The sequence below is a fragment of the Galleria mellonella genome, unplaced genomic scaffold (assembly GCF_026898425.1).
Source record: "Galleria mellonella isolate WM207_F2 unplaced genomic scaffold, CSIRO_AGI_GalMel_v1 utg352, whole genome shotgun sequence".
NCBI lineage: Eukaryota > Metazoa > Arthropoda > Insecta > Lepidoptera > Pyralidae > Galleria > Galleria mellonella.
Window position 1 is genome coordinate 6,884,645 of NW_026442084.1, and position 144,179 is coordinate 7,028,823.

Below are 144,179 nucleotides of genomic sequence, written 5' to 3' on the forward strand. Positions count from 1 at the left end.
AAAAAAATTTGGAAATGTTTATCAAATTAAATTTATCCGAGAGACAGTGAACTGGCCCCCTACTAATTGATGAATTAATGGGATTCTAATATGCTGGGCGAAGTTGAAGACATATCAAACGTCATGTTCACCATAATGGCAACTGTTAACAAATGTTTCTGGTTGGGAGGAGAAAAGAGTTTTAATAATGGCGACTAGCAGCCCCATTGCTAATAAGGAGCTCCATATTGGAGTTCGATCTGATCTCCATGCAGTTCCTCTGGAACCCATCGTGATTAATTCCTTGTGAATTCATCACAAGGTTATATTCCCTTTCAAACCGGACGTGGCATGCAAGCAAGCTACTTGGTAACAAGGTAAACAGAGGTACCTACTCATACGTACTTTATGTCTCCAACTGATAAAGTTCCTTTCAAATGTATGTATGACTTTATACTTAAGTACAATCAACTAACAATCGTGTCTGATTACGTTAATGGCCATGGTCATTATGGTATACATGGTGATAATGATATGGTAACAGGATCCTGCGCAATCGTTTTACACTATAGGAGAACTGATGAGAAATCATAGGTTTTTTATGCAACTTAAAATGGCAGACAAGCTGACCGTACACTTGATGAAAAATGGAAAAACTTATAGACATGAACAGTAATATGGACATAACAGAGTATATCAAGGGGAAAGAGATTGTTAGTAATGGAGACTGAGAATCCCATTGCTAGCAATATACCCAACCATGTCGACCTCCTCGCGGTTCTTCCTGGAAACTATCATGGTTAATTCCTGATGAATTCATCATGATGGGGAGTGATAACCCCGCATGCGCTAACGGTATACGCTGGCGGGGCACCAGTGAGAGTGGATAGGTGAATAATGAGAAGAGCAGGTCAGTCAGCCCATCGTAATGAATACACCTGGAACTCAGCACGATGGTTTCTAGGGGGAACCGCGTGGAGGTCGACCTGACAGAGGGTATATTGCTAGCAATGGGACTGGTAGCTTGCATTACTAACGATCCCTTCCCCCCTAACAAATTAATATTAAATTGCTCTATTTGCGACAACTCTGACTATTGTTCCATCCCTTTGATACTAATTAAAGTTAAACAATTCAATATTTTGGTGATTATAAATAATTCCGCTGTCAACTTTATTGGGTAACTGTATATATTGCTCTAATTCATAGTCAAAAGTTCACGGATGTGCCCGTGGCCAGTTGACGCCGACGCGACGTCGACGGACTCGCGCGTGACTCGGCGATGCGCGTGCGCATTGCACTACGATATTTCTTTGTTTCTTAACTTTTGTCGTATTTATAGGAAAAATATTTAACTTAAAATATATCCGAAATTGTAGTTACTGTTTACCGAAATAATCAATCAAACAAACAAACAAACAATCTTAATATCTTATATATAATATAAATACGCGTATCGTGGCGCCCTTTAATTAAGGCAGCATTTTATAATGTAACCATATTATCATGTATTTTAAGTCGATATAAATGTATGCTTTGTTGTTTGTCCTTAAATAAATAAATAAATAATTTAGTAAACACACTTTGTTCTTTAAGTCCCTATTAGATTTTTTTACTATTAAAGTTAGTTCTTTTTTTTTTTAATTAATCACTTAATAATTTTGTTTTTCAGCCGTGAAACCTTCAAGGGTATGAAATTGACTGCAACACGGGAGAATTGCAAGCGTACTGCAGATATTTTAAAAATAAATATGACGTTTTCTAAACAACTATATATGACACATTATATTCTGTGAAATTCGTAATGTCGCTCACCTCTATAAGCACCGTTTTCCATCAGGTACGCCGTAAACTTGCGACAACCAAGTTTACATAAAAAATATTTATACTGCTTCCAATTACTTTTTAACAATGTTGACACAGAGCTCGAACTTGTTCTGTTATAAATTTCAAATCCGTTGCATGGAACTCTAACAATGCCCTAACTTGTAAGTTCAAGTTGTTATTTGTTTAGTTGCCGCGTGGAGTTAACAATGTTTTAATGGAAATTGTAAATCTTGTAACTATCATGCTTATTGGATTTTATGCTTGTGCATAAATAAAAAAAAAACACTAGTGTCGAAATTTTATATTTATTAAATATTTTTAAATGTTTGTTAAACAAAAATTGAAATGTAATAATAATAAATAATTTGTCTTGATATGACCAGAATGCGAGTAAATGCTAAAATAACTGAGATAAATGCAAGAGAAAAATTATATTATGCTGATATAAGATCAGACCAAATAATATAAGATCAGGAAGGTGATGACTTATCGCTTATTGGGAACCTATTTGAAAAATACTATTCTGCAATAAAAATAAATATTTCCAAAAATTTATGGCTTATGGTCTCTCGGATGGATATAAAAATTCTAACAATACCCTGGTATATATATATATATTAGTATACAATATTCTTTCTTTATTCTTTATTGTACACAAACGGTTATTAAAATGTAAAAACAAACATAATAGTGCACAAAGGCGAGCTTATCTCCAATAGAGATTTCTTCCAGCAAACCCAATATGAGAAAACTTATTAGTAGTCTGTTCAGAATTTAGAAGTTATGGTGAAATAAAAAAACTCACATCCATACACGAACCTTAAAGTTATTATACTCCTTTATTGGGCAATCGTGTAAAAATATTAAAGGCATTGCAGGCAATCAGTGGATGCGAGTGGCTCGGGACCGTTCATTATTACAGTCTATGAGAGAGATCTATATTTAGAAGCGGACAGATAATGGCTGAGATGATGATGATGATGATGTGAAAAATTAATGATTATTATCTTCCTGCTACTCTCCATGTTACTGAAGAAAATTCTAAGAACTCCCTCCTACGCTTTAAACAATCTGAAAGCCATCAGCGGTCAGCAACCAGCGGTCCGTGGCCTAAAATTTAGGTTTATAAGACATTAACTTGCAAAAAACAGGAATTGTAATAATTTATCCTATTACAAAAAAATGCTCTTCAAGCTATTTATGGATAAATGTTATTACTCAGTAAATGAATTTTTAATTGATAAAATAATTATAAATGATTAGATATGTGTTCACTTTGTGTTATGTATATTTTTAATGATTTTATATTACAATGCATTGACATGAATAGATACAAAAAGTGACAAAATATTATTGCAATTGTTTATGTTATTATGATGAAATTATTTTAATGTTTTGTTTAATAAGTTTAATATTTGCACGCCTACACTGTGGCAGAATAAGATTGGATTAATTTTGTTGTAATGTAACACCTATAAAAATGTACCTTATTCCAGCAAATAAATGATTTCAATTTCAATTTCAAAAACCTTTTGTTTTTTAATTTATTCATCACAACTTCTTAAACAATAAATATTTTTTAATAAGTGTTCTTAAATTTCATCATGTAAGCTCATAATTTTTTTTTCCTCATTTTGAATCAAAATGTTTTCGCATTTTTATTACCAGCAATATAGGGATAATCAAAATAATAGATAAGTGCAGCCCGCCAAGCCGTGTGGTCCCGGCATAGAATGAACCACCGCTTCTTTTCCTGCAGGTGTCTTAAGAGGCGACTAAGGGGAATTAAAGATAGAAAGATAGGCAGCAGTGTTTTTGTTAAAACATCGCCAAATCCTAACTGCGATTGCCAATCCACCTGTCAAGCGTGACAACTTCTGTCAAAACTCTCCTTATGGGGGAGGCCTGTGTTTTACAGTGGACAGTTAACAAGTGATATGAATGCTTTTATTTGTCGTGTGGTACCGACATAGAATAGGTCACCCCTTCCTTTTCTGTGGGTGTCATAAGAATCGACTAAGGGAAGGCGAGGAATGGGCAACAGAGTCCCTCTTGAAACATCTCTAAAGCCTGACTGTGGTTGCCAACCCGCGTTCCAGCATGACAACTACTGGCAAAACCCCCAAGGGGGAGGCTTATGTTCAGCAGTGGACAGTTAACGTTTGATACGAATGAATTATTGAAATTGCAACCTTTACTTTACTTTGCAAGTCAGTGACCCTTGCCCACTAAAAGGTTGCTGACCCCTGCCATACATTACTAAATAGTTACTACAAAATATACAAACTGATGTACAATATAGTTACACATCAATCAATTTCTGTCCCTTCTCAAAACAGATTAATATTTTCACATTATTATCGCGCATACATTATCGTATCGGATGACAATGTAAACAAACAGCGTTGATCAAACGGCCAGGCAATGATAGTTCAATGTCCTCTCGAACAGCTGTTTTTTGCCTTTTTTTTTCTTTAACATTACAACGAATCCACAAATTTGAATTCTCAGAACTATTTATTAGTTACTGCCTACATACTATTGGTTACTTCTTTTAACAGTGGCAAACTGTCATACATCTAATTCACGCTGTTGTATTTTATTGAATAGCTTCTGTTATTCAGAATGTAATTTATTTTATATACTTATTTTATACGTTATATATATATATATATATATATATACTTATTTATATATTATATATATACTTATATACTAGCTGACCATGCAAACGTTGTTTTGCCATATACATTATTTCTAGAAAATTGGTTTTTTAGTTCAATCAAAAATAGCTAACACTAAGTGTGTTAGGATTTAATTATGAATAAAGCGTTGTAGGGTAATTAAAGTATACTTAAGTTATAAATTATTCAAAATAACAAATACATATTAAATAACAATTCTTGATAGCTATCTATACATCGATAATGTATATATATATATATATATATATATATATATACATCGTATATATATATATATATATATATATATATATATATATATATATATATATATATATATATATATATATATATATATATATATATATATATATATATGCACAAACTACGCACCAATGATCCACTCACAATCAAAGAACTTCCAAATTGGTATTATAAAATTAAAATATATAATATTTACCAGCTATAAATAAGTATATATATATAACGTATAAAATAAGTATATAAAATAAATTACATTCTGAATAACAGAAGCTATTTAATAAAATACAACAGCGTGAATTAGATGTATGACAGTTTGCCACTGTTAAAAGAAGTAACCAATAGTAGGCAGTAACTAATAAATATATATATATATATATATATAAAAACACAGACTAAAAATAAAATTGTGTTCCACCAAAAAAATCAAAAGACTGAAATTCTGGCCAAACCAGTTATTTTGATTTAAATATTGAATTACTTTTTTTTTTACAACACAGGGAACAAACGAGCATGCGGCTCACCTGATGACCACCGCCGCCCATGATCACCCACAACACCAACAGTATTGCAGGTGTGCTGCCGGCCTTTTTAATTACTAAACGCATTTTGATAAAATTTTTATATGATTAATCCGAAAGTATATTATTTTAGATAAAATAAAAACTTTCTAAATCGGTTTATAATTGACGTAGGTATAAGGTAACAAATACCAGAAAATACAACTACAACAATATTCTTCTTAATAATATATCTTCTATCTTCTTATAAATTAGTTGAAATAAAAGTATTTAGCAAGCATTTATTTGACCTAATTGTCAAAAGAATGTAAGGCCACAGTATTATGTCAAAATTATTGGAATATAATTTCATCGTGTCTCCGATCAAACTGTTTATAATTACCCCTCTCCATCCAAAGGTCCATCCTGGAAGAGATCGCTTTTAGCGATAAGGTCGCCCATTGTTTTCTCATTGTGATTATTTCTTGTAATTGTTTATATTTATAATAAGTTTACTATTGTAATCTTTTGGAGGAAACAATAAAGAGTATCTATATATCTATCTAGAATTAAAATTACATAACAGGTAATATCCCATCGGGGAAGGGGGGTGGGGGGGTTAGTAATGCGAACATCATAACTTTCAAGAAAAGAACATAAACATACCTTTTTAAAAGGCCAGCAGAATACCTGCAATGCCTCTGCAGTTACAATAGTCACTTACCATCTGGTGAGCCGCATGCTTGTTTGCCCCCTGTGTTATTAAAAAAATACTCTATCGGGTCGACCTCCCCATGGTTCCTACTGGAGAGCATCATGCTAAATTCCAGGTGTATTCATCACGATGGGCTAACTAACCTGCCCTTTCATTCTCACCTATCATTCTTCACTGGCGCCGCGCTAGTGTATACCGTTAGCACAGGCAGGGTTACCAATCCATTATCATCAATTAAAAAAAATATGCCATCATCAATAAATCAAAGCATAATAGAAATACAGAAACATTCCTGTTCATATTAGTAAAGTCAAGCCCATAATTCGAACGAGAGTCAAATCAGAGGTTCCGAAAAAAAAATATGACCCCAGCACTCTTTGCATTCCGATTTAATTATCCCCAGGTCCCAATGTTTATTCTATCCTCATTTGTTTTAGGGGATCGAATAAGGGACAGAGTTAGGGCTGTCAATAAGGCAATTTATTATCATGGTTTATTTGGAGAGCGTTTCGTACAATTTCTCAATTCGTACCTACCTGGTTTGTATCTTTTATTGTATGAATGCGTTCAGTATCTTTCATTTAAAATATTAGGTATTTTTATAGTTAAGTATTTTTAGATTTCCGTTTTACTTATTACATTTCATCATCGTCATCATCTCAGCCATTATGTGTCCACTGCTGAACATAGGCCTCCTCCATAGACTGTCATCACCTGCATCTATTGACTTCTTGCAATGCATTTGAGATCATCACTCCATCTATTGGGGAGGTCGCCCTACACTCCGTTTGCCCGTACGGGGTCACCACTAATGAACTTTTCTTTCCCCTCCGGTTATCGGTTTTTCGAGCTTCTCCCAGCCCATTGCCACTTCAGCTTGCTTATCCTTCGGGCTATGTCGGTTGCTTTGGTCCTTTTGCGGATATCCTCGTTTCAGATTCTATCTATATAAGTATATATAAGAATTATTTACCTTTGATTAAAATTAATTCTATTATTGTTTATTTATTTGTTTTTTTTTGTGCAATAAAAACTACTTGAATGTAATTGTATCTTTATTGGGAGCAATAAATTTTCATTCAATCTACATAAAAAAAAAGTTGGCAACCCTATTAAGCAGGGCTGACACTTCGTGCGCCAATTACATCTGATTAATTTCCCTGCGAGTCCCGGAGCAGGAATTTAACGGTCGTACCAGACAGTGAATAGTACGCGTAATTCTGTATGTCTCTTGAGAGGATACGCCTGTACCAAGTATCTATGGGACTTGCTGATCCCAAAAATCCTTAATCCGGTTACAAATCTTCTATAGAATAATAAAATCGTAAGGGTCGAAACGCTACTGGGTATTCACGCGTAAAAACCTGGCGACACAATCGAAAATTGCCATTTTAGAAGCGTTTTCTGTGTTGTTACCTCTTTAGGGGAATATGGCTAAATGGATAGACAAGACATTTTCTGCCAAGGATATTCTTCTCTAGTGATCTATCCGGTTTTAGAGTAAGGAAACACGGATATACAACTCTAGCCTCTCGAACCAATGCAGTTTCTGACGAGTATCCACTTCAACTATAGCGATGTCCTGTTTCCCTTATAAATCTTTCATTCCTTTTCTAATAATTTTGTCACTCCCAAAGTCTCTCATTTTTCTCTCAAGTCCTTTTTTTCCATTCCTAATGAGGAACGACTAAAAACCAAAAGTCAAAATCTTGAGTAATATGGATAAAAACATATTCCGCCAGACCTAAAATTTATATACTTGGAATAAGGGTATGAAGATGATAGATTGAAATGAAATTTTGCAATTATATAGGTATTAGTCTAACCCAATTAACCCCAGGGGGAAAAGGATTGTTAGCATTGGAGTTTGACAGCCCCATTGCTAGCAATGTACCTTATTAGGTCGACCTCCACGTGGTTCCCCCTGGAAATCATCGTGAACAATTCTTGTTGAATTCGTCACGATGGGCTAACTGAACTGCTTCATCCTCACTTATCATTCTTCACTGGTGCCCCGCCGGTGTATACCGATAGCGCGGGTGGGGTTACCATTCCATTATCATCAATTAAAAAAAAAAAACCAATTAACCCGGGGGGAAAGGGATTGTTAGTAATGAAGACTGAGAATCCCATTGCTAGCAATATACCCAACCAGGTCGACCTCCTCGCAGTTCTCCCTGGAAACTATCATGGTTAATTCCTGATGAATTCATCATGATGGGCTAACTGGCTTGTTTTTATTCTCATCTATCACCCTTTACTGGTGTTCCGTCAGCGCATCCCGTTAGCACAGGCGGGGTTACCATACCATTTTCACCCATCAAAAAAAAAACCCAATTAGCCCAACTAGGCTTATGCCCAAAAAGTGTTTGCACATTTTATCAAAATGAGGAAAAAACCCCACAACACTCATTGTGTGGCTGTAGCCTATTCATACATAAACGTTACATGTCCTTTGGAAAATACACTCCATATTCTGAGGAAATAAAAAACATGGCTACAAAGAAATACAAAGATAGGATTTTAGCTAGGAGCAGCGAAGTTAAAAAGGGCGAACATAAAAGTTCATAGAAAGGTCTTAGTGCCACAAAGCTTTTTACAGGGTTTTTTGTCAGGGTATTTTAAAAAGCCTGACAATAATAATAATAATTATAGGTCTCCTTCATATATTTCACCACAAAGTACAATCCTGTTTAACTTACATCGAGCTACCACCACCACACCTAAGGGAGATTTTGTACAAAAATCGTTTGCTTGGACATCTCTATCCCATTCGTTTTTCTACCGTGAAGCAGTTGTGTTTACATGGCTGTGTTTCGGTTTGAAGGGTGGGATATGGCAGTGAATTTACAGGGTACAAAGGAATAACACCTAAGTCCTCAGGAATAGCAACGCATGGGAGGTATCATGGGCAAAACAGTGTACTCTGTTATGTCCATGATACTGCTCATGTCTATAGGCGACGGTTACCACTTTCCATCAGGTGGGCCGTCAGCTTGTTTGCCATTCTAAGTTACATAAAGTCCCTAGAATACTTTCGATATTGTCATACAATCGCCATTTCAAAATAGCTCAGTGATCACGTTTCCGTTAATTTGACTTTTTTTTATTATGACATAAAAAAAATGGACATAAAATAAATACGTCATTTCCTATTAAATAGAAGGACTGCACAATAAAGAAAAACTATTAACCCCATTTACGGAACCACAACAATGTTGTTTTATATATAGTATGTAGGTTGGTCGGTCTGTAACAATGAAACGGTGACATCATCGCGCACTGATGGTTATCGTGATCTGAATAGACAGACAGACGTACGTACATCATTATGTACATGGATTCTACTTAGACGACTGGTAGATACAGATACAGTAGATTGATATACACGTGACGTATGCGGTCTACTAACAAATTTATTGCTGGCATTGTGGAATATACTCGTAGACCACATTTTTATTATCGTTTTATATTTACTATTTATTTATTATTATACAATTTATTTACTCTTTATTGCACCATATAAAGAATTATATATGTATATATATATATATATATATATATATATATATATATATATATATATATATATATTATATATATATATATATATATATATATATATATATATATATATATATATATATATATATATATATATATATATATATATATATATATATACACACAACGAGAATTCATTAAGAAATATATATATATATCTACACGGCATGGAATAGTCTAGCCCTTTCTTTCCCATGGGTCTCGTAAAAGCCGACCAAGGGAAAGCGAAGGATGGGCAGCAGCGTCCCTCTTAAAACATGTCTAAAGTCTGATTACGGTTGCCAATCCACCTGCCAAGCGTGGCAACTACCAGCAAAACCCCCAAGTAGAGACTTATGTTCAGCAGTGGACAGCTAAAAGCTGATATCACATGCTACTTTAGAAAAAATAATTGTCATTATTTTTTTTTTAAACAGAGTGAAGTTTGGAACTTGAAATTGTAGAGTAGATAATAGATTGAAATGAATCCAAAATCGAGCATTGATACTACTTGCATTTATTTTAATTTAATTAATTCTGTAGGAAAAAGTTATAAAGCCCATACTAGATTCCTTGGCCTAATTTCTATAAATCTAAATATATGTAAAATGCGAGTAATTTTTTATCTATAATTTTTTTGTATCAAACCTTGTCAAATACATTGTAATTTTTTTTTCTTACAACTTAGAATGGCAAACAAGCTGACTGTCCACCTAATGGAAAGTGGTAACCGTCGCCTATAGACATGAGCAGTACCATGGACATAACAGAGTATACTGTTTCGCCCATAATACCCCCACGCGTTGCCATTCCTGAGGACTCAGGTGTTATTCCTCTGTATCCTGTAAATTCACGCCATAAACTGACCACCGCTGAACATAGCCTCCCACATAAAGGGGGGGGGGGGGGTTTAAACAAATACTTAAGTATTGAGCATAAAAACAATAATTTTCTATGTTTATTACAAAATCACACTTAGTTTTAGCACACATTTGTATGAAACTTACTTTAATGCTTAGGATATTTTATAAAACTATGATTGCGAGAGAAACCGCGCAAAATAGCTAGTAATGAATACAATAACTATACTTGTAGACCTAAAGTTGTGTACTTATATATTTTGGTGTATGTAACCTCCACAGCTCACGGCGGTCTCATCAAGAATGTATGAAATATAAAGAATATTGATTTCCTCGGCTGGCCTCGTTCCAATTACTGCAAAATGTAGTTTGAAGGCGTCTATAAACGTTAAAATCCTTGTGAGTGGACTTACATTTGCAGTAACTAGATTTATTATTATTATTATTACATATATATCATTATTATCTTCCTACCCTTATCCCAATTATTGCTTGGGGTCGGCGTAATATGTTTTTATCCATATTACAAAAAGATTTGGCTTTTTGTTTTACGACCGGCCACCTGCCTGACGTCACCCTCTTTGGGAAATATATATATATATATATATATATATATATATATATATATATATATATATATATTGTTAACTGTCCACTGCTAAACATTGGGCTCTTCCTATTTGGTAGTAGTTGTCATAGTTGGTTAAGCTCACCTGTTGTACATCTTTATTTAATATAAACTATAACAATGTAATTTTTGTGTACAATTTACATCTACACTAATATTATAAAGAGGAAAGATTTATATTTTTGTGTTTATGTATGTTAGTAATGAATAAACTCAAAAACTACTTTACCGATTTCAAACATTCTTTCACTATTAGAAAGCTACATTCACCCTGAGTAACATAGGCTATATTTATTGCTAGTAAATATTAGGGATCCTTACTAAAACTTTAGTAACGTAACTCAAAGTGTAAAAAAATGCTATAAAATATCTTTCATCGCGTGCGCTGCGGAAACTATTAGTGATAGAATAAAAGTATGTTCTACAATATTGAAGATAATATCAATGACTACATAAAACTTCGCGATATTATATGCCCAACTATTATCGTTATGTCCTAGGGAAGGAAGATAAAGTTTTGTTTTGAGAAATCAGTTCAGGGTACAATAGGACTGATATACCTGAAGAAGGTAAAAGCCCTTAAAATATATAAAAAAAAAAAACGTTATGTCACAATAACCACTTTTTAAAGTGTTGTAAAAAATTCCACCCGTGCGAAGCCGGAACGGGCCGGGCTAGTAAAATATAAATTAATAAATAAACGCTCGAAAAGAACATAGATAAATTCAAATTCAAATTCAAATTCAAAAATCATTTATTCATGTAGGACATTTTAGCCGCTTATGAACGTCAAATTTTTACATTATAATTTTATATTTACCCTACCGTCCAGTTCGGTATATAGGTCCAATTGAGAAGAACTGGCAAGAAACTCAATTGAATTACTTTTTTTTTTTTAAAGCCAGTTTATTTACAATGTATATTTATATAGGTGTCTATGTCTAACGTTAAATGAAAATTCAGTGCATGAACAACTATTGCCATGCACACTCGTCATTCAAGTAATCGTTTAGTGAGTAATAGGCTTTGCTCAGTAAATATGATTTAACAGATGTTTTGAATTTATTTAAGGGTAATTCCAACATATCCTTTGGTATCTTATTGTAAATTTTTATACCTATTCCCATAAAAGACCTATTAACTTTTTCTAAACGATACTTGGGGACAGCAAGTTTGTCTTTAAATCTAGTATTAATATTATGAATATTGCTGTTTTTTGGAAATAAGTCAAGATTTTTATGAACATATAGAATATTTGAATATATAAATTGAGAAGCAACGGTGAGAATATTTGCCTCTTTGAATTTCTCTCTTAATGAGTCACGACTCTTCATACAGTAGATCGCTCGAACGGCACGTTTTTGTAATATGAATATATTCTTAATATCTGCCGCTTTTCCCCATAGTAATATTCCATAAGAGAGTAAACTATGAAAATAACTAAAATAGACTAATCTAGCAGTATCAGTATCAGTGTACTGTCTAACTTTACGCACGGCAAAAGCTGCTGAACTTAGTTTCGCTGCAAGGCTTTGAATTTGTGCACCCCATTGTGTTTTACTATCTAGTGTGATTCCTAGAAAGACAGTAGAATCTATAAATTCGAGAGATTCGTCATTTAATTTAATATTGCAATTAGTATTAAAACTTTTAGATAGAGAGAAATTAACACATTTTGTTTTTTTAGCGTTTAACATAAGATTGTTAGTTGTAAACCAGTGCAGGAGACGCCGCAAAGCACTATTTACATCGTCATAATTATTTGTCATTCTATTAACTTTAAAAATCAATGAAGTATCGTCTGCAAACAATACTATGCCGCATCTATCCTGCATGGCATATGGGAGATCATTAATGTAAACTAGGAATAAAAATGGACCGAGAATAGATCCTTGAGGTACACCCATTTGCACAAGTGACCCGTCAGACGTAGCGTTGCTAATCTTCACTTTCTGTATTCTATCAGATAGATAAGATTTTATTAAATTTAAAGCATTGTTTTTGACGCCATAAAAAGCAAGTTTTTTAGCAATGTATTATGATCAACGCAATCAAAAGCCTTAGAAAGGTCACAAAAAACACCTATCACATCCATTTTAGTTTCCCATGCAGCAAATACGTGTCTAAGCAACTCTGCACCTGCGTCTGTAGTTGAACGACCTTTGGAAAAACCGAATTGACTATTGTGGATTAAATTATTCAAATTGAAATAACTGACAAGTTGCATAAGGATTATTAATATTCGATATTCGATCATTATGGACGATATCGAAATGGGTTATGACCTTTTTTCCGCCATTAATATTCAGAGGAATCAATAAAAAGAAGGATATACCTATAGATTATACAAGTATATATTATTGTATATACTATAATATACTATGGGGGGAAAGGGATTGTTAGTAATATGGAACTGCCCATTGCTAATAATATACCCTTTCAGATCGACCTCTACGCGGTTCCCCCTGGAAACCATCGTGAACAATTCTTGTTGAATTTGTCACGATGGGCTAACAGGGCCTCTAGACAGAGGGAGACTTTGTACAAAAGTCGATTGCTTGGGTACCTCTGTCCCATTCGTGTTTCAACCGTGAAGCAGTTGTATTTGCGTGGCTGTGTTTCGGTTTGAAGGGTGGGATATGGCGTGAATTTACTGGGTACAGAGGAATAACACCTGAGTCCTCAGGAATGGCAACGCATGGGGGGTATCATGGGCGAAACAGTATACTCTGTTATGTCCATGGTGCTGCTCATGTCTATAGGCGACAGTTATCACTTTCCATCAGGTGGGCCGTCAGCTTGTTTGCCATTCTAAGTTGTATAAAAAAAAACTTCCATAACATCATAGCCTATTTTTTACAGGTGATAATGGAGTAGTAACCCTGCTTGCGCTATCGGTATACGCTGGCGGAATACCAGTGATGGTTGATAGGTGAGAATGAAAGCAGCTCAGATAGCCCATCGTGACGGATTCCACTAGAATTAACCACGATGGTTTCCAGGGGGAACCGCGTGGTGGTAGACCTGCTAGGGTCATTGCTTGCAAGAAAAGGGACTGTTAAGCCCCATTATAACAATTCCTTTCCCCCTCATAGCCTATTTTTTTTAATGGATGATAATGAAATGGTAACCCCGCCTGTGCTATCAGTATATGCTGGCGGCGCACCAGTGTGGGATGATAGGTGAGAATTAAAAGGCAGGTCAGTTAGCTCATCATGTTGAACAGGAACTCAGCACTAAGTTTCTATGGGGTACCACGTGGAGGTCGACCTGATAGCCTATATTGCTAGCAATGGGACTGATAGTCCACATTACTAACAATCCCTTCCCTCCCTCATAGCCATATTTACAATTATTAAGATACTCCACGCGGTTCCCCCTGGAAACTATCATGATTAATTCCAGATGAATTCATCATGATGGGCTAACTGACCTGTCTTCATCCTCATCGATCACCATTCACTGGTGCCCCGCCAGCGTATCCCGTTAGCACAGGCGGGGTTACCATTCCGTTTTCATCCAATAAAAAAAATAAAATAGTAACCGGAATGAGGGGGGGGAGGATATGATTCTCTATACATATACGATTGTACAGGATTCATTCAAGAAAAATGTACGAGGAAAATTTTCAGATTGCCTAAACGTGGGTGGGCGCAGAGCGGTGAGGGCGCAGAGCGTGAAATTAGGCATTAACATTCGTTAAATTAATTCCACAAGGTTACTGAGGGTTATTTATTCGCTGTCCTTTAATCCCTATTATTCAATTAACAATTTTGTAAACTTACTATTTAATAATTATAAATAATTGTTTGTATCTATAATAAGTTTACTATTGTAATCTATTGGAGGAAACAAAAATGGGTACCTATCTGTCTATCTATAAAGTACTTATATGAAAAAAAGTTCAGCGAAATTAGAATAAATATTAATATTATATAATTATTACTTTATTAAAAACTAGGTTTTCTCTAAAGATTACAATATGGGATCCTTCAAAAAGGATATATTAAGGTTTCTTCAGAGTCGGCAACGCGCATGTGACTAGTGTTGCAGGCGTCCATAGGCTACAGTGACCGTTTACCATCAGACGGGCTGTATGTATTGTTTGCCCCGACTTCACACGGGTAGATAGAAAATAATATATATTATACATAGCCTATATTACTTAGGAATAATATAATATTTTTATGGTGAAAGAATTTTTTAAATCGGTTCAGTAATTTTTAAGCTTATTCGTTACAAATATACAAAAATAGCAATTTTTCTCTTTATAATATAAATTTAGAAAGATACACTGTTTCTTAAGATATATAAGTATTATTTTATTTATATAAAGATCAATTGAGTAAGCTGTTTTTTTTTATCATAAACTGTTTGGGTATGTACTCGTATTGTATTGTTGAGACCACGTTTTAGTCAAGTATTTGCATTTATTTGTTACCTTATTTTTCCTTCACATTCTTTTTTATTAATTTTATTTTGTTTGTTCATTCCTGTTTTTATTGTTTCATGTACAGTGCTTCTAATCTATTTTATTACTATTTTTTTTTATATATAAGGGTATTTGAAAATCCCAATGCTAGTGGTTTACATCGGGTTTTCCCCTTGTATTTCGCGTATAAAGAATTGTATTTTAACGCATATAAAGTTTGAGCGCATTTTATTACAAGCACTGTGTGTGATAGTTAAATATATATAAATATATATGTATTTAGGTCTATTTTACTTACATAATAATATATCACGGGAAATATATATAAATCTTAAATGCCTTTAGGCTATTATGAAAACCTATTAGTAGCTTAGTTTGTATACCTGAAATATTTCTATTTACACTAGTGTAGCCTCTATTTTTCCTGTAAATAAATAAATATACTTACAGATATTTGTAAAACCCTATCGTTTGTATTGTAATAGTACATCTAAGTCAATTAAGACTTTACAAAGATATCTCCAGTTAATAGCCTGCTTAATTTTGAATTTGTTTCATTGTATATAAACAAAAGAATTAACACCAAATTTTTCAGCGCTCTAATATCGTAAACAACACATATACCGGCTTACCCCATCATACAGACTGACCGTAACTGAGCAAAAAAAGGTTATCAAATAAATTCCTTCTACTCATAACGACATTACTCCCGGAAGAATCCAGGGGAGAAAAAACTCTCCGCCTATAAAAAAGGCAAAGATAATAAAATGCACAGAACCGTCACATCGTCGCTATATCTCGCAGCTTATTAGCAAAACGGACTGGAAATATTGTCATGTAGGGCGTCATTGATTTTTATAATCTAAAGGGTTGCTTTAATAAGGTTGTTTCTAGCCGAACAATTGGAGTGGTCAAGCGGTCCGTTGATTCTGAAATGCACCTTAATAAGGTGCCAATAAGTGGTATACTCGTGTATTTTTTGCGATAGGATAAAATGATGATGTTTATGGATATATTGTGGATGCAAAATAGGCCGTCTAAATGCTAATAGCCTATACAACTGTCATTGAGAGATACCTCTGTTTATCCCTAAGGTAGAACTATAAAGATATCCCGCAAGTCCGCGACTTAGACTTGTTCTACATATTATGTACTACATATACAAGAAGGAATAAATTAGGATTTTATTTCACAAAAGAAATCGACCATGACGCTTGTAAGAGCACAGAAAAATATTTTTTTTTTATGTAAGAATATATTATTGTTATTGAATTTAAAAAAATTATAGATTTTCTGTTAATTTATAAATAATGAAACGATAAAATGCTAGCAATATTTTAATAGCTGAAGTTTATAAATTTATATGGATGTTTATTACTGCAACATGATTAAATATCTAAATGGATTTTTATGAAATTTAGTATATAATATATAGACCATGGTCTAAATTGAGACATTAGATCCTTTTATCGTGGACAAAACCGTAGACTACAGCTAGTAATAATGAATATTACTATACTCGCATAAAAGTAGCATTCTCTATAATTTAATGAAAAAATATTCATATTAATAAATGTTAATTTATATATATTTGGCTTTAAAATATAAAATATATTTCATTATTGAATATATATTCTTATGCTATTTATTTTAATACACAAATAAAAGTTTATATATTAAAAATTATTATATTATGCATAAAGTTAAATAATTGAGTCAACCCAAAGAAAGAATGTTTCACGTAAACAAAGATTTTGTTCATTTAAATTATGTAAATTATATACAAGTTATTTACATTGATTATTATTATTTTTAGCAATATATTTAAAGTTTGATAAGTATAGAATTATATAGCTTAAACGTCTATTATATAAATTAAATGCTCGTATAATACCTACCCATATGAAATATCTTCATTAAATTTAAGTAATGTATGACATATGTTTTGTTTGTTATCACTTTTTGTCTATGTTCATTGAACTACATTGCGTATTAATAAACATCTTCCATTTACGAGTACCTAAATATTTGACATTTGAAGAAATTATATTTAACTGTTATTGTAATAGATATAATTGAAATTGAATTAATATTTAAAACTAACACAAAAATATCTCATTAGTCTAAACAATGTTTTCTTCCATTATTTTTTTAAATTAAATACTTTTCCTAGAAACTAATATTGCAAGAGTTTCCAAAGCACTTTTAGTGTACAACTCTAATGCAATTTAAACACGTCAACTTTGGCAAAACTCTGGAAAGTCATGTTAATTTGAGTGTTTGTTTATGGTGGGTTTTTAATTAAAAAAACTATGTCATGTTGATAAATGTCTCTGTTTGAACAATAAAGGATTACAATTGTAATCGTTATTTAGACTTGTATTTTTTTGCAGTATTAATAAATTTTATAAAATTGCTTGTTGCATACCAAAATGCATCATTTCTTTACGAACAAATCTACGTTCTAAATTTAAATATTTTCGTCATTCACCGGTAAACAAATCGTTACCAACTGCAATCTCTTTTGGTAGAGCAAAATGTATTTGTAAATTGATAGAGATTGATAGATATTTTGATCTTTTACCCGTTCCTTTTATTATTGCTACCTTTTATTGTAACGATATAAAATATTTTGTTGTTCTGACATATTTATTCAGTGTCTCTGAGAGACAAAACCATTAACATTGCAATATACTGAGTGACGAGTCTGTGGTGATTTATTCTTTGCCATTTTAAGCACAACCATAAAATAGCACGCTCCGGCATGTCATAATGTTTACTACTGTCTCATAAGGAACAGTGTGGACGTAATATGAATGAAAATATATGTATAATCATAACCAAGTTTTAGGGATCCGTGGTCGGGTCTAGATTTAAAAAACCATTTTTAATTAATTCAAGAGAAAATTCTCAAATTGTTTTTTTTTATGAATGACAATGGAATGGTAACCCCGCCTGCGCTATCGGTATACGCTGGCGAGGCATCAGTGAGGGATGATAGGTGACGATGAAAGCAGATCAGTTAGATGAATTCCACTAGAATTAACCACGATGGTTTCACAGGGGAACCGCGTGTAGGTCGACCATAACAGGGTGTATGGTTAACAGCGAGGCTGTTAGAGACTATTACCAACTCGGTGTCGGCTCACTAAGTGCTTTTTTACGGTACTAATATAGTAGCTGTGCCGTGTGGTCCCGGCATAGAATAAACCACCCCTTCCATTCCCATGGGTGTCGTCAAAAGCGAGTAGGGGAAGGTAAGGGATAGGTAATAGCGCCCCTCTTTAAAACGTCTCCAAAGCCTAACTACGTTTACTAGGGGGGAAAGGGATTGTTAGCAATGGAGTTTGACAGCCCCATTGCTAGCAATATGCCCTATTAGGTCGACCTCCACGTGGACCTCCTCCTGGAAACCATCGTGAACAATTCTTGTTGCATTCGTCACGATGAGCTAACTGACCTACTTCATCCTCACCTATATTTTACTGGTGCCCCGCCAGCGTATCCCAATAGCACAAGCGGGGTTACCATTAAAAAAAAAACTACGTTTACCAATCCGCCTGCTAAGCATGGCAACTATTGGACCCCCCCCCCCCCCCAGGGGGAGGCTTATGTTCAATAATAGACAGTTAAAGGCTGATATGATGAATATAATGCGATAGTACTAATAATACTCATGTCTACTCCTGATTTTAAAAAAGGGGTTTCTTGTATAAATGTACAATGTAGCAAGGAACCCTAAAAATTTACGATTTCAAAATGTCGTTACATATAAAATTGGAGTGAAGTGACTTATTAAAACCTCCATAAGAGCAACGTTGTACATTTTATCCAATACTAACCATTTCCCGCGGCTTCTCGCGCACCGAACTGGTCGTCTCCTATTCTTTAGTAACTCAGCGAAATTGTTCATTCATTCATGATGCCCACAGCCATTCTGATAACATCTTTTTTTTTAGTCAACTTAGAATGGCAAACAAGCTGACGGCTCACCTGATGGAAAGTGGTAACCGTCGCCTATAGACATGAGCAGTACCATGGACATAACAGAGTACACCTACCGCCCATGATACCCCCCATGCGTTGCTATTCCTGAGGATTCAGGTGTTATTCCTCTGTACCCTGTAAATTTACGCCACTCCTACCATCTTCTTTTCTACCATCGTACAGCCATCACCAGAGAGTTCACACCCATATCTTAAAGCCTAGATGGTCGTGTACAGCGCGGTTTCAGAGATATTTCCTCTCACGAATGTTCAGGTTACAGAATGAGCTTCCTGTCGAAGTTTCTCCAAAAAACTACCAATAATATATATAATACTACTATATTATACTACTACAATAATATATATAAACTACCAATAATAGAATAACACCTGAATCCTCAGGTATGGTAACGCATGGGGGGTATCATGGGCGAAACAGTATACTCTGTTATGTCCATGGTACTGCTCAAGTTTATAGGCGATGGTTACCACTTTCCATCAGGTGGGCCGTCAGCTTGTTTGCCATTCTAAGTTGCATAAAAAAGATTGTATATTTTTAAAAGAGGTTATTATTAAAACGACGACTTAACTGAGTTTTTAGGCCTTTTTTTATTTTTTAAATCAAAACAAACTTAAGAGTCTACTTTGATTGAACGATAACTCGACTTCATTTTAGGCATAGGCATAGAAATAGGCATCTGTTTGCATGCATCAATATGCATTCTTGGCGTCGATATATCTAGCGACGTCCAGTTTTGCAATCATCTAGAAGAAAAAGCTAAGATAGCTTCCAAAAAGTTGGGGGTGCTCAATAGGGTGAGACAGTATTTCATGCCGGAACACCGCCTGAAATTGTATAAAGCTCAAGTGAGGCCACACATGGAATACTCTCACCTGTGGGCAGGAGTGCCACAGTACCAACTCCTTCCATTAGACCGCATTAAAAGTTGGGCAACTCGAATTGTTGACGACCGGCGCCTTACTGTCCGGCTCGACCCACTGAAACTGCATAGAGATGTTGCATCTCTGTGCATCTTCTACTGAATTCATCATGGGGAGTGCTCTGAAGAATTGTTCGGATTGATACCTGCTACTGATTTTCACCATCGTACAACCCGCCATAAACTAAAATTTCATCCCAATCATCTGGATGAGTTGCGGTCCTCCACCATGCGTTTTTCAAGGCACTTTGTCCCACGCACAACCACTCTTTGGAATCAATTTCCAGCAACAGTATTTCCGAACCGATACGACAACATAATCTTCAAGAAAAGAGCATATTCCTTTTTAAAAGGCCGGCAGCACACCTACAATGCCGTTGGTGTTGTCGGTGACCATGGACGGCGGTTGTCACTTACCATCAGAAGAGCCGCATGCTCGTTTGTTGTAAAAAAATCTGTGCATTTTTTTTTAAATTATTTTCACTACGGTTAATCATTTAATATTTAAAAATCCTATGTCAACCGATTTTATTAATGGATATTGGAGATAGTACAGTTTCAATCAATCAAAGTCATCAAAACCCTCTTAGGAGGGTTAGATGGGGGCCCCATAGTGGACCCTTTTGCTTCAGCTTCAACTTCGAGAGCAACTACCCCCGAGTCTTTGGGTTCAAGCCTCTCCTGCCTTCATTCTTGTGTGTTTTGAATAGATGGTAACCTCGCCTGCGCAAATTTTCTTCCCCATTCGTTGTCAGTTCTTCGAGCTATATGACCAGCCCATTGCCACTTCAGGTTGTTTATCCTTCGGGCTATGTCAGTTACTTTGGTTCTTTTGCGGATTTATAATGTGTTTACCAAATTTCATAATAATTCGTGAAAACGTTAAGGTTGTCTGTTTATCTGTTACCTTATAAAACTCATATTCACATTTATAATATTAGTAAGGATTCACGCAGATAATGTCGCGAGGTACATACGGCATTTAATTAAATAAATATTTCTCGCACACTCAGAGACGTGCCCATGTTGGAATGACTAGATCCGTAACTTACTCCTGGCTCTAGTTGCTGCGTAAATCTCAACAAACCATCAATTCTCGTTTCCGAGGTCGTGATTACGTACTTAAATATTTAGGCCTTTAATAATAGGCCTGTCTGAAAAGCTGTACTAATCGACTTAGTTTTGCCGACTCAAAGACAATCTTTTTCGATAAATATTTTAAACTTACGCAGTACAATTTACTATAGTATGTTGAACTCAAAAATGGGGGGGAAAGGGCTTGTTAGTAATGGAGACTGAGAATCCTATTGCTAGCAATATACCCAACCAGGTCGACCTCCTCGCGGTTCTCCTTGGACACTATCATGGTTAATTCCTGATGAATTCATCATGATGGGCTAACTGGCCTGTTTTCATTTTCATCTATCACCCTTCACTGGTGCTCCGCCAGCGTATCTCGTTAGCGCAGGCGGGGTTACCATACCATATTCACCCATCAAAAAAAAAAAGAAACTATAGTATGTTCGTGTAATGATACTTACATATATTACCTTATAGATAGTCCACTAACGTCCCACTGCTGGTTTTTTTTTTCAATGGATGATAATGGAATAGTAACCCCGCCTGCGCTATTGGTGTACACTGGTGGGACACCAGTGAGGTGTGATAAGTGAGAATGAAAAGGCAAGTCAGTTAGCCCATTGTGATGGTTACACCTGGAATTCAGCACGATGAATTCCAGGGGGGATCACGTGGAGGTCGACCTGATTGAGGTGTATTGCTAGTAATAAGCTAGTTAGACCAAATTACTAACAATCTCTGTCCCCCTCCCACTGCTGGGTTAGATCTCTCCCCATAAGAAGAGAGAATCTTTATTATCATATCAGGCGTAAGGAAACTCTTAAAACATCACTAAAAGCTTAACTGCGGTTGCCAACACGCCTGCCAAGCCTGGCAACTACTGGTAAGCAGTGGACAAATAATGGCTGACACGATATGACATATATAACTAAAATAACAAACTGTTTTATCACTCAATCGAATACTACTAAATTCACAATTTAAAATACAAGATTTTAAAAAGAAAAAAAAATAGTTCGTGTACTATAATCCTTGCAAGTCTTTACCATCTTTAATTTTGAATTAAGGAAGAAGGAAAAAATTCTGATTTATGTGGGTTCAGCTAATATAGATTGAATAAAACCAATATTGTAAAAATGTATTCAGGTAAAAGTAGCGCATGAATTCTTCTCTTTCCTTCGAGTTTATACGACACTCTAACACTGTATGTTGCACATCATCGATGGTATCACAACTGGACAACGGGCTGACCAGGACTTTCCCATCTTATGTGCAAATTATTTTGATGGATATTGGCCAGATCGAATTCAAACAGTTAATTTAAGTTGTTTTAAGTATTATTATATCTATAAATTTTGGTTCCACAAAACCAAGGAATATACCAGGTTCAGCCTGAATAATATTTAAATATACTAAATATATGTACATTAGCATTTCTGTACCATAATTGTAAAGAATGGTTTTTTTTTTTATGGGTGAAAATGGTATGGTAACCCCTCCTGCGCTAACGGGATACGCTGGCGGAGCACCAGTGAAGGGTGATAGATGAGAATGAAAACAGGCCAGTTAGCCCATCATGATAAATTCATTAGGAATTAACCATGATAGTTTCCAGGGGGAACCGCGAGGAGGTCGACCTGGATGGGTATATTGCTAGTAATGGACTTCTCAGTCTCCATTACTAACAATCCCTTTCCCCCCTGTAAAGAATGGTAATAAAATTATTATTATTTAGAAAAAAATAGACCAAATAGGCGACGTGCTGAAGAAGGGCCGAATTAAAAGTACCCGTAACCGGCGAGCGTGTATGACAAAATTGATGAAAGTGGAAGAAGCGAAAGAGGTTTGTTTTGAATCTAAGCATTTGGCGTTCCATTGTTTCTGCCTACCCTAATGGGAGACAGGCGTGACAGATATATATGTTTGTAAAAAAATTGACTTATACTAAATGAATTTAGGTTAAACCCTCAATTATAATAATAATATATATTAGCTGTTGACTGCTGGATATGTCCTCTGCTGCCAACAATTGCCACAAAGTTTTGTGGATATACGATATTTACGGCTATATATCCGAGATGTTCATGAACATGGAGGTTTGTCATACAGTCTCTATTTAGGTAAAATAATAACTAAATCTAAAGAAATTTTGGAGAATTTAAGCAAAATAGAAAGAGACTGCCTATCCCTTATTTTACTAATATTCCGACTCCCATAAGGACAGTTTTGCCAACAATTGCCACGCGTGACAGAGGGATTGGCGACAGCATTTAGGCTTTGGAGAATTTAGATTTAGATTTCAGCCTTAAGAGAAATTTAGGAAAGTCTTAAGAGAAAGAGACTGCATATCCCTCAACTATTAAGTTCCCTTAGTTGCCTTTTACGATACCCACGCGATAAGTAGCTCATTCTTTCCATCAGTATCTTTCAGTCAGAAAATATTGTAATTTACTCCTATTACTCTTAATAAAGAACCCACATAATTTGTTTTCAAATATCTCTCTCTTATGTACAGGCATCGCCTACGCACAATTCTATTATAATTGTAAGATAAATATAAGTTGTGCCAACGACTTCTCCTGCTTTATCAGCGTTGCAAACAATTCGCTATAGTCAATAATTGCTCAATATTTACTGCCAATCTTCATGTTTGACTTGTTTTGTATCACCTAAAAGACATTAGTAACAGTATTCTCGATATTCCTCCTCCAAGATATCAGCCCGTTAAATAAGGTTCAAGCAAATCTAAATGGAAATGCTTCGGTAAGCGCACACATGAGTAAGAATAAGACAGTGCATGTCGCTATCTCGTTCTACACACGCTAGCGATAACGATTCTATAGATAGATTCATCTATGTACTGAACTAAAATGTTAATCAAAAAGACATCATCATCATTTCCGCCATTATCCGTCCACTGCTGGACACAGGCCTCCCCCATAGACATAGAAGGCATCCAGACTCCCTGCTATGCATTTGAGTTCGACCTCCCCACTAGATGGAGTAACGACCTCAAATGCATAGCAGGGAGTCTGGATGCAGGTAGCTCAGGACCGTTCCTTATGGCAGTCTATGAGAGAGGCCTACGTCCAGCGGTGGGTAGATAAGGGCTGATATGATGATAATGGTGGTGGTGGTGATGGCGGTGATGATGATGATGATGATGCCATACTTCATTATGAACGCTCTTTATCACAAATAGACAAAACGAAAAGAAATATGTTTATATTATATAAATACCTAAATTAGAACATAGATACATTAAAAAAAAATGCCCAGTCCAAAACAGACAACTATATGATGCTAGTTACTAGAAAAAAAAAATAAAAAATGAATCATTAAATGTAGTTTACAATTAGCGAAAATACATGTAAATATAATAATAGTACAATTTTCTTTTTGAAGTATACATACATTCACAAAAACAAGAGTTTTATACAAAAAGTTAAAGCTGTTATAACTGTTATACAGATAAATTATTGTCTTATCTTGCTTCTTCTTACTTCTTCTGTATTAGGTCGTAAAGTCGGCACTAACACACCTGAAAGTTTGCTCACCTATATATAAATGCACAGGTAAGAGCAACGATTCAGGCCCATCAGTGTACCGTACTTCTCTTCTGTTCTTCTTTCTTCTACTTCTTCAAATAATTACAGGATGATTAACAAATTTCATGTAGAAATTAAAAAATGATTTACATACTAGCCTTTATCTGAGAATGGCAATGCATAAGAGGTACCATGGACATTATGGTGTGCATATTACCATTAACGTCTATTGCAGATGGGTATTAATTTCCATTGGGTAGATGGGCCGTCACTGATGGTGAATAAGCACCATTCCGAGTTCTATAAAAAAATCACAAAAACTTAATAATTTTCAAACAGGCAGAATACAAAGAACAGCGAACAGGTATATAAGTAAAACAAGGTAAAAATTTATGTATTTATTATAAGTAGTAACAGTAACAAAACATGAGAAGTATCCAGTTACCCATCGTAAAACACGCTACAAAGAATAAAGCAATAAAATTCACAATGTCCGATAATAAAACAAACACACTATCTGAAATCAAAATCTACATCATTATGTCGCGTCAACATGTATGGCGGCGCATAAAGTGGCGCGAAAAAACCAAGCGATTTGACAGCTGTCAATTAGAATGGCGGGAAAACTGGCGCAGTGATAAACGACGATCGAAAACATGAGACTGTTACATGGCGGCTACAGGATAATTACATTCCATAGGGGCATTAGGGCTATTTATTAGTGAATATATATATATATATATATATATATACATATATATATATATATATATATATATATATATATATATATATATATATATATATATATATATATATATATATATATTTTTAAGTTTAATACTACAGTGAACGCTCTATAATAAGTAACTCATTTGAACCAATAAAAAAAATATTGGGAAAAGTTGCTTATAGGGAAAAAAGGAGTATAAAAATACTTACCGTCTAAAGAATATTTTTACTTATTTCTTTTACTAACTAAGCTGTGTAGAATAAATAAAATATAAAGAATGTTGCTTATAGAGAGGTTGCTTATATGGAACGTTCACTGTATTTTTATTAATTAAATAAAATACTCGTTAAGGTTTAATAATCTTAGATCTTTATATAATTAACTAGATTCTAAGTTAGATACCTTAAGATATCTAATAAATGTCAGAAACGCGTATAATTTTTATTGTCGTATGCGAATTTAAAGTCCCTAGATCAAGCGGAGCTATTTGTATTAATGTTAAATACATTGAGGCACTACACTGACACAAAGAAATTTCTAGAATAAGTTTTTTTTAATACAACTTAGAATGGTAAACAAGCTGACGGCCCACCTGATGGAAAGTGGTAACCGTCGCCTATAAACATGAGCAGTGCCATGACCATAACAGAGTATACTGTTTCGCCCATGATACCCCCCATGCATTGCCATTCCTGAGGACTCAGGTGTTATTCCTCTGTACCCTGTAATTTCACGCCATATCCCACCCTTCAAACCGAAACACAGCCATGTAAATACAACTGCTTCACGGTTGAAACACAAATGGGACAGAGGTACCCAAGCAATCGACTTTTGTACAAAGTCTCTCTCTAGTAATACAATAATTTTATGAAAATGGAAGTCGTTAAAAAACAGTTAAAAAAAAACAGTAATAATACGCTATATTCCCTCTTAACCCTTCCCTTTCCCATGGGTGTTGTAAAAGGCGACTAAGGGACTAATTTAATGGCCGAGGAATGGGTAGCAGCGTCCCTCTTAAAACATCACCAAAAGGCAAACTATGGTTGCCAATCCGCCTGCTAAGTGGTAACTACTGGAACAATCCTCTTATGGGAGAAACTATTTTTAGCATTGGAAAATTAACGGCTGATACAACAACATATTTTACTTATAGTAATTGTGAAACATCAGTCTAAATAATATATTTATTATATAGTATATTAGTACATATTATAAATATTTTTTTTTTTCAAATAATTTCGCATATTCCCATCTAACCCTTTTTAATAGTGTCCGACCGAAACAGGTTTTACAGCCGAAACCGATACCGAACTTTCGGCCTTGGTCTCAATTTCGGCCGAAACCGAAACTTACTGAAACATTTTTAAAATTTCTCTTTTATACTGCATTCTAGTGTATTTTTTACACAATTATTCACACAAACACACAGATAGTTAAAGGGTTATAATAAACACTAATTAAAGTATGTAACAAATATATATATTTATATGTAAAAACATGTTGAAATTATGACTTACTTTTGGAAGTAAACTTAAAAAAAAAAATAACTTTCAATTAGACACACACACAACACAAATACACACACAAAGTTTCGGCAAATTTTTGGCCGAAACCGAAACTAAGGCCGAAAGTAGAATTTCTGGCCGAAACCGAAACCGAAGCCGAAAGTTCGGTCGGACACTACTTTTAATATAATCAAATCAATCATTCTTACGTCAGCAGTCATGGAATTCCTTCGATGAGTTTTCTAATAAAAAAAAAAAACTAAAACAAAAGGTTTAGATTGGCCAAAAGGGCAATTTTATCGCGATCATGATGCTGAAACTTTTTTCTACAAAAACTCTTTGTAGAGTAATACAGGCGGCGTGTTTTTTTGCATTGAATATTTTCCAGTGTCCAACACAAACAATATAATCCAGATTAGCTTTAGAGATATTGTTTTTTATATGCAGAACGTACCTATTATATTTCATGAAAAGTGTCCAAAAGAAGTCAATTCGTATGTTTGGATATTTGTTTTTTTTTATGCAACTTAGAATGGCAAACAAGCTGACGGCCCACCTGATGTAAAGTGGTAACCGTCGCCTATAGACATGAGCAGTACCATGGACATAACAGAGTATACTGTTTCGCCCATGATACCCCCCATGCGTTGCCATTCCTGAGGACTCAGGTGTTATTCCTCTGTACCCTGTAAATTCACGCCATATCCCACCCTTCAAACCGAAACACAGCCATGCAAACACAACTGTTTCAAGATAGAAACAAGATAGAAACACGAATGGTACAGAGGTACCCAAGCAATCGACTTTTGTACAAAGTCTCCCTCTGGTTGATTACAATTATTTTGTTTAATTCCGCTACCATTAATTAAGTAAACAAAATAATTCTTATCACAGAGAGAACCAGAGATATGGACTTCCGCAAGATAACATCTAGTTCAGTAAAATACAATTCATATGTGTTTCTTTCTCTAAAGATCTGAATTCATGTGTATTTTTTTTTAATTTGCCAATGGATCACTTTTGAAGAATTACTTTTGAAATAAATATTTTTTACTCCATATTGTGCAACTTTTTACATTTGTGGAGATCAGACAGACAAAACAGTTGTTGCAGTCTATTTATTTGTAAGGCAAAATGTACTTGTTACATTTAATTGTGTATACACTATATGTTTGTCAAATATGAACCGATTTGATTTGGATGGTTATTTTTTATATTCACCTAACGTTGTGAAGGGGAAGTGAATAATTTTTTTTGCATCTATGCACCTTAACGATTCAAGAAATCGTCAATTTCGTGTATAATATAGTATATATCATATATGTGTAAGTATATTTGTTATTCATATATATATGTAATTTTCGTTTATATATATCAATAATTACTAGAACCGCATTCGAATATTCTGACACTTCCGTATGGTTGACTGGGAGAGAATGCTTTTAGCATTAAGTCCGCCATATACACATATTTGTACTAATGAATAAATAAATAAATAAATTATGTACACCGACAGTCTATATACGAGCTATTTTGATCTAAACAATCAAGCGTCACGCGAACAAAGTCGCGAGTAAAACTTATAATAACTCAAAATACTTCCAACACAAAACATTTTAAATACCTATACAGCGTTTGATACCTTACAGACCTATAGATTTAACATTAATAATCTCACTTCCCTACCCATATATTGCATTATTCGATTTTGAACTCTATAAGCTACGTGATAACAACTAAATGCTAACAGGGAGTGGTCTCATGTAATTAAGCTATAGGTGTATTAAACGGAATCCATTACAGAAACAGTATCCATCTATCTGATGTGTGTACACTGTGTAAAAGCTATATTATAGTACAGGGGCTGGTTTATATTTTTGTAATTATGTGCGATGGAATTATTTTGTATAGACAGAGAGACAGTTTCAAAGGCGTTACAGGATCACTGAAAATGGATCAGAAACGTTCCATTTTTTGGAAAACTTGAAATGAAATGCATAATTGCAAACTAGTATATGAAAAACATCTAGGAATAGAGGTAACTAAGATATAACACAAGGTACCTAGGCTAACGATAAGCGAGAATAGTTCGTTTCTTAAATTAGAATGACTGAGAATTGAATCTCGGACCATTTTTAAATATTTATAAAATGTTTAGTAATCATTCTCCCCTTTTTTGTCCGGCTCGAAGGACCAAATGTTTAGTAATCATAAAAAGCCGCAAATATAAAAAAGACTTCAATATTTTGAAGACCATGGCATCGAAAGCCAAGGAGATAAAATACACTCCAATGACGACCCATACCCATACTTGTATATAACAAAAGAGGAAAGAATTGTTAGCAATGAAATCTACTTGCCATATTGCTAGCAATATACTCAATTAGATCGAACTCCGTGCGTTCTCCCTGGAAACCATCGTGGTTGATTTAAGGTTGAACTCATCACAATGGGCCAACTGACCTGCTTCATCCTCATCTATCATTCCTCACTGGTGACCCGCCAGTATACACAGATAGTGCAGGTGGGTTACCATTTCATTATCATCTATTCAAAAAGCATATGTAGCGGAAGTGGGGATGGGATTATTAGTAATGGAGATCTAAATTATCTATTGCTAGCAATATTTTGTCATTAATAGCAATAATTCATCATATTGACATCAATTTTCAGTCACCAACTCTGAAATTATTTAAAACTGACGTTTTATTTAAGTCACAGATATCACCTTGCTACCTGGGATACCCCATAGTTGATAATAGCTAGAAATATTTTGATATATAGACTTGGACATAATTTTAAAATTTACTGGTCGACATTACCTTTTGTCTTGTCATTCATTGTTCTAATAAAAGTACACAATTCTCAGTGAATATATTTTTTCTCTCTTTCTAAAAATCACTTTATATATTCGACAATTTACAACACCCATCAAATTGACGTTCACGCCATTATAAACCGTATTGCAATAAAAAATACGATTCACTGCAGAAAAATCACAAAATTCAATTTATTAATACATTTAAAACGTACACGGCGATGTAAAATTGGCTATATGTTAGCCGACAACCGCACGCATCATTTATCTTGGCAAGTGTTAACTCGAAAAAGCAAAAACTATTCCACTACGTCCCGGGAATAAATAAATGGTGTGGTAATTCTATACAGTGGGCACTGTTTTGATTCGATTTCCTCCTTTAATAAAGTAACGCTAGAGATATTTTTTGTGTTTGTTTACTGTTTGCATACCATATTTATTTATTTACTATTATTTACGCTGCGTAAGACCGGGATATATTTACCGGATCGGGATAAAAAAATAGACTTTGGGTCACAGCAACACGCATGGCGAAAACAAATTTTTGTCTTATATGTTTCATTTTTTTATATTATAATTATATAATTCCTCTTCCATGCGGTTTCCCCAAGAAACCATCATGGTTAATTCTAGTGGAATTCATCACGATGGGCTAACTGACCTGCTTTCAAAATCTTATTATCCCTTACTGGTGCCCCGCCAGCGTATACCGATAGCGCAGGCGAGATAACCGTTTCATTATCACCCATTAACAATGATGAAGTACTTGCACAGTATAAGTACATACGCAGTGTCACCATTCCGCTTTGAAGTTACAAGAGGCCACAAATGGAACTACGTACACGGATAAAAAAAAATCTAATAAACTCCAAATTTTAAGCTGACCAGTGAATTAAGTACTTAGCAGGCTAATGTCCGGCTCGTGATCAAAAAACTACGGCAATTAGTGTGTAGATCTTAAAATATATCACGGAATAATAATTACATACTAACGATATATCTAATCCACTCTAAATGGCTGCATGTTCCGCCTGCTTATTTCCCAAACACTGCGTGATCACTTCGTTTCGTGATCGTTTAGTAATTGTCAAAAATAATGGTAATATGTATCACGATTGCTTTCAAATCACTAGAGAGGTTATAATACGCCCTTTTCTCTAATCTACTTAACAATATTAATATTTAGTTGCTAAATACTTTAGCTAGTCCCAGCGAAAAATGGGGCACTCCTTCCTTTCCCGTAGGTGTGGTAAAAGGCGACTAAGAGAATTTGGTAGAGAGATAGGAAGCAGCGTTATTCTTAAAACAACAAAGCCTAACTGTGGTAGCCAACCCGCCTAAGCGTGGCAACTACTGGCAAAACCCTCCCAAGAAGGAGGCCTATGCGAATGGACAGTTGACAGCCGATGATGACGAAATACTTTGCGCAAGCCACATTAATATTCGTTCGCTAATCGAATTCAGTCAGTTTTTTGGGAATTACAATCTCAAATTACGTACGAAAAAAAAACAATGTTCAAGAACAAAAGAAGATACGAGTACAAACGCGCACCCAGCCCCTACACTAGCCACGCCCATCGCGTGACCACCTACCGGCCACGTACGATGTCTAATTGAATTAGCCAATATCAATTTCAGTTCCATCCACTTAGTACTATCAGATCATCGTAAAAAGTGCAGCCATTTTCGGAGCCCGTACGCGCGCGTTGTTTTATCTCTAATGGCGTATTAATTGGTTGAGTAATGGAATCGCAACTGAGGAATTCTTTGAGCTAAATTGGGCACGGCAAGGAGAAGATAAGATATTGGTACACTAGCTATAACACGTGGCTTTGTCCACGTGAATTGCGTTTAAAATATCTACGGAGTCATATTTATGTTTATGCGTGCAATGCAGTAAGGAAATTGTTTGTTTATTAAGAGGTTTAATAATCGTTAATTTAACATTGCACATCTTAGATTAATGTGTCGCCCCCTCATTTTTTTAAATGTTTTTTTTTCTTATACAACGTATAATGGCAAACAAGCTGACGGCCCACCTGATGGAAAGTGGTAACCGTCGCCTATAGACATTTGCAGTACCATAAATATAACAGAGTATATTTTCGCCCATGATACCCCCTCATGGGTTGCCATTCCTAAGGTCTCATGTGTTATTACTCTGTACCCTGTAAATTCACTGCCATATCCCACCCTTCAAACCGAAACACAGCTATGCAAACACAACTGCTTCACGGTTGACACACGAATGGGACAGAGATGTCCAAGCAAACGACTTTTGTACAAAGTCTCCCTCTGGTATTTATATAATTATTTATTTCATATCAATTTGTTTTCCTTGTGCCTATAAATATTTATATTTGTTCTAGTTTTACAATTCACAATTTTCTTTTTTGAATTTTATAATTAGTTTCCCTAATGTTTTACGCTGTTAACTTTCTTAATTACACAGTACTATCATACCTACTTGTACAACAATTAATCCATTACCTTAAGGTTGTCTTGAAAAGATTGCTCTCAGCAATGAGACCGCCTTACTGTACTTATACAACCCTATCGTTATATTTATAAATTGTCTTGCTTATTCCCAATTAATGCAAATAAAGTATACTTGTTTCGGTTTGAAGCGTGGGATATGGCAGTGAATTTACAGGGTACATAGGAATAACACCTGAATACTCAGGAATGGCAATGCATAGGGGTATCAAGGGCAAAACAGTATATGCTGTTATGTTCATGGTAAAAAACTTCCCTTATGGGAAAGGCCTATGTTCAGCAGTGGACAGTTAACGGCCGATAGGATGACGATTCAATATTACATCACGACAGAAATTATAATTTTCTTTTTGTAAAAAAAAAAAAAAAAAAACATTTAAATGGTATAAACACCAACAGTGACTTTTCACCACAGAGTAGTTCGTTGTTACAGATAAAACGTGTAGTTTATTAGCGAACGCCACTCCGCTATCTACTAATAAATACGACCCACTTTTCCTTAATACATAATTGGTATGGCCTAGAAAGTTTTATTGAATTTGCACCCCGCTTCCAGGCTATTTTCTTCCTCGTGAGTCAACGGCGAAATTATTTAGAGTAATGATAACTTCAAATTAACATATAAACTGTAATGTAAGTTTAGAAACGTTTACTTTACAGAGTTGTTTGTTGCCAGTAGTCGCCATGCTTGGCAGGTGGGTTGGCAACCGCAATTAGGCCTTTGATGACATTTTAAGAGACGCTCCTGCCCATCACTCGACCATTAAATGTACATATTCGACGATGGTCCTTAAATAACAAGAATAAAAAAAAAAGATATCTACTAGGACATTAACTGACTAGGGAAAAAGTAATTAATATTCATTTTTATATACATTTATACTAAAATATGTTTGGAAACTATGTTTGAGTATACACGAAATGAAACAATATTTGTATGAACTGTTAAAGCATTAAGACATAACAAACAAACTCACTTTCCCATTAATCATAATTTAACAGTGACACCACATTAATGTTATCAACTATAATTTATATTATTTATGGTAATCCAATAGAAATCCCTTTGATACAAACTCCGTAAACAATTTTCCTAATTTACAATCACCCAACGCAAACACTCGGCAACAAATTTCATTCGTTCAATCTTGTGAGCTTACACTCGCATAATCATTCATTCAGGCTTCAATGAACGCAAATGAACGGTTCGTGTCATTGTACATGCGTTTCATGTCAAATTACATAAGGAACCCTTAGATTATATAGATAGAGCACCGAGCCTCAAAAACGGATCAACTTTTTGTCAGCTAATTGTCAAATTAGCTTTTTTTTTTATTAACGTTCTATATATTTACGCACACAATGTATCTTGACGTATGTATATTCAATTATTTTATAAATAAAATTTGTTTTTGCTCATTAAAAAGTTGCAGAATTTATAAGACAAAATAAATATAGAACTTGTAAAGGAATCACTCATAACTATTTCTCACGCAAAATTGTATGGAAAAAGTTGACCAGTTTTTCTCGAAGCATTTGTATGGAGGCACTCTATCTATGTGTATAATCTAAGAACCCTTCGATATAATCATATAGGTTCATTTGCAACCACAAAAGTCTCGCTGCGCTGTCAATTTTTAGCACGTAACTTTTTCAAGCGACTATTAAAAAGAAAGTTCCCAAGTTGTCTACATTTACAAAATGTCTTTGCCATTTCTGCTCCTTCGCTTTTACTTGTGATATATTTCAAGATTTCTTTTTTGATTAAGGTAAAAACTATCTGTCTTGTACCATTCCGAATACTACAGTTATGATCACGTATTGTATACTGTAATAAATTATGTGAAAAGCGAGCCCATATGTGCAAAAACGCAGCCAGATTTCTAGCATACTGATACCTGTATATAAAACTGCATTGTAAACTATAAGTAAATAAATAAATTTAACTCTTATTCAAACGATGCCAGGGCAGACACGGGGCGGTTTGTTATAACACGTTAAATTTACCAAAGAATGAATTGCCACGCTGAGTTAGCACTTTTATAAAATTAATCTTTCCCCGTAACGTAACCGTATTACAGTCACTGACTTCTTTGTAAAAGTTACATTCCCTTAGGCGCGTTTGAAACATTTGAATGAAACGGCAAGAGTCGACGAAATTCCTGTTACATATTTCAGTAATGTAACGAACGTTACGTTAACATAAATATTGAATTTCAAACTTTTTTTTTGTGATAAATTCTTAAACTGTACGAAATATTTGATTTTATGAATTAAATATTGTTAATAAGATTTCCGTATACATAATTGTACGTTTTATAATTCTACTTAGGATGGGGATGAGACGAACAAATAAGTCCTTTAGAATTTTTTTTACGCAACTTAGAATGGCAAGGAAGTTGACGGCCCACCTGATGGAAAGTGGTAACGGTCGCCTATAGGACATGAACAGTACCATTAACATAACAAAGTATATTGTTTCGCCTATGATACTCCCCCCCCCCCCCCATGCGTTGCAAATTCAAAATGATAAACAGTTAGATTCATGTTGCAAGTCTACAGGCCATGAAGATCTTAATTCATAGTACATTGCAAATTTCCTGCCATATTGTCATTGATATTGCAGCGAAAATTATATGTACTAGATGTAATTAAATGTACTAAGAATTAAACAAGATATATGGTAAATCCTACATCCCACCCTTTAAACTTAGAAACACAATCCTGCAAGCACAGCTCCTTAGCAATAGAAAAATGGGTCATCACCAGAGGGAGACTTTGTACAAAAGTCGATTGCGTGGGTACCTCTGTTCCATTTGTGTTTCAACCGTGAAGCAGTTGTGTTTGCATGGCTGTGTTTCGGTTTGAAGGGTGGGATATGGCAGTGAATTTACTGGGTACAGAGGAATAACACCTGAGTCCTCAGGAATGGCAACGCATGGTGGGTATCATGGGTGAAACAGTATGTTCTGTTATGTCCATGGTACTGCTCATGTTTATAGGCGACGGTTACCACTTTCCATCAGGTGGGCCGTCAGCATGTTTACCATTCTAAGTTGTATAAAATAAAAAAAATATATTAGCCTTGAACTGCCACTGCTGAACTTAAGCCTCCGCCTTGGGGAGTTTTGTCAATCAAATAAAAAAAAGACCCATTATAGTCTTAACACATAAAACTGGTATTAGTATTCCATAAATGATATAACCTGTTTTATCACCATACGATTTAGGCTGGTGGGTGTGGAGTTATATTTCGGGTTTATCTTCTATTTTCTTCTGAACTGGCGCTTGTGCTTTGTACCCCGTAACTGCTTTTATCATAAATAATTTCTGACTATGCCAAGAAGACTCTTGACACCTCATATTCTTGCTACATTATCACAAAAAAAAAAACTTGTAAACAGTAAAGTAAATTAAAAAGCACATATACGTCTATGTAATAGTACCTAGCTACCCTACTACCTACTGCCTACCCACATGAAGTTTATGTAGCCCACTCACGCGGGTGGTCTATTACGTAGAACTGATAAAAATTAGGTTAACGATCAATTAGGCGAGGTCAGCTTGATAAGAATGAGTCATGCCTGCTCGGTTGCTGTTTATATAGCTATTCGCAAATGAAATTTCGCATAATTTACAAGATGGATGTCTAACACGCTATTTACTCTTCAGCTATGTCATATAACATACAAACTTGGATCAGTAATGACTCATCAAATACTATCATTGGTGTTGATGGAGACATTCGATATGCCAACACTTCATAGAACAAAGAATCCAATATGGCAGAGAACCTACCATCGTCTCTCGAATTATTTCCTTTAACAACATTTCGCACTACCGGATTAGTTGGTGGTAAAATGAGAAAGGATATGCTACGCTGGTTGGGACATGTGAACAGAATGTTAGATAAAATAATAAGGAACATACATATACACAATGCGACGCCGCATGGTCCCGGCATTCCACCGTACGTTTTTCAAGGCATTTTCTTCCATACACAACCACGTTCATCTACACACAAATCATTTAAGTTGTGGTCAATTGCTTAATGCTTCTAATAGCGTATAAAGCCATTATCCGGAAAGTTGTATCAAAAATTTTAGGATAAGCCAGTGAACTGTTTACACCAGAGAGCACTACCCTCATACAAAGAGGAGAATCTGGAAGAGGAGTAAAGAGTTTCTAAAAAATAACGCAAATGCATAACGGGCTATAAAAACGGATGAAGTAAGAGATGTAGTCAAAGAACACGTGCAGTCCACACGGCCAACAGCGATACTGTGTTAACGATAACGAATAACAGGTGGCAACATGTTTTGAATACAAATCAGCGACCTTTTATAGCTCTGTAGGCATTATTATCTCATTGTTAGAAACCAATAAAAAGATACAAGTACATTTATTATGCAACGTGTAATGGTAAACAAGCTGAGAGCCAACCTGATGGAAATGGTAACACTCGGTTGAAGACGTGAACAGTACCATGGATGCCATAGAATATACCGTTATATCTTCTCACCCAGTACTTTCTCTGCCCTGTCTCACTCTTCAATCCGAAACACAAGCATGCAAGCATAACTGTTTAGAGACAGAAACTCAGCTGTAACAGACAGTGCAGACGACTTTTGTGCAGTCTCCTTTTGGTGCCATCAGTGATGGAGATGCGAGACTTCAATGATGTAAACCTCATTGCTGTAGGAATTTCAGAAAGGTTTCTCTTAGTTGTAATAACTTGGGTTACTATGTTAAAATATAACGTGTTCTTAAGAATTCTTTAACAAGGAAACTTATATTAATTTTTTTTTATCCCAAACGATTTAGGCTATCCATTGAAAGGTCAGATTGTTATATAGGAAGAACCTTTAATTGTGATACTATATTTTAAGGGTTAAACCCTTTTTTACAGGATGTAATATAAATCATTAAAAAGTATATTTCTTTTCATTAATAAAAATGAAATAGCGACCCTTCCTGCACTATCGGTATACGCTAGCGGGGCATCAGTGAGAGATGATAGGTGAGGATGAAGGTAGGTCAGGTGGTCCATGATGACGAATTTAATAAGAATTAACCACGTTAGTTTCTGGAGGAACTACGTGGGGATCAACCTGAAAGGATATATTGTTAGCAAATATAGGGCTATTAGATCCTTTTACTACTTACAATTAGCCCATGGTGACGAATTCAACGATATATAACTTTATTTATTTATTATTATATGACAAAAACACAAAATTATAAACACAAGAAACAATTGGCCCCACACTAGGTGTTATAATAAAAAGTATATAGTGGCCGGGTATTAATGTAAAAAAAGGAATACAAAATTGAAATAGTGATCATTGCTGATCAAGCAATCCCAAAAAACTGCTTTTTTTATAGATGAAAATGGTATGATAACCCCGCCTGCGCTTACGGGATAAGCTGGCGGAGCACCAGTGAACGGTGATAGATGAGAATGAAAACAGGCCAGTTAGCCCATCATGATGAATTCATCAGGAATTAACCATGATAGTTTCCAGGGGGAACCGCGAGGAGATGGACCTGGCCCAAAAAACTTACGTTAATAAAATCAACAATATAGATACACAAGCAATTATAACGATAATATATTGACCACGATAGTTTCCAAGAGAAACCTCGTGGATATTGTATTGTACAGGCACTAAATCCGCAACAATTACATGTGAGAAAACGCTTGCTACACTACCAAGGTCACAAGTTTATATTGATTCTTTGCAGCACACTCATCTCTCTGTACCATAAATTCATAATACTTCATTACTCACGCTCTCCGAATGCTCTATTTTAAAAACAGCGTAAATCTGGCCGAGAAATGGATCTTATTGACAAGCGGATAGGTCGAGAGGCGATATAGAGGCGCGTGCGCCGCCCGCCTGACTGACATGTGCCAGATATTGTTGCATTATTGAAATCCAAAGTGTTTCGTGTTCAGTCTAAAACATAGACGAATTACTGGAAATTACTCGTCGTCGTCTCAACCTTGAACGATCGCAGCATTACATAAATAGTCGGTATTGGTAATATAAATTAAAGCGGAGTCAAATTACATTTGGCAGATATTTTTTTTTATACAACTTAGAATGGCAAACAAGCTGACGGCCCACCTGATGGAAAGTGGTAACCGTCGCCTATAGACATGAGCAGTAGCATGGACATAACAGAGTGTACTGTTTCGCCCATGATACCCCCCATGCGTTGCCATTCCTGAGGACTCAGATGTTATTCCTCTGTACCCAGTAAATTCACGCCATATCCCACCCTTCAAACCGAAACACAGCCATGTATATACAACTGCTTCACGGTTGAAACACGAATGGGATAGAGGTACCTAAGCAATCGACTTTTGTACAAAGTCTTGTACTTCAGCTTCGATATAATCCACCAATAAGTTCTGTTACGTCTTGTACTTTGTCAAGTCACTCTTTAAGAGGCCAGCATGCAACGGGTCCAGAAACATTGACATTTCTTTATAATATAATATAAAGATATTTATTACTTTTTTTTAATGAAGACAGATTTTTTACTACATAGGATAAATGAGCATACGACTCACCTGATCGTAACTGACTACCGCCACCTACGAGCACCCGCAACATCAGAGGAATTGCAGGTATGTTTAATTTAATAAGAATTAAAAAAAAAGGCAAGGCAACTAAGTACAAGTACTTTGAATAATACAATATATACCTATACAATCGAAATAGATTTATAATAAGCAATGGACGATGGATAGATCAAAACAATGTTATCTCCCATTACCGTAGGATTTTCAGAAAATGCGCTCTCGCTAAATATTTATACTACATAGCATCAGCCTGCCAAATTTGGTCCGATACGTTACAAATTATGTAAATGCTGATATCTAAAATTCAATATTCCAACGCAGGTGAATGCGCATTTCTATTGTTTTATTTTTTCAAATACAGATTATATTTGAAACGATACTTGAAATAATACTTTTGCCTTTATACGTTGTAATTGACATGTAGAATACAATAGAATGTAATTTATTTTATTTATTTTATTCTTTGTTGCACCAGAAATATAAAAATATACAATGACAATTGAACAATTCAAGTGAAATACAGTAACATAAATTTAGATTAAAATATATGTTATAGGTAAGTCACATAACTCGAAGAACCGACTACCAATGGGGAAGAAAGGTTCTTGAGTGGTGACCATGTACGGATAAACGCAGTGTAGAACCCCCACTAGATGGAGCGACGACCTAAAATACGTTGCAGGGAGTCAGTGGATACAATTGGCTCAGGACCGTTCTTTATGGCAGTCTATGGGGGAGGCCTATGTCAAGCAGTGGACGGATAATGGCGGAAATGATGATGACGATTAATGAAGTCAATAAATATAAATATACAATCAATTATAAAACATTACATTGGGAGGGAACAAAGCTATCTACTTACGTCGTGGTAAGGAACTTTTCAACCTACATACGAGTATAATTGCAAACGGCAGATTCATTTCAAACTGAATTATATTACCTCGCTTGAATGGTTAAGCCTACATAAAGTTTAGCATATAAACTGCTTATTGCTTGCATTAACATAAATGTAATATATCTCTATACTATTTATGGGGTATACTAAGATATAATACACATTAAATATAAAAGGGCAAAGGTAGCATTGGGCGTGCATTTTACAGGGTTCCGTGGTAATTTTTTACTTCCTACTTCTTCATATTTATTGCGTTCGGAATTGATGGAATTTATTCCCCCATGGTTTAGGCTTTGTTACATTTTTAAACAACGTCCAAAAAAAGGAGTCTCAATTCGGTTGTTTTTTTTTTTTGAAAGTTTGTTACTTCATAACTACGTTAGTTATAAACCGTTTTAAACATCTCTTCCTATAGGAATTCAGATATATCTGAAGGGATATAATTAGAGATTGATCCTATAGTGTGATTAGAGAGAAGTGTGGACTGAAAGACGATGTAGTGACAAAAATCGAAAAAGGAATATTCAATTGGTTTGGCCATTTGAAGAGGATGGTTGAAAGAAGAATTACGAATGAGATTTATCGAGCAAGAATGAATGGAGATGTCGGTAGGGGCCGCTCTAGACGGACGTATGTCGACCAAATAGGCGACGTGCTGAAGGAGGGCCAAATTAAAAGTACCCGCAACCGGCGAGCGTGTATGAAAAGATCGATGAATGTGGAGGAAGCGAAAGAGGTTTGTTTGAATCGAAAAGCATTTGGCGTTCCATGGTTTCTGTCTACCCTAATGAGAAACAGGCATGACAGATATGTATGTATGTATTGATCCCTTAGAAATTTTATTAAACTAACTTAACAATAGCTTAGTTTTAAAATTATATAATTGAAAATCTGTCTTTTTGTGGGACATAATATTGTTTATTATAATTTCAAAATTTCTTTTATAATACATATATTAAAAGGGATGTTCACCTGCATTGTAATTTTGAATTTTTAAGCAACTAATTAGTAAAAGATGGATACTGTCATCTTGATTTCATTAAAGTTAAAATTTTTCTGGATTTCCTGACCAGTAACTGAACATTATGTCAATTTTATATGCCTTTTATATTATATATCCGCGCACTATGTACTTTTTATTATAACAGATTGTGAATTGTTACCAGAGGGAGACTTTGTACAAAAGTTGATTGCTTGGGTACCTCTGTCCCATTCGTGTTTCTACCGTGAAGCAGTTGTGTTTGCATGGCTGTGTTTCGATTTGAAGGGCGTGAATTTACAGGGTACAGAGGAATAACACCTGAGTTCTCAGGAGTGGCAACGCATGGGGGGTATCATGGGTGAAACAGTATACTCTGTTATGTCCATGGTACTGCTCATGTCTATAGGCGACGGTTACCACTTTCCATCCGTGGGCCGTCAGCTTGTTTGCCATTCTAAGTTGTATAAAAAAAATCTTTGTTGGGTTTTCACGATACAGGTTCGCCTAGTGTGAGGCCCATTGTATCTTGTGACTGTAAATTTGTTTTTGTCAAAAATTTTTTTTCTTTTCAACCGACTTCGAAAGAGAAGATTTTCAATATTCATATAAAAAAAAATGTTTTTAATAAATTAGTTCTTTTATTCTTATAAAAACAAAACAAAATTATTTTTATCATTTATATTAACATTAGTAGAAGGATTTTACGCTTTTTGCCAATTTTATGTGTATATTTTGTTTTATCGGAAAAGTTAACTCCCACGTTGCATTACAAACAAAATACAGTCAAATTCGATTACAAAATATCAATAGTATTTACTAACTCGACTTCTTAGAAAGCGAACGGCGAACATTGAAATCTGCGGTTGGATTAAGTAACTAAATTGCTAACAATTCATATTTGAAACAATTGATTAAAATTGTTTATTTTGTGGTAAACAATGCACCATTACCGTACATTACAAAGACCGCGTGGTCTCGGCATAGAATAAGCCACCCCTTCCTTTCCCGGGGGTGTCGTAAAAGGGAAAGCGAAGAATGGACGGCAGCGTCTCTCTTAAAACATCTCCAAAGCCTAACTGCGGTTGCCAGTCGGCCTGCCAAGCGTGGGTACTACTAGCAAAATCCCCTGAGGGAGGCTTAAGTTCAGCAGTGGACAATTAAAAGCTGATATGATGACGATGATGAATGGACCTATTAAAGAATTTCAGTTAAAATACTGGTCTATCGCCCATAAAGTTAGGCAGAAACAATGGAACGCCAATTTTCCTGCTAAAGAAGCCATAAAAGAAAGTAAAAGAAAAAAATGAAAAGAACAGAATTTGTCGTATGCACAAATTAAAAAAGAAATAAAAAAACATAATAACAACAGGTCTTCGTCCCGTGCTTTGCGTGATATACATAAATAAATAGTGATTGCTTTAAAACAAATCCGTCTCTTAAAAGATCCGGGTAATAGAATATTTATTTTACTTTGAGCATACGGTTTACAAACACCAATAAGGTTACATTCACTCCAGTTCTCTTAATATTAGTCCGAGATACAGCCACTAACTTACGTAGATATAAGACTTTTTAATGAAACTTGATTTAAATGAAAGATGAGCTAAAATGTAATAAAATATACCCAAGTATAATGGGTGAAAATAAAATAGTGACTCCGCCTGCGTTATCAGAATACACTGGCAAAGCAAAAATGAGAGATAATAGGCAAGAATGAAGTAGGTCAGATGGTCCATCGTGACAAATTCAACAATAAAAAACCATGATGGTTTCATATGGTAACATATGGTATATTGTTAGAAGTAGAGATTTTAAACTCCATTACTAACAATCCCTTTCCCTCCAATGTGCCCCAGTTGTTTGTCCTCAGTTAGTTGCAACCTAGAATTGTTAGAAGCCAACCCTTATTTACAGGCAACCTTATTTTGTCATATAGACAAGAATAAACTTCCAATTAGTTTAATTGAATAGAAATCAGTAAGTTTAATCAAATACAACCGATTTTCTGTAACTACATCACAATCATCTAGGACTACATATTAGATGCTAGCAACCCTTACTCACGACCATTTTTTATATTTTGTAAATCTTTTTCGTATCGAAAACTATGATGACTTTAACATATTTACCACAATTATTTCCTATTTTCATCTGGCAACTCTGCGTCAGAATTATATTTTCGCTTATCTTTCATTTAAACTAAGTTTCATTAAAAAGTCTCATACCTACAGAAATTAACAACGGGATCTTATACTATACAGACAATTCTAATGTCATGGACGGCATTTTATATTTAGTGGGATAAAAGCGGGTGTCTATTTCTGTAGCGCGCGAAATAACTCGGTTCTAGTTAGGGTTTGTAAAGGGCAACACAGTATTGGGGAACTTTTAAACATACTATTTAATAGCGTAGCGTATGTTACTTGAACGACTCTTAAACTAGGCGGAGCAAATTTCTTTAGTTGGAAGAAGAGATCGTTAGTAATGGGGATAAGTGGCCCCTTATAAAATATAGCCTATATTGATAGCAGACTGAATCCAGTTGACCTTTATCCAGTTGACCTTTATCCAGTCCCCTCTGGAGATCATCATGATGATTACAATGGGCAATGTGACCTGTATTCATTCTTATCAGTCGTCACCCATTACTGTCTCGCCATCATACACCAATAGCACAAGCAGGGTTACTATTCCATTATCATTGTATTTGTCTCAGATTATTATATACGTATATGTATGAATTTGTATGTATGTATACATTATATGTATTTAAAAACGAACAGAGTTTCGTGCCTCCAGTCATAATGTTTATAATTACTCTTCTCCATCCAAAGGTTGCCTGGAAGAGATCGCTCTTAAGGATAAGGCCGCCCATTCTTTTCTTAGTGTAATATCTTCTTGTAATTATTTATATTTATAATAAATTTACTATTGTAATTTTATGGAGGAAACAGTTTATGTAGGAAGTATGCAAGCAGGTTGTATCTGAATTTGGTAGGGTAACATTTTCTATACACTAGCCTGCTGTGAATTGATAATTTTATCACTCCTTCTATGTAATTACTTGTTCTTAGGGCGACGCTTACTGCCTTCCATCAGGTGGGCGGTCATGTTGTTTGCCATATATAAATGTGTCATAAGAAAGCTATATAGTTATTTTACTGATTTAGGCATTGTCTTGCGGACATTTTGATACAGAATGCATCAAAATGTTTGGGTGTACAAAGATTGACACTTGACTCCGAATCTAATAATTTGCCTGAAGATGCCTCTTTAGAAGTAAAACACGTGTCGCAAAACGTGCGTGAACAAAATGGCAGTCAGAGATTGACGGCTAATATGTAAAGTAACAAAATAAAATCAAATAACCACTTGCACAATAGACTCAATACTAGGAGCACATAGATCCTTGAAGGTCGTTACTACAACTAAAAAGGTTTTATTCCAATTAAATACAGGCATTGCATCGAGTTTCATATACTAGGCTCACATAAGTAATTGAGAGTTACAAATCTCAATACCACAGCCTAAAATAAGTCGAGTCATAATTCGATGCTTTCGAAAAAAGGCAGTTTGATGTCTTACAAAATTGGCACACTGTTTATATTAAGGGATAGCTACATATTCATCTCCGGGGCCGACGTTGCCTTTCCACTTGCGAAAATTGAATTTTGCCCTTGTAATTTTTCATATTGGGCGCTCAGTAATGTCTTGTCAAACAATGCGTCTTAGGAAATGATATTTTTTCCACTTGCCAAGTATACGTTTTGGAGATTAGAAAACGTTGATGCCTATTATATTCAAATGTAACATAATATTATTCATAAATTCGTAAATTTCGGTTTCCGTTTATCTTTATCTTTATTATAATTATTTTGTATAAACCGTTAACAGTCCACTGTTGAACATAGGTCTTTTTCATAAGGGACAGTTTTTAATTAGTTACCACGTTTGTCAGGCAGATTAGCAATTACAGTTAGTTTTACCATAGGGAGACTTTGTACAAAAGTCGATTGCTTGGGTACCTCTGTCCCATTCGTGTTTCTACCGTGAAACAGTTGTGTTTGCATGACTGTGTTTCGGTTTGAAAGGTGGGATATGGCGTGAATTTACACGGTACAGAGGAATAACATCTGAGTCCTCAGGAATAGCAACGCATGGGGGGTATCATGGGCGAAACAGTACACTCTGTTATGTCCATGGTACTGCTCATGTCTATAGGCGACAGTTACCACTTTTCATCAGGTGGGCCGTCAGCTTGTTTGTCATTTTGAATTGTATAAAAAAAAAAGATTTTGGTGATGTTTTAAGAGGGACGCTGCTGCCCATCCCTCGACCATTAGTCCTTTAGTCACCTCCTACGACACCCACGGAAAAGAAAAGATAATTCGTTCGTATGGATCAATAATTTTCATTATGTTCCCACTGCTCTCCGTGTACTCCCACTTATGGATTATTTATTTATTGATTTAAACTTTATTGGTCAACAAAATGTGGTATAAAATTAGTTGCTACATGTTTGGACTTATCAATGTTTTACACAATAACATCATTTATTTGATATCGGTAAAATATCGTTAGAAAATCAATATTGAACGATATGAAATATCTCAAATACAGTAAGCGACGCCTGCGATGTTTCATTCGTCTTCATGTTGAGATGCTGCCAAAAAATATTAATCTACTTCCAAAAATACTTTTAATGAGAGATCGATCCGTGAAGGCTGAGTCGCTTGGTCCAAGACATACGCTTTGGAGTTTATGAACAAGTCGAGGTCTTTTTTTTCATGGATGATTATGGAACGGCAATATCGCTTCCGCTGTCGGTATACGCTGGACGGTACATATTTTGCCCTGCAATGCATTTCAGGTCGTCACTCCATCTAGTGGGAAGGTCATCCTGTACTGCGTCAGAAAAGTTAGCTTTTAAAACTAAATTTCTATATTTTAACACCTCTAAGTCCCGGCATAGAATAGGCCATCTCTTCCTTTCGTGTGGGTGTCGTAAGTGGTGACTAAGCGAGGGCGAGGGATGAGCAGCAGCGTCCCTTTAAAAACAACTCTAAAGCTTAACTGCGATTGCCAACCCGCCAGCCAAGCGTGGCAGCTACTGGCAAAACCCCCCAAAGAAAGGCTTATGTTCAGCAGTGGGCAGTTAGAGGCTGATATGGTGATGATGAGGAATACTTCTAAATCATAATTAGTTATATATTAATTATATATTTAGGGTATTTAAGAAAGTCACATCCCTATAAATATCGTAATACCGTCCAATCGCGTAATATTCTATCGATTCCCCTGACATAAGATGAACAGACAAATGGTCGGCCCCAGTCCAACGTCTACCGCGTAACACTCTGCAACGGGTTGCTGTTGTGTGCCTATTTACTGTGTGGAGAACTCGTGAACCCCCTGGACATTCCCTATTATCTTTCCCAAGTGTCGCGAGTGTTTGTTTACCTAACATATATAGTGTGGTTTTCACGAGTGGACCAGAATAGATCAGCGCCATTGTGACATTCACGTGGCGTGACTTCCTGAATCCTTGTGCATCCTGAGCGTGTACCGCTTACGCTAAATCTGCAGTCAAGGTGAGTCCGTACCATTTTGAGATACAAACTTCTTTTATGGGATCTTTTTCGCTTCCACTTGTGCTAACATATATTAAATCGGCCACTTTCCTTAACATAGGGTTAATCTATAATGTTAATCAAGCAAAATTCCCATATCACGATGTCTGTTCACGCTAATCTAAGCACGATTGATTTAAGCGGAATTTTCCAATTATGTATTGTTTACTCCAACTTAGTGATAGAATAGTTTTATCTTGATAAGAAGATAATTTAAAACTTTTTTTTACAAAAATAAAGTTTTGATAAACTTTCTATGGGACCAATCCTGAAATAAAAAAGAATTTTCCAAATTGCTTTATAACTGACAAAGTTTTGAGGTAATAAACTTAAAAAACAATATCACCGAATTTTGTCCGAATTTTTGGAATTTGGAACCGAAAATATGGTCCTTTTTTTTTAAGTCGGTTGCAAAAACGGACCCATTAGATGGCGGTGAGGAGCAAAACAACGATTTGTCAGCCAGTACGTTTTATAATTCAGTAAGAAGCCTTTATAATATGGGATTAGCTCGTAATCTCCGGGCCCTATCCTGTCCATCACGGCTCACGGGGGACTAGTGTGGGTCTGTTAGTATTTTTTTGCGGTCTCACAGATCTTTTTTGCGGTAAACCTTATTTCGCCGTACAAATTGCCAACACTCTGTAAACGTATTGCTTTATATATGTATGTATATATATTCCCCGGATAAATTGTAGAACTAACAACTTATTTAGTATACCTTTTTTTTATTTCTTGTAATTGTTTATATTTTTAATAAGTTTACTATTGTAATCTTTTGGAGGAAACAATAAAAAGTATCTATCTATCTTTTTTACACACGAATTACTTGAGTACCTAATCTTATAAAAGCCTGCAATTATTATAACCAGCAGTTCCTCTCTTTAGACGTATTCAGAGAAGATTTAATCTTATATAAAAAAAACACGTTAGGATCTTCGGACAAACTCCGTCTTCAGTCTTATATTGATAGAACGTCTCCATACAAAAGATTTACCAAAAACAGGTCAATTCTTTTATCCATGTGTGCGTGAAAAGGGTTGCCATAATGTTATTTATTACCATTATACATTTACTACTCAGTATATGGACAAAATTATATAATATTAATTAATTCACCAAAACCAGTTTTTTTTTTTTTAATTTAAAATTAAACTAATGAACTGAAATAAAATTTTTATTGGACCAATCTGTAAATATATCTTTTTAGAAAAAAATAATTCTCCTAAATGGTTTACAACTGACAGAATTGAGAGGTAACAGACATAAAAAAAAATCGAAATAATCTCCTTATTTTTCAAGTAGGTTAAAAATAACTTAATGTCTTCACGTAGTGAATTTTCAAAGCTTACCCTCATATCTTCAAATAACAATCATTCCATAACCGATGAATAAAGCCACAGTTCCTGGAAAGAAAAAAGAAAATACGTTATTTCCATTATTAATATTATAGTAGCAGAGGTGAGATGGTAACCCCGCGCTATCGGTATACGCTGGCGGGACACCAGTGTAGATGACGATGAAAGCAGGTCAGTTAGCTCATCGTGACGAATTCCACTAGAATTAACCATGACGGTTTCCAGGGGAAACCGCGTGGAGGTCAACCTAATAAGGTGTATTGCTAGCAATAGATCAGTCCATAGACCCTATTACTAACAATCCCTTTCCCCCTGCAACGTATGAGGTATATCATATTATAGTTATTCTGTAATGTTCCTAGTAGGGGGTAGGTGGATAATGTATAGTAATACCTATATAATGTTGAAGGATGGGATAAACTCATCTACAGCGGTGGCAGACAACGGGCAAGACTCATTATGGATGCCTTAACTGGACATATGCCAATAAGGCATATACTACACAAGACGGGTCTATCTTCGGACACACTGTGCAGACTGTGCGGGGAGAAATCGGAATCCATGGAACACTTGATGTGCAACTGCGATTCGTTGGCAAGTATGCGTATGAGTCTACTGGGAACGGCTTATCCAGAGCCAGGGGACTACAGATATCTTAAACCGCGGGATATCGTTAAGGTAACACAAAAGATCTATGAAATGATGGTATAAGGCAGGGGGAAGCACAAAAGATCCGTATGGGTCGACGTGCAACAGCTTAACTGACCCCATATGCGAATATAAGATAAGATAATATCTACAATTGACGTAGTAAAGAACATACAAAACATCGGTTTCCCAATATATAATATCGAAATATAGCATCAGATCAAAGTTAATACAAATGTCCGACTTGGACTTAAGGATCGTCACATACCTCTCTAAAATTTTGTCATTTTGGCTAACGTAAAGTTTTGCCAGACTATTTTGACAGAGAGAAAAGAGAAGAGGGATTTTGTGCCAGACAAACATACTCGTGCTAGACGTCACATACTTTTTGCTGTATCTAAGGCAAATCAAATTTGCTCTATCACGCACCTGCGCCATGTGTGCCCTGGTATAGAATTAGCCACCCCATCCTTTCCCGTAGGTGTCCTAAGAGACGACTAAAGGAGGGCGAGGGATGGGCAGCAGCGTTCCTTTTAAAACATCCTCAAAGACCTAACTGCGGTTGACAACCGGCCTGCCAAGCGTGGCAGCTACTGGTAAAACTCCCTTTATGGGAAGACTTATGTCCAGCAGTGGACAGTAGCAATGCGATGGTTACATTCATCAGATCAAATCAGTCGTCAGCTTACTACACTATAGTCGTTTAGAGAACTATTATTTTTACACCCAATAAAATCGATCCAGATAAAAAAAAATAAGGGCAACTGGCAACATTCTCTTAAAATAATTCAGCTGGCATGTGTAAAAACTCAATTACGCTGCGCCGGCGCCGCGCCTTTGATATCGTCTGATTAGACGCAGGCGTTGTCAGTGAAAATAGCACAGTTTGTAGTTACAGACAGATGTTTACTTTACCAGGAATTTTGGATGGAAACACTGTTTTATTAGATATAAAATATTGGCAATGAACGTGATGGAAAGATAGAGTAGAGTAGATGGGAATAGGTCCTTGAACTCGAACGTTCGCCATTCAATCTTTTTTTTATATAAATTCATTTATTTATAAGAAACATGGTAAGTATATAAATGTTAACAATAAATATAAGTCCACATATTTCGCCTACAAGACATGCAAAACTGTAGAAACACGAATGGGACAGAGGTGTCCAAGCAAACGGCTTTTGTACAAAATCTTCCTGTGATAAATCTGTAAAACTGAAAATCGGCATCAATATGACGACTAATTGCTATCTGGAACCCCATCTGATAGTCAACAGGTAATGCGGTCCAAATATGAAAATTGCTATCAGAAGATTTATTTATTATTTACACACTAGCCGTATGAACCTGGCATGAAATGTGCCACCCCTTTCTTTCCCGTGGGTAAGAGGTAACTAATGGAACTTATTGATAGAAGGATGAACAGCAGCGTATCTCTTAAAACGTCATCAAAGCCTAACTATAGTTGCTAACTTGCCTGCCAAGCGTGGCAACTATTAGCGACCCTCCATATATATGCCCAGCAGTGGACAGTTAATGGCTGATGTAATAATTAAAAAATAATAATTTAGAGACATCCTGTGACAATTTCAACAAAACTTGTTTACATTGTGTATTGTATTTAAACCAAATTTATTTATAAACAGACATATTTCCTGTTATTTATACATAAAAAGTATTTTTTTATAACTGTAAACGTACAGCCAGTTTCTCGAAATGGAAGATGAATACAAAATATAATAGATTTTTCGAATAGCTAAGAAACAAAGGGATAAATATTCAAAAGCTCGCTATCGTGGCATAATGAACCTCCCTTTACAGCAGTGTTTCTCAAAGTGGAAAATAATATGAATTGGGCAGTCGGGGGATCCAAGCGTTTGTACGCTTGAGGCAATAAGGAATAATTGTAGTCCGAATGTATAATTCATCCATGTATAATTCCAGACGGTGAAATGTATAATTTATTTAATAATTTACTGAATTTTAATAATAGGGGACAAAATTTGAAACGATTGTAAATTATTAAGTAGTATTAAACTAGGGACTGTTAGTACCATAATATATAGATGTATATTGTAACTAAAATATATAATATCTATATATCTTAGTTACAATATGTTTATACTGGTCCAATAACGAATATTTTAAAAGTCTCTTATTCGAAAAATAACACTGGACTGACTGAACAGACTTTTAATATATTTGAAAATAGATATCTAACCGATATGGGCAATATCGATATAGGTGTTGACCTTTTTACCGATATATAGATATTGGAACGATACTGATATTACTCATGCCTAATACAAACCTCTCTTTGCCTTTACAAATATTTTTTTCTAGTTAATGTTCTACGTAATATTCGTTTCAATCAATTGTCAACCAATTTTAAACGGAATTTTGTAAATTTATATTTTACGTTTCAACTTCAGAGATAATTTTTATACCGATAAGTGAAAATGGAGTCGATAGATGGCGGTACGATACACATGACAACGGTTATCGGATCAGCTAGTTTATAATATAAAATGAATATCTATGAAATTGCTTTTATAAGCATGCGCATTAATATTATAATATATTTATATATACTCGTTAAAACTGCCACATTGTTATACGTCTTTAGTAATTCTATTAATATAATAAAAGCAATAGTTTGTAACGATTGATGGATGTTTATTGCTGGACAGATTTCAATAAAATTTGATATACGGATAACTTACATCTTAACTTAGCACATAAGATATTTTATATACTCATTCACGCGGTTGAAGCCATGTGATACAGCTAGTAATAAATATAAATCCAAAGGAAAGTTTTCTATTTGACAATACCAGTATTAATATATTTTTATCTAAAAATTTATAAAAGTTTGAGAACCACTGTCCCAAAAGCTTCCAACACGACTACCCCACGACGATCCCTAGGGACCCCGCACGAGCCTGCTTCCGTACGATAGGCAACCAATTTATTCGTACGCCTCAAAAGGTTTGAAGTTAAAAGAAATAGGAATAAAGTCATATATATGCTATAAATGCATCTATAATTAATAATAGTACTCCACACACCATAGCTATTCCCCGTTCCTTTCTTAAGATGACCTCCCCCCTCTTTTTGTCTCATATGTGACCATTTGAAAAAAGAATTTTCTATTTTAGGTAACAAACAAAGATACGACCCGTCTGATAATAATCAATTACCGTAGCTTATAGCCACCTGCGACGCCAGAATTTTTTTAATCGATGATAAGGAAATTGGAAAAAAAAAACTACGAGTATAAAGGGTATCATGAGCAATACAGTATACTCTGTTATGTCCATGGTACTGCTCATGTCTAGAGGCGACGGTTACCACTTTCCATCAGTTGGGCCGTCAGTTTGCCGTTCTAAGTTGTTTAAAACGAAACACGGTAATCTCGTCAACTCGGAACTAATTTTCACAACTATTTTAGAAAGAAAGAAAGATTTTATTCATATATTTAGAAACCTAGATAAAGGACTAACTCCTGTAACTCCTGTATTAGTCCTATTTCAATACTGTAACGTTAAATCTACCATTTTTATTAGCAGGGAAACTACTTGTTATACGACAGGAAATGCAACTAAATATGGCAAACAAGCTGACGGTCCAACCGAAATAATAGTAATTTTGACCAGCTTAGCATTGCAACTGTCTTCCCTCGAGGCACCGGACCCCAAAACTTCTTGCAGTTACCGCCAATCATTTCTTGAGTACGAAACAATAGTTTATTTTGGGAGACATAACTGTCAGTAACCATTCGGCGCCCGAATTCTGTCCAAACCGTGAACAATGGTCTTCAAATGTTTGTCTCAATAATGATGTTTCCTTTATCACCTTTTATAGACGACTGGCTTCAGCTTGCGACTTCGAATGCGTGGATTTTGGCCTACTAATGCCAATGTCCGAAATAAAATTTTGGGCTTCATCAATCCAGGATTTAATTTACTAGTGTACTAATTTTTGTTCGTATTCTTTCAGTCTTTACTGAATAATCCAGACATAGAATGGGCCACCCCTTCCTTCCCCGTGGGTATCGTAAGAGGCGACTAAACAAAAAGTCTAAAAAAAGTCCCTCTTAAAATATCACCAAAGCCTAACTGCGGTTGCCGACCTCAAGATGTGGTAATCAATCAAACAAATACCATATACTTAAACTATTTAGATGGAACAAAAATTAAAAACAGTAAGTCTTTTCACTTGCTCAAATAAATAACCGGCGATAGACTGTCAAATACGTAATAACGCTTCTACATAAACCCCAATAAATTCTCAATTATAAACTATCGATATGGCTTCTCTCTCACAGTTTAAAACATGAAAGACTCCTTAAAACAATTTCAATACAGTATATTTTCACTATGTCGCAACTATTTTGGGAGCATTTCATCCAATTAAGTGGCCTAAATCAATTTAGAGGGTGCGTACCCGTTCACCCGTTCATAAAGGGTCACTTAAAAGAAACCCTTCGACCTTTTGTTGCTATATGTATATAAAAAAAAACTATTTCGCATAGTTTTCGTGGGAAATTATACGAGTCGAAGGCGTAAGAAAAAGTTTCGTCCAGATAGGACTTTTAAACATTTCCTGCTTTGTTACTTTGTAATGTTACACTATGTAGTTACATTACTTATAATGATAATATCTAAGTTGGGAAGAACTAAAGTAACTTAATTTTAAGACTTACTTTCTTATAAATATAAATCCTCCTAATATCGTCATCATCATCATCTCAGCCATATTATAACTGTGAATAATTAAATTAATCTTGGGAATAAGATAGATGCTGTAGAGATAAGAGCTCTGAGAAATATGTGTGGTATTTCATTAAAAAAATAGAGTCAGAAACAGTGTGATTAGACAGAAGTGTGGACTGAAAGACGATGTAGTGACAAACATCGAAAAAGGAATGTTACGTTGGTTTGGTCATTTGGACAGGATGGATAAAAGAAGAATTACGAAAGAGATATATCGAGCAAGAATGAATGGATATGTCAGTAGGGGCCGCCCTAGATGGACATTATGTTACCCAAATAGATGACGTGCTGAGGTAGTGCCAAATTAAAAGTACCGATAACCGACAAGCGTGTATGAAAAGATTGATGAATGTGGAAGAAGCGAGAGGTTTGTTTGAATCGAAGCATTTGGCGTTCCATTGTTTCTGTCTACCCCAATATGATACAGACCTGACAATAATGTATTTCAAACTTTCACAGAGACAGAAGTAATACATTTAGAAGTATCTGTGGCAGAGAAAAAATTGCTTTTCATTTCTGCCACCAGATATCGTTATGTCAAATTTGTATCAAGCCGTGACATGATGTATGAAATATGGCATTATTAAATTGTATCACATTCGCTGTACACGAGATTTTATTTCGCATCCGAGCAATATCTTCGAGAGATTACCCAGAGCGTTCATAACGATCTTTACCACTGATATGAATTTAAATAGATGTCGCAAGTACATATTGCTTCGGAGAAAAGTAATCTCACAAAATAAATGCATTTACCTAACTCCGCAAAAAAAAAAACTACTTTATGAACACATACTAGAATAATATCCAAGTATATAATAATAATACATATATACTCGAAAGATATTAAAGAAAAATTAATGTGAGGGTTTTTAATAAGAACAATAGAAGGCAAAACAATTATAATTGTCAGAAATTTTGTCTGTCTGTTTGTTCGGACGTCACGTAAAAACTACTGCACGAACTTGGATGTAATTTTCACAGTTGTATTCCGAATAACTCAAACACTGGTATATGTTTTATCTTGATACATCATTTAAAAATGGTTTATTTTATGATTTTCCGGCTTCTGAAGTCCACGCCTACAAAGTAGCAAGCGAAAAGCTAATTATAAATATTTGAATTTATAACTTGAAATAGCATATTTAAATACAGATTCTGCTTCTTAAAGAGCAGTATCTTTTTTCTATATAGATATTCTTTAATTGTCACAAAATATAATTATTACGACACGAAATTTATGCCAAAAAATTCAAAATTTGACAAAAATCCTTTTCATATGTTGCGGAAGTTGATGCATAAATAATATATATATATATATATATATATATATATATATATATATATATATATATATATATATATATATATATATATATATATATATATATATATATATATATATATATTATTGCCAACTCTCTTGCCAAGCGAATTATATTACTGGCCAAACCCCCCAATAGGAGGAGGTTCATATTCAGCAGTGGGCAGTTAACGGCTGATTTAATAATAATAATAAATTTAAGCTTAGATAAGCGTTTAAGTTAGTAATAAAAATACGACATGAAAATTTTCATACAGTTTTTAATGTTTGCGTCATCTATTTATATCGATGTCTGGATCTACAGATATGTTACATATGGAGGTATAAATAATTTAAATACTATATTAATATGTATGTTTATTTTATGAGTGTTTATATATATATGTAATTTGCCATCTTATACTAAAATATAAATAATTTTATTTTTTAAACCTCCTAGTATCTCTGCTCATCCTAAGGGTTGACTGGTAGAGAATACCTATAGCATTAAGTCCGTCGTTTGTACCACATTTTATTGATAATTAAAGTTTCAATAAATAAATATATACATAAAATCATCATAGTATGATGATCCCGGCATAGAATGGACCACCCTTCCCTTTTCAAGGGTGTCATAAGAGGCGACTAAGGGAACTTAATTGTCAAAGGATGGACAGCAGCGTCGCTCCTTAAACATTAGCAAAAGCCAAACTGCGATTGCCAACCCGTCTGCCAAGCGTGGCAACTACTTGCAAAACCCCCCTTATGGGGAGGCTATGTTCAGCAGCGGATAGTCAACGACTGATATGTATCCTATAAACTCGGATCTTTCTAATGTACCGTTGAGAGTAGGGGGGGGAGGGATTGTTAGTTAAGCGGAGTATCAGTTACTAGCTAGCTATATACCCTGTCAGGTCGACCTCTATATGGTCCCCCCTGGAAACCATCGTGTTGAATTCCAGGTATATTCATCACGATGGGCTGACTTACCTTTTCATTCTCACCTATCATCCCTCACTGGTGCCCCGCCAGTGCACACCGATAGCGCAGGCGGAGTTACCATTCCATTATCACCCATTAAAAAAAAATCATCATGGAAAATCTGTTGTAAATTTTTTACAACATATCTAATGTAATTTCTACTTAATGCACGCATTATTCGAAATTAAGCCCGAATAGTAGCACGCGTGAGTTCTTTGTGAGTGAAACAATACCGTTTTATTCGGCTACATTTGGGATAATAGACGCCGGTGGCCTCCACAGTACAGTGATAATCATGTCGGAGTGTGAGTCACGGATTCTATATTCGACAAAGATCAACTATTATTAAACCATAGATGGGAATAAATTGCCGAGTGTAGACAACAAAGATTTGGAATAGAATGCTGTTAACATCTATAGAGTACACTGGATTTAAGATAAACCCAAAGACGTAGACAACCCAAATTGACCGCGCCAATGTCAAAGTAACTTTTTTTTTTTTTTTTTTTTTATGCAACTTAGAATGGCAAACAAGCTGACGGACCACCGGATGGAAAGTGGTAACCGTCGCCTATAGATATAAGCAGTACCTTGGACACAACAGAGTATACTGTTTCGCCCATGATACCACCCATACGTTGCCATTCCTAAGGACTCAGGTGTTATTCCTCTATACCCTGTAAATTCACGCCATATCCCACTCTTCAAACCAAAACACAGCCATGCAAACACAACTGCTTCACGGTAGAAACACGAATGGGGCAGAGGTGGCCTAGCAAGCGACTTTTGTACAAAATCTCCTTCATAACTCTGTCAGTTCTAAACCGATTTTGGATTTTTTATCTGAAAACATATTTACAGATTGATCTCATAGATATCGGTTCAGCAGTTTAATTTCATCATAACTGATGTTGATTTTTTTGTGAAACGCAATTTTTAATTAGGTGATGAAAATGAAATGGTAACTTCCCCGACGCTATCAGTATTCTCTGGCAGATTATCAATGATTATAGATAAGGGGGAAAGCAGATCAGCTAGATAGGGCCACTATGAGGAATTCACGGTTAATAAACCATGATGGTTACGGGGTCTCTTATGGTTAACCATCGTCATAATATCCTGGCAAATTTGCTACTTTGTACAAAAATCGTCTGCTTGGGTACCTTTGTCCCATTCGTATGTCTGCCGCGAAGCAGCTGTATTAGCATGACTGTGTTTCGGTTTGAAGGATAATTACAGGCATAACATCTTAGTCCTCAGGAATAAGAGGAAAAGGGATTGTTAGATATGGAGACTGAGAATCCTATTGCTAGCAATATACCCAACCAGGTCGACCTCCTCGTGGTTCCCCCTGGAAACTATCATGGTTAATTCCTGATGAATTTATCATGATGGGCTAACTGGCCTGTTTTCATTCTCATCTATCACCCTTCACTGGTGCTCCGCCAGCGTATCCCGTTAGCGCAGGCGGGGTTACCATACCATTTTCACCCATCAAAAAAAAAGTCCTCAGGAATGAACACACATGAAGTCATAGGCGACACAGTATACTCTGCAATGTCCATGGTACTGTTCACGTCTATAGGCGACGGTTATAAATGGTAGCCGTCCATCAGCATGTTTGCCATTTCAAGTTACATAAAAAAAAATAGAGAAAATTTATCAACACCAGAATAATGGAATAAAAGCAAGCTCGTGTTGACGCATGAAGTCTGTTCTATGTATATTCCATTTGCAGGGAATATACATATATATAAATATATATCGCAATAAGAAAGATTATGATAAAACGTGACCGTTGCAATGACAAAGAAAGTGTTTCCTCTTTCGTAACCTTCGATGTGAGTATTTTATATTATTCTCTGATATATTACTTCCTCTATATATTCATTATAATAAATGTTTACATTTCCTGTGAACCAAATAAATAAAGGCACAAAATACATTTAAAATAATTTGTCTTATCTAACTTCAAAGATCGAAAAAGGATGATGTAGTTTTTTTTTTTTTTTATATACATAAAAATGGAAGTAACTCCGCTTGTCTTATTATTAAAAAATAAAAAGTGATACGTAGACTGAAGTATTCTTGTTGCAATCATTAAAAGTGAAATTTAAAATGAATTAAATTGTTTTTTTAATAATTTTAAGTGTTTGGATACACATTCTGATGATAAATAAATGTCGTTTCAAAATAAATGCTATTCCAAATTTGAATAACTATATTAATAATGGCCATTCATGTAATAAAAGAATATGAAAAAATAAAAAATAAAACTAATTGAAAATAACTAAGTTTAAATGTAGGTTTTTAATATTATATCAGCAGTTAACTGTCCACTGCTGGACATAGGCCTCCCCTATAATGGGGGTTGTTGCCAATAGTCGCCACGCCTGGCAACTGCAGTTAGGCGTACGTACTTACGTATACGTATTTACGTAAATTTTTTTACGGATACGCGTATTTCTGTCATCGCAAGAATTAACGTAGAAACATTATAAAATAACTCACTGAATGGTGTCGCCTCCGTTCGCAGTTCATCCACAAACGTGAACTTAATATTAATTAAGAAATAAGGAAGCCACTGCTCCATTCCTGTCGAACGCCGACAATATAACTAAACAGTTGTAATGACGAGTGAATGCAACGAAACCCACACGTTAATTCGAATTCTAGGCTAGTGTCTAATTAACAGGCGTAGGCGAGCACGGCTCACTAGTGACTCACTAATTTAACAAACGAACCAAACGAATTATCACATTTTAACAAACTGTATCAACATCGGCAGCAACGTTACGAACAAGCGAACGCCTCAGTGTCACGTGGCACACTGACTGTTTCCAACGAATGTCATATCTTTTAAACCCAATAAGGGTTGCGCGCGCACCCACAATAAAAGCGTAATGCCAACTCGCCCCATAAACTGTCCTCATTAGGAAAGGGCGCGTCGGATCTGCACACATAGCTTAATGCAGGTGTATAGTACGCCTCATTTGGCCGATCATCTGTTTATTTTAGTTTAAGGTCGTTTCTTGTGTTTATGTTGTTTTTGTGAGTTATTGGGGCCGCGCGCGTTTACGGGGCGGGCTTATTAGCCCCCATAACGGATTATGGGGTTGACGGCAATAAGGTTATATAGCGGCGCACCTCTCTAGGCAAATGTCGAAGGAAATAGGTGGGTGTAGGGTTTTGTTTATCGCAGGGCGCGGCCGGGCGCGGTGGATATACGTAACAATGATAGGACGCTGATTTGTCAAAGGTAGAAAAAAATTAGACTCACAAATTGGTGTGGGACGCTTAAGGGGCTATTTTGGGCCGATGCTGTCTCCTCTTACCCGTTTTAATATTAAAAAGGTGACAACAACGCCGCCCCATTCGCGATAAATAGAATACGGGGAACGGGTTGATGCGATAAAATTTTTATGTGCATTTTTATGTACGCGATGTGTGTACGTACTGAGTGGAGTTAGCAGAAACGCACATAAGCGACAAAAATAAGTAATTTCAAATGTTTCTCCCAACGACACCATTTCTCTTCGTGTATGTTGGCGACATTTTACGCAAAATTAAATATTTACCAACAAACACTGAGGCGATCAGTTTGGTTCTTCTGCAAATATCATTCTACAAAAAAAAACTCTGAGCATAGCCTTCTCCATAAATTTTTTATGCAACTTAGAATGTCAAACAAGCTGACGGCCCACCTGATGGAAAGTGGTAACCGTCACCTATAGACAGGAGCAGTACCATGGACATAACAGAGTATACTGTTTCGCCCATGATATCTCCCATGCGTTGCCATTCCTGAAGACTAAGATGTTATTTCTCTGTAACCTATAAATTCACTGCCATATTCTACCCTTCAAACCGAGACACAACTGCTTCACGGTTGAAACACGAATGAGACAGAGGTACATAAGCAAACGAAGTTTTTACAAAGTTTCCCTCTGGTAAAAGATTGCTGAGTAACTTGAAACTTTTGTATAACAAGTTACCGACATAGCCCAAAAGGTACGCAAGCTGAAGTGGTAATGGACTGGTCACATAGCTCAAAGAACGAACTACGAGTACATATGTTATCATATACTATATCAGCCGTTATCCACTGCTGGACTTAGACCTCCCTCTATTGGGGTGTTTTGCCAGTAGTTACCACGCTTGGCAATGGCAGTTAGGCCATGGTGATGTTTAAAAAGGGATGCTTCTACCCAATCCTTGACTATTCAGTTCCCTTAGTCCCCTCTTACGACACCCACAGGAAAGGGGTGGCCCATTCTATGCCGGGACTATATGGGAAAACGTATGTCACGGTAAGTTGAAATTACCATAATTCCATCCCTAAACCTCTTACGGTTAAACTAAATTAGTAAAACAAAGGGCCGTTGCATTCCTATTGTCACCGAATTTTGTCCTATCGTATTTTGTTTGGGCCGAAATCCCATATTATTCGAAAATAATGAGGTGCTCAGAATCTGGGTCACATTGATAATAAAGAGTCAGCAGTTACTGATAAAAACCCCCTACACCTGTCAGGGTTGACGGGAAATAAATAATAGATAATGCCAGATCCTGTACGACCGCTGACAAAAAGTGCATAATTATCCTTGTTTGTTTGTTCCTTCTTAGCGCCTCAACTGCTCAAACAATCTGCATGAAGTTTTAATATACACATTATATACTCGGGATAGAGAATTATATAGGACTTTTTAACCGACTTCAATAAAAAGAAGTTTCTCAATTCCCTTGTTTTTCATGTTTGTTACCTTGTAACTCCGTCAGTTGTTTACCAGAGGAAGACTTTGTACAAAAGTCGTTTGCTTAGGCACCTCTGTCTCATTCGTGTTTCTACCGTGAAGCAGTTGTGTTTGCATGGCTGTGTTTCGGTTTGAAGGGTGGGATGTGGCAGTGAATTTACAGGGTACAGAGGAATAACACCTGAGTCCTCAGAAATGGCAACGCATGGCGGATATCATGGGCGAAACAGTATACTCTGTTATGTTTATGGTACTGCTCATGTCTATAGGCGACGGTTACCATTTTCCATCGGGTGGGCCGTCAGCTTGTTTGCCATTCTAAGTTATATAAAAAAAGTTGTTGACCGATTTGGATAATTCTTCCTTTATCTGAAAGGATGTATTTACAGATTGGTCTTAGAAAAATTTTATCAAAAACGGTTCAGGTTCAGTTTAATTTTCAAATCAAAATATCTTATTTTGCTACAATTGAAGTTGTCTTTTTTTTTTTAAAACCCTATTATTATTTAGAACACAAGAACAAAGTCGCTGACAACTGTTAACTTAAATATATGAAAAGCATTTGAGAAATCAGAAGCGCAGTGAGAACACAAAGGGAACAAACGGAAAGTTTCAAATTTTCGAAGTGATGTTTAAGAATCCTAAACATAAGGTGAACTCTGAAAAGGTTTTCAATTAATGAACGAAATAAGTTTACAATAAGTTTATAAATTGTTACTCAATATTGTTTTGTTTTTTTATACAACTTAGAATGGCAAACAAGCTGACGGCCCACCTGATGGAAAGTGGTAACCGTCGCCTATAGACATGAGCAGTACCATGCACATAACAGAGTATACTGTTTCGTCCATGATACCCTACATGCGTTGCCATTCCTGAGGACTCAGATGTTATTCCTCTGTACCCTGTAAATTCACTGCCATATCCCACCCTTCAAATCGATGCTTATTGCTAGCAATACGGGTGTATTGCTAGCAATAAGGCAGTTAGACCCCATTACTAACAATCCTCCCCCCCCCTAGTGTCCTAATAGGGGCAGGCCTAAGTTCAGCAATGGACAGTTAACGACTAATATAATAATATTGGGGGAAAAGGGATTGTTTGTAATGGAGACTGAGAATCCTATTGCTAGTAATATACCCAACCAGATCGACTTCCTCGCGGTTCTCCCTGGAAACTATCATGGTTAATTCCTGATGAATTCATCATGATGGACTAACTGGCCTGTTTTCATTCTTATCTATCACCCTTCACTGGTGCTCCGCCAGCGTAACCCGTTAGCGCAGGCGGGGTTACTATACCATTTTCACCCATCCAAAATAATAATAATAATATTTTATAAATAATATATTTTATTAATACAAAAGCATAAAATGCTTAAACAATAAAATGTTCTTATAAAAAGAATCATACAGTCTCAAATTATTGTCCTTAAAAACAGTATCAATTGATCCCTGTTTTTTTAATGGCCACTTTAAACACCAATTATGGAGGAACAATAAAAAAAGAACTATTATTTCGAACACACAACCAGAAAGCATAACAGTCATTCTATTCTCGACCCGAGAATCGAACTCGCGCTGTTAAATGTTAAAACAATCGGCGCTTATTAAAATAACTTTTGTTTTTTCCGTTTCGAACGATAAGAGGTAGCGGGGAATTGAAATTTTGTGTGTGGCAGTTAATTCAATTAATATTTAAAGATAATATTGAGATTGGACTTTATACAATAATACTGTAGTAATTATTAGTATTGGTAATTATGTAAAACCTAAACATAAATAATTACAGATACAACAAATACCACTAAATACATTAGACAGTGCCATCTAGTTCAAAAAGAACGAAATTCGAACCAAGTATTTGTTTCAATTTTAATTTCTAATTCTGTATGGATATGCCTAGTATAGGTCTAAATTCGTACTAATGACTTCATTTTTAATAAAGCTGTGAATACGAATGAAAATTAATTTATATTTAATTAAAGCAAATCACGAGAAAATTGTTTGACTTCTCTTTTAGGATTCTACTACGCTTTAAATATAGTACTATTATTTATTTGTCACTTTATGATACTGTTAATACATTTTTAATATCAGCGAAAAGTTTTATAATATTTTGCAAGTAAACCTCATGAATAATATAGTGAGATCTTGTTTCGTTTACAACTTATATATTTGTAATATTAAGCCCCTTACTCAAAGTATTTGGCATAATTTATACCAAATATAAACATAGCTAGTAAATGTTTCCATAATATTATTTATTCTACGCTATTGTTTTACTAAAGTTCAGTGTTCACAAATAACGAAAAAGCTATTGTTACATTTATTAATATAACCCCTCTAGGGATACGCTCGTATAAGGTCAGTTAAAGTTTCTATATGGTTAGTTTCTATTAAGTAAAATGTCAATCTGTCATTTGAATGACATTTTAACGTTCGAGTTTTAAGAACGAAGAGTAGAAATTATTTATTAGTCACTCAATGATAACCACGACTTCTGGGGGGAAAGGGATTGTTAGTAATGGCGACTGAGAATCCCATTGCTAGCAATATACCCAACCAGATCGACCTCCTCGCGGTTCTCCCAGGAAACTATCATGGTCAATTCCTGACGAATTCGTCATGATGGGCTAACTAGTCTGTTTTCATTCTCATCGATTACCCTTCACTGGTGCTCCGCCAGCGTATACCTTTAGCGCAGTCGGGGTTACTATTCCATTTTCACCCATCAAAAAAAAAACCACGACTTCTTTTACGTAAATTTTTTGTAGTGATCAGATGCCTTTATGCTCTTTAATCGATTGATAAATAATATATATATATATATATATATATATATATATATATATATATATATATATATATATATATATATATATATATGTATATATATATATATATATATATATATATAATCGATATCTCAACCAGTTGTAAACAAATTTTCATGATTCTTATAGTAATCGAAAGGATTTATTTCTGAATAGATCTTATATAAACATTTGTTCTCTCATTTGTCTTTTTTTCTCTACTGTCACATTTGCTCTGATAAATTTTAAAATCCTTTACGTGCACTAAAATCTATCGATCACTGATCTAATATATAAATATTTCAGTGATGTTACTCACTAAAATATTACTTATTTATGACTCATAATCTTTTAATCATTTATCAGCCATTATGTATATAGTAGTCAAACACAGTAATAAGATATGCCCGAGAAGAACAACATGACTATAACCAATTATTATTCATATTATTCATTATTATTTTTTATCTATAAGAATCTTATCAATATAGATTAAACTGTATTTTTCATAACTTGAATCAGTATTTATTAGAAACCTTTTTAAAGCAGATACGGCATTGTATCTATACCCAAAGGTAAATCTTTGTAAAATATATTAATACACCTTAACAAATTTTATTTTTATTCTAGCAACAAACGTCAATTGTAACAAAAATTATTCTATATATTGTCCTAAATGTAGATCATCTGTAGGCACAATTTCATTCAAATCTGTCAAGCCGTTTAAGCATTAAACTTCGAAATATCTTTAAAATTAACAGGATTACAATATTTGTATAATATAAAATATTAGTTTATTAAGAAAGTTTAAGAATTTTTTTTATCCAACTTTGAATGGCAAACAAGCTGACGGCCTACCTGATGGAAAGTGGTAACCGTCGCCTATAGACATGAGCAGTACCATGGACATAACAGAGTGAGACTGTTTCGCCCATGATACCCCCCATGCGTTGCCATTCCTGAGGACTCAGGTGTTATTCCTCTGTACCCAGTAAAATCAAGCCATATTCCACCCTTCAAACCGAAACACAACCATGCAAACACAACTGCTTCACGGTTGAAACACGAATGGGACAGAGGTACCCAAACAATCGACTTTTGTACAAAGTCTCCCTCTGGTTCATTTTTCAACTTCCATCTTATTATTAAAAGTTCCACAATAAAAATTAATAAACACAATTAATTAAAAACGCTCCCGCTTATCACTTGTAGTCCAAATTCGTGCACGGTTTATTAGTTCGATATTATTGGTCTATGCATGACTCAACGAGTAATTCCGGGAGCTAATGTATGTACAATTCGAAGTTTCCATTGTTGTTCTAAAACATAACTGGACTATGACGTCATGTGCCAAATCTACATGTATGCTGAGGGATTTTAATGAAGATTTATAACTGTAACTAGTTTTCGCCTGCGACTCCGTCCGTGTAAATGGTATATATTGATTTATCAGCAAAGAGGTAACAGACAAACCTGCAAACTCAAACTTTTTTATAACATTATTAAGGCGAGAAGACGCATTAATAAGATGCAGAATTTATAACACAAAATAAATACATAAAAGAAGTTATAAAGGAATCACTCATAACTATTTATCACGTAAAATTGTATGATAATGTTGACCCGCATTTCTCGAAGCATTTGTATGGAGACACTCTATCTATATAAATCTAAGAGAAAAACTTATGATTATTTTTAGCTAGTTTTTAGCAGCGACTTCATCCATGTAATCAGCATCACTACATAGTATAAAACAAAGTCTCTGTCGCTGTCTGTCCGTTCATATGTATGCTTATATCTTTGAAACTACGCAACGGATTTTGATGCGGTCTTTTTTAATAGATAGACTGATTTAAGGTGAAGGTTTATATGTATAATACATGCATAATATTGTAGAGAAACAATGATAATTTTAGAGATTTCAAATGTGATGTGATATAATGTTAACCCGCAAAGCCGGAGCGGGTCGCTAGTAAAAAATATAATCAATAAAAAAAGGAAAAGTAAGGGATAAAAGCTATCATATGTACTTCTCCATAACAAATTCTACACACCAGATTTCATGATAATTAGTTGCGCCGTAAAAACGTAAAAAAGCACAATAGAATCTCCATTATCCGAATCAAATAAAACTAAGAAAATTCCGTATAATCGAAAATCCGGATAATCGATTTAAAAATTGAATCGAACAATATATAATTGAATTTTAATACTTCTTTATTACGTGAAGGGTTTTATATAAGTCATTTAGACAATACGATATAAAAAAAAGTCACAAGCTAGAAAGATAATGGATTACATAATACCTATTTATCCAATTAAGACCTAATACCAACAAAAAAAGGCTATACGAACTATTGTACGCATTTCACAAAGAGATTCCTGTAGAGAATATTTTGAAAAGCTCGCAATTTTAACGGTTCCAAGTCTCTATATCTGGAGGCCACTAGGAGGAAGGATGTTAGTACTAGCTTTGTACCTCGTCTGCGCATTGTCAAACACGGTACACGTTATCAGACAGTAGTGTTATTTAATAAATTACCTGTCCAGTTGAAAATTATACAAAATATAAATTGTTTTAAAGTTAAATTACAATTCCTTTTATTGGAAAAATGCTATTACTCCGTTAATGACTTTGGTACTTTTGATTAACGTAAATACCAGAATTAAAAATAAATTTGACATATATATTACGGATGAAGTTGACATTGTTTATAAAATGTGTTTGTAAAATATATTTATCATTGTTATCCAATAGTTGTAATATTCAATTTAATTTAATGTTTTTTTTTTTTTTTGTATGGTTATCCCTTATTTCAGACACAATGTAATTTTTTTTTTATTTATTTATAAGATTACCAACATAAGATACAGCTAAACATTTCAATATAATACAATACACTGATAGATTAGATCTAACTGTTCTTACATTTATAGGCAACCACAGCATGCCTTATGTTTGATAAACACTAATAAGTGATAAATATTAATAATAAATGACTAATACTATTTCTAAATCGGTAATTAGAGCCGTGAAAAATAAGTCCGGATAATCGAATATTCGGATAATCGAGATTCCACTGTAACTGACAAATAAACTTTCAAATTTATAATACCACTAAGAAAATAAGGGTTTAAATTTGAGACATATTAAATTCCACTTTTTATATAGTAATATGAATCTTGGTTTTTTGTATATCAATAATTACGGCATGTTAATTCCCAGAAACGAGGCTCCAGAATCGATTGTTAGTGCAAAATTCAAAAACCGGTTTCTCTAAAACCGGTTTCCGTGTTGTAGGTCGGGATGTTCGTTTTGTTACAGTATAAATAACTGGATTTATAGAGATAAAAGGAGTCTATATTCTTCTCTATTCCAAATAGTATTTTTTTTTAATGAATAATAATGGAATAGTAAGCCGGTAATGCTGATAGGCTGCAGGCGGGGCTGCGTTAACAGTTTACACTGGAAGGGTACCAGTGAAGGATGATTGGTGAGGATGAAAAGGCAGGTCAGTTAGCCCATCGTGACTAATTCAACGATAAATTTGTCGCGAATGAGGTCGACGTGATAAAGTATATTGATAGCAATGGGGACTAACCTCCCCATTACTAACAATCTCTTCCCCCTATTCCAAATAGTAGGTGTATGCTGAATTTTATGATGATAGATTAAGATTTTTTTCTAATTGGATGAAAATGGAATGGTAACCACGCCTGAACTAACGGCATACGCTGGCGGGGCACCAGTGAAGGGTGATAGATGAGAATGAAACCAGGTCAGTTAGCCCATCATGATGAATTCACCAGGAATTAATCACCATTCCATAATATTCATTAAAAAAAATTAGCAAGCGCATATATTTTTAAACATTCATTTAATTATAAGTTAATTTAGCTGTCTTACATCTTGATAACGCTCGAGGATATACAAACATACTAATTAGAGAATGCAATCGTATAGACGATTGTAAAAAAAAATATTAAAATACTTGTATTATTGTTATTTTTTATTTTATTATCTGTGGTATAACACACCGAACAATCGTTAATTAATTTTGTATGAATTAGGATAAATGTATTATGTATTCATCAAAAAAATTATCTTTTTTTTATACAACTTAGAATGGCAAACAAGCTGACGGCCCACCTGATGGAAAGTGGTAACCGTCGCCTATAGACATGAGCAGTACCATGGACATAACTGTGCACACACATACACACAGAGGCGACTAAAGGAGGGCAAGGGACTAGCCTCTTAAAACATCTCCATAACCTAGTTGCGGTTGCCAATCCACCTGCCAGACGTGGCAAAGGGAAAGCTTATGTTTAGCAGTGGACAATGAAAGGCTTTCTCATCTATCTCTCTACCTACCCTATCTGTAACATGGCGTGAAGATAGTTAAATTTTATTACGATTATAAACCTACAATTTCATGGATAAAAAACATCCAATAAATCGATATTAATAAATATTATTACAAAAACTTAACGATTTCGGTTTGCAAATAAAGTAAGTTAAGTTTAAGAAAATAAAAAATACAGACAAATACACAGGCGCGTACTAGTTTAATAACTCGTAAACGAAGATTAGTAATCGAACATTCCATTTACAAATAGATACCGTATCTTTATACGTATCGCGATAAATCGATTGTCGTCCATATCGATTCTGGAATCGTTCTCATTAGGTTTAATCGATTGAATAGGATGGTATCACATGGGCGCGCCTCGCGTGTACAGCCCTACCCAGCATAGGTACATTTAATCTTTAATTACGACTAGGGTTGGCAAATAATGTAATTGACCCCATTTTAAGCCAAACTATTATATAAAAATTAAATGTATTCTATCGTAAACAAAAGCTGAAAGATTTTAATAAATAAAACGTCTATAAAATAAAGACTTTAAAGAAGACTTTTAGATACATAACTGCGCAAACCGCATTCAATTTGGTGCAGTAACTTTGCGTGATGCCAGAACAATATATGAAGTGGTAAACATAAAAAAATTGTAACAAATTTGTTTTTGTTGTTTTGATTTCATATTGCTATTATTAAAACGTGTCATATTAATTGTCATAGCATAGAATGTGCCATCTGTTACGTGGCGAATGATAAGATTTGTTTTTTTAAAAACTAGCTTTATTACTTTACACAGAAATAGTACAATTAGATGTTTACAATATGAATTCGGAAATGGAACTGTTCTCGAACTGATTTGAGGCAGTATTTATATAAGGTGAGTTTATCGGAGAGGGTTCTCGACTAATGATAACATGATGCTCATGGTACACAATTGCGAATACAGATAAATATTACTCATCAGCTAATGGTATTGTAACAAAGGCTAATGGTGTATGATTTCATGACAGTGGTATTTTATCAGAGAGGAGCTTTTGGCAAAGGCTTCTTAGTTAGCGATTACATTGTACTTACAAATACAAATAGACATTCCAAAATATAGATAAACATTACAGATATTACTTATCGTAACAAAGACTTGTTAGTCATTACTTATCAACTATCAATATATTACTTATCAACTAGCATTTTAGCAAAAGACTTATTAGTCACAACATAACAGTCATAGCACAACATATTAGTCATAACATAACAGTCATTACATAACACCTCCCCTCTTAGAATAAAGATTGAGTTTTGTTACTCGATCTTTGATGAAGGTGTGGAGTGGCGACGTCATCGCTTTCATCTTCGGATATACACGACGTCGTTCTCGGTTCCAATGATGCCATGGGAATTTCGATGTGTTGACGGCGTCGAGAGCGATCGAAGCAGTTATTAAAAATCTGGATGCAGCCATCTCTACGTTGTGTTGTGGTGAATTGAAAACGTCTCTTGTGACACTTATAACACAAACACGTTAGCATGGCTAACCCAATAGCTATGCTGGAAATTGAGAGTTTTGTGGAATATTTTTCAACAAAAGTAGCTTGATTATCTTTTAATAGTTTAGAGTGTTGACTTATTTGTTCCTTTATGGTGTTGAGAGAGTCCAACGCTATGTTATTCAATTTTATTGGAAGAAGTTCTGGTTCTCTAATATTTAAGTTTTCAGGAATGCAGATTTGTTCCAGATCTACGGTGACAATAGGGTGGCTAATATTTGTCGATAGATTTTCTTCAGCTAGTAGTGTAACGAAGGCAGTGTACATTTTACAGCCATTTTCCAATGATATGATGCCGGCTCCGGAGATTTCACCGTGGTTTGTTTCATCTTTACATTCTAGGGTATACGGCGTTGTATGTTGTAAGATGTAGATCCATTTATTGTTTCTGATGGGTTGCAGTGTGTTAATATTCGCCGAAAACGTAGTAACTTGACAAATTTCTGGCACGTCTTGTCTTGTTGTCGTAAGTATGGCAGTTTCACAGGTAGGCCTGGTGTTCACGTTATATACTGGGAGATCGTTGCAGACTTTTGTTTCCGTAACAAAGTTCTTACATTTTCCCAAGTCGTTCATTGTGACGTATTGCTGTCTGTTACTGTTCATGGCAAGAAATGTTTGCTCTGGGAGGATCGTGGAATATAAGGTTGATGAGGGATGCAGAATAGGAATAGAGTATATGTGATATAAGGTAAACCTATCGTTTCTAACTAAAGGGAATTCTAAAATATATATAATTTTATTCATATAGATATAAGATGTAATCGAAGCAGATTCGAGGATTTGATGTATGTTTGATAGCTTTATAGGAGCTACTAGATTTTTATTCACTCTAGCGGGACTTGAGGATAATAATTCTTTATATAAACGGTTAATTGATATAATCGAAGGGTGAATGGCTCCTGATTTAATGAACAAAATGCTTATTATTATGTCGTCAATGTCTTTTTCTAATGATGTTACTGACTCTAGTATTTGTATCGCTAGCGTGGATATTTCTTCAGAAATGGTAAGGTTGAAAATTAATTTGTTCGTGGTATTAAAATAAGAATTAACTTTAGCAATGTTTTCGTTGATTAAATGTTCGTCGTAAGAGATTTTCAGTAAGGTTTCGTTAAAATTTTTAATTGTCGAAGAGATTATCTGTAGTTGTTGTCTTAGGATTGCGTCAGTCGAAATCTGTTGTCTTTCTAACTGTTCGATACATTCATTGTAGTGTTTCGCATCTTTGGCGTCAGGTGTTCCGATAAGCCATTTTAATATTGAGCTTACACCGTCTATAAGTTCACGTTTACTACGTTTGTTATTTAAGCTACCTGCGGTATAGTAGTTTAATTCGCTTAATCTGGAGTCTATTTTGTTTAAACTGGCTTTGATGAAAGAACTTGTCGTAATTACGCTCGGTAGTGTCGTGTGTCTAGCGACGAGATTTTGATAATTTTGTGTGAGTCTTTTTATAGAATCATGAGTTAAAAATAGTGGTTCTAAGTCTCTATACACTAATAATTTCCACGAATTTTCGGAGATTAGAATTTCTCCGTTTTCTTCAAAATAGAGACCTGATTTTGAAGGTATGGGTAGTATTCGGGTATCCCCTTCAACAAAAGTTGAGGAGTACCTGTAAAGATATATATATATTTTTAAGGTTATTATTTGTATAGTTTTCCTTTAATAAATTTATATATTTTATATAAGATAACGTAAAAGATTAATTTAATGATAGAACATATTACGAAACTAATATATGGATTATTCATTAAACGTTCTAATTTTTTCTTTAGACTATCCTCGTCATATACTACGGGAGAGGTTGTAGGGTGTGCCATGGTTTGCACCCTGAAATAAAATGAATAACTTATATATATATGTATACTCTGACTTACTTTAGTACCTTAACCTAAAATTAAAAGTTATAGTTTTTCGGTAGTTGGTTCACACAATGGCCTTAGGCGATTAGCATGCACCATTTGATTTTTGCCTGACTTTTGTATGACGTAATTCTCATTGAATCCGAGTCGGGTTACGACGTAAGGACCATCCCATTTATTTTCCAAATTGTTTGGATTCGGTACTTTCAACATAACCTTGTCGCCTATACTGAACTTGGCTATATTCCTTATATTACCATCATAACGTTCTTTAGCTTTTTCTTTCATATTTTGTACGTTGCGACGGGCAATATCTCGTGACACCTTAAGTCGTTCGTTAAGATCGCGCAAATAATCATGCGTTGTGTAATCGTTGTTTTCTTTAAACGAATATAATGATCGAGGTTTGTAACCGAATAGTAGTTCGTGAGGTGTGAGACCGGTTGATTGATTAATTGATGTATTATGGCACATAACAGCAAAGGGTATTATTTGATCCCAATTTGATTGATTTCGCTTATGGTACATTCTTATATGGTCACGCAGAGTAGCGTGGAAACGTTCGAGAGCACCGTTCGTCTGCGGATGGTAAGCAGTACTGACAGTATGATTGGATCCGAGTAATTTCATAAGTTGTTTAACGACGCTGTTAACAAACTCGGTGCCTTGGTCTGAATGGAATCTTTTGGGTATGCCGTAGTGTTGACAGAAGGTCAATAATGCTTTAGCTATCGTTGTTGCTTGTTTGTCTATTATAGGATAGGCTTGAACGAATCTAGTCAGATCGTCTTGTAGCGTGAGTATGTATTTATTTGAATCATTGGTTACTTCTGAGTATGACACTAAATCGATTGTTACGCGTTCAAATGGTTCGTTGAAAGAGGAAGTGATAACCATAGGGGCTTTGTAGGTTTTTCTTTGGATTTTACTTCGTTGGCAAACTTGACAATTTTCTATATAATTCTTAATAGTATCGGACATTCCTTTCCAGAAATATTCGGTTCTAATTTTACGCGTAGTTTCTACTATGCCTCTGTGACCTGCTAAGGGGTCATCATGGAAAGTTTTCAGGATCTCGGGAATTTCCTCTGATGTGGGATTTTTAACCTTATTTTCACATATAGTAATCTTACACTCGTATACATCAGCAAGATAAGCTGTGATGTGGAGTTGTTCGTTGCCCTTGAGTTTACAAGTAGGGTCATTTTTTAAGTCAGGAATGTGAAGTGATTTTAAACTGTAATTTTGTAAGCAGTTAAGGAGAATTTTGAAATAACTTTCGGAGTCCCATGAGTCAAAGTGTGTAGGTCTTAAACAACCAAATATGATGTTCTGGTTCTTGTCTGAGACTAGGAGATCGACGTCATAGAGCTCTTTGACTTTATTTAAATATGGATCTACTTGAGAACACATAGAGATAGCTTCGTTAAAAAGGTCGTTTTTATCGGATAGTTCGCATGAAGAGGGTATAAATATGTTTTTGTGACGGTCGTCTAAGAGGCGATCTGAGGAAATATGAAGGTTTGGAGTGTCGAAACTATATGAGGAATTTTGCATGAAGTATTCGTAATTCATTTGTAAATAATCTTCAGAAATGTTTTCGCATGTGTTAGGAGGTTCGTTTTCAGTATTATCGATAACATTGGTGTTATGAATAGGAGGTCGTGAGAGTGCGTCCGCGTTAGTATTGTTTTTACCTGCTTTATAGATAACTTCGTATTCGTATTCTTCAAGTTTAAGGCGCCAGCGAACTAAACGACTGCCTGGGTCTTTAATAGAAAAAAGCCATGTTAGGGGCTTATGGTCAGTCACGATTTTAAACTTTCGACCAAATAGATAAGGTCTAAAATGTTTAACAGCCCAAACAATTGCCAGTAACTCGCGTTCAATTGTCGAATAGTTACTTTCGGCCTTATTAAGAGTACGCGAGGCGTATGCGATAGGTAAGTCTTTACCTATTTCGCCTTGAGATAAGACGGCACCTATTGCGTTAATCGAAGCATCTGTGGTTAGAATAAATTCCTTAGCGAAATCGGGATATTGTAATATAGGAGGATTGGTAAGGAGACGTTTACATTCGTCAAATGAATTTTGTTGGGTCGTACCCCATACGAAAGGCACGTCCTTTTTTAACAGGCTCGTAAGAGGCTTTGTTAGTTTACTGAAGTTAGATATGAATCGACGGTAGTATCCTGTGAGGCCTAGGAACGCTTTAATATCTTTACAAGACTTAGGAATAGGAAAATCTCGAACAACACGTACTTTATCTGGATTCGGTTTGACGCCTTCATTGGATATTATGTGACCCAGATAGGCTACTTCGCGTCTAAGAAATTCGCATTTGTCAGGTTGTACTTTAAGATGATATTTGCGGAGACGAGAGAATACTTCTTGAAGTTTTTGTTCGTGTTCTTGGAGGCTAGAGGCAAAGATAACGATATCGTCGAGATAGACAAAACATCTTTCTCCTTGTAATCCACATAATACAGAGTCCATTACTCGTTGAAACGTAGCTGGGGCGTTTTTTAACCCGAAAGGCATTCGTTTGTATTCGTAATGGCCGTAAGGGGTACTGAAAGCTGTTTTAGAGATGTCATTGGGGTCGACTTCCAGTTGGTGGAATCCTGATGCGAGGTCTAACGTAGTGAAGTATTGGGAGTGTCCTAATTTATCTAGTATGTCCGTAATGTTAGGAAGGGGATAACTATCACCTACTGTGACTTCATTTAATTTACGATAATCTATGACTAAACGCCATTTTTGTTTCCCGGAAGCATCTAATTTCTTAGGTACTACCCAAATAGGGCTACTCCAAGGGGAATTGCTAGGTCTAATGATATCCTGGTCTAGCATGTTCTTTACTTGGGTCTTTATTTCATTTTCGTGAACTTGAGGTAAGCGATATGTTTTGGCATGAATGGGTACGTTAGTGGTAGTAGGGATTTGATGCTTTGTATGGTTACTGAATGACAATGAGTCACCTTCTAGGAAAAATATGTCACTGTATTCGGAAATAATTTTATCTAATGATGTTGACTCTTCTTTATTTAAATGGTCTCGTCTGATAAGGGACAATACTTTCTTTTGTCTGTCGGTCTGCGATATCGAGTTAAAATTATGAAGTGGTTGACTATTGTTATTTTTTGTTAATTCGTCAATGTTAATAGGCTGGACTTCGATATTTGGTGTTTTAATGACTTTGTCGGAATTATTAGTGTTTATACAAGTAATTGAAAATGTATTGTTTCGAACGTTGACTATAGCGTGAGGAATAATAACGCCATTGCTTATAGTTTGTTTTTCGACTATTGCTGTCCCAGAGTTGATACTATTTGTGTTACACGTAATTACGGTTTCTGTTCGACTACTAATTATTCGTTTATCAGTGATGGTATTATTTTCAGGATGTTCGTCAATATAATGAAGTTTATACGATTTACTGCCTATTCTCATCGTTTTGGATTGAATAAAAATGTTACAATTAAATTTAGTCATGAAGTCGTTTCCCAGAATACCGTCTGCTTTTATATTAAGGTTGGCGACGTGGAATTTGAATTCAGGTAAATGATCTAGGGATATGTTGGCAGTTCCCGATGTGATTGTCGAAGTTTGGGTGCTAGAGATACCTACAATTGACACGATGTTGGATTTATCCAAAGCAATTGAACCTATTTTATCGTCTCTGATAACTGAGATTCCTGCTCCCGTGTCTATTAAGAGAGTGACGGGTGTTTCTTTAATGAAAAAAGTACAGTGTAGTAGATTTTCAGGTGGCACGTCATTTAATGCAGATATAGCGAACGATTTGATATGAGTTTTTCTTTTCAAGGATTTAGATTTGTCTTTTGACCTAGATTTTGATTTGCGACTGGATTTAGTGAATATTGTAGATTTAGAATTATCGATACTAGTGGATTTAGGATTTTGTGTAAAGCCTAGGGTTTGGGGCTGGTTACCCTGTCCGTTAGTTTCGGCTATAATGATTTCGTGAGTTTGAGTAGATATGGAAGATTTAGAATTCGAATTTTGATGAATATGATGAAAGTTAGGAAGTTTACTCGTTTGCGTACTAGCGTCACAAAATCGTTTTTGATAACAGGACATGTTCCGTACCTGATTATTTTTTACTATGGAGCTAGTACTAGCCGGTCCCCGATGGACTGAATGCGGCGTATAAGCGTTAAACTTCCTTGAAATTTGATTATTTTCTAAGAATCTATTTGTAGGTCCTCCAGGTTTAATTCCTGGGTCGATGTCTGTGTTTGATGAGGTGAGCAAGACGTTAAAGCGGTTTCCACCGAACTGCTCGCTTCGCTGGCCGCTAAATGGTTTAAATTATTTATTTTAGCGGCAGGTAATGCACGGAAATTTTGTTGGGGCGATATGTTCTGTTCTTGTAACGAGTTTCTGATATTATTATTATATGCTCGTTTCCTACAATCGGCGATGAGGTGGCCTGGTTTCTTACAGTAATTGCAAATAACGTTTTGATATGATGGCGTTTTTGATGTATTCTGTTGGTATATATTAGGAGGTCGCGTCATCGATCGATTGTCAATCGTAAATTTTACGTGCGGTCTAGGACTATTAACAGTCCTACTAGCGGCTGATACTCTAAATAGTGCCTGCCTAGCATTATTCATTGCTCGAATTTTGTCTTCCTGTAGCGCGAAACGACCTGCGTCGGAGAGATTACTAAAGTTTTTAGTTCTCAGCATTGCTCCTACGTCTGAATTAATTCCGTTGATAAATACCGATAAGGCGGTTTCTTCTGTGGTCGCTAACCGACCTGCGAGCGTCTCATCTAAAATTTCCGCTGTTAGTTTTTCTACGATTTTACTCCTACAGAGGTCTACCCGGTGAAAATATTCAGTCATTGTTTCGTTTGGTTTTTGGAACATAGACTGTAGTTCTAGGCTTAGATGGCTAATCGTTTTTACATGCGAGAATTTTTCGATAAGGAACGATCTGAGCTCAATCCATGTTTTGTATTGTTTACAATGGACATCGGAGGCACCTGAGCCAGTGATGTTATTTAAAACGTATACTAAGAGGATTGATTCTTGTTCTAAAGAGGCTAAAGCAAAGGCAGAATTGCAAGATCGAACAAATCTATATAGTTGGTTATTTTCTTTGGTGTCAAACGTCGGAATTAATTTTAATAATGTAGAGATATCTAGAGCCATTCTTTCGTTTTTTATTTCTAGTGGCATTAGAAAGGTATATAGGAAAGAAAAGAAAAATAAATATATATATAAAAAGAATTAGGATAGATGCGATTTAAAGGATTTAGAGAGCGAACAAATTCAAACCACTCACCATAACAATACAAGTATTTGGAGCTGCATGTTCGGCGAAGTGTTTCAAAAGCCTGTAGCTACCGCGCGTTGCTCTGCTGGGCGATGCTGTCCCGATGATCAACTGCACGTTGCACTTCGTCTTATGCGAGATCCTACCGACTGCGCCAAATTTGTTACGTGGCGAATGATAAGATTTGTTTTTTAAAAACTAGCTTTATTACTTTACACAGAAATAGTACAATTAGATGTTTACAATATGAATTCGGAAATGGAACTGTTCTCGAACTGATTTGAGGCAGTATTTATATAAGGTGAGTTTATCGGAGAGGGGTTCTCGACTAATGATAACATGATGCTCATGGTACACAATTGCGAATACAGATAAATATTACTCATCAGCTAATGGTATTGTAACAAAGGCTAATGGTGTATGATTTCATGACAGTGGTATTTTATCAGAGAGGAGCTTTTGGCAAAGGCTTCTTAGTTAGCGATTACATTGTACTTACAAATACAAATAGACATTCCAAAATATAGATAAACATTACAGATATTACTTATCGTAACAAAGACTTGTTAGTCATTACTTATCAACTATCAATATATTACTTATCAACTAGCATTTTAGCAAAAGACTTATTAGTCACAACATAACAGTCATAGCACAACATATTAGTCATAACATAACAGTCATTACATAACACATCCCTTCCTTTTTTTGGCTGTCAAAAGGCAACTAAGGGAACTTAATTTTCGAGGAATGGGCAGCAGCATCCCATTTAAAACATCACCAAAGTCTAACCACCGTTGCCAATTTGTATACCAAACGTAGTCACTACAGACAAAGCAGTGGACAGACAGACAACGGCTGAAATGGTGTTGTTGATATTAATTTTATTAATTATCCCCCCCCCCCCGATTTATGACGGTCTATGGGGGAGGCTTATGTCCAGCAATGGATGGATAATGGCTGAAATGCTGATGATGAGAATGATCTCCCATGTTCAGACATCGTTTAGTTACAATCACTATATAATATACAAAGTCGCTTCTCGCTGTCTGTTTCTATGTATGCTTAGATCTTTAAAACTATGCAACGGATTTTGATGCGGTTTTAATAGATAGAGTGATTCAAGAGGAAGATTTATATGTATAATACATGCATAATATAGTAGAGAATGATATTTTTAGAGGTTTCTAATGTGATGTCGTAAATAAGCACATTTTTTAGCATTTGACCCGTACAAAGCCGGGGCGGTTCGTTAGTTTTATTTATTTATTTAGGATCACCAACATAAGATACAGCGAAACATTTCGATACAATACAATACACTTAGATCTAACTGTTCTTACATTTAGAAGCAACCACAGCATGCCTTGCGTTTGAAAAATATTATTTACACATACATACATACATATCTGTCACGCCTGTCTCCCATTAGGGTAGGCAGAAACAATGGAACGCCAAATGCTTAGATTCAAACAAACCTCTTTCGCTTCTTCCACATTCATCAATCTTTTCATACACGCTCACTTATTTACACATTTTACAATATAGTAAGGTAAGAAGATAACTACAGCATGGGGTTCTTCAAAAGGGGGGTAAAGAGGTTTCTTCAGGGTCGGCAACGCGCGCGTAATACCTCTGGTATTGCAGGCGTTCATAGGCTACGGTAACCGCTTACCATCAGGTGGGCCGTATGCTTGTTTGCCACCTCAGTGGTATAAAAAAAAAAAAAAATATAAGATGCATGAATTAGTTGCACCGATAAGAGAAAACTCCTAAATGAAAAAAGAAGATAAGAATAAGAGTAAATTAATATAATTTAAAATTGTTTTCCACAAAAAAAAAACACACTAGAATTGTAACAAAATCAGTTACTTCAATTTAAAAGCTAACCTACTGAACCGATTTTGATAAAGAATCTTTTTTTTATACAACTTAGAATGGCAAACAAGCTGACGGCCCACCTGATGGAAAGTGGTAACCGTCGCCTATAGACATGAGCAATATCATGGACATAACAGAGTATACTAATTCGCCCATACGTTGCCATTCCTGAGGACTCAGGTGTTATTTCTCTGTACCCAGTAAATTCACGTCAAATCCCACCCTTCAAACCGAAACACAGCCATGCAAACACAACTGCTTTACGATTCAAATACGAGTGGGACAGAGGTACCCAAGCAATCGACTTTTGTACAAAGTCTCCCTCTGGTAATCTGGTAATCTAATCTGATCTACCAGACCAATCTGTAAATACATAATTTAAGATAAAAATAGAATTCTCCAAATCGGTTTACAACTGTCGCAGTTATGTGTGGTCGTAATGGCGAAAAAAAAGCCTAAAATGAACTAAAAGTACTAAAATTCTCGCTGCTTTTTTGGTGTGCGACCGCATGAGATTTGTTGGATACTACATTTGACCGCAAACACTCTGCGGGATGCCATTCCTGCCTCACCTGGCCTACCGCATTTCAGATATATGGGATTTATCTTGCGTTGCCCTTACATAACCTGTATATTTTCAACCTACATCAAAAATGTGGAAGTTGATGACAGAGGGAAACTTTGTACAAAAGTCGATTGCTTGGGTACCTCTGTCCTATTCGTGTTTCTACCGTGAAGCTGTTGTGTTTGCATGGCAATGTTTCGGTTTGAAGGGTGGGATATGGCGTGAATTTACTGGGTACAGAGGAATAACACCTGAGTCCTCAGGAATGGCAACGCATGGGGTGTATCATGGGCGAAACAGTATACTCTGGTATGTCCATGGTACTGCTCATGTCTATAGGCGACGGTTACCACTTTCCATCAGGTGGGCCGTCAGCTTGTTTGTCATTCGAAGTTGTACAAAAAAAAATAGCCATTTGTACTCAAACATAATCACGAGATACTATCAACATTTACGAAAAATAAAATATTTCCACAAAAATTACTATACATTAAAGTCACAACCTTAGGTTATATAGATAGAGCATCGAGCCCCAAAAACGGGTCAACTTTTTGTCATCTAGTTGTCAAATTAGCTGACTCGTTTTTTATCAGTTTTCTATATACTTACGCATACGATGTATCTTGACGTATCTATATTTCATTATTTAATAAATAAAATGAGTTTTTACGCAATAAAAAGATGCATAAATTATAAGACGAAATAAATATACAAATTATAAAGGAATCACTCATAATTATTTATCACACAAAATTGTATGAAAAAGTTGACCCGATTTTCTCGAAGCCTTTGTATGGATACACTCTATCTATATAATCTAAGATTGCTAGCGACAGCGAAATTTAATTGGCAAATTATACTTAAGTGTTTTACAGAGAAATATATTTTCATCGAATTATTCTGTCACAATACATACAAACTACAAATCTTTGGACACAATCAAAGATAATTTTAAAGCCATCATTACGTAGATAAACATCGAATAGACGTTCACACAGTCTTGTATCTCATTTATACGAGGGCATTCAGAGCGAGATAACACTCATTTGTACATTCAAAGACTCCATTCACCATAAACAACCCATTCTTTGAGATGTTCTCCTTGGTTTGTTACAAATACACTACAGACCCTTAATGTCATTAAAGCATTAAAAATAAGGATGAAAATCGAATGGATTTTGAATTTTGAAACTGCAAATATAACTTTGTATTTGTCATAAGTACTATACTTTTGAATAGGCAGCATATAGATCTTATTGTGTGAGCTAAAAGAGCCAAATTCGAATAAATTTTTCGGAGGGAACGGTAAGAAAATTTCGAAAAAGGAACACGTGCGCCATACGACCCACTTCGTTCAGAAACGTATGCAAATCCCTTTGTTGTCTGCATCGTGTTGCGTCAGTGTAACGGGAACGGGCCACGGTTTTCGAAGACTTTATGGTCGGCTCACAGGGTATGGATGTATGTAGTATTTCCTTCGCCTCAGTTGAATAGAAAAGAAAATAAGAAAATGCGAGCTTTTATTATATAAAAATAAAATGAGCACATAATCGCAACGTTTTAGACTTAATATGCTTACATAACAGGTTTAAGTAGGATATAAAAAGAAAATAAAAGCGATTAAAATATTATCAGACAGTAATTAGAGGATGAGAAGAAATAAAATTGGCGGGAAAGTAGAATTTAGAGAAATTTGAATTTCTAAATCTAGGTTACCAATTTTAAGAAGACTCTTTCAAATTTATAGATCAAGTAAACTTATATAAGTAAAAATAAATGTGCATAATTTGAATTATAGACATAAAAATAAGTGATATTAAAAAATAAATATTAATATATTAGGTACCTATAAAAAAATGTTTGAAATGAAATAAATTTACTAATTAATTAATTATTGTCAACGAATTAGGATTGAAATTTATTTATAAATAAATATGGAAATCTAATTCATTGTACCGACCACAATAAAGACAACACCCCCAACTGCCGTTAGGAAATGAAAATGATAAAGGGTTAGATTCAAACAGCTCTTTCGCTTACTCTACATCCATCAATCTATTCATACAAATTTACAACAAAAGAAAAAAAAGTAAATTAATATTTTTATATTAAGTATATAACTTATATATTGTTGTCTAGATTAAAAAAAAAAAGAAACAGACGAAAAATTATACTAACACTGGCCGAAATTTTAAAAATGTCAACATTTGTCCCGCGTTCTTTTCAAACAAAGAAAGAATAAATCAAGCCAAAACCATTCCACCGTGACACCCCCCACCACGGCCTCTCTCACAAAAAAGTACGCACCTATAAACATACAAAGAATGTTGAGAGATCAAGTTACGCTGGTCCCCATCGTTCTACATCTGTTGCTACACCACCAAAAATGGTTGGTACAACAAATTACCATACATTCTAATTTAAATCTTATTTGTATAGCACTAAACGTCACTTAATAGCACGTGCATAGATTTGTGACAGTAATTGTGAGTTTGTAAGACGCGGAGTGTTTAGCAGTCTGACATTTACCCTTTTCCGACAGAAGCCTCCATGCTAGTGGGTTTTTAATTAGAGCAGAGACAAGATGTTTAATTTTCTTTGTTCGACGCCGTGATTGCGTAGTCTATGGATATAACACAGATTTATAACACACGTCAAGCTGAAGGAAATTAATGTAGGAAACCACATGTGCTCTGCAGACAACTATTGTCCGTTCTTCGCCAACAAAATATATTTTGGACTATTTTCAGATATTAATAATATTCGAAGTGAAATACATTCATTTACTTTAAATGAAACAAATTACCTGACTAGACGTATAAATCTAATAACTTAATTAAATTAAGGCTATTTAAAGGCTGAATGTAATATTTTATGCTTAGGAAATAATGAATCTATATATCCCTGTAGTTTTTTAAAAAAAAAAAAAACAAGAATGATAAATGTAAGTGGTGATGTAATAAAATACAATATAAATACGCCGTCGCTCCTTTTATGTACAGTGAGTGTAGAAAGTATTCGTACACCTAGGGTTGTAATAAAAAAAATACGAATTTGATAGACTTTCTTTTATTTATCTAATTTAAATCAATACTATTAAATATTTTAACATTCCCGCACTTAGTTTATGATAATTTTTGTTTTTTAATAAAAAAATTATACAACATAAAAATATTTTTACGTTAACTAAGCAAATAATGACAAACAAAAAGTATTCGTACACTTATAAAATTTGTAAGTAAATGAATATTAAAAAAATATTAATACTTTGTTGGACCACCGTTAGCATTGATGATAGCTTGGAGTCTCTGCGGCATCGAATCAACTAGTTTGAAAATATAAGAAGACGGTATCAATGCCCATTCTTCGCGAAGCGCAATTTTTAGTGTTTCTTTACTCGAAATTGGTCGATTTCGAATTTTATTATCGAGATAATCCCACACATGCTCTATAATATTAATATCAGGTTATTGAGGAGGAATCTCTAGGTATTTTGGAGCGTTAAACAGGATCCATGCTTTAATATTCCATGCTTTATGTTTAGGGTCATTATCTTGTAAAAATATCCAATTATTGTTAAAACCCATTTGAGCTGCACTAAAGAGAAGATTCTCTTTTAAAATATTAATATACGTTTTGTGATCCCTAATTCATCAATAAATGCAAGTTTTCCCACCCCAAAAGCACTCATGCAACCCCATACAAATACTGACCCACCACCGTGTTTTACCGTTGGACATAAATTTTCTTTCTTATATTCCATATTAGGTTTTCTCCATACCATATGATGTCCATCCGATTTGAAAATATTATATTTCGATTCATCTGAGTAAATAACAGTTTGCCAAAAATGATTTTTTTCATTAATATATTTTTTTGCGAATTCTAATCTTTTTTTTCTATTAATATCATTTACCCAATACTTTTTACGCGCAGTTCTTCCATAATAATCGTTACTACGTAATACGTTCCGAACGGTACTGACAGAAATATGGCAATCATTGATATTATTAATTTCTTGTAACACTCGAGCGGCACTAATTTTTGGATTTTTTTTTACACAATTTAAAATTTTCCGATCCAATCGAGGCGTGATTTTTGATGGACGCCCCACCTCTGGGTTTGTTTTTTAGTGTTTTAGTACCTATATTTTTTTTTTTAAAAACAAAAATTATCATAAACAAAGTGCGGGAATGTTAAACTATTTAACAGTATTGATTTAAATTAAATAAATAGAGGAAAGTCTATCAAATTCGTATTTTTTTTATTATAACCCTAGGTGTACGAATACTTTTTACACTCACTGTATGTATTAAACTGTATTACTTCGAATAAGTAATCCTTTGTATGATATCTATGCAAGCAGTTCATTGTATTTAAAAAAATCACAGTATAAGAAACGTATCCAGATCTTCTATTATTCTTCTGTGATAAAGTTTGTAAATAGTTGTAACTATCACGTTGGTTACATAGTTGATTTTCCTGTTTTGTTAAAATAAAGGTGTGGCCGACTCTTAAGTAATATAATTATGTACATACTAACTAAGTGATCCACAAAACGTTATTTTAACCCCCACTACCCCCCACCAACCGGTTCTAATCTTTCTTGTTGAATATAAACTTTAATTTATTAACTTTTTAATAGATGATAATGGAATAGCAACCCCACCCGCGCTTACGGTATACACTGGCAGAGCACTAGAGAAGGATGACAGGCGAGTATGAAAAGGCAAGTCAGTTAGCCTATTGTGATGAATACACCTGGAATTTAGCACGACGGCTTCCAAGGAGGACCACGTGGAGATAGACCTGACAGGGCATATTGCTAGCAATGGAGCTGATAGTTCGTTTTACAACAATCCCTTACCCCCACCAGTACCACTTTTTCTTATCGGATATAAAATTTATTCTATTAAGTTGGAGCAGACATTTACAAAGTTTTTTTTTTTTTAAATCGGTTGAGCACTTTCGGAGATTAGCGTGAACGGACATCGTGACACGGGACTTTTACATATTAAGATGTGTACGTATATGAACACGTATCGTGCAATCTTATTTTTGGTGTACGAACTTGATGCCTTTCTGCCTAACCCTAATGGGAGACAAGCATAAGAGAAATGTATGTATGTATGAACTTTAAAATCTTCCAACTTAATCACCTTATGGATTAGATAGGTCGTATACTTAGCTTCAATTTCGTTCTTTTTTGGTCTCGATACGACCATTTTTCGCTGAGCTATCGGACTTTGAATGAAAATAGATCATTTTCTCTTTGTTCATCAATATCTCCGAAACCAATGGTTACACAGAAATCCATGGCGAAAACCGTTCATTATCATGGGTCGTTATTCGAGACACATGTGTCAGAGGGGAAAGGGATTATTAGTAATGAGTATTTGACAAGTCTATTGTCCTACCAGGTCGACCTCCACGCAGTTCCCCATGGGAACCATCTTGGTTAATTCTTTTCGAATTCATCGTGATGGACTAACTGACCTGCTTTCACTCTCACCTATCTTCACGCACTGCTGCCCCGCCAGCGTACACCGATAGCGCAGACGGGGTTACCATTCCATTATCACGCATTGACATGTTTGTCAAATTGTCTAAATGATTAAGCAACTCGAAATTGGTCTCTCAACAAAGTCATCCATAAAAAAATTACCATAACAATTTCGTATTTATTTTACCTTGACGAAGCGGATATCCTATAAGTCATGGAGCACCGTTGATTGCTTCAAACTAGCTTATGTTATAAACACAATTCATTAAATGGCCAAAGGAAACACATCAAACAGCCAAGGTGGCCCTCAATCCCCATTGATCCATAAACTGGGCCTTGTTTGCTTACGGTGATATCATCCCAAACAATGTGAAACATTATACCATATCTATAGCCATATAAATTAGGTGGATTAAGGTAGATTACAGCTTTATAGTGGGCAATAGCTAATTTGAATGTACTCGTAGCAACGGAGTATTGGAATTTGGAATACGCATTCTTGTTAAAAATGAAATAGATAAAGGAAATTTAAATTTACGATACAATAGTTTTTTTTTTTTTATACCACAAAGGTAGCAAAACCATATACATTATATTATCCAAAAATGTGCTAAGATAAAAGTAATTGAAAATATTATAAAAGATATATTGAAACTCACTTAATTATGAAGTAATAACGTCCAAAGATGAGTAAATATCTGAAAGAAAGAAAAAAAAAATATTAATACATATACCAAAAAGAATAAAGTACTTAGAATAATATAAAAAGAAATGTAAGATCTCTTCCTAGTATCATATAAATATTTATTATTTGTTTACCAGAGGGAGACTTTGTACAAAAGTCGTTTGCTTGGGCACCTCTGTTCCATTCGTGTTTCAACTGTGAAGCAGTTGTGTTTGCATGGCTGTGTTTCGGTTTGAAGGGTGGGATATAGCAGTGAATTTACAGAGTACAGAAGAATAACACCTTGGTCCTCAGGAATGGCAACGCGTGGGGGGTATCATGGACAAAACAGTATACTCTGTTGTGTCCATGGTAGACTTTAGCTTTGAGATCATAATAGACTTTAGCGGTTATTTTTACATTAAATTTAAACACGTTCGACCACAATCTCATCTGACGATTCATTACTAATAATCCCTTCCCCCCCCCCCCCCAATTTAACGTACTAGGTAGCCATTTCGAGTAGGTACTGCTATTTATTAAGTGCCCTTTTACGTGATAGATGTTTGTGAAAATCAGAGGTACTGTAACTCGAGATTTTCAGGCGCCATGTTACAAGGGTCGGCGTAAATTATAACTCTTGTCTTGCAAGCGTAAGTAGCTCCAGTGATCATCAGTGTTGCCAGATCGGGTCTTTTCGGAATTTTGAGTAAAAATTGTTGTATATGTATTCGATGTTTGTCGCTTAATGTTGAGATAGGAACTCTTTGGTTATTTTTTCTTCTCTTTTATAATTTTTTATTCTATTCTACTCTACACACGATTTTGTCGGAGAATTAACAATTTTTTTTATAGTTTTGGTGATAGTTATCACGAAATGAAGATGGGCTTTTTTTTATCGTTCGCATAGTGATAATGAAATCCGCACAAATTCTTGATTGGGTAACAGCAAATGAAACTGGCAAAAAAGAATAAAAAATTTGCAACATTTGTATAGGTAAAAATAAAAAAAATCGCATCCGACGACACTGTTGGTGATAACGACACGCTTACCAGACTGGCCGTATACTTGATTGCCATCTTCGGTCTGAAAAGAGTCTAGCTGAAATCTAATATCTCGCCTATTCGTGCAGACCTAAATTCTCTCTATACAATGATTCAGAACCGGTGCAAATCAGTTCAAACCAGTTCAATTAGACGTGGCTGTAAAGAGGCCAACTCTGTGAGTTCATGCCTAAATTTTTAGCTACTAAATAGACAAATAATTTGTGGATTTTAGAAGTTAGAACATATATAACTCGAGAGATTCTTTTAACTAATTGCTGGTAATTTGTTTAACATTGACTTTGTTACATGACAGAGGTGAAACTATTTCTATATATGGTAAAAGAAGCAATATAGCTGATAATAATTGTATACAATAGATATATTTGTATCAATTATAATAAAAATTAGTCCATGTGTGGTCCCGGTATAGAATGAGCTACCCTTTCCTTTCCCGTAACACCTTAGCCCACAGGAATGACAACGAATGGGTATCATAGGCACAGTATAGTCCACGGTACTGTTCATGTCTTTAGGCGACGTTACCGCTTTCCGTCAAATGGGCCGTCAACTTATGTACCATTACAAGTTACATAAAAAAGTCTACCGTCGGGTTCGGTGGGAATGTTCTTATCTATTGAGAAGTATCCGCTTAAAAAATACATCACAGAATACACTGTGATGCCCACGGTACCCATGCGTTGCCATTCCTGAGGACTACGGTGTTATACCTCCTCACCCTGCAATTTCCCATCACACAATTACGTACATTTTGCATACGATACTGTGTTATGGTAAAATCATAAAACAGCTCACGAAGTTGAAGTCAAGATGAGTCAGTCTTCGACAGCTATGAATTAAGTCATATGTACCTAAAACGGGTAGACAAGACACGTCGTGTTGAAATTCGTCTGTACGTCACATCTCGTCTAACCATATATGTAAGTGCTAGCATTTACCCGCGACTTTGTCTGTCGAGGATATATTTACTGACTGAACAAATGTCTTTTTGAAAAATAATAATAACGATTATATTTCTGTGTAGTTCAGGCATAGAAAACATCGTGAACAATTCTTGTTGAATTCGTCACGATGGGCTAACTGACCTGCTTCATCCTCACCTATCATCCTTCACTGGTACCCCGCCGGTGTATACCGATAGCACGGGTGGGGTCACTATTTCATTATCACCTACAAAAACAAAAACAGTGGACAATTAATGACTGAAATAATAATAAAAAAAATAAAAATAAAAAATTATTTCCTAGCATTATTATAAATTTTTTGAAGACGTCGTTGCTTGTCTTTCACATTAAAACTACTGGACGTATTTTTTTTTATGCGTGAAAATGGTATGGTAAACCCCGCCTGTGTTATCGGTATACGCTGGCGGAGCACCAGTGTAGGGTGATAGATGAGAATGAAAACAGGCCAGTTAGCCCATCATGATGAATTCATCAGGAATCAACCATGATAGAACCAGGGGAAACCGGGAGGAGGTTGACCTGGTTGGGTATATTGCTAGCAATGAGATTCTCAGTCTCCATTACTAACAATCCCTTTCTCCCCGACACAGTAGGTATTGCACAATAATATAGCGATCAATAACTATTCTCGACTACTATTAGTCATTCCATACGTCACACATACATAGTTAGAGGATAAAGGAAAATAGAGATCTTTTTGTTTTCGTATGTATGACAAATAAGCTTTACAATTTACGATTATTTTCCAATGCATATATATATATATATATATATATATATATATATATATATATATATATATATATATATATATACAGCGCCATCTAGTGATATGTATTTTAAATAAAAAGATATTTATTTATTTTTTTGGAAAACGTACAGCTGAATGACAATCAATACATAATCTAATTTATATATATGTTAAGCCATGAATCGTTTTCACATTTGCGTAATTATATATATATATATATATATATATATATATATGATATATATATATATATATATATATATATATATATATATATATATATATATATATATATATATATATATATATATATATATATATATATATATATATATATATATATATCATTTAATATATATAAAAACTATTTTTTTATACCACTTAGGTGGCAAGCATACGGCTCACGTGATTGTAATCGATTACCGTAGCCTATGAACGCCTGCAATACCAGAGGCATTACGCGCGCGTTGCCGACCCTGAAGAAACCTTATTACCCCCTCTTTTGAAGAACCTCATGCTGTAAACTGTAAATACTTTGGGTTTGTTGGAAGAAAACTCTATTAGAGATAAGCTCGCCTTTGTACATTTGATGTCTTCTGTCATAAACTTATAACTGGTGTGTACAATAAAGAATTAAATAAATAAATAAATAAATAAAATTATAATATGAAATTTAATAGCCGTTAATTGTTCACCGCTGGACATAGGTCTCCCCCTATTGTGGTGGTTTTACCAGTAGTTTCCATGCTTAGCAGACGGGTTGGCAACCGAAATTAAGACTTGGTGATGTTTTAAGAAGGACACTATTGCCCATTCTTCGAGCGTTAAGTTTTTTTTTTTTTTTTTATACAACTTAGAATGGGAAACAAGCTGACGGCTCACCTGATGGAAAGTGGTAACCGTCGTCTATAGACATGAGCAGTACCATGGACATAACAGAGTATGCTGTTTCGTTCATGATACCCCCCGTGCGTTGCCATTCCTGAGGACTCAGGTATTATTCCTCTGTACCCAGTAAATTCACGCCATATCCCACCCTTCAAGCCGAAACACAGCCATGAAACACAACTGCTTCACGGTTGAAACACGAATGGGACAGAGGTACCCAAGCAATCGACTTTTGTGCAAAGTCTCCCTCTGGTAAATTATTTTAGTCATCTCTTACGACACCCACGGGAATGGAAGTCGCGGCCCATTTTATGCCAGGACCATATAGCCAAAAGAAGTAGAATAATAAAGTAATAAATTATAATACAATTCCAATTTACAAGAATTAGCAAATTCAATAGTGACAAAATTATTATAAAACCAACACGGGCATAAACCCCATAGACTGCAAAGAGAATAAATAAAATCGGTTCAAAATATGCGACGATATTTCGTAACATAAATACACAAAAAAATCGAATGTAAAACCTATCTTGCTGATACAAAAAACATCCCTTTAATTGGGTACATTTATATAGCCATTTTCAATGTTTAACGGTGTAAATTATAGAACACGGCAACTGGGTGTGGCGGTTCGCGCTTGACCGTTTTATTTATACGTCCTCCCTCATGAGTAATGAATAAAACATACGGAAATAACAATGAAACTGGACGTATTTATATTGCGGGTAGATTTTCCGCTGTATTTTTATGTATTATACCAAAAGAACTGACCGGTTGTAGGAAAAATGTGTTTTTACGCCGTTAATTTATTGTCAGTATTTTTTTTTACAATTGCATCACTTGTAAAGAAGTATTTCTTGTAAGAGGCAATGGCAGCTGTACCCATTTGTATTTATGTCGTATTTTGTTAAGCAAGGGACTGGTTGAAAACCAGCACTGGGACACTCACAGCATCAGCTGAGCCAGTCCCCTATGTTCCACCAGAGGAAGACTTTGTACAAAAGTCGTTTGCTTAAGCACTTCTGTCCCATTCGTGTATCTACTGTGAAGCAGTTGTTTGCATGGCTGTGTTTCGGTTTGAAGGGTGGGATATGGCAGTGAATTTACAGGGTACAGAGGAATAACATCTGAGTCCTTAGGAATGGCAACGCATGGGGGGTATCATGGGCGAAACAGTATACTCTGTTATGTCTATGATACTGCTTATGTTTATAGGCGACGGTTATCACTTTCCATCAGGTGGGCTGTCAGCTTGTTTGTCATTCTAAGTAGCATAAAAAATTTTTCGAAAGAACATGGCAATAGCTGAGTGACGCCATTTTGGTGCTTGTTCTTTTTATTTTTGTTTATTGCTAAATGTTCTTTTTTTTATTATTATTATCTGTGAAATTAAGCACTAAATAAATATTTATTTCGTTCTTTCTAATATGAAACACTTGTTATATATGTATTTTCTGTAGCAATATATATTTTCTATTCTATTCTATTCTATTCTACGTGATCACACCTTCCTGAACAAATACAGGAACAATATGGTCTATGAATGGGATCAATCGAAAATACCCACAGAAAATAAATTCAAGACTTAGTCACAATGGTTTTTAGGGTGAACCGCGTGGAGGTCGGCCTAATAGGGATATGGCAATGGATCTCTTAAGCCCCATTACTAACAATCCCTTTCTCCCTATTCTCAATGGTTTCTTTTAATGATTGAAGAAATGGTAACTCCGCCTGCGCTAGCGGTATGTTTTTTTTTATGGGTGAAAATGGTATGGTAACCCCGCCTGCGCTAACGGGATACGCTGACGGAGCACCAGTGAAGGGTGATAGATCAGAATGAAAACAGGTCAGTTAGCCCATCATGATGAATTCAACAGGAATTAACCATGATAGTTTCCAGGGAGAACCGCGATGAGGTCGACCTGGTTGGGTATATTGCTAGCAATAGGATTCTCAGTCTCCATTACTAACAATTCCTTTCCCCACTAGCGGTATAAGTTGAGGGGACGGGATTGTTAGTAATGGGGAAATTAGTCCCATCGCTTTCATATACCTTACTAGATCGACCTGAAAACCGTGACTAATTTATCGTTGAATTCGTCACGATGGGCTAACTAACCTGCCCTTTTTATCCTCACCTGGTACCCAGCAAATGTATACCGATAGAGACCGGCAGAGTCACCATTCCATCATCACTCATAAAAAAACATATACTGGTGGAAACTACGTGGAGGTCTATCTGTTAAGGTTTATTGCTAACAATGTAGCTGACAGTCCGCATTACTAACAACCCCCCTCCCCCCCTACCGCTACCTACCGTTACCAGAGGAAGACTTTGTACAAAAGTCGATTGCTTGGGTACCTCTGTCACATTCGTGTTTCAACCGTGAAGCAGTTGTGTTTGCATGGCTGTGTTTCGGTTTGAAGGGTGGGATATGGCAGTGAATTTACTGGGTACAGAGAAATAACATTTAAGTCCTCAGGAATGGCAACGCATGGGGGGTATCATGGGCTAAACAGTATACTCTGTTATGTCCATGGTACTGCTCATGTCTATAGGCGACGGTTACCACTTTCCATCAGGTGAGCCGTCAGCTTGTTTGCCATTCTAAGTTGTATAAAAAAAAACCTGGGTTATGGTGCGATTATTCGTACTTCTTTTGAACTCTTTTAAGAACATAACGGAATGTATTTGAATATTTTCACAACGTAGTTTATAATGCGATCAACGTATCTCATTGTATGCATAGTTATCTTCATGTATGACGTAAGAGACTGATAAGAGTGTTGTATCATGAAATTCTCAAACACCGCATTAGCATAGTGTCAGATACCATAGACAGAGAACGTGTAAAGGTATGACTCTTTCTATGTTGCAATTGTGACAATGGTTCAACGGAACATTTCAGAATTTGCTAGTGCCCATCCGACAAGAGCGGAGATTTTAACATGTCTTAAAATACATAAAAAGACTGTTTTAAAGGTACTATGTCTCCGACATATGGCACCTCGAGGGTATATCGTCTGGTTTTTGGTGGGTAAACCCCTGCCTTTTGGGGATTCCCACAGTACCCATTCACCTCCCACAAGGTGTATGGGTCTGCAAAAAGCATTTTCCAGACGTTAAAAAAAAAGGATTGTTAGTAATAAGGATCAATTGACTTCATTGCTAACAATACACTCTAACAGCTCGACCTTCACGCGGTTTCTCCTAAAAACATCATGCCTAGTGAATAAATTACGATGCGCTAATCTGTCTTCATTCTCATCTTTCATTGCTCACTAGTGCCTTTCTAGCGGGGTTGCCATTCTATTCCCATCCCACCAAAAAAATTGTTTTCAGCATTCCAAGCTGCGTAAAAAATTATATAATCCAATTAAACCATCTACTTTTAAAATATATGACTTAGGGAATCATAAATATATTTATATAAGCACCGCTTTCTCTGAGACACCCTTTTTAATTTCAAGGGTTTACTTTCAAAATGGTCCCATGCTAATTTCGTTGAAACTGAACTCTCTCTCTTTTTAAATTATTTGCATCTTTACATTTGATTTAAATAATGTTAATCGGACGGACAAAATTCTAATCTTTAATTATAAATTTAAAATAAACCTTACCCGACTTCGTACCAAAAAGTTATAATTCAATTTTCGACTTATTTACGTTTATAATAAATATAATTCGTTTAAATGAAATTGTTCTGTATGATGCCCACGGCCACTTCCTACCATCGTACGACTCGCCATCGACAGGGAGTTCACCCTAGAACCTAGACGGTCGCGCACAATGCGGTTTCAATTATGTTTTCTCCCACGAACATTCTAATTATGGAATGAGTTCGAACGAACACCCATTTTCACCCATCAAAAACAAAATATGTTAAACAAAAACTTATTTCATTCTTTAACCGACTTCAAAAACAAGAAGTTCTCAATTCGGTTGTATTTTTTTATGGATGTTTTTTTTTACAACACGGGGGGCAAACGAGCATGCGGCTCACCTGATGGTAAGTGACTACCGCCGCCCATGGTCACCCACAACTTGTTACTTCACAACTTCATCAGTTCTAAACCGAAATGGAAAATTCTTTTTTTTTTATCTTAAAGGACATACCTGTAAGTATGTCCCATGAATCCCACAGAAATTTTATTAAAATCAATTCAGTGGTCCTTTTTTTTTCTTTTTTATACAACTTAGAATGGCAAACAAGCTGACGGCCCACCTGATGGAAAGTGGTAACCGTGACCTATAGACATGAGCAGTACCATGGACATAACAGAGTATACTGTTACGCCCATGATACGCCCCATGCGTTGCCATTCCTGAGGACTCATGTGTTATTCCTCTGTACCCAGTAAATTCACGCCATATACCACCCTTCAAATCGAAACACAGCCATGCAAACACAGCTGCTTCACGGTAGAAACACGAATGGGACAGAGGTAGCCAGTTTTTAGATTAAAATAACTGATTATATCATAATAGAATTCTGTTTTTTTTAACACTATGTTATTATTATAACACGATTAGGTAAGTATATATTTTTTTTAAATTTCCTTAATGCATTAAGGAAATTAAAAAAAAATATATGTCAGCGATAACCTTATTGAACTGTGGACTTAATAATATACGAGTAAGAAATGAACTTTCAACTTTTGTTTCCTGCTAATAATTGGCATCGTTAGCGACAGTTTCTATTATATATATATATTAGTTATATACTTATTTTTATACAAATTGATACGACATTTGATAAAGTTATATTAATTAAGAATGTTATTATAAGAAACGACAAAAATACCGTGAGTTCATTAATTTACTTATATATATATATATATATATATATATATATATATATATATATATATATATATATATATATATATATATGTATGTATGTATGTATATAGATATATAGAATAAAAATAAGAAGATGAACTTATTTTTTTTATGCAACTTAGAATGGCAAACATGCTGACTGGATCCACCTGATGGAAAGTGGTAACCGTCGCCTATAGACTTGAGCAGTACCATGGACATAACAGAGTATACTGTTCCACCCATGATACCGCCCACGTATGCCATTCTTAAGAACTCAGGTGTTATTCCTCTGTATCCTGTAAATTCACTGCCATATCCCACCCTTCAAACCGAAACACAGCCATGCAAATACAACTGCTTTGCGGTAGAAACACGAATGAGACAGAGGTACCCAAGCAAACGACTTTTGTACAAAGTCTCTCTGTGGTAAAGGTGATATCCTTAGAGCGACCCTGCTGCTCACCTCTTAACCATTATGTTCTCTTAGTCGCCTCTTACGGCACCCACGAGAATGGAAGCCTGGTCCATTCTATACTGGGACAGTAAAAGGGCAGCAGCCCTTGTGAAAGTGAGTCTGTTTGTTTCTTATATTATAGAGCTTTAATTGTGAAATTGATGTAAGCTATTTTTATCTCGATCAGTAACCACATCTCGGTTACATGAACAAAATTGCTGGTAAATGCTAGTAATAAATAAAAATTGTTCAAAATCCAACAAAGTAAAAAATAAACGGTTATCTAATGGTAAAAGCTAGTCATCATCATCTTCCTACCCTTGTCCCAATCATTTGGGGTCGGCGTAATATGATTTTATCCATATTACAAAAAGATTTGGTTTTTAGTTTTACGACCGGCCACCTGCTTGACGTCAACCCTCTTTGGGAATGCATTTGTTGGTGGTTTCCGCCACCTACGGTAGTAGGTTAAAAGCTAGTAATAACTAAAATTAACAAAAACTAAAACAAAATAAACGGTTATCTAAAGTATTTTGCTAAAAAATACATTAAGAGTCCTTAATAAAAAATATGAAAACAGCAGTGGTATCTTTAGCGAAACAAATTGCAAATCCAATACTGTTTTTGTATATTGCAGCATAATTCTTGGGTCGAACAAAATACCGCATGAAATAAAGTAATTTCAATAATATAATAACAGCAAAAACCCTTCTCGGTTTACTCAATAAGATATGGAGATGACATATTGAAAACATTTTATTTATATGGAGAAAGTAGGGATGAAGCCAGACATAGATGTGGCGAGCACTTCAATCGAGTTGGCAGAACTGAGCCAATCATATTTTTAGACGACTTTTTTTTTTTGTTAATAACTCTGTTTTTTCTCTCTATTCTTTTGTTTTGCTTTTTAATTGTACCTTTTGCTTCACTTTTTTAAACAAAGTTTAGTTAAATAAAAAGGTAATACTTTAAAATTCAAAACTGATGATTTCCATTAATGTCATTATCAATCAATGTATACGATCTAAAAATTGTTCTTAGAATCATCGATAGACATGATTTTACCATGAAAACAAATTAAATTAGACACAGTGATTATAAGAAACAATACACATTGGATTAAAGTAAAAAAAAAAATATGCTACTTAGAATGGCAAACAAGCTGACGACCCACCTAATGGAGAGTGGTAACCGTCGCCTATAGATATGAGCAGTACCATGGACATAACAGAGTATACTGTTTCGTCCTTGATACCCCCCACGCGTTGCCATTCCTGAGAACTCAGGTGTTATTGCTCTGTATCCTGTAAATTCACTACCATATCCCACCCTTCAAACTGAAACACAGCGATGCAAACACAACTGCTTCACGGTTGACGGAAACACGAATGGGACAGAGGTGTCCAAGCAAACGACTTTTGTACAAAGTCTCCCTCTAGTTGAAATATAAAAGGTAAACAACCTACTTGAATTACCTATCGTGTTACAATACAGCTGTTATCAATATTCCATGATTTGACAGTGACATTTCTTTCTTTTTTATTGCTGACAAGTGTCTGACATTTTTGATGTATTTTTTTTATATAACATTTAGAATTTTAATGACTTATTTAACATTTATTCTTTTTAAGTTTTAATATTTGCATGCCTAATTGTGGCGAAACATGAGAACTTATACTTATTGTTACATCTATACAAGAAACATGGTAAATGTTTCTTGTAAATAAATAAATATAAAAAAAAGTCCTTCATTATCACAGGCCACGTGCACCCTACAATAACGTCAACACGTGAAGTATCTCGGAGGGGATGTTGATTATCAACTGAGTGATAACGACCCCTCCCTCCCCCTCCCCCACCACCGCAACACTTCCCCCATTTATTGACCGTGCCCGCATAAACCAAATGAAATCATTATTGGAATAAAGATAATTGTTTGTTACATATATTTTGTTACATAAAAAAATATGGCCGTGGGGTCCCGGCATAGAATAGGCCACAACTTGCTTTCCCGTGGGTGTCGTAAGAGGGGACTATGGAGGGGCGAGGGATGAACAGCAGCGTCCCTCTTAAAACATCTCTAAAACCTGACTGCGATTGCCAATCCGCCTGCCAAGCGTGGCAGCTACTGGCAAAATCCCATAAGAAGGACGCTTATGTTTAGCAGTGGACAGTTTTAATGGATTAATAGTTTTTAAATGGACGATAATGGAATGGTAACCCCACCTGCTCTCTCGTTATACACTGGGTACCAGGGACAGATGATAGGTGAGGATGAAGCAGGTCAGTTGGCCCACCGTGACGAATTTAATAATAAATCAATCACAATGGTTTCCAGGGGGAACCACGAGGAGGTCGATCTGACACAGAATATTGCTAGCAATGTGGCGAATCCCCAATACCAACGATCTCATCTCTCTGACAATACGCAGTGACCATGATTCTTGTAACAATATATAGGATAGATATTTATACTTCGTACGATTTTATATATATATATTTTATATAGTTCCCCAGAAATTAGTCGTCTGTGACATTCGTTAATTATAATGGTTATTGTGGAGATGTCTCGTCACAGACGAACGGACAGTTAGACATGAACAATGGGCATCCGTTTGGGCGCGGAGGAAGGATGCCCTTACACAGTTAATAGGTTCAGGTGTTACTGAGTTCAAGTATTGATTGTATGTGTGATAGCCAGTTCACACATACATCCAACGTTACATTGACCAAACATGTCTAGATGGAGTATCGGAAAACATTCCAAAGAAACGGACTGGTAACAATTAGCTGACACCTTGTTTTTTTTTTACACCGAGTATTCAAGTGTTTACAGTCTCTTCCGCTTTTTGTTTTTTTTTTTTATTATTTTTCGGGGCATTTGTTTGGAAACATTCTGTCTATCTAAAACTTGACCAATCAAATTATGGAATCGATTATTTTAATTTAATTAATTAATTTAATTTCAAATTGCTTATAATTACTTCTCTCCATCCGAGGGTTGCCTGGAAGAGATCGCTTTTAGTGATAAGGTCACCCATTTGTTTTCCACTGTGATTATTTCTTGTAATTTGTTTGTATTGTAGTCTTTTGGAGGAAACAATAAAGAATCTATCTATCTATCTCTGGTAAAGGTATATCAAATACCATACACATATACTCATAGTATAGCTGATCCGCGCAACTTCGTCTGCAACGGAAACTCTAAAAGGATTAAATTTCTCCTTTTTTAAAACATTTTTTTATTGTTGCTCCGCTCCTATAGGCCATAGCGTGATGTTACATAATCTATATTCTTCCTCGATAATAACGCAAACACTAAAACAATTTGTCAGTTTGTTTTCTTTTTTCAATTGTTCGTTTACATTCTAACTTAAAAAACCAACTGCGATTGCCAATCCACCTGCCAAGCATGGCAACTATTATTAAATATTGGCTTATTTTAGCTTTCTAATTATTCAGCGGGCTATGGAGAGGGCTATGCTTGGAGTCTCTTTGCGTGATACAATCCGAAACGAGAATATCCGTAAAAGGACCAAAATAACCGACATAGCCCGAAGGATAAACAAGCTTAAGTGGCTGGTCATATAGCTCGAAGAACCGACAGCCGATGGGAAAGAAAGGTTTTTGAAAGGTCGCCGCGTACGGGCAAACGCAGTGTAGGACGTGCCCCCACTAGATGGAGTGACGACCTGATATGCATTGCAGGGAGTCAGTGGATGCAGGTGGTTCAGAACAGTTCTTTATGGCGATCTATGGGGGAGTTTATGTCCAGCAGTGGACGGATAATGGCTGAAATGACGATGATGATTGGTTTATATTTAACAGTGATAGTTATAGGCTGATATGATGATGATGATGATGATTAAAAAATCCCGAATTACAAAAACTACTAATTAATCACACATCATCATTTCATTAGATACAAACGCAAGGGAAGCCGCCAGTTTGTACTAGTTTAATACGATAAACGATTCAATTTCGTCGGCGCACGGACGGAACCCCACGCGTCCAACAGCTGTGCAGAATAAACAGGACACGCGCGCGCTGACTCATGCGCAGGCGCTGGTACAGTCGAATACAAAAATCTAAAGTTGATAAAATATATTTTTTTTATAGGACAGCAAATAATCCATTTTTATGCTACTCGTAGCGTATACCGTTTTTTTTTTTTTGATGGGTGAAAATGGTATGGTAACCCCGCCTGCGCTAACGGGATACACTGGCGGAGCATCAGTGAAGGGTGATAGATGAGAATGAAAACAGGCCAGTTAGCCCATCATGATGAATTCATCAGGAATTAACAATGATAGTTTCCAGGGGGAACCGCGAGGAGGTCGACCTGGTTGGGTATATTGCTGGCAATGGGATTCTCAGTCTCCATTACTAACAATCCCTTTCCCCCCAGCGTATACCGTTTGTTTATATACTATTTTCAGGATTTGTCAACGATTTTTTTTTATTCCACCGTAACTTATTACCTGTGTGTAGCAGCGTCCCTCTTCGTACATCACCAAAGCCTAACTGCGCTTGCCAATCCACTTGCCAAGAATGGCAACTACTGGTAAAACCTTATGATGATGATGATGAAGAAATACAAGCAAGTTGTCGAAGTGACTTTCAAGTGAGTTTCCATAGTGGTGTCCGAGTAAAACGACAAAGGGAGCAAACAAATATGTTTGCCCTCAACTCGTCATAGTACCCGCATTTCACCCGTACCTCTTGGCCGTGACTCATAAAATAAAGGCGAGTTCGGTAAACAAATAAACATGGTAAAAATTCGTTAATTACACACATTGTATATTCATAATTAGCTTACTGTTCAAACTACATAACGTAATATGGAAATTCAAATGACGAACATAATTATGGAATAAACATGGCCGATATTTTGCAGTTCCTTGAAGAGATTTTTTTACAAAAAATAATATTTATTTTATTCGTGTTTCTACTGTGAAGCAATTAGTGTTTGCATGGCTGTGTTTCGGTTTGAAGGGTGGGATATGGCGTGAATTTACAGGGTACAGAGGAATAACACCTGAGTCCTCAGGAATGGCAACGCATGGGGGGTATCATGGGCGAAGCAGTATACTCTGTTATGTCCATGGTACTGCTCATGTCTATAGGCGACGGTTACCACTGTCCATCGGATGGGTCGTCAGCTTGTTTGCCATTCGAAGTTGCATAAAAAAAAAATTAATAAAAAAAAAATTAAACCTATACTAACTGAACAGCTGAATCCGTTGTTGTCTAGACATTGGTACTGTTTACTATTATAAAAGGAAATTTCGACTACAAGTACAATAAACATCCAGATAACAGTATACCCGTTGTATGTAGTTTTTTAAAAAAATTATAGATTAAATCAAAAAAATATCATACCCAAATAAATATTTTCACCAATTAAAAAGGTGCTAATAATTTAGAAATCATGTTGTATAAAAAGACGATGTAGTGACAAAAGTCGAAAAAGAAATTTTACGTTGGTTTGGCCATTTGGATTGAATAGATGAAAGAAGAATTACGAAAGAGATATATCGAGCAAGAATGAATGGAGATATCGGTAGGGGCCGCCCTAGACGGACGTATGTCGACCAAATAGGCGACGTGCTGAAGAAGGGCCAAATTAAAAGTACCCCGTAACCGGCGAGCGTGTATGAAAAGATTGATGAATGTGGAAGAAGCGAAAGAGGTTTGTTTGAATCGAAGCATTTGGCGTTCAGTTGTTTCTGCCTACCCTAATGGGAGACAGGCGTGACAGATATGTGTATGTATTATGTAAAAGTCTGTGTTAACAAAATCAAAGCAATTCTATTTTTTTTAATGCATGATAATGGAATGGTAACCCCGCCTGCGCTATCGGGATACGCTGACGGGGCACCAGTGAGGGATGATAGGTGAGGATGAAGCAGGTCAGTTGGCCCATCGTGACGAATACAACAAGAATTGTTCACGATGGTTTCCAGGGGGAACCACGTGGAGGTCGACCTAATAGGGCATATTGCTAGCAATGGGGCTGTCCAACTCCTTTACTAACAATCCCCAGCATTTCTATTTACCTTCAGTAACATTCTTTAAATTTTTCTGTACCAATAATAATAACAATAATCATCATCATCATCATCATATCAGCTGTTTATCTTTACTCCTGAACATATACCTGCCACGTAAGGAGGGTTTGGTAACAATTGCCACGTTTGGCAAACTTTGGAAATGTTTTAAGAGGGGCGCCGCTATCCATTCCTCAATCATTAAATTCCATTAGTCGCCTTTAACGACACACACGGGAAAGGAAAAGGTGGCTCATTCTATGCCGGGACCACACGGCATATTTATATATTTTTATAATGCATCAATGCTGTGTACAAAATATCATATAATTAAATAATAGCAATCATATATTCGACTTATAATGCAGGCATGCAACATTTATTACATACAATCAAGTATTATTATAATTGTATGTTGTTTTTTAAACTGTTCTTTTTTTAAAAGAAAATAATAAAAAAAAAAAAAAACATAAAAAATGAATTAATGTTACATCTATAGTGTATAAAGTATTTAACTGAATAATAATATTTTTTTAGAAGCTATTTATACAGTGTGTTCTTAAAGTGTTTTTCTACGTAAGGTACGATAAATAAATAAACAAACAATATTACGAACATTAAATAGTCCTTAGTATGCAATGCGTTACAGCATGCAAATAATAGGTTGACCATAATGAATTTTAACCTTCTGACCCCTAATTGAACCCCACGCATATCCAACAGCTGTGAAGAACACGGTGCTGATTCAGTGCGCAAGCGCATCTTGTACAGTCAGCCACACAAGTCTTAGTGTAATTTTGTTATGAATTTTATTTTTACAACGATAATTAGATAGATAGATACTCTTTATTGTTACCTCCAAAAGATTACAATAGTAAACTTATTATAAATGTAAACAATTACAAGAAATAATCACAATGTGAAAATAATAGGCGACCTTATCGCTAAAAGCGATCTCTTCAAGGCAATTATTTATTTATTTATTTTAAAATAATGTTAAATAAAGTTTCCATATCCAATATATTAGATAAGACTCGTAATTTCAAAATGTATTCAGATAAAAATTTCTTCTATCCTTGTCTATTCTATGAAAATACGTAGAGACGGGTAAATAAACTATGCATGCTCCTATTAAAGGTTATTTAACTATTTATCAGATGAAAGTCGACGCTAGTGACACCTATAATTCAACATAATACAAAATAACCAGTATATTATAATAATATATCTTTAGTCACAATAATAAGAAATGAAATAAAAAAATATATAGTTACCATTGTATAGATACAGATTGTATGTATATATTTATTTAATTAATATATTATATGTATATTTATATTATATAAATTTATCAAGTATTGCTTTATTTTTCCTCTGTTTAAAAATGCACCGCCTACGTATTTCTCGGTTTACCCAATGGTTGACTGGTAGAGAACACCGTCCGGTGTTAAGTCCGCCAAATGTACATAGAATTTTACTGTGCATTAAAGTTTAAATAAATAAATAAAAAATAAAATACCATCGAAAATAATTGAATTCCTTCATATAAAGACTCATTGAAAATTATCTCGGTGACTGTACGCCCTCGCCCACAACAGGGCCTCCACGGCGCCTGCTGGTCGCATCTCCGCAATAATTAAACTATGTAGGTCGGTTGGACGCCCACAATGAACCACGTTACTAGGCCTCCCACTCCCTCCGCACAATTCCACAGCAAACAAGAGAAGAGCATACGGGACGGGTCAAATTATAACGGGCATCGCGTGACCTCGGCTCAACGCATTTGTGTTCTTTATTTCAATTCAAAAAGCGAACAGTCGTGATAAATGGATTATTCTAAATTTGAATACTAGAAGCCTCGCCCATATTTGTCAATTTAAAAAAAGTATGTTTTTTTTTTTAAATATGTACCAATTTCCCTATATGTTCACCAAAATGTAATTAATAAATACTGGGGAAAGAAGGAATTGTAATGGGGACAAGCAGTCCCATTACTAGCAATATACCCTGTCAAGTCGACCTCCACGCAATTCCCTCTTCCGTGATTAATACTTAGAAATTTGTCACGAAACTTCTTTTTTTTTAATGGACGATAATGGAATGGTAACCCCGCCTGCGGTATCAGTATACACTGGCGGGACACTAGTGAGAGATGATAGATAAAAATGAAGCAGATCAGTTAGCCCATCGTGACGAATTTAACAAGAAATATTCACGATGGTTTCCAGGGGGAACCACGTGGTGATCGACCTGATAGGGTGTATTGCTAGCAATGGGTTCATTAGACCCCATTACTAACAATCCCTTCCCCCCGCGAAGACTGATTTACCATCCCATTATCATCTCATTAAAAAAAAGAGTAACAAACACTTTCAAATTTGTAATATTACTGATGAGAGAACTTACATAGGCAAATCCACGGGTTTTTTTTTAATGGATGATAATGGAATGGTAACCCCACCCGCGCTATCGGTATACACCGGCGGGGCACCAGTGAAGAATGATAGGTGAGGATGAAGCAGGTCAGTTAGCCCATCGTGACGAATTCAACAAGAATTGTTCACGATGGTTTCCAGGAGGAACCACGTGGAGGTCGACCTAATAAGGCATATTGCTAGCAATGGGGATGTCAAACTCCATTGCTAACAATCCCTTTCCCCCCAAATCCACGGGTTAGCATCTAGCAAATAGTTAACGTAATAATTTAAGATTTTGTTTAAAAAAAACTACTTTAATTGTGACAAAACCAGTAAATTTTAATTAAAAAGCAACCAATTTTGAGATAATTTGAAAGTATTGTATTCTGAAATCTGAAAGTATATCTATTGAAATAAAAAAAAATCCAAATTGTTTCATAAACCACACAGTAACGAGATAACACGAGTTGAAAACCTCCTTTTTTTGAAGTCGGTTCACTCATACAAACCACAAAAACATCCAAATCGTCATACAAATGACACAGTTACGAGGTGGCACGTGTCGAGAGCCTCCTCCTATTTAGAAGTCGGTCAAAAACCACTCAAACAAAACGGGTAAAAATAAATCCACCGCATTGTTATCAGCCAACGACACGGCAGATAGAAAACAGCCGAATACAATCCCATACATATCAAAAGAAACAGAACAATGCCATGAAACCTCAGCGTCAGAGGAGATCACGACAAAATAATGGCGCCGCACTCGAGAGAAATGACAAATGCGTTTCATTTCTGACATTCATCTTGTTTCCCATTAAAAAATTAGACTTCAGATGTCCTAATTGCATTTCTAAGTATTTTATTGCGATACCATTTTATTCGTTGTACTCTTTATTCTTTCTTTATTGTACACAAAATTATTCTTTTTTAAGTTGTATTTTTACAATTTATAGAAATTTTAAAAATTTATTAATATATAAATTTTAAAAAGGTGGTTAAAAAGATTATTGTGAATTTTGTTCATTGTATTTTATGCAAGATCTTTAGTAATATACCAGAGGGAGACTTTGTACAAAAGTCGATTGCTTGAGTACCTCTGTTCCATTCGTGTTTCAACCGTGAAGCAGTTGTGTTTGCATGGCTGTGTTTCGGTTTGAAGGGTGGGATATGGCGTGAATTTACTGTGTACAGAGGAATAACACCTGAGTCCTCAGGAATGGCAACGCATGGGGGGTATCATGGGCGAGACAGTACGAGGTCTGTCCGGAAAGTTCGTATAAAAGTGTTCTGGAATGCGAGAAAGAGGAGTGGGGAGGCCAGGTAAGCGCAGGACCCCTTCCTTATGTCCCTAACAATGCTTCAGTTCTGGTCTGACCGCCGTGCGGTGCGAACTGGCTTGTCACGCCATCTGTGAAGTTACCTCTTAACGAAACCCCGTCGGCATGGAGCCCGCTTCCGTTGAAGAGCAGCGCGTCGTAATCAAGTTTCTCTCGAAACTCGGCAAGAATGGCCGTGAAATTTTTGCCGATCTCAGAACAGTTTATGGGGATGATGCTGTGAAGGAACCAACCGTCCACAAGTGGCTAAAAAGATTCAGAGAGGGCCGAGAAAGCGTTCAAGATGACCCACGTTCAGGACGTCCTTCCACTTCACATTCCGACGAATTCGTCCCTCCAGGCCAGACAGTTGATGGAAAATTCTACGTCGATGTGCTCAGACGCCTCAAAGCTCGTGTGGCACGAGTTCGTATGGCGCGAGAGGGGCGTTGGATTCTTCAAAAACAATGCCCCTACCTCTCTTGTTGTCCGTGAGTTTTTTTCGCGGATTTGGCCCCGTGTGACTTCTTCTTGTTATATATATATATATATATATATATATATATATATATATATATATATATATATATATATATATATATTCCGGACAAACCTATCTGTTATGTGCATGGTACTGCTCATGTCTATAGGCGACGGTTACCACGTTCCATCAAGTGGGCCGTCAGCTTGTTTGCCATTCTAAGTTGTATAAAAAAAAATATTGAGTCGTTTTTTTGCATTGGGTAGGGTTTATATATATATATATATACATATATGTATGTATAACATATATAACAAATGGCAGTCAGAGATTGGCGGCTAGTATGGTAGGTTGTGGAACTTCTGGTAGTAGTAGTGGTTTAATTCTTCGAGTGTAAACCTATGATATATTAAAGTAGGCGTATTTATAGTAACAGATATACTTATTATTACTGTGATAGATTCCAATAATCGTAAATGGTAACATCGGTATGGGATCATCAAATAACGAACCGTATTTATTGTATTATATATATATATATACACTTTATTTTTAATTTGGCCCTTCTTCAGCACGTCGCCTATTTGGTCGACATACGTCCGTCTAGGGCGGCCCCTACCGATATCTCCATTCATTCTTGCTCGACATATCTCTTTCGTAATTCTTCTTTCATCCATCCTCTCCAAATGACTAAACCAACGCAACATTATGTATAATATCTAAAATTATAAGGTCATTAAAAAGTCGACTAACACCATGCACGTCTGTTATTCAAGTAATCGCTATGGTGTTTTAAGAGAAACGCTGCTGGCTTTCCGACGACCACAGAAAAGGAAAGGGGTAACAATTCTATTATCACTTATTTAAAAATCAAGGGTTGACGAACTTAAGCCTCGCCTTTGCCAGTAGTTGCCACACTTGGCAGGCGAATTGACAACCGTACTCAGGCTTTAGAGATGATTTAAGAGGGAAGCTAAGAGGACGCCCATCCTTCGCCCTTCCTTAGTCGACTCTTACGCCACCCACGGGACAAGAGGGTTGCCTATTCTATGCCGGGACCACACGACCAACCAACATACTATGTACGAATACTTGTTAATTTTAAGTACGTTGCTATAAACATCTGTGATGTGTAACTACCAGTTTAATTGACCATCCGGGAGCCTTAATCTTGAACGGCTGTGACGGGAGCGAGCCTGACTGCGCGCCTGGCCCCTTAAAATATAATGTGTACTGCTTCTTGTTGTTTATATATATATATATATATATATATATATATATATATATATATATATATATATATATATATATATATATAAATAAATTAATGAACTCACGGTATTTTTGTCGTTTCTTACAACAATAACATTCTTAATTAATATAACTTTATCAAATGTCGTATCAATTTGTATAAAAATAACTATAAAACTAATATAAATATATATATATATATATATTCTACTTTTATGTTAAAATGTATGTAAAATGTATTTAATGTATAAAAGTAGATAACTTATATATATATAAGTTATCTACTTTTATGTTAATTGAAAACATTGTATGTATACATTTACGCGTGATTCTCATTTTCCTTTTCCGTTTTCCATTATGAAAATATATATTACAATAATCCATTACATTTTCTATCTGTTTAGGTCGTGTTTCCATAAGTTTCCATAGTAGTTTACCTTTCTTTTCGTGAAACATAATCTTAACTTATTCATTTTCAAATTAAATGTTTTATAATAATCCAGGTTATATTTTTTATGTTCATGTGGTTTTTTCTATGATTTTCCTATGTATTTGCTATTTTCTATATTTATGAAAAAAATGTTTAGGAAATGGAACTTTTTTAAAACATCAAGAACGAAGAATACTTAGGTACCTCTGGGTATTCTACGGCTGTATCCCTACATATTCGTTCATCATCTGGTTACTCATATACAGAGTGTTCTAGTTTGAGAACAAGGCAATTAGTGTATTTTACTAAAGTTTTCTATATATTTGTATAAAAAGAATTAATTAATTAAATAGAATAAAATTTTGCACAAACACTATAAAAACCTTTATATAAATTTAAAAATCATAATAAATAATAACTTTTATTCAAATAAACTTAATTATAAGTATTTTTGAATAGTAATAAAGTTTTTTTATAAGTCTACCGTTCAGTTCGAAATGAAATTTCAGCTAAGAAGAACGGGCAAGAAACTCAGCTGTTTTGTCCTTTAAAAAAAGTTGAGTTTACAACAAAAAAATTTTTAAATGGATAAAATGACTGTCACAAACTTCGTATTGATAAAAAGAAAAAAAATATACAGGATTAGATGGAATAGATATTATTATTATGTATCTATCAACTCGAATAAAATAATAAAATAAATATTATTTGGTAATTTGTATGCAATTTGTGTAGTTAAACTTTTGCTTAAAAGGCATATGCTGAGTTTTTTGCCCACTCTTCTCAACCGACATTCATTGCATTTCGATTCGGACGGTAGAATTATAAAAAATGTTTATTCAAATTGCGTAAAATTAAGATTACTTGAATAAAAAAATCTATGCTATTCTTTAATAAAAAAAAATATATAAAAATTTGGAGGTTATCGCAAAAAAAAAATTAAGTATTTTAAGTTGTTATCAAACCACTCATAATTTTATTTTTATAAAAGCATTATCATAATAACTAAAATTTTTAATTAGTATTCAAAAACAGAAACAACCTGAACTAAATATTTCAAAAAACATTTCTAAAAAACCGCAATAATTATGACGTAAGTGTAATTACTAAAAAATATTCTTTTAATACTCATTAAATCATTAAACTGTAATAAGTAACTAATAATTGAAAAAAAAACCATAACTCAAACCACAAATTATAATTATACAATGAAAAAAATACCCCAAGACAATAACAAAATAATAAAATTTCTCAACGCCCGCAACTGTCGTTTCTCATGGCTGTTTTAATATTTTATGATTTATTCCGTTAACCACAACCATACAATGCGTAGTAAATTGCCGATTGCTCAGAAAATAATGCGGTAATAATTTATTGATCTATCCAAATTGTCGAAGCCATCAAGAGCTAACAGGAACACTGATGCAACAAATATCAATTTCAGACAGTCGAAACGTACATCGAGTCCGAAATTCGATAGCAGAAAAAATATATCTGAAGCTATAAAGTTCCCTCTTGGCCTCTACTAAAAGCCAGAAAGCCTTTAATCGATTAAGATCGTAAAACTTACGGGCTCATCTGTTCATTTCCCGCGTCCAGCGGCGTGAACTTAAAAAAAAATAGTGCACAAAACAGAAAAAAAAACACTATACAGTACAGATAATATAAAGACGCGTGCGTTCCAACACGGCTATCGAAAATGTCGAGTCGATAAGCGGCCGACCGCACGGCGCCGCGCGCGTATACCACTGGCCACTGATCCAATTCGAACAGTACGACTACGGAGTGACGTAATAGAACGCCATTTTGCCCTCCGCCCCTCTGCCTCGCGACCTCGCTGTACTTCTGGAAAAATGCACTAGTTTAATCTTAAATTTTCTAAGTTGTACAACGGAATGTGGAAGCTTCGTTAGGTTATTAAGGTGTGACACGTTACAGGAAAGTTCCCTCCGATGGGCGCCCTGTAATGAATTAGTCTGTATCGTATTATATAGGCTTAGCTTTTCTTTGTCTTGCGCAGGAAGAGTTTTTCCATATATTCGTTGTGCTTTACAATTTATAAGGTATATACTTTTTTTTTAATATTAAACACCTTCAACGCGGTGTCTTTTTATTCAATTTATTGATTCCAATAATTCATATCTTTAACGTCGAATGGGCATGAGACTTTAAATGCTCCAGCTTTCAAGACAGTTTGGTAGTTTGTTCAAAATGAAACTTCTTCGTTAAATATAATTGTTTCCGTCTATCCCTACTTGAAATTGAAATTTTAAACCATATAATTATTTATTTAAACTTTATTCCACAATTATATTATTAAGTGTACATATGGCGGATATAACATCTAATGACATTCTCTACCAGTCAACTATGAGGCACACAGAAAATTAAAAGTATTTATATGGTAATTTGCTATTTATAATAGTATTTATATTTATATATTTCAATTTGCTCCATTCCTTTAAATCAATATATTTGATTAAACTTTAAATTCTAAACTATATTCATCATTAAACATTTTATAATCATATCCAAAGTTATACACTTTCATCCTCTTATTTTAATAACTCTTAAACTACCATAATCCATACAGGTTCTGGAATTTTTCATTTGGACAGATCAGTTCATTCATTTCCTATATTTTCTTTACCTTTACTAATGTGATTGGAGATTCTTAGATTATTATATTGATTGATTGGAGTTCAATCAATCAATTAATTAATTGTCTAATCATTTGACAATTAATTTTTAATAGTGGAGTCAAAGCGGTCGCCGTGACCGAAAATGGTCGGGACTCATCATCATTAGAGACTGTAGATCCATTTTAAATTGAAAAAAAAATACCAAATAGTGTAAAATCATACAATTTAATGTGTAAACATATAATAAATAACTGAATATATCTATCATACCAGTTCAAGTTCGAATCTATGAAAAAGTAGCCACAAGTTGAAAGGTCAATTATAATAAATTTAAAATTTCATACTTATTAAAATTTACGAAAAACTCTCTACAAGTAATTCATTCTATCTGTCTATCATCAAGTCCTTTGAGGAGTAAACTTAAAGAAACTAGTGCCAAAGAACTCTATCCTTTTACACATCTCTTGCTTTCTGCACTTCCATAACTCGTATCTCTACAAGTAATACTTAAACTCATTAAATTAATAATTAATAATAATTGACATGTAAGCGAAATTATGTTTATTTTATTTTAATTTGGTTATGATTATTTTTTGTCTTGTTAATTGTATTGTATAATGTTTCATATTTATTTGTAATCAAGTAATGTTTCGATGTTAATATAAACCTGTTCATCATTGCTTGCCCGACTATTGTAATTGTCACAGTTAGCAATAAAATTCTATTCTATTCTATTCTATTCTAATATTTATACTGTGTCTCCACTGTTCAATTCATCATTGTACTATTGTAATTGTCTCCTAACTCATTGCCAAGTAATGTGTTAGTAATGAAACTGATAGTTCTCATTACTAACAATCCCTTCCCTCCAATAATGTGTAGTTTTTATGTTATTTTTTCAATGGTAATAAATTTCCAAATTAAATTAGCTATTCCATAAAACTCATTAATTTTGATTGGGCCAATATAAAAAATTTAAGTTTCCTTGCTTGTTTACCTAAATGTAGATTTCTTAGTTCCTCATCACACAATATGTATATAATTGTGCTTATTTACATATTTTTAGCTTTACATTTATTTTTCTTTTTCAATGCGCCACCTACCCGTTCAATCTTCAATTCCTTCTACCCAAAAGTTGTTTAGAAGAGATTGCTTAGTAATAAGACCGCCCTTTGTACTACACTACGCTTATTGAAAATCCTTCAAAGTTCTGTAATATTGGTGCAATAAAGTGTTAAATAAATAAGGTATTTTAACATGAGAACTAAACGATTACAGTAATATATGATACTTAATATATTATATTCGTGTGTCTATATGAGTACCACTATCCATCAGGTGGGCCGTCAGCTTGTTTTTCGTTTTAAATAAAAAAAAATTATAATTACTTTAATTTCTGTCCTTTTTTTTTTCATAATATCATTAATCTTAACAAAGCATGAAAGGACATTAAACTTCAAAATATAAATATATACAATTTCTTTAGTGGATTTAATAAAAATATCAAAGTTACTCGAGTATATTAAATGTTAGGGCTGGCAACTCCCGAGCGGTATCCTAAATAATGCCAGTACGGTAACTAAAAAAAAAAAGGATTGTTTATGACAGAATTTATGTGCATTTTCCTGCGGCTATCTATGAGGAAGCCCTGTTTAGCAGCAAATAATTAATAGCTGAATATATTCAATATGAATATTTATAGAAAACAATGACAGAGATTACAGTATGGGCTTTTTCAAAAGGGGTATATTAAAGTTTCTTTAAAGTTGGCAACGCACGTGACATCCTTAGTGTTGCTAACATCCATAGACTATACTTACTTAAATACATAATATTTTACCAGAGAGATTTTTGTACAAAACTCTTTTGGTTCAGTACTTCTGCTCCATTCGTGCTTCTGCCGTGAAACCGTTGTGTTTGCATAACTGTGTTTCGGTTTGAAAGATGGGAAATTACAATAAAATTATAGGGTACAGAGGCATAATAACTTAGTCCACAGAAATGGCAAGGCACGAAGTGTCCCCGGGTCCCGGCATAGAATAGGCCACCCCTTCCATTAATGTCGTAAGAAGCGACTAAACGAGGATGACGGGTGGGCAGCAGCGTCACTCTTACAACATCTCGAAAGTCTAACTGCGGTTACTAATCCTCCAGCCAAGCCTGGCAACTACTGGCAAAAATACCCAAAGGGGAGGCTTATGTTCAGCAGTAACTTTTTAACCAAGTCAGGAACTCCGTCATTTATAAACTGAACAGGAAAATTGTTTTATTTTTAGTTAAAAATAAAACAATTTTCCTTTAAATTCAAATTTTTTTCTTTCAAATTAATTCACTATTCATCCCAAAGGTTGACTGGAAGAGAATACTATTAGCATTAAACTCACCTTTTATATCACAATTTCTTTTGGTCAATTAAATTTAAATTAATAAATAAATTTATCCGATAGAAATGATTTCGAAATCAGTGCAGTAGTTTCATTTTTAAATTAAAATAACAACAAAGTTTTTGAAACAATTGAAGATGGTGTTTTTTACCTTAATTATTCGAAAATTAATATTTCATTTATCGAATTATAGAAATGAAATACAAAAAATGGAATTAATTAGATATGAAATCTGGACCCGGACAACCCTGCTACCATTCCCGCAAAAAGCCTTATATCTTTATAAAAGCGATAACTGATTTAATATGCAAGATAATCTTTTAAATGAATCATTTGAATAATCTTCAAACGGTTTTAATAAATTAAACTGCTAAATGACAAGGGGGAAATTTAATAAACTGTAATTAAAACTAGATTCCGCCTGAAGGCACGTCTCGAAATTACTTTTAGATTAGTGTTCCTGTGGGAACTGCATTTCGCAATATGCAACCTGAGCAAACGGTGTTTGCGTCCAAGAGAGATCTAATTATGGCACAGCAATTCCGTAAAGCTGAAATGTAATATCAACATTTCTTAATACACCACCACAGACTAACTACGGTTGCCAACCCACTGACAAGCTTGGCGACTACTGGCAAAACCACCCAAGGAGGAAGCCTGTGTTCAGCAGTGGACAGACTGATATAATGATGCTAATGATACTAATTAGACGTCTGGTCGAACTGCGTTAGTACGAGAAAGTCAAAATATTTTGTCGTTTCTTTACCCATATTTCTTTGATGAAAATGTTCAGTTTTTGTACTGAAACACTCTCTTCGAAGGATGCCAACTCTTTATACAGAATTTAGTTGATATCAGTGACATCTTTTTGTGGGAGGACTCTATCAGTGCATTTTGTTGTAAACTCAACTTTTGTTAAAATAAATCAACAACTGAGTTTCTTGCCCCTTTTTCTCAGCTGACATATCATTGCGAATTTGACGGTAGATTCATAAAAAAATTAACAATTAATAATGCTTAATTAAATTTGTAATATAATTAAGTTTATTTGAATAATTTTTTTTTTTATTCATTATTTAAATAATTTTTAAAAATATAGAAATATTTGAGAATTAAAAAAACAGAGATCGGTCACTACTAACATAATGCATCCAACTATCAAGTTAGTACGACTCAAAATTTATTAGTGAAACACAATTGAGTATTATAAAATTGTGTAATAAATTATATTAAACTTTTACGCCGTGTTTCCTTAAGAACAAGTATATTTAACCAGTGACAAGCTGAAACATATAATAAAAATCACAAAATAGGAAGGAATATAGATAGGTAACGACAAAAATGATAATGCTGATTCAAAACTCGAGTACTGATTCGAATAAATACGCCTTTTATACCAAAAAAATTTTATATAATAAGGTCAATAAAGAATAAATAAATAAACATATAATAGATACTCAGCAACTCGAGTGCTCAGTATACAAAACTCGGATATACATCAATCGAATACAGATTTCGAGTAGTTACTGTACTCGAATATTACTCGTGTATAATATTAATCCTACTGCAGCGTTTTATTTATATTTTCATTAATTAACGGAGGAAGAATTTTATAATATTACTAAATATTTAATGCAATATATCTATATCTTATTAATTTCGAAAATCAATTAATAAAATAGACTCGAATAATAAAATTATCCGAGTTTTTTTTACTTGAGTTAAGATTCGATTTTTTAATGAATACCGAAATACGAAGGAAGAAGGGGGAGAGGGAGACCGAGACATAGTTACAACAGGTAAATCAGGGAAGGAGTTGGTGTCGTATTGTATCAAGAGGTGAAGAGACTCGCTGAAAATCGTAGTGAGTGGCAAGAGCTGCACCGACAAGAGCGCAGCTCTTAAATAGATAGATAGATAGACTACTCGAATGTCATATATATCAACTTGGTACATCACTTTATTGAACTATTAACGGTCTACTCCGACTTCTATAGATTAATAAATAAATTAGTATTTTATATCAGCTTTAATGTTGCGTGGTCCTGGCATAGAATAGCCACCCCTTCCTTTCTCGTGAGTGTCATAAGAGGCGACTAAGGGAACTTAATAGTCGAAAGATTAACAGCAGTGTCCTTTTAAAACATCCCAAAACCTAACTGCAGTTGCCAACCTGCCAAACGTGGCAACTACTGATAAAACCCACCTTTATGATGAAGGCCTATGTTCAAACAATAAACCATACCTTCGGTTGTATTATTGTGTTTTTTAAAAGGGTCTTTAATGTTTTTGAAAATAAAATAACTAGTCTGGCCATAAATACTGTTACATAAAAACTTTTCCTTTTTTCAACTTTTTAATTATTTTAAATTTGGAACACTTTTAATACTTCAAGAACTTCTTTCGATTTCGCGCCATTTCACAATTTTTTCATGTTCACTATCAAATTACAATTTGGAATAGGGTGTTAAAGAAAATAGAATTGCAGTGATCGCCTTGCACAAAGTGGGTATGGAACCGTCGGTCTTATTCCAGACACTTCAAAAGGGTGGTATCAGCCGCATATTTGTATATCGTACTATCAACAGATACAACAACACTTTCCCTGGCGGAGACCAGAAAAAATCGGGGCGGCCGCGTTCTATTAGAACTACAGAGGCTGTTCATATTGTTAAAGCTAGAATTCGTCGAAACCACATTAGGAAGCAAAATATCTTATCACGAGAAATTAAGATTCCTGCTAGGACTCTGTCGCGTATTATAAAACAAGACCTGAAGCTCGGTGCTTATCGTCAATATACAGGATATGCCCTAAATCAATCTTTACAATTAAAGAGAGTGAATCCATCAAAACGTCTTCTATCGCGATACGCAGGTGAAAGGCACAGAAATATCCTCTTTACCAATGAAAAAATTTCCACAATTGAAGAACACTACAAAAAGCAAAATGATAAAGTGTATGCTTACAGTTCTAAAGAAGCTGCTCGAGTAGTTGGAAAGGTACAACATGGTCATCATGTTGCGTCAGTGATGGTTTAGGAGGGCATGTCTTATCAAGGAGTCAAAAAACTAATTTTTTTGTGAAAAAGGAGTGAAAACTTCAGTCAAAGTGTATCGAAATACAGTCTTGAATCGTGTTGTGAAACCTTTCAGCGATACACTTTTTAAAAATATACCGTGGACTTTCCAGTAGCACTCTGCACCTGGTCACAAAGTACGAACTACCTAAGCCTGGCTTGAAACCAACGTTCCGGACTTTATAAGAGCTGAATACTGGCATTCATCTAGCCCAGACCTCAACACTTTAGACTTCAAATTACATTCGGTTTTAGAAGACATGGCTTGCTCTAAACAACACGGCGACATTGAGTCTCCTAAAAAGTCTTTGGACAAACAGTGGCGAAATTTCCCTTGGTAACAGTGCGTAGATCCATACATTCGTGGCCAGATAGATTACAGGTAAAGCCGATGCTAATTTCGAATAGAATATTTTTTTTTTATTTTTTACTGAGACTTAAATAAATGTAAGTACAAATTTTAGTAATATTAGATTAGTTCATAAAAATGCATTTTTATTTGTAACAGAACTCTTGGCTTGACTAGATATATCCAGTGTTACTAGCTGACAATGTAGCTTTCAAAAGGTAAAAGAATTTATAAAATCGGTTGAGTGGTTTTTGTGTTTATAATGGATAAAAACAAACAAACAAGGATACAAAAAAATCTAATCTTTCCTCTTTATAATATAAGTATAGATATATTGAACAAACATATTTTGACATATACTCGTAGCTATTAATAAATAGAGCGTGCGTCTGTCTGTACTAGTTATGAAGTGGCATCCTCATTACCGAGCGTTAGCAACAGTAATCGACGACCTTCCTTCCTCGTGCGCCGCCGCGCGCCGGCCGGATCTGCGGAATATCCGAACGGTTTGTGTCCTTTTTAACCTACTTCTAAAATTATAGTATTATTGTTATTTCTGTTTTTATTTCTTTATTCTTCGAAACGTTTGCTTCAGTTTTCGAACTTCGACTTATAAAATAATAAGTTTTTTTATGGGTGAAAATGGAATGGTAACCCCGCCTGCGCTAACGGGATACGCTGGCGGAGCACCAGTAAAGGGTGATTGATGAGAATGAAAACAGGTCAATTAGCCCATCATGATGAATTCATCAGGAATTAACCATGATAGTTTTCAGGGGGAACCGCGAGGAGGTCGACCTGGTTGGCTATATTGCAAGCAATGAGATTCTTAGTCTCCATTAATAACAATCCCTTTCCCCCCAAAATAATAAGTTCAAGAGCTTTTACTCTGGATCTCTCTTAGTCGGCTCTTACGACACCCACGGGAAAGGAAGTGGTGAACTATTCTATGCCGGGACCACAAGGGCTATATTATAAATAAATACATATTAGAAAGATAGTATGATTTCAATGTTTTCTTGAAGAAATCGATAGAGGATACATATATAGATTAGATACATATTATGTAAAAATGAAATAATGTATATAAAAAACCAGAGGGAGACTTTGTACAAAAGTCGATTGCTTGGGTACCTCTGTCCCATTCGTGTTTCAACCGTTAAGCAGTTGTGTTTGCATGGCTGTGTTTTGAAAGGTATGGCGTGAATTTACTGGATACAGAGAAATAACACCTGAGTCCTCAGGAATGGCAACGCATGAGGGGTATCATGAGCGAAACAGTATACTCTGTTATGTCCATGGTACTGCTGATGTCTATAGGCGACGGTTACCACTTTTCATCAGGTGGACCGTCAGCTTGTTTGCCATTCTAAGTTGTATAAAAAAAATGGCCATGTTGTTCCGTCATAGAATAGGCCATACCTTCCTTTCCCGTGTCATAAGAGCCGACCAACGGGAGAGCGAGGGATAGGTAGCAGCGTCCGTCTTAAAACATCTCTAAAGCCTGACTGCGATTGCCAATCCGTCTGTCAAGCGTGACAACTACTGGAGAAACCTCCCAAGGGGAGGCTTACGTTCAGCAGTGGACAGTTAAAGGCTGATATGATGATGATGATGATCATTTAAAAATATAAGAGTTATTCAAATCGTTGTTTGTTATCATAAATATTTTTTTTTATTCCCACCAGATGTCCGGTCAGTCCCCGGAGCTCTGTGTGACTACAGAAACAAATATTATTTCAATAATCCAAGTTCAAACCGAACTAAAGTTATTTCTAAGAAGTTTAAAAAAACATTTCACGGTACGGTGCCGTGCCGTACGCTCGTAAATTTCCAGAATAGAAACAAAATTCCATTTTATAAATGCGTTCCCCAACAAAACTTGTTTGTTTTATAATGTATTCGAAATATAATATTTTTTTTTTTTATCTTAGAATGCCAAACAATCCGACGGCCCACCTGAAAGTAAGTGGTAACCGTCGCCTAAAAACATGAGCAGTACCATGGACATAACAGAGTATATTGTTTCGCCCATGATACCCCCCATGCGTTGCCATTCCTGAGGACCTAGGTGTTATTCCTCTGTATCCTGTAGATTCACTGCCATATCCCACCCTTCAAAACGAAACACAGCCATGCAAACACAACTGCTTAGGGGTAAAGGGATTGTTAGCAATGGAGTTTGACAGCCCCATTGCTAGCAATATGTCCTATTAGGTCGACCTCCAAGTGGTTCTCCCTGGAAACCATCGTCAACAATTCTTGTTGAATTCGTCTCAATAGGCTAACCATCCTCACTTATCCTCCTTCACTGGTGCCCCGCCGGTGTATACCGACAGCGCGGGTGGGGTTACCATTCCATTATCACCCTTTAAAATAAAACACAACTGCTTCACAGTAGTAACACGAATGGGACAGAGGTGGCCAAGCAAACGACTTTTGTACAAAGTCTCCCTCTGTTAATTGTTTCATACTATATAGTGATAATCATAAATTGTAATTGTGACCATGTGTGAATTTATCATTGTTTTTTTTTTATGGGTGAAAATGGTATGGTAACCCCGCCTGCGCTAACGGGATACGCTGGCGGGGCACCAGTGAAGGGTGATAGATGAGAATGAAAACAGGCCAGTTAGCCCATCATGACGAATTCCAGTAGAATTAACCACGATGGTTTCCAGGAGAAACCGCGTGGAGGTAGCCCTACTATTGCTAACAAAGGGCCAGTTAAACCTCATTACTAACAATCCCTTTCCCCCCAATATGATACATTATACATTTCTTATTAAAATAACAGCCACTGTTTACAGCATAACGCATCTAATGTAATTAAATAAATAAATTTTTAATTGCCAACATGAACGCTTCGAATGATTAACATTTACGATAGGTACTGCAGTTATAACGATTGTAAAATAAACTCACAGTAAAGTCACATCTGCTTTTTACGCGTGAATGGGACGTGGTATATTCCATAAGCTGATGACAATATTTATTAAAATATGTTTTTTATATTTTAAAAATACTTCTCTATCAATTCACAATTAATTATACAAAGTACAAAACCAGTAAATTCTATAATATCTAAGTTTTTTTTTATACAACTTAGAATGGCAAACAAGCTGACGGCTCACCTGATGGAAAGTGGTAACCATCGCCTATAGACATTAGCAGTACTATGCACATAACAGAGTATACTGTTTCGCCCATGATACCCTCTATGCGTTGCCATTCCTGAGGACTCAGGTGTTATTCCTCTGTACCCAGTAAATTCACGCCATAACCCACCCTTCTAACCGAAACACAGCCATGCAAACACAACTGCTTCACGGTAGAAACACGAATGGGACAGAGGTACCCAAGCAATCGACTTTTGTACAAAGTCTCCCTCAGTATAAAATTTTTTTTTTATTATTATTGTAATAAGTATTGATCTGTAAACGGCAGTTCATAAAGAGACTTGAAATATCAAAAAGCACGTATTGATTGAGAACAATTTAATGAACCTATTGTTCGTTTAAATGAACGTAAATTTTAAAAATAATATAGGTAAGTCAATACGTGAAAAAAAAATCTGAGTATATCGTCTATTTTTTCAAATGAAATTACATTTCGAACTGGATGGTAGATCTATAAAAAATAACTGTTCAGAAATACTTATAATTAAGTTTTCTTAAAGATTTCTTTGAATTTTATTTACATCGTTTTAAAATACTCATCTTCAAACCGCTTCAGCTTCTAGCCTAGCCCACATGCAGACACCATACCCCACATAAATCTGTCAATTAATTTGTCACTATGATATATCGGTTACTCTACTATTAATGAGTTTTATAATAATGGACCGTCGAGTTTCAATATTTTGACTAGCTATCTCATAAAATATTCGTGAGTTTATTTCACGTGATATTTACCATGCGTTTATGTCATGAGTTGGCTCGAATTTTTATTAGTTTAAAATTAGTTATTGATGAGTTTTATTTAAATGGCTTATGTATTTATTATTTTTTATTTATTAAACTAATAAATCAATACATACTTTTGAAAGAAACAAAGATTATCTATCTATCTATCTATATAATAAAATCGTAACTGGTCGATGTCTGTACATGAAAGTTACAAAAGAAATACTATTATAGGGGGCCTTTATGAGCGCAATAGAATCCAAAATAATGATTTTTAGCATTTTTATCTGTTTGTCTGTACGTTTGTGCACGCAAATCTCAGAAACGGCTTAATCGATTTAAGTACGGTTAGCACTAATGCGTTGCGGTTTGCTCCACTTAACATTTAGTGTTCATTTTATTTGAATCGGTTCATAAATAAAAAAGTTATATCAATCTAAAGAGTCACATATAAAATGCTATAAAATAACCGATCAGATAAATTGGCTGAAACTTTTTTTTATTATATGTATTGATTTTCGAAAATTCTATCAACTCGTTCGAAGCTGGGTCGTTTCGCTAGTATTAAATAAGTTTTGCACAAAATACGGCGTTATTATTATTTACTATCTTTTCTTTTATTTAGGTAGTTTTCGTCTGTATGTCACGTGATCTGTTCTTGAATGCTGATTTTGATGTGTCTTTTTGACAGTAAATAGTTTAATGTTGGTTTCGAATAAAGTCCGTCTAATTTGAATATGTTTTTGTGAAGAGTCATAAAGTATTATGACGTCTGGAACACAAAATAAACAATTTCCACTAAGATCTATTAAAAAAAAAAAAAGATTAAAAAAAATAATGATGTAGCCGAGACCAGTTAATTATGTCTCTCCAAAAACTAGTAGTCATCAGTATGGTTTAAGTACCTTATTAAAAACTGAACATCAAACAGAAGTCGTGCGATGAAAAGTAAAAGACAAATTGGTCCCATTTTGACAGATGTGTGGATTATTTTAGATTTTGATGAAACGACGCCAGTAAACACTTTTATATTTACACCCTTACATTATATCCAGCAGCAGTATTTCCGATACGACATCATAACCTTCAAGAAAAGGGTATATTCCTTTTTAAAAGGCCGGCAGCACACTTGCAATGCCTTTGGTGTTGTGGGTGATCATTGGCGGCGGTGGTAATTTAACATCACGTGAGCCGCATGCTCGTTTGCCCCTTGTGTTATAAAAAAATATAAAAAAAAAAAACATTTTATGCATCCAGTTGAAGAATTAAATGTCACAAAATGATCTATCAACTGTTGACTGACAAATATAAAAAAAAAACAAAACAAAGCGCGCCATTTTCAGTGTTGCAAGTAATAACTGTAATATTTTGATTTATTTGGTTTCAAATACACATGAATCGTTTAAATGTGTGGCTAGTGATAAATATTCTTTCAGAAATTAATACAAGCTGTTTTGTAAATGTCAAATATTTTTATTTATAGGTAAAGATTTTTAAAAAGTATAAAATACAAAAATAGGTTGAATTTATAATTCTAAATCCCTCCAAAATGTGTTACGTTATGACCTCATCTACATAATAGTAATTTATATAATAATAATAATGTATCTATGTACTTATAAAATTACAAAAAAATTGCCATGCTTTTCTTATAAGAATAATTCAAGTAACAATAAAAATACATATCGCGCACAAACGTCTACATTCTTTTCTCTAGCCACAGCATAAAATTTCAATCAACTTACGAGACAATAGGAATAATGCGTCGATTTTCCCGCGCTTTCTGCTGTCAAAATGACAGTTGTGTTTTTTAATCACTGACACGCAAAGCACGCAATTTATGTGAACTTGTTTATTGTATTTTTATTCTGTTTTAGAATGCGTTTGAAATATTTTATGGACTTTTTTCTTACAATAGCCGCGTCTTACGGAAATATAATGAAGTATCCGGCACATGACCTGACAAAACTATTGAACAAAAAAATTATACTACTTGTCTTATATACCTACAGATTTTCTATTACTAGATGGAGTGACGAATATAAAAAATGTCTCAAAAACGGTCAACTATTTTTTTACTGTGGTAAAAAACATGAGGAAATCAGTTTGAAAAAAGGGAGGAAGCCGTACCATTCACAGAATAAAAAAAAAGCTTTTTTTTTACTATTCTGAGTTGCCATTATTTCCTCAGTTACATAAACCTTTAGTTAAATCGAATACATCAATCAAACGTACAATAAACATTCCGGCCACAGATCGGTTTACGGCCTAGACGATAGCCCAATCGATTGATAAATAAAACCAAACCCAAAAAAGGGTTCGCAAATTAATTTCACGCGATAAAGCGGGCCCTCCGTAAATAATAATTTAGATATAAAGAGAATTTATGCTTTTTCCCGCGAGGAGAAACTTCTAGATACTTTATCGGGTAGTGGGAAGATTAGGGTTGCCATTGTCAATAAAATAAAAGAAGATAAATATTCCAAATAAATAAAAATAATATAAGATATTATGTAAACTTAATGTTATTAAGTAGAAATACTTTTTTGTTTGTTATTAATATACTCGAAAAATACTAAATACGTAAATGTTTTTAAAAATTCTTTAACCTATACAAAGCTACATTATAAGCTAGTTACGTGGACTGTATTTTATTTAAAAAAAAAACCCGCGCAAAGACGGGGTGTTCACTAGTTTTATATAATAAAAACATGTATCAGTGCTTCTCAAAGTTTGACTGTTAGAAAAATCAACAATGTTACATTCGCCATTTTTGTCATATATTTTATTGCCCAAAAACGTTTTAATAAACGAATATCCTTTTAAATTTTATAAATATTTTACTGCACTAGATGTTATCTTGCGGAAGTCCCAGTATCACTGGTTATTTAATCAGAATTACTTTGTTTACTCACTGAAAAAATCTGCTACCCATGGTGTCGAATGAAACTAAAACAATACAGTAGGAATGATAGGATTTTTTTCATTAATTCTCTCTAAGGGCAGGTCACCAAATCCAGGCAAACCTTAATAACGACTTTTACAAGGCCATCTAGTATCTGTTTTCAAACTAAATTTTCGATATAAAAAATACATTTCTTAAATAATCCCTCTACCATTAGTATGTGTGTGGCTGCCAACACTCGAAGATTGACCACCACTATTACTACCAGCAGTTCCACAACCTTCCACATTAGCCAACAATTTCCGACATCCATTTTAATGATAACAGTCTCCCAGAAGGAGACTTTGTACAAAAGTAAACGCATAACATATATGCGAAAAATAATGAATTATTAGTAGCTATATAATTAGTAACCGGTACCTCTGTATATAATCTATAAGTAGGTATATTTATATATGTATATTTATATTTGTATATATGTATTTTTATTATATATTTGTATATTTATGTAATATTTGTTTAATGTATTCATGTATGTATATTTATATAATCTCTATTGTTTGTGTTTCTACCGTGCGAGAGAAGCTATATAGTTATGTTTGCATGGCTGTGTTTCGTTAATAATATGAACTAAAACAATCCAATAATAAAGAATAGCAATTGCAGATTCTAATTCTTTGCTCTGGATATGGCGTGTGAGTTTACAGTTTTTTATTACAAAGATACAGAGGAATAACACCATATATGAGTCCTCAGGAATGGCAACGCATGGAGGGTATCATGGGCGAAACAGTATACTCTGTTATGTTCATGTTACTGCTAATGTCTATAGGTGACGGTTACCACTTTCCATCAGGCCGTCAGCTTTTCGTTCTCACCTATCATCTCTCACTGGTGCCCCGCCAGCGTACACCGTTAATGCAGACGGGGTTACCATTCCCTTATCATCATTAAAAAATAGGTAAACTTTAAAAATTAGACATATGCCATCGCCGACTTTTTTGTAAACTTATAAAAGTTTTCGATGAAAGCTCTTAGTGGATTTGATTTCTTCCGGCATCTTAAACAACTTTCGTCATATTTCAATAACACAATAATATAATATTAAACTATTCCCGTGTGGTCCCGGAATAGAATGGGCCACCCATTCACTTCCCATGGGCGTCATAAGAAGTAACTAAAGGAACTCAATTGTCACGGGATGGGCAGCAGTGTTTCTCTTAAAACACTAAAAGCCTATATACAGTTACTAACGCGCTAGCCAAGCATGGCAACTAATGGTAAACCCCCCTTTATGGAAGAGGCCTATGTTCAGCAATGAACAATTACCGGCTGATATGATAATGATGAATATTAAACTATACATATAAACCTTCCTCTTAAATAACTTTATCTATTAATGATTCCCATTCAAATCCGTTGCGTAGCTTATTTTTTTTTTTTTTTTTTTTTTTTTTTTTTTTTTTTTTTTTTTTTTTTTTTTTTTTTTTTTTTTTTTTTTTAATTATCATACATAAATACATTAAACAAATTGGATTTTTAGTACCACTTAAACCTATCAGATCTAAGCGTACAGACGACAGGAAGCGTCTTTGTTTTATACTATAAATATGTATTAATTTATTACTAATTTTAATAATAATATACTTACATAAATACATGCAAATAAATAATACATACATATATATAATAAGAATAAGCAAGCAGAAGTGGCAATGGGCTGGTCATATAGCTCTAAGAACCGACAACCGATGGGGAAGAAAGATTTTTGAGTAGTGTTCGCCACTAGTAAACTGTAAACGCAGTGTAGGACGATCCTCCACTAGATGGAGTGACGATCTGAAATGCGTTGCAGGGAGTCAGTGGATGCAGGCTCAGGACCGTTCTTTATGGCAGTATATGGGGGAGGCTTATGTCCAGCAGTGGACGGATAATGGCTGAAATGATGATGACGACGACGACAACATATATATGAAAATATATAAACTTATGTAAATATATAATATATGTATTACTCGACGCCATTGAAAAATGTACATCTACTTCCAAAAATTATGTACAAAAATTGCAAAAGCTAGTGGAAAATAAAATAATTCGTTAAGAGCGCCCTTTAATTATGGCAACCCTAAATATGGCGCAAGTTAAGACTACGCAGTTATTGTAACTTGTAATTGTGTAACGTTACATAATTGTAACTTTGTTACATTCTTTATTGTCGTCGAGCCCCTGTTTCTGTATTAACGAGAAAAATTTCGTTTCATTTATTTATTAATTCGAATAACTATCTTGTATTTATTTATTTTATTTATTTATTTTTACCATAATAACCAAAGTAATAAATAAGTATAACAAAAACTACAGAAGTTTGTCTAACATGCCATAAATTCTGCTTTCTACAAAAAGCAATACCAATTGCTACACTTAGCAGGCGGCTGGGCAACTGTAGTTAAACTTGGTGATGTTTTAAGAAGGACGCTACTGCCCATTTCTCGACTATTAAGTTTCCTTAGTCACTTCTTAAACAACCCCGGAAAAGCAGTGGCTTATTCTATGCCGGGACTATACGGCAAGGATGAATAGATGGCTGTTTGTCACCCTTTCACCCAAAAACTACCGAACGCATTTAAACGAAATTTGATACACGGGCAGGTTTATATCTTAAAACATACTTTTTATTTTTTATTTTATTTTATACAAAAACCACAGCTCTCAAAAAACAACTTACATTTTTTTTATACAACTTAGAATGGCAAACAAGCTGACGGCCCACCTGATGGAAAGTGGTAACCGTCGCCTATAGACATGAGCAGTACCATGGACATAACAGAGTATACTGTTTCGCCCATGATACCCCCCATGGGTTGCCATTCCTGAGGACTCAGGTGTTATTCCTCTGTACCCAGTAAATTCACGCCAGTTAATATAGCAAGTTATCCTGTGAGTATTTGTATTATTTAATCATTGCTGTCAATATCTGAACTTTAGCAACATGGATTTTAATTATTTTATATATCAATTAACCTAACTTTATAGACACTCAATATTATACATGGTTTCTTTCATACATTTACTTATATTACTTGCATACACCCACTCTAACTTGCCTACTTCGCTTTGGAATTATAATTTTTGTTTGTATAAATAATTGATGGCAACACATGGGGGTGTCATGGGCAAAACAGTATACTCTGTTATGTCCATGGTACTTACTGTTCAGCCACGGTTGTCACTTTCCATCAAGTGGGCCGTCAGCTTGTTTGCTATTCTAAGTATTATAAAAAAAGTCTTGCGGCGTTACTTCTTTATTGTGACAAAATCTGCAAACTCTTTTTGGGCATAAGCCTAGTTGGGTCATAAGCTTGTTTAATTTGCAATGCCCAGTGAGGGTCCTTGTTAATACACACGTATTATTTTTAATCAAAAAGATTAATTTCATAGAGTAGTTTTCTGAAAACCAGGACTTTTAAGTGATTTAATTCTGGCAACAGGAGCCAACTATTGTTTGCTGCTTCTAAGCTTTCAGGTTTGAGATGTCTGAGCTTTAGGCTTCGATTGAGTGATCCTTCCAAGGATTGATCTTTAACAGAGTGTACGATTAATGAAACCTGACCTTTCATTTGACCCTGACTCCTCTAGGGGTCACGGTCAAATGAAATTGTCCTATAGAATGTAGGTACAAACATAAGCATTCCATACAAACTAGACTATGCATAATACCTATGAGACTGACTAACATCCCATGTAGTGGGGGGAAAAGATTGTTAGTAATATTGAGGTTAGTTCCTATTGCTATCAATATGTACCATCAGGTCGACCTCCACGCAGTTCCCCCCGGAATCCGTTCAATAGATCAATGATCTATTGAACGTATTTTTAATTTTTAAATAATCATAAAGTTGACAAATCTAGTTGAAATCTAAATAATTATGTGAAGTATAATCTAATTATCAGGATACATTGTTATACAAAGAAATAAATACCAAATAATAATAAAAAAAGTGAATTATCTTATATATAGTGGTTGCAAAGACGAATGCTAATTAAATAGCTGTGAGTGAACATAACTCGAAAATAAATTACTATTGTGTCAATTACAAGTAAAAATAATCAATTTACAGGATAAATAACGTTACAGAGTGATATTTACTTTTTAATATTTTTGTGAAGGTGCAAGTAAATTAATTCAAAAACTGCAACGAACAATAATTATTTATGGAAGATATGCAATGTAAATTTCAAAGATATTTCTCACAGTGCCATTGGCATAGTGGTATTGACTCTATGAGATGTCTTTAGTAAAGCTGCAGGTTCCACGATCGAATCCCGACTGGCTAATCACTTTTTGTATTTAATAAGATTGGTATAAAAAAGTATGTATTGAAGTTAAATAAAATGTAATGAAATCAGAGTATAAAATAAAATATTATAAATAGAAAACATTGGTAAAGACTGAGCCAGACGAACATTATTAAATTTGTGTTATAGTCACTATTTATAGTACCATAAAAAAAAGTACTGATAATTTGGATATACATTGTTAAGAGTAATATTCAGTATGGAATCAGAATTCAAGGAAGTTTCAAGATACGGCCGCAAGAGGGCAATAGTTGTATGCAACAAATGTAAATCGGAAATTGATATAAAAGATACTATATTATGTTCGTCTTGTAAAAGCAGATATGAGTTCAATTGCGCAGGTATCTCAGAAAAACAATTTTCTATAACGGAATCAGAGAAACGGAAAAATTGGAGATGTCTTTTGTGTATACAAAAATGGAAAGAAACACCTTCCTGCGATCAGTCAAATATAACAATAAGGAAAAAACCCATTTCTTCAGACAGCACCAAGTACACAAACTCTAAAGTAAAACCAACTTCTATACAGACACCTAAAAAAAAAATCTGAGTCACAGAATCTGGATTCACATATTCTCTCCGATATTGATGGCACGAACGATTCGATCTTATCATCAGAAAGGTTATCAAAAAGTTTAGATTGTACGACCAGTATCAATAACAACACGAGAATTCAAGGAAGAAATTAACCAACTTACATCTGATCTCATGAGTACACAAAATGAATTAGAAAATACAATAATAGAAAATAATGAGCTAAAAAGACAAATATCAAAATTAACAATAGAAATAGATACCTTGAAAAGTTTATGTCATTCACCTTTGAACAAGAGTGTCCTTAATTCAAACAAAACAAAAAAGCATAATCCACAATGCTCAAACACGCCAATGAGGACTCCTTCTTTAAATAACCATTTCAGTACCCCCAAAACAAATTTTAGAGAGTGTATGAATTTGGAAAATAAGATATCTACACTAGAACAAGAACTACAAAAAGCTAATGAGTATATTAAGTACCTAAATGAACAAATATTGGATATTAATTCGAATACGCGTCCGATAAAGCATGTAGAGGGTGCTATATGTACAGAAAACAAAGTACATTTATCAAAAAATGAAATTAGTACTATCAAGCGAACCACAACTCTTACTACAGTGACTACTAAATCAACCAGGAAACATAACATACTACTATTGGCTGACGAAAAGGGTAAATATATTAGTAGTATGTTACAAAACTTATTAGGAAATATGTTCACTGTTACATCATTCATAAAACCTCAGGCACCTCTGGATAATGTTTTGAACTCGTGTAAAGTGTTGTGCAAGGACTTTACTATGTCAGACTTTGTTTTGATATTGGGTGGTTCAAATGACCACAATCCAACTAAATTGCACGCTTATTTATATTATCACTTAAGTCAGTTAAATGATACTAATGTACTTCTGTGTAATGTACCAAATAATAGATACCTGAATGTTTCCAAACTGAATAACATGTTTAAATCATTATGTTCACATTTTAATAATACTCATTATATGCACATATGTGCAAATAAGGATACAAACTATTCCTTTAATAGATTATATATTTGTAGACTCTTATTAAGACAAATATTGAAAATTAATTACAAAAACTATTATATTAATTATGTCAATTCCCAAACAGTAATATATCGAAATAGCACGATAAGTACCAGTACACAAACTGAAGATGTGACGTCCAATTGCAATAGTAATAGTAAAAATCCTGTATCGTGTATATCGAGTAAATGTGGAGAAACTGTTGATGTGGGGGCGGATGATGCTTGTTTTTTTCGTGACTAATGTCAATAATCGTAGCTATAAATGTGATAATCAAGTGAAATGTAAAGATCAAGTAGAATTTAGTGGCGACTATGCGACTCACATAAATATATTTCACCAAAACATATGCGGTGTTAATAAAAAAATAAATGACTTAGAAATTTATATTGACTCCTTGGAAAAATCTTTGCATTACATTTGTCTTAGTGAGCACTTTTTGAATAAGCATTCTGCTCCCTTATTCGGCCTGCAGGGCTACGGGATGGCATCATATTACACTAGAACAAATAAGATTAGAGGTGGTACTTTAATTTTGAGTAATAAGAATAGACAATTTGAAGAACTCTCAATATGCAAGGAGTTAAGCAAATCTGAATATTTTGAATTGTGTGGCATAAAAGATTTGAAGACTAATTTGTGTATATTATGTTGTTATCGTAATCCAATTGTCACAAACTTTGATAACTTCATGTCACATTTAGAAAAGTTGTTGGATTATTTTTTTAATAAAAAGTGTATCATTTGTGGTGACTTTAACATTAATATTTTGGAAGATAATAGATCAAAAAGAGAATTTATACATTTACTTCAGTGTTACGGTTTTAGGTATCTTATAGAGGATATTACATATAAAAGAAATAATTCTCAATCTTGCATTGACAACATGTTGACAAACTTAACTAGTGACAGCATACTAAATAGTCATATTGATCATAATGAATTAGCAGATGGGCACGCTGCCATTTTTTGTGATCTGTCACTGGAAATAAATGGGCATTCTCTTAGTCAAAATTTATTTATTACAAAAAATCAAAGATGGTTTTCCTCGAATAACAAACAAAAATTTAAAGATAAAATTAGTACAATAAATTGGACAGACATGAGTATTAATAATTTCATCAATCAATTTAATGACATATTTAAACTCTGCTTTAAGAAAACTCGGAAGAGAATCAAAATAATAAAAACTGATAAAACTAAATGGATATCAAAGGGAATTAAGGTATCTAGTATAATGAAGCGATTCTTAAAAAATAATAATAAGATTAGGATTGATCAAAGTATTATGGATTATCGAGAAAAATACCTAAGAATATATAACAAAATCATAAGAAACTCTAAAAGACGTTATGTACAAAAAGAAATAGCAGAAGCGAAAGATAGTAAAGGCATTTGGAATGTAGTAAACAAACATAGAAATAAAACGAAAAAAACCCATCGCACTCATGATAAAATACAGTTTAAAGTTGACACTGCAATCATTGACGATCCACAGGAGATTATAAAAATATTATCGTCGAATTTTGAATGCAAGTCTCATATTTTACCAGGAAACAAAATAAAAGCTGAAAAATTTTTATATGACAATGAAAAAAAAGTACATCTCAAGTTAAACTGGCAACTAATCACATCCATAGAAATAAAAAACGTTGTAAAAAGCATGAAAACTAAAAGATCCTGTGGATATGATGACGTACCAATTTCCATTATTAAAGAAAACATAGAATTTTTGGTAGAACCACTTGCTCATCTTTACAATATATGTTTGGAGGAAGGTATTTTTCCGGAACAGTTGAAAATAGCCCGTGTCATACCAATTTATAAAAAGAAATCCAAGCTTGACCCCAAAAATTACAGACCAATCTCATTACTGCCAACACTTTCTAAAATATTTGAAACATTAATAAAATCTAGAATTCTTAAGCATATAGCTGAAAATAACATACTTAATAAAAGACAGTTTGGATATCAGAATGGCATAAGTACGGCGGATGCGATGGGAACTCTTATAAATGACGTTCTAAATAAATTGAATGACAGGAAAAAGGTTGCAGGGCTTTTTTGGACTTGAGTTCAGCTTTTGATACAGTTGACCACGACATTCTCTTAAGTAAACTTGAGTATTATGGTATATATGGACAGGCACTTGAAATAATAAAATCTTATTTTAATAATCGTAGACAATACATTAAAATCAAAAATATAGAAAATAATTATGAAACCTCACATACATCCAAATTGACGGTCATTAAGAGGGGCGTACCACAAGGCTCAATATTGGGTCCAATATTCTTTATCTTATTTATCAACGATCTAGTAGACTATATCTATAATTCATTGAACAATGTTGAATTGGTTATATTCGCAGATGACACAAATGCCATAGTTTCCGCTGTTGACATGCAAGAACTAACGATAAAAATTAACAAATTAGTAGTGCTTCTTGATGATTGGTTTTCTGCTAATGGATTAAAACTAAACGTGGAAAAGACGTGCGCCATACTATTTAAGTCTACTGCAAAAAACAAGGACACTTTGGACGTTCTCTTAAACGACGAAAGAATTGCAATAGTAAATGATGTAAAATTTCTAGGGGTACAGATTGACTCAGCATTGAACTGGAAAAGTGAATTGCACTCCATCGGTAATAGTGTTAGTTCATCATGCTATGCTTTAAGGAGTTTAAGGGACGTGCTAACTACAGATCAACTGAAATCAGTATATTACTCGTTAGTGGAATCAAAATTTAGATATAGTATTCAATTATGGGGAAACAGTTACAATTATAATATAGAAAGAGCTTTTAGACTACAAAAAAAGGCAATAAGAATAATTGCTCGTATTCCGCAGTGGGAGTCTTGCAGGGACTTTTTTAAAAAGTATCGCATACTTACAGTGCCCAGTCTATATGTATTGATTGTTATTGTAAATTTTGTTAAAAATCTACCCAGATGTGAAACGACACAAGAAAGGGAATTGCGTACAAGTTCTAGACGTAAAGACATTATGAGTGACATACAACCAAGATTAAACGTAGTTATACATGGAGCGCAATTTCAGGGAAGGAAATTGTATAACAAATTACCAATTGATCTGAAAACTATCCAAAATTGGAGAATATTAAAAATCAAACTCCATGCCTTTCTGTTGGAAAAATGTATTTATAAAATAAATGAATTTTAGGGATATATTAATTGTGAGTTGTTTGTGGTTGCTTGTTTTTTTTTTTTTTTTTTTTTTTTGACTGAAACTGTTATTATTATTAATTCGTTGATTGTATCTGACATTGTTTATATGTAAAATTCCTATCATACCTATTCGACACAATGTAATATTGTTATGAATAAATTGAATTGAATTGAATTGATCGCGTCTCTGGAATACGCTACCGGTTGACGTAAAAAAAATATTAACCATGTGGTCCTAGTATAGAATAGGTCACCCCTTCCTTTCCACACCACACTGTTTCAATTGTACAATTTAAAAACTGAACTACTGAATTGATTTTTTATTATTCAGTTTGTTTGTTTGTTATCTTATAACGCCTTAACGGCTTAACCAATCACTATGAAATTTGGTATACATTTATTATATGGGACAGAGAAGGATATAGTTTACTTTTTATTCAACCAGTAAACATAGGTATGCCGATCACGTGAACGAACTTGTGGGTAAAAGATAGTTCAGGTATAAATAAATTTTTAGGACTAGCCGTTCCCCGCGGCGTTGCCCGCTTCTAATTAGATATCGTTCTCGTATATCATTCCCATTGGAACTCTTCATGAATCCGGTGTTATATACTTAAATAATAAATTACGTACCTAATACCTTTATGAAGTTTAAGCCAATTCAACTGATCGGTTATTTTATAGCATTATATATGTGATTCTTTAGATTAATATAACTTTTTTATTTATGAACCGATTGAAATAAAACAAACGCTAAATGTTAAGTGAAGTAAACCGCAAGGCATTAGTGAAAGCTGTGTTCAAATCGGTTAAGCCGTTTATGAGATTAACGTGCACAAACGTACAGACAAATAGATAAAAATTCTAAGAATCATTGTTTTTAATTCTATTGCGTTCATAAAGCCCCCTTATAATAGTTTTTCTTATATATCTTCCATGTACAGACAGCGACCAGTTACGATTTTATTATATGTATTGATTATCTTGCATATAACTATCAGTAAACTGTCATAGAGGTTTAACGAAAATTTTCCAATAATAATTCCTTGTAAATCTGGGATTAACTCGTGATGCCCACGGTGGGATATTCAACCAAATGTGTCGGACATAAAGTACATATTGCATTGCATGATTCCAAGCTGGGAAACGGCTCGACTGCAAGTGACAGTTTGACGTCGCCATATTAGATTTTACGTCAAACGTCCATAAAAATAGTATGTTATAAAAAGACGGTCAATTGTTAATTATTATATTATTTACCAGCTCTTGTTCGCAATGTATATGTATATATATAAAAAAAAATTAAGACCCTGATAGGAATAAAAATATATGTTAATATAACTATACATACATACATAGATATCTGTCACGCCTGTCTCCCATTAGGGTAGGCAAAAACAATGGAACGCCAAATGCTTAGATTCAAACTAACCTCTTTCACTTCCTCCACATTCATAAATTTTTTCATACACGCTCGGTTACGGGTACTTTTAATTTGGCCCTCCTTCAGCACGTCGCTTATTTGGTCGACATACGTCCGTCTAGGGCGGCCCCTATCGACATCTCCATTCATTCTTGCTCGATAAATCTCTTTCGTAATTCTTCTTTCATCCGTCCTCTCCAAATGGTCAAACCAATGCAACATTCCTTTTTCGATTTTTGTCACTACATCGTCTTTCAGTCCACACTTCTCTCTAATCACACTGTTTCTTACTCTATCTTTTATTGTATTTTTAACATAATTCTCAAAACTCTCATCAATAGTCTAATAACTATAATATTTTTTATAACTATATAACCATGTATGTCCTGGCATAAAATGGACTACCCCTTTATTTCCTGTAAGTGTCGTAAGAGACGACTAAAAGAGCTCGAGGGATGGACAACAGCGTCTCTCTTAAAACATCAACAAAAGCCAAACTGTAGTTGTCAACCCACATGCCAAGTGTGGCAACTATTAGCCAAAATCCCCCTTTATGGGAAAGGCTAATGTCCAGCAGTGGATAGTTTACGGCTGATATAATGCCATACAAAAATATATAATTTTTATATCTTCATTTTATAGTATGGTTCGAATTTGTATTGTCATAGTTATAGAAAAGCGTGACCTGCTGATACAAGTGATGTCACTAGAAGATCACAACGATGATCTTCGAATTGTACCCATTTTGTTACGGAAGTAAATATTTTACATTTTTAGGGTTCCGTACCTCCAAAAGAAAAAATGGATCTCTTATAGGATCATTTCGTTGCCCGCCCATCTATCCGTCCGTCTGTCAAGACCATTTTTCTTAGGAACGCGTGGAGGTATTAAGTTAAAATTTGTGTCATATACTCAGGTCTGCAATCTCTTAAAGCAATGAAAAAATCAAGCTTCTAAATCGATGCAATCAAAAAATACGGTCGTTTATGTTCCAATTATATCGCATATTTTGACATTACCAAAGGGAGACTTTGTACAAAAGTCGATTGCTTGGGTACCTCTGTCTCATTCGTGTTTCAACCGTAAAGCAGTTGTGTTTGCATAGCTGTGTTTCGGTTTGAAGGGTGGGATATGGCGTAAATTTACTGGGTACAGAGGAATAACAACTGAGTCCTCAGGAATGGCAACGCATGGGAGGTATCATGGGCGAGACAGTATACTCTGTTATCTCCATGGTACTGCTCATGTCTATAGGCGACGGTTACCACGTTCCATCAAGTGGGCCGTCAGCTTGTTTGCCATTTTATGTTCTATAAAAAAAAAAGGCAATCAAAACCTATAGGGTCTCGTTAAGCTAGAATCATGAAATTTAGCAAAAAGCAATGTCATGTAGCACAAGTAAAGAAAAATCTTAAAACCGTAAATTTGTAGTTATTTCACAAAAAAAAATTAATTTGCTGATTTTATACGAAATTACACTAGAAGACTAAGTATGTATTCAAAATAGCTATTAATGTGTTATATCAAAGGCATAGAGTTAAAAAAGCGTTTTTCTCTATATATGGTACATATCACTCTCTCTCTCTTTATCCCCTCGTTGTTCTCCCTAACTGTCCCTTTCTCTTTAATAATCCTCATAATTTTGGTAGGCTCATTCCTCGTTGCCAATTAAAACACATTATCGACGTTTTAATCCAAACGGATTATCTTCAGCTTACCCCGAATTGTTTTTTAATCCAAAGTGATACTGTGTTGGACAAAATAAAATGGATTTTAACAATAAACACTGAGTAAGCACACGGGGGCCCGTAACGTAATGGCAACCATTGCTTTATATCGCATTAAACTTTTATCGTTTACACGAATCTGTCATTTATCCTCTCTGAGCGTCGTTTCCTATGACTTACACATCAAGGACGTGAAATAAAAACTTTAATGGCCTAACAGGGAACCATTACGGAAAGTCCCTGTTCGTGCGCCAGAATTGGCTGTGAAAATTCATATTCATAAAATGTGAATAAACATAAACGGATTAATTAGAAAATGGTTGCCGCGTTGACGCCTAAATATTTCACAATTCGCACTTTATGAATTCAAATTTTCACTGCCATTTAACTGTGTAAATTCATATTCACAATGTGTGAATAAAAATAAATGGAATTCACTATATGTGAATAAACATAAATGGAATATTTAAAAAAAAGTCTCTGTGAGAGAATGAGTGTCAAAATTAATAGGCTGTGAAAGTTTGTATTCGTAAAATGTAAATAAACAAACAGATTGCTTGGGTACCTCTGTCCCATTCGTGTTTCAACCATCAAGCAGTTGTGTTTGCATGGCTGTGTTTCGGTTTGAAGGGTGGGATATGGCGTGAATTTTACTGGGTACAGAGGAATAATACCTGCGTCCTCAGGAATGGCAACGCATGGGGGGGTATCATGGGCGAGACAGTATACTCTGTTATCTCCATGGTACTGCTCATGTCTATAGGCGACGGTTACCACTTTCCATCAGGTGGACCGTCAGCTTGTTTGCCATTCTAAGTTGTATAAAAAAAAAGATTAATTAGAAAACGGCGTTTGCGCCTAAACATTTTACAATTTACACTATGTAAATTTAAATTTTCACTGCCACAAATGGCTGCCATTTCACTATACGTGAATAAACACAAACGAAATATTTAAGAAATAGCCTCTGTGAGCGGCTGAGTGCCAAAATTAATTGGCTGTGAAAATTTATATTCCTAAAATATGTATAAACGTAAATGAATTAATTAGAAAATAATCTCTGTTTAGACACTAAAATTAATTGGCACTGAAAATTTGTTATGTAATATTAAAAAATTGTTTAATTTAGAAAATCGAGTTCTTGCTTGGGTGGCAAAATTTAATACACGTGAAATTTTATGTTCATAAAACTAGAATGTATATTAATAAATTCATCAGGTAATAAATCTCAAATTTACAAGCATATCGACCTCAAAATTAGTTGACTGTGCTTATATATATTTACAAAGTTTGTATAAACATAAACGAGTTCATTAAAAAATTAGTTGATTGTAAAAATTTTATTTAAGTAAGTATTTATTTTTAATATAAATAAATATTTAATTTACAAAATAAAAAAATGTGTGGATAATTAATTATGTTTATAACTTAATGTACATAAATGGATTATTTGGAAATTTTATTTCAAATTCATATTATTTGCATATACATGCTTAAGTATCCTATGTTCTAAGTTAAGATATAACATATGTGGTACTTACTGTTCATGTCTATAAGCGATAGTTACCGTTTTCCACTACGTGAGTATTTAGATTAAGGGCCATTTTAAATTGCATAAAAAAAACTTTTAATATAGAAAATGGAGTCCCAGCGTGAATTTGTTGTGTGTGTTTGTATGTACAATTTTGACACCCACACAACAAATTCATTAGAAAATATATACAAAATGTGTGGTTGACAAAATGCCTGTGAACATTCATATCACAAATGTAGGCAACAATGAAATACAGTACTTTGATAAAACATTTTTTTTTAATGTTCTCCTACAATAATTTACATTTACAATAATATTTAATTTAATTTTACAACTTTATCGCACACGCTTCGTCTTTCGTAAGCCCTATATCGTTAACCGTATCTCTGTCCCTTTATGCCAAATGTCATAGTTGCTGGTTAAGCTATTAAGACGCTAAAGAATTGGGCGGAATAGGGATTGTTAATAATGGGGATTAGCAACATATCCTATCAGGTCGACCTCCTCGCGGTCCCCTTGGAAACCATCGTGGCTAATCCATTGGTGTATTTGTCACGATGAGCTAACTAACCTACTTCATCTTCACCTATCATCCCTGACTGGTGCCCCTTTGACGCAGGCGGGATTATCGTTCCATTATTATCCACTAAATAAAGGATGACTAAGACAAATGACGCTAAAGGATGACAAACAAACAAACTCACTTTCACATTTATAATATAAGAGGGGGGAAAGGGATTGTTAGTAATGGAGTTTGACAGCCCCATTGCTAGCAATATGCCTTATTAGGTCGACCTCCATGTGGTTCCCCCTGGAAACCATCGTGAACAATTCTTGTTGAATCGTCACGATGGACTAGCTAATCTGCTTCATCCTTACTTATCATCCTTCACTGGTGCCCCGCCAGTGTATACCGATAGCGCGGCCGGGGTTACCATTCCATTATCATCCATTAAAAAAAAAATATTAGTAAGAATTATTTATTGAGTTCAAATATAAAAATACATATTACATTTTATGTATCCAATTGTGACATAAACAAATCAAGCGACAAAAAAGCTGTCTTTCAACTTATTTCTTTTTTTTTTTTTACCATTTCTATAAAAGTAAATTGTGAAAGATATCACCTACCCTTGTTTCGGGAGCGATAAAACTTCTGTTTTTGCCTACCAGGCAAATGTCACTTTATCAAAGATCTAAGGAAGTTACTTTGTTCAGAACAAAGTAGAGTTTCTTATATTTTGTTAGGACCGTTCGATGATGGATCAACTCAGTGGTATAGCAATGTGACTTACTGACTTACTTTAGGGTTGGGGGTTTGTACCCCAACTAATATATATTCGGCTGATTTGGCACTTTTTAACAGGCTTAAAAAAAGTACATCTTACAATATGGTTGTATTTTTTTTTATATTTATTGCCTCGTAACAACTGGCAAATTTGTAAACCGATTTGGAAAATTATTACTTATCTAAAAAGATATACTTAAAATATAATAATTAAACCTCATTTATATAAATCTAAATACACTTTAAAAGCTTTTTTCCAAAACACCAAAAGAACACAAAACACTGTAATGAATTGCTTTAAACGGCTTTTGTGTATAAAGATCCCGAATCAGCCAAAATTACATCCCTAATTGATGTCCAATCCCCCGTCCCCCGTCCCACGTCCCCTATCCCCCGTCGAGTGGGTGTATCATTTATCACAATCGAGTGAAGCCCTTTGGAAACCTAATCAACCTTGGCCATAGTTCGGTTGGCAGTGTTTGCATTGTAAACCGTAGGTATATGTTACATTAACGTTGACATGTCCAAGACTAATATAAAGACTGTATCCCATCAAACAGAAAACTAACTTCAATTGACGAAAACAGTTATTGTGATCTAAAAAATAAATTACTAAACCGATTTTGATAAACTTTCTATGAGACCAATCTGTAAGTATATCTTGTCAGAGAAAAAAAAGAATTTTCCAAATTGATTTAGTACTGACAAAGTTTTTTTTGATGAGTGAAAATGGTATGGTAACCCCGCCTGCGCTGACGGGATACGCTGGCGGCGCACCAGTGAAGAGTGATACATGAGAATGAAAACAGGTCAGAGCCCATCATGATGACTTCATCAGAAATTAACCATGATAGTTTCCAGGGGAAACCGCGAGGAGGTCGACCTGGTTGGGTATATTGCTAGCAACGGAATTTTCAGTCTCCATTACTAACAATCCCTTTCCCCCCAGTACTGACAAAGTTATATATATAAGGTAACCTGCTTACTTTTGAAGGCAGTCGAAAAAAAAGGAAAATTTCCTCGCCTTTGTGCATAGCTGAAAACTTTACTTGGAGAATCAGACAATACTGGCATGGATAAAAACTTAAGAGAAAATGGATCGACTGCTGAACATAGCTCTTCCCCATAAGGGGAGTTTTACCAATAGTCGCCACGCTTGGCAGGCGGGTTGGCAACAGCTGTTGGACTTTGGTTACATTTTAAACTAGTATTAGAATCAACTAACCAATGATATTATTATCATCATCATACCAGCCTTTAACTGTTCACTGCTTAAGCTAAGCCTCCCCTTTGGGATTTTGTCAGTAGTTGCCACGCTTGGCAGGTGATTTGGCAACAGTAGTTAGGCCTTGGTGATGTTTTAAGAGGGACGTTGCTGCCCAGTTTTCCAGCCTCTTACGACACCCGCGGGAATGGAAGGGGTGGCCTATTCTATGCCGGGTCTACACGGCAGTGATATGGATACAATGTAAAATTAAACACTAAACACCCGGGGGGGGGGGGGGGGAATAGCGATTGTTAGTAATGAGATCCAACAGACCCACTACGAGCAATATACCCTAACAGGTCGAACTCCATGCGGATCCCCCTGGAAAGCATCGTGGTTAATTTCTGATGAAGACATCACGAGGGGCCAACTGACCTGCTTCATCCTCGGCTATCATCCCTCATTGGTATCCCGATGCTATTCTGTTTTCATCCATAAAAAAAAAAACACTAAACACCCTTTTTTTGTAATCAGTTAAAAATATTTCATTCCAACACATCAACACATAATGACAGTGGAATATAAAAGCGCGGGTTCGCCGCTAGGTGGGTCTGGGCGCGGCTAATGCGATGCGAGGGTGCGCCAGGAAGCTACCTACCGACTGGCGGTAGCACTTTGCATTGTATTAGAAGATATGCTACGACTTTGTGCTACTTTAATGTTTTATTTAGGAATTGGTTTTTAAGCTAAAACTGTTTTTTTTTATACAACTTAGAATGACAAACGAGCTGACGGTCCACCTGATGGAAAGTGGTAACCGCCTATAGACATGAGCAGTACTATGAGCATAACAGAGTATACTGTTTCGCCCATGATAACACCTATGCGTTGCCATTCCTGAGAACTCAGGTGTTATTCCTCTGTACCCAGTAAATTCACGCCATATCCCACCCTTTAAACCGAAACACAGCCATGCAAACACAGCTGCTTCACGGTTGAAACACGAATGGGATAGAGGTACCCAAGCAATCGACTTTTGTACAAAGTCTCCCTCTGGTAAATAATTTGCTATTTTTATTATTGTAATTATTTTGATTAATTCCGCTGCCATTGTTATGTATTTGACTGTAAACACTCGAAAATTTACTACCATTATTGTTATAAGAAGATCTACAACTTTCATGTTAATGATCAATCTCCGACAGCTATATCGTCCACGCACATTTTGTAACACGTGTTTCACTTCTAAACGAAGCATCTCCAGGCAATCTAAGTTATTTGATATTTTTTTATGCAACTTAGAATGGCAAATCAAGGTAATGGCCCACCTAATGGGAAGTGATAACCGTCGCTTATAAACATGAGCAGTACCATGGGCATAACAGAGTATACTGTTTCGCCCATGATAACACCTATGCGTTGCCATTCTTGAGGACTCAGGTGTTATTCCTCTGTACCCAGAAAATTCACGCCATATCCCACCCTTTAAATCGAAACACAGCCATGCAAACACAACTGCTGTACGGTTGAAACACGAATAGGATAGAGGTACCCAAGCAATCGACTTTTGTACAAAGTCTCCCTCTGGTAAAGTTAGTAATGTAAATCCGTCATATGTACACTTACTTATATTATGCATTGAAGATAAAATAAATAAAGTCGCAGCATAAGGATTCCTTTAGACCATTTTGGTACGGAACGCTAAAAAACAATTCATATTTTTTTTTGTATAAAAGTGGCCAATAAATTATAAGACAAGCAGACAGTAAACTGGCCAGTCTCATCGTACGATAATTCCATGAAAATTATAAATTCTTTTTCCTCTAAAAGCTCGCTCTTTTTCTTTATTTAATTAATTTTTATTTAATTAAATTTCTGGATAAATAATTTGCAAGGTACTTGATGGGCATTATATTAGATGTTATTTTTAGGTTTATTTTTTTTTATATATTTTATTTATATCTTTTATCAAGTTTAGTTTTACTCGAAAATTAAATTCTTTTCTTTTCTCATTATGTTTATATAATTAATAAATTAAAATTTTTTAAGGTAACTTTAACAAAATGTTATTTTTATTTATTTGTCTTCACTAGCTTTTACACGCGTCTTCGTCCGCGTGACAGGGATAAAAAGTATCTATATCTTTCTTCAATCTTATAGTGCATAATACATAGATCTTATATTATATAGATAGAGTGTCTCCAATACAAATGCTTCGAGAAACGCGGATCAACTTTTTCATACAATTTTGCGTGATAAATATTTATGAGTGTTTCCCTTAGGGATGATAGGTGAAAATAATATCAAATCATTTGACCCATCGTGACGAGTCTAATGGGAATTAACCACGATTCCGCGTGAGGGTTTATTTAACACATTACTAGCAATGGGGCACAATTACTACAACTGTAGTTAGACATTGATGATATTTTAAGAGGGACGCTGCGGTCCATCCCTCGATCATAAAGTTTCCTTATTCGCCCCTTATGATATCCACGGGAAAGGATGGGATGGTCTATTCTATGGCGGGATTATATGAATATTTTTAAATTTTCTTTAGTATAATATGGGAAGTTATATAAATAACATACACAATACACATACACCTGTACAATGGATTGTGCTCAGAGGAATTGTTCAATATGATGCCCACAGCCACTTTCTACCATCGTACGGCTCGCCATCGACAGGGAGTTCATCCTCATACGCTACAGCCTCAATGGTCGCGTACTGCGCGGTTTCAGAGATGTTTCCTCCCACGAACACTCAGGTTGTGGAATGAGCTCCCTGCCGAGGTTTTCCTAAGAGACTACAGCATGGGGTTCTTCAAAAGGGGGGTAAAGAGGTTTCTTCAGGGTCGGCAATGCACGCGTAGTACCTCTGGTAATGCAGGTGTTCATAGGCTACGGTAAACATTTACTCTCTCTCTGTTTAGCGTAACAGATGACTGGTAGATAATGCCATCAGGCATTAAGTCTGCCCTGTAGACATGTTTTAGTGTATGCAAAAGTATAAATAAATAAATAAATAAATAAATGTACAAAACAATCCCGACGTCTGTTTTGTTGCACAACGGCAACAAAAGAGAATTTTATTAAAAAAAAAGTGTCCACCGTTTACGGGGCCCTTAGCAAAAAAAAAAAAAATACAAGCATCGTTATAACAATTAATTATCCCTAACGTATTAACACAAAATGATTCGCTAGAAAAGTAGCCTCGTAACCGGGGACTGTATATGTTACTATGAAATACACTGTGCCGTAACTAACTGGTGTGTATACAGGGTGAGCGGGATTGATGGGGGCGTCGAATCTAGGACTGCGTCTCGCCCCGCCCGGCCGCGCCTATGCGGCGTTTTTAAATAGGCAACCGCTGTTATGTTACTGTTGTTTAGTGTTCCGCATGTATTATGTATTTTTATTATTTTTTTAACCTCACTTTAACGTTTATAGTATTAGTAAGTAAGAATTAATCATCATCGTCTGTTTCGACGCTGAAGAAACGGCTGCTCACGTAATTCTGGAATGTGAGGCTGTGGCCCATCAACGTTTAGAAATCCTCGGAACGGTGAGGTCGCTCCGTGAGGCCTGTGAAGAACCCAGGAAGCTTCTGCGCTTCTGGGCGGAGCTAGGTTGGCTGTACTAGCCACGACTCATACGCACAACGGCCCAAATGAGAGGCTAAGCGCGGAAAACAGAGTCTTTCTCACATTCACATTCAATCATCATCGTCATCATCATTTCAGCCATTATTCGTCCACTGCTGGACATAAACCTCCCCCATAGACTGCCATAGATAGAAGTAAGAATTAATAAATTAATTTTAATATTTTATAATTATATATATTAATTTATTTTATTTTACACTTTATTGCACCATTTATAAAATATTATAGTAAATACATTTAATTGTAATGAGAAATGATACAAAAGGCGGCCTTGTCGCTAAGCAATTGCTTCCAGACAACCTTTGGGTAGAGGACATTGAGAAAAGCAAGAAAGACAAAGGGTAAAAGTGGTGCACTATTATATATATAAACAAATATATACAAAGATATACATATATAGGTATATTTTACAAAAATAATTGTATAAGTCTGTACTCACAATTGGCAATAAAAAATACACAGGAATTTATTATAAAGTAAAAAAAGTCCTCCTGTCTCCTACTCGCCGTACCCAACAGGGTCCACAATTAGATCTGTTTCAATATTTACCAACCACATTATGGAATGTAATGAAATACAAATAAATATCTAAATGAAATTACTCTTTTTTGAAGCCGGTAAAATTTAATTACTTATGATTTTCTAAAATGTATCTGCACAATATAAACGTAACCAAGTGGCTGAACTATATAGGATAAAAAATAGACAGTGGAACATATAACCTTCTCCTTTTTTGAGGTAGGTTAACAATACATAATTACGAGTTCAAAAAACATCAAAAAGTCCGAAAATAAAAAAATGAACCAAGAAATCTGAGGTGAACAGGTGACACACAGTTCGTTTTCGTAAATCATCAACGTGCTATCAGTCGTTAACTGTCCACTGCTGGGCATAAGCCTTCCCCATAAGGGGAGCTTTGCCAGTAGATGCCGTGCTTGACAGGCGGGTTGGAGCCGCAGTTAGGCTTTTAGAGATGTTTTAAAAGGGACGTTGTTAGAACATTAAAACAAGTACGTTCAATGTCCCGCGCCCTCTCTTTCCATTCAACCTGTCAGCGAACGCGGCCAGAGCTGCCCAAAATGACAACATTAAGAAAAAACAAAAATCATCGATGGCGGCCGTTTCGTGCGTTTAGAATAAAATAATCATAATTAAGGTTTCTTTTTATACAACTTAGAAAGGCAGACAAGCTGACGGCTCACCTGATGGAAAGTGGTAACCGTCGCCTATAGACATGAGCAGTGCCATGGACATAACAGAGTATACTGTTTCACCCATAATACCCCCCATGCGTTGCCACTCCTGAGGATTCAAGTGTTATTCCTCTGTACCCTGTAAATTCACGCCATATCCCACCCTTCAAACCGAAATACAGCCATGCAAACACAACTGCTTCACGGTAGAAACACGAATGGGACAGAGGTACCCAAGCAATCGACTTTTGTACAAAGTCTCCCTCTGGTAAAACAATAATTAATAATATTTATATCAAGCATATAAAAAAACTCATTATAACTACGAATACGTGGTAAAAAAAACATTGCATAATTACAAAAGTACACGCCGAATTTCCAAAACAAAAAAGAACGAGAGATCGGCGGCGACAGATTGTCGCACGATTAATCTTCCCCTGTGTTTATATTTGCCCGTTTGGGGCCGGAATTAATTAAATTATAGGGGTGGTTTACACCTTTTACGGTATCTCTTAAACTTTATGGCTGTATACCTGATTGTTTATGGCTTCATTGTGATTACTGGGGTAATGTTAGCCCTGATATTTGCTTATCTTTAATTCCTTACTAATACTAGCTTAAGTGCGGAAAGGCATTGTTAGTAATGGAGACTGAGAATCCCATTGCTAGCAATATACCCAACCAGGTCGACCTCCTCGCGGTTCCCCTGGAAACTATCATGGTTAATTCCTGATGAATTCATCATGATGGGCTAACTGGCCTGTTTTCATTCTCATCTATCACCCTTCACTAGTGCCCCGCCAGTGTTTACCGTTAGCGCGGGCGGGGTTATCATTCCTTTATCATTTATAAAAAAAAAAACTGTCTCAACCAATGAGTATAAACTCTGAAACAGAATTATTAGCAATGGAAAGGTTAGTCCTCATTGCTGTTAGTAAGTCATATGTCAGATCGACCTCCACGCGGTCTTTCCTGGAAATCATCGGGATTAATTCCTAGTAAATTGGCGACGACGAGCCAACTGACCTGACTTTATTATCGTTAATCATCTCTCACTGGTGCCCCGTAAGCGTATACCAATAACGCAGGCAGATTTAGCATTCCATTTTCACCCATCAAATTATTTTATGAAATAGTACTAATAATAAACAAAATTTCTGCCCATCACATAAACGTTGTCGCGTGTACAAGCTAGTATATGGTAATAAACTTATTATAAATAGGTATCAGCCGCACCTAAAAAAAAAAATCTAACTGGTTTGATTTTAACAAAGTGACACATTGCAAAATTGATGACGCCGGCACGCTAATTTCATACAATGACACGGCCCAATTACTGCGACGGTGTGCTCGTGGCCTTATTATTAAAAATAAATTAATACGAGTTCTAAATTTAATTTTTTTCGAGATCTAAGAAGTTCTAAATGTAAATGATTCGAAATATAAACTTGTCAGTAGCGTTTATTTATTGGTTAGTAAACAAATGTGCATTTTTTAAATATGATTTCTTAAAGTATCCTATCCTCACGTTCAACGAATCCTCTTATCCTTAAATTCTCACTCGTCTACGCGCTACAACGAGCTACAATAAAGTATAAATAAATAAATAAACAGAAATGTCTCTCTAATCTATGGAATACCCTATTTGTGGTTTACGAAGTGTATAATGGACTATATGTCCCATAACTATAAAATCCCACTGCTGGGGATGGATCTCTGAATCTTTTGTAATAAAAGGAACACGTTAGTCTCCCCACTGGATATATGGCTTGATATAATGTATTTTAATAGAACTTATTAATAATTAAAATTTATGTCCCACAAAGAAAACCGAATTCATTGTATCATAACTAGTTATTATGATTTAAAAACTAAACTACTGA

The 144,179-nt window shown here is 34.9% G+C and overlaps 2 protein-coding genes and 1 long non-coding RNA gene across 3 annotated transcripts; all 3 read right to left on the reverse strand.

The window, feature by feature from the left end:
- Positions 1-41,690: 41,690 nt before the first annotated feature.
- On the reverse strand, positions 41,691-107,637 carry LOC128201133 (uncharacterized). Its single transcript, XR_008253087.1, has 3 exons — positions 107,435-107,637; positions 84,964-85,002; positions 41,691-48,041 (listed from the first exon to the last, which is right to left on the reverse strand). It is a non-coding gene; the product is annotated as an uncharacterized LOC128201133 (long non-coding RNA).
- On the reverse strand, positions 68,422-77,051 carry LOC128201131 (uncharacterized). Its single transcript, XM_052896973.1, has 2 exons — positions 76,365-77,051; positions 68,422-70,795 (listed from the first exon to the last, which is right to left on the reverse strand). The coding sequence occupies exons 1-2, from the start codon at positions 76,391-76,393 to the stop codon at positions 68,911-68,913; spliced, it is 1,914 nt and encodes a 637-aa protein (XP_052752933.1). The 5' UTR covers positions 76,394-77,051; the 3' UTR covers positions 68,422-68,910.
- Positions 75,202-76,371, reverse strand: LOC128201132 (uncharacterized). The gene has a single exon (XM_052896974.1). The coding sequence runs from the start codon at positions 76,256-76,258 to the stop codon at positions 75,254-75,256; it is 1,005 nt and encodes a 334-aa protein (XP_052752934.1). The 5' UTR covers positions 76,259-76,371; the 3' UTR covers positions 75,202-75,253.
- Positions 107,638-144,179: the final 36,542 nt, after the last annotated feature.

What these genes read in the sequence shown, in the direction of transcription:
- LOC128201132 (XM_052896974.1), bottom strand. Translation starts at nt 76,258, where the DNA reads ATGCCACTAGAAATAAAAAACGAAAGAATGGCTCTAGATATCTCTACA.
- LOC128201131 (XM_052896973.1), bottom strand. Translation starts at nt 76,393, where the DNA reads ATGCAGCTCCAAATACTTGTATTGTTATG. An exon ending in CAAATACTTGTATTGTTATG is followed by an intron (nt 70,796 to 76,364) that starts GTGAGTGGTTTG and finishes ATATCTTTACAG; the next exon opens with GTACTCCTCAACTTTTGTTG.